Source organism: Triturus cristatus, chromosome 9, assembly GCF_964204655.1.
Source record: "Triturus cristatus chromosome 9, aTriCri1.1, whole genome shotgun sequence".
Lineage (NCBI taxonomy): Eukaryota > Metazoa > Chordata > Amphibia > Caudata > Salamandridae > Triturus > Triturus cristatus.
This window is the reverse complement of record NC_140592.1, coordinates 1,026,356,596-1,026,500,774: the sequence shown is the minus strand read 5'-3', so window position 1 is coordinate 1,026,500,774 and position 144,179 is coordinate 1,026,356,596. Positions and strand designations below refer to the sequence as shown.

The window sequence follows — 144,179 nt, the reverse complement described above, 5'->3', positions numbered from 1 at the left end:
ATGGGAGAATGAATTGAGGTGATTGTTCAACAACCTCTTGCGCTGCTAGAAACAGAGTGGTTAATTAGGTGATCTGAGAGGTGCCCGTGGAAGTGTGAGCACATTCAACCTTTCAGTTACACTCTCCTGGCTCACTCAAGCTTCTTTAAACGTAGGACATATATTTAACATTTTCAAAAGCACTGGGACAGTCCTTTGAAAATCAGGACTCTTGGGAAAAATCCAGGATGTCTCGGTCTCTACTTCTTGAAACAATGGCACACTGGAGAAGAGATGACCCAACCTTCAGCTCTGTAAACAAACATCTTCCCGCTTTGTGAAATCTGACCACTTTCCTCTCCTTCTCTATCTTGTGAGATTCTATGGCAGGACCAGAGGCATAGATTACGCTTCTCTTTCTCTACTCAAACTCCACAACAGCAAAATAGCAACATAAATAAACTACAACTACCATGATACACTGGTAGAAAACTACAGAGAAATGTAGCCATTCATAACTACACAAGAATCCAAATAAACACTATCTTGACACCACCTACTTTGCGTCTTCACAGTCAAAATAAGTGTCTATTTGTCCTCATACGGGTATTAAAATGTGTGCCATTGAAATAAATATAGGTCACAAACCAATGTATTTTGTCCTTGGCTTGGCACACAAAGGTTTTCAAACACTGCTGCCGTTTAGTATTTTTCACGTAGCACTTCACAGGGAGGAGGGTGCACTGTGAACCTCGGAAAATGCAGGCCTGTGCATCCCTATTTATTTGTCTATGGGCCAAGGACACCCACCACCTTGCGTCCACATAACCCCAGAGGCAGACAGGTCTATGCGCAGTACATGAAGAGACGCCCCCCAGCATTTACTAAATATCATGAGTGGAGGGTGCAATAATTCACACACAGGGCAACTGCCTTCCTCCCTGACTGATGCCCTGTCCTAAAGGCATATCTGCCATGGCACATAAGCAAACAGACTTATGAGAAATACACCTTTTTCATCCCCCTCGTAATTACTTAGCACATTGTTTGTAACTGTTATATCTTAAACTATTGCCTTTTTCTCTGTGGCCTTTCTATCTTTTTCTTTCACCCCGACTCCAAGGCTTGCCCAGGATAAGCTTCCCCGTATCTGCTGTTACAGTATGTAACACCGCTGTTTGATGCAACAACCTCATATATATTTCTGGTTTGTACAGTTGTTAAATGTCTTGCTTTGGGTAGTCTACAATGGCATTTATTGGGTCCTCCTCATTAAAATGACTATGAGAAATATTTTGAAGAGGGTCTTCCTCTTATTTAGATTGCAGCATCTTAAAAGCCACCGACAGTACTATCTGTCAAATAGTCCATTCAGGGGGATTTGGCAAACTGGTATAATGCCGTTCACTACACTGTTAAAAATCTATGTACCTGCCAAAGGGGGTGATGAACCCCAGAATGACACTTTAACTTCCAATTAAGCAAGTGCTGAACAGCTAGGAAAAATGCTAGGCAGAAATCTGAACATTGGGCTGACACACACCCTGGACATACTGAAATCCACTTATGTTGCAGACCATAAATACATTGCTCTGGGGATCACATTGGGGATACTCCGTACAGGTCTCACTACTGGGGTAAATGTGATTCAGGTGCCTCCAATCTGTTGGATTCCCAACACTCCTGCCTTCCTGCCACTTCTGGAGATCCTAAGCTGGCCAAGCAATTAACCTCTGAGGCGGGCCTAGTGGCAGAACGTTTTCTCTTTGGATGTCCCTTTGTCAAAGACAAGGGCAAGCTTATAAATATATTTACAGTGCTGAATAAGGTACATTTGTTTCAGAGGAAAGTGTTCAATCCTACCCTCTTTAGAAGGGCTGGGAGAGGTCCAGGACAATCATCTGCTAAGCATTCTTTCAAGGCTCCTGAAGAGTCTGAATGCATGCAGAAGGGGAGGCTGGTGGGATCAAGCTCGGGGAGGCATATTCTTCCCATCTAGAGCCTGGGGTAGTTATTCCACATTTGGAAACCAAACAACACTTTGGCTACAAAAGTAACCATTATCACTTTCCCTCCCCTCGTCCCAAGAAATATTGGCTCCAACTGTTCATGCACAAATAGCACATTCTACTGCAGAGGGCTTGGCTTCCAGGGATAGTGCAAGGGTTTCACCTGGAGTTTTATGGGACTCCATTGCAACCATTTCCATACAGATCCCTGTTTTCCCCACAAGAGCAGTTCTTTATAAACAAAGTGGTGCAAGATTTGTTGTGCAGAGATGCGATGTGTACAAGCATCGCCACGCTGCAGAGCATTATCTTTTTAGTCAACAAGAAAGGTGGAAGTTTCAGACTGGTCCTGAATCTTCGTGAATTCAATGACTGGATTATTTATCACCATTTCGAGAAGGAGGGCATACATCTGTTGAGAGACCTTCTAAGGGCGGTTCCACTATTCCCACCACAATCGAGATTCCTCCAGTGCCAGTACAAGAGTCAAACATACAAGTTTACATTCCTATCATTTGGACTGTCTTCAGCCCCTTAGTGCTTCTCCAACATAATTAAACCAGAAGAAGAATGCTTCCAAGCCAAAGGAGTACACATCATAATTTACGTGAACAACATAATTATCATGTCACTAGATCTCCCGCTTGCAGAAACTAGGTTTCACTATCAACAAGGCAAAATCACGACACTCGTTCCAAGTCAAGAGATAGATTTTCTCATGTTTCAAACAAACTTGGTCTCCAGTTTGACAGCAAAGCTCAAATCCATCAAGATGAAGCTAAAAGCAGTTCTAATTCATGGCTCGAATAATGGGCCTGCTAGCATCATCGATCCAAGCAACTGATACATTTATGGAAGACTAGAGCAGGAGCCAGCAGTATGCCTTCCCTCCCTTCTTGTTGATTCCAAGACATTATTCACAGATCACAAGAGAGCTGGTGGATGTAGTCCTAGTGACTCCAATTTGCTGAGCTCTCTTAGTTCTCCTGGAAATATCTAGGGCTTCCGCAAATAAGATTCCTCACTTTCTGGACATTCCGACCAATGCTATGGGCCAGATCCATCCTCTAGTAGTGAGTGTCTGGGTGCATGGAGAATTTCCGGGGCTGCTAGCAAATGCCAGGACTTTCGAAACAAGGTGCATTCTACATACAGAAAGCCTGTGTTGAGTAGTAGTCACAAACTACATTCTTTGTCTTGGAAGAGATGGATTAATTGGAATATCGAATGGGATTTGGATCCAGAAGAGGCAAACTTGGCCTAGGTCACAAACGTCTTGTCAAAACTGGTGTTGGAGCATTTAGCTTACCTACCTTCAGGTCAGTCATTTCGGTGGGCAAACTTCTATCAGCAACTAAGCCAATTGGCGAACACTCATTTGGCTCTAAAGTACTTAAATTAATGTAACTGTCACACCCTCCGGAACACAGGTGCACAACATTGTGAGATGTCACTGTGGTCCTGGGACCGGAGATATGATACATAAATAGCTAAAAGCTAAGCTGACATCTCTTACTCTTAATTTCTTGCAGGAGATGGTCCAACATCTAGGCCTTAGATCTAACAGGTATTTTCAGCACAGATGTCTCTTTCAATAGCTCAAAGGGAACTAAGAATAACTTCAAATGCATTAAGAATCTAAGTTTTACAAATAATTCCGATGTGCGGTTTGTTGTCTCAAAGCCTAAGAAGATTGCACAAGGGGGTTCAGAACAAGTAACAGAAGACAATTACTCATCGAACTCAAGAAACAATCCAAACAGGTTTCCTCAGTCACACTTTTCAGGTGGGTAAAGGAAGCAGCCATATTTAAGCTTGTTTGGTGCTAATTATACAAGCAGACGATTACCTTCAAGAACCAGGTTAGAAGACATCATGAAAGCTACAGACTGGTACTCAGATCCCACCTTTAGATCTTTGTACTAGAGGCACATTATGGATGTACCTTTGGTGGTTGTTAGCTTATTATTTTAATTAAGCTTTTTCAAACGTAACAAAAAAAATACACAGCATTATACAGTACATTCGACGCACGTTTACAGCATCATATGATTTTGTATAGTGGCAGTTAGTGTTACATTTCGATTTCACCCTGGATTGCATGCACATTGTTTCGTAGACATTTCCTAACTTTGCGGTGGCATGTTATATATACTCATAGTGATTATAATCCAACAACATTACTACCCTATTTCCCAACGTATGTACCAGTACGGGGACCCATTTACGTCTTTAGCTTGTGATTGGGTCAGAATATCACCACTCGCCCCTATGTCCTCATGACCCCACTTCATCCTGTCTATTTGTGGTGACTCCTGTATCGTCCGATGTGGTCAGTAGGTACGTTTTCAGGGGGTCCCATATATCCTGTGGGAGTAGTTCTGCATACGTAAGTGATTGCTCTTGCCACAATATCAGATCCTGTATCCAGTCTTTGAATTTAGGGTACCTTCCCCTACCCGATTTACAGGCAACCTTGCGTTTTGCTATCAGAATCCCAGGGCCAAATATTTCCTATGTACTGTTTCGACTCCATCTGTGCAACCCAGTATGGCAGTGATCGAGGATATCTGAAGTGGTGTACCCACCATCTGTGACATAGCTTCGAAAACATGCTGCCATTATTCATGGATTACTGGGCACTTCCACAACAGGTGTAAAAATCGAGCCCGGTCACTCCCGCATCTCACACATTTGTCATTATCCCGTAGCTGAAATGTACACAGTTTGGCAGGGGTGTAGTATAAACGATGTAAAAACTTATAATGAATCAGTCGTAGCCTGCTATTGGCTGTGATAGCCTCTATGTGCTTGCAGCAGAATTCCCACTGCTTATCTGAAACTATAGTGCCAAGTTTGGCTTTCCATTCTGAGCGGGATGATGATTTATGGGGTTTAGTTGCTTTTTGTGTGCTGTGGTAGATGAGCGAAGTCACGTGTTGGGGTGGCTCAGTGTGCAATATCTCATGTAGTGGTGGGAGAGCTTGTGGTTCATACGGGAGTTCTGGTGTGGCAGCCCGGACACTTTGTCTGAGTCTAACAAACAAACAATTCCATTGCTGTGGGCGTGGTCTCGCAGAAGAACTGTTCCCTCATCAGGAATCGCCCATCTACGTATAGATCACCCCAAGTTGTTATTTGAAGTTTTTCTAACATTTGTCTACATGGTCTTTCGTAGGTGACCTGTAAGTCCGGATGGTGCACCAAGAGCAAGCAGGAAGAATAAAGCATCTGTCTGCCCAGCCTAGTAGCTATTTTCCTCCAAGCGGTGTTAGTGCATGCAACTATGGTAGGATCAGCATCTCGCTTTGTGAGGTGCATGGAGATGAGGCCTGATAAGGGAGTAGGAACTGTGAATCCCATTTCGACTGCTAAGTGTGGCATAAAAGGTGGTGGATGGATGGATGGAACCAGTATGTTGCATAATGTGCTTGAGAGCAATAATAATTGGGTTCAAGATCAGGTACGTCGAACTCCCCTGTGAAAATGGGAGAGTCAATACTTCTCACTTGAGTCTTGCCTGTTTGCCCACCCCCATACTAGTCGGATCGTTTGCCTTCTCAGAGCCCTAAAATATGGTTTCCCCGGATTATATGGGATACTGGTAAATAGGTAGAGCATTGTGGCCAATATTATCATTTTTACTAGCGAAATCCGCCCGCCATGGACAATGGCATTGCTATCCAGCGAGTGATGGAGTCTGTGAGGGTTTCTAGGGTCCTACCGTAGCTGATACGCATAAATTCGCTTTTGTCCCTAGTGATCTTGATCCCCAGGTATTTAACCTCCTCGCTACACCACTCCAGGGGATAATCCAGTGCGTAGGGTATAACCTTATTGGTAAGGGGTAATATGTTTGATTTACTCCAACTAATATGTATACCTGAATATTCTCCAAACTTCGTAATTTCACATAGGAGTGGATTTAGGTTATCCTGTGGGTCTTTAAGATAGAGAGTTATATACCCTGCATAAAGTGATATAAGAAGGTGTCTGGTGGGTAAGCTAATGCCCGTTCCTTATGATGCTGTCTCAGCTTTGATGGGAACGGCTATATAGCTAAGGCAAATAGTATCAGAGATAACGGGCGTCCTTGCTGTGTTCCCTTTGTAATTGCAAACGGAGAGGGGCGAGTACCATTGAGGAGGACAGTGGCAATGGTTTGACATTATAAAAGCTCTATCCATTTGAGGAAGCCTGGGGGCATCTCCATAAAGCGAAGGGTCCCAATAAGATAATCCCATTTTACAGAGTTGAACGCCTTGGTGGCATTGAGAAACACAGCCACCGCGGCTATGTCAGGATCAATGTCCTGCAGGACGGAAAATAATGTCCGGAGATTGTGTGATGTCGCTCGCCCAGGTATGAACTCGGACTGATAGGGCAATAGTAGTCTATTCATCAATAAATTTAACCTGTTTGAGAGGGCAAGGATTTTGGTGTCGCAATTGATTAACGAGAGTGGGCGGTAAGAGTCACAATATTCAGCTGGTTTACCAGGCTTAAGAAGAGAGGTTATCATGGCCTCTCTAATAGTTAGTGGGAGTATACCATCTTCCCTCGCCTCGTCAAATACTTCTTTTAATACGGGGAATAATCCAGATGAATTTCAAACTGCCTGTCCTACACCCTCGCTCTGAGCTGTTAACCTGCACCGATCTAGCAATGTTATCAAAAAGTACCTAACACTGTGACTGATATCCCTTCCCATCACCCTCCCACACCGACATCCCCAACTTGACGGGTATGTATTCCCTCCCCATTTTTAACGTAGAATGAAATTGCAACAGGTAACATGTCTGATTTGGAAACCTCACTGACATTTTGTCACATTAAAAAAAACCACTTTGGGGGGTTCTCCCGTGGAGGTGCTGCTAGGGGGCCCACATCATCCCACCACTGCATTTTGTCCCGATAACTGGGGGACTGTCACTGGATGCATAGGTACGGGGGGTGCACGGGCATGAAATAATATTTCGCCATGAAACCAAGGGACACAACCTCTAGTAATGGAGATGGGCACATTTTAAGTCTTCGAAAGTTATAAACATGTCAGTTCCTTCTGGATCATGTCCCTGAGAACGCCCCACCCTGTCGGATTCTCCATAATATAGTAAGAGTCATTTTCACCTGGAGACGATGCAGTAGATATTTCTCAACATATGTTTCGTTATGCCCAGTCTCTAGAGCGCCCTCTGTATGGTGTTCAGTCCAATTTTGACAACGGCGAGGTAGATCGGGATCTGGACCTGATAGAGTTTGCCTTGGATGTTGCGTGCTGGTTCCTTTAAAAAAATCCTCTGCTTGTTGTGGATTCAGGAAGAAGTGCTGTTTCCCCTGATGAGTAACATGGGCCGTGCCGGGTACAACAGAATGTAGTTGATTTGAGCATTTTGAAGCTTTCTTTTGACTGGGATAAGCTTTCTTTTGACTGGGATAAGCTTTCTTCTTGCTTCTTGTACGGTTAATGTAAAATCCGGAAAGAACAAGAGGGTGGTATTTTCATACTCGATTCTCTTTTTTTCTCGTGCTACATGCAGCACCGTTTCCTGTCTCGGTAGTTAATAAATCTGACTATGACAGGACGTGGCTGCACTCCAAGAGGAGGCCGTACTCCCAGTGATCTGTGAGCCCTTTCAATCACCAGGTGCTGAGAAAAAGCTGCAGCTCCAAACACGTCCCAGAGTAAATGTTCGATAAAGTCCTCCATGCGGCCTGTATTCGTTGTTTCCAATAATCCTAATATACGTACATTATTCCAGCGAGAGCGCGCCTCCAAATCCTCATTCTTGGCTGCAATGACCTTCAGTAGGCGATATATTTGAGAGATTTGTTCTTTAATACTTGTTGCGCCATCTTCCAATTTGGAGATCCTGTTTTCAGTCTCTGTGATTTTATGGACGTGTTTTTCGATCTTATGGACTATAGTGTCCATACAGGAAGACATGGCGTCCATTTTGGATTCAATAGACGTGAGGCTGTTTTTCATGGTTAAGAGCAAAGATCTCCAGTCATCTGCTTGGCTGTCGATAGGGGCCTCGAAATCCGTTTGATCTTCTGATTGCGTTTGAGTAGTTTTCCACGCCTCAAATAGAAGTTTCGACTGTTTATCGTCCGTTCTTCCCATCTTGCCGTGCCTGATGGTCTACGCACTCACACTGCTGCTAGCATATGTGAGAACCGGCTTGCGCGCAATGAATGGGCAATGCTGCAGCAGGGGCTAGTTGTTTCAGGCCTCGGAATCATGGTGGCACGTCCGCCTCTGCCCAGTTTAGTTTGGACTGCTCTGTTTAGTTTGGACAGTTTCTTTGGCGTCCAGTAGGCTCTATGTATAGTGAATACATGTTTTTTTCTTAGAGAGGCAGATTTGATAGTGTACCAACATGCAGACATTGATACTTGCCATGTTTCTTGTACATCCAGCGTCGGCAGATCCTTCCCCCAGATCTCAACAGGTAGTGTAAAGTCATCCTCTACAGCTGATATAAGTGACCAGTAGCAGCTTGATACCTCCTTCTTTAATACCTAATTTCTTGTATTTTCCTTTCAGTATTTCTGCTTCCTGTCTCATCTTCCCCAAGGGACTTGACCCAGCTTACTAGCTGGTAGTACTTGAATTTTGATAGTGAGCCTTTAGTCATAGTTGTAAGTTGATTCCATCCGATTACAGCATTTCCTTCTAGAAGTTGTCCCCACTTTGTTATGCCTTCTTTTCCCAGTGGGATAGCAAGCTTGTCTTTTAGCCACTCTGGAGTTCCTAGGGAGGCCCATATTTGGGGCAAAGTCGCTATAATATGGTATTTTCAATGATTTCCTAATTTGATACCATCATTTAGAGGCTGACCATAATACCTTCAATCTCACCTTTTTGAAGAATTTTGGATGTCCAAATTTATATAAAAGTGTCTACCTTCTACATTTGTCATTGCTTCTAAATAAATGGGATATTTATGGTGCTCTTTTAACAATACTCTTATATTCTTGAATTGGAATGCTCTGCAGTATTCAAGTAGATCTGGACTAGCTATCCCCTATACTCTTTTTTTCTTCCGAAGTTTTTTCCAAGCTGTTCTGACCCCTTTTGATGTCCATATAAAACTACTCAACTCCTCTTGCAGCTTGTTTAACCATTCTTTCTTAAATTCCAGAGGTATGGAATTGAAGATGTACATGAATTTCAGAAGAATTGCCATTTTTAGTACATTGGAGCGTCCCATAAATGACAAGGGAAGGCCTCCCATACTTTAAGTAGCTTCCTGACTTCTGACAATGTTTTACTGAAGTTTGTGTGGGTTATTTTATCTATATCCTGCACTATCTCCACGCCCAAGTATTGTATTCTTTCTTTTACCAATGGATTATTACTTTGGTAATTCCACTCAATGATCTTTGATTTCGATTGATTGACCAATTAACCTGACACCTTCCCGAACTGGTCCAGAGTATCCTCTGTTACTGGGAGTGACTCTAATAAGTTGTTGGTAAAAATCATTAAGTCATCAGCGTAGGGGGCCACCTTCTTCCCCCATACTTGATACTTGAAGGTAGTGAACTCTTGATTGACTCTAAAACCACTCGCTTCCGGCTCAATATATAGATTAAAAACCAGGGGGGAAAAGGGGACAACCTTGCCTGGTACCTCTCTCTGTAAGGATTCCATTTATCAGGATCCTAGCAGTTTGACTTTTGTATAGGGATTTTACAGCCCCTAGGAAAATTTTCCCCAGATCATATTTTCCCAATACTGTATGTAAGAATGGCCAACTACCGTTATCAAAGGCTGTAGCTGTGTCGAAGGTGATTAGTAAGAGCGGCATCTTCTCTTGTATGGATACATCGATTGCACCGATCATCTCATGTGTCCACTCTTGTATCTGTCAACCTTTTTGATGTATAAAGTGCTCAGCTACTTGTCCCAAACTCTTGGCTAAAATTTGAGTACAGATTTTATAATCGCTATTTAAAGGTGATACGAATCGCATCGCTTTGGGTCTTTCCTTGGTTTTTATAATATACTAATACTTGCTTCATTCCATGAGTTTGGAAACTCCAGCCCTTCTCGTAAGATGTCATTTAGTAGCTCTATCGGGGGGACCAAGGTTTCTTTTAATATACTGTATATTTCATTTGGTAGTGAATTGCGGCTTTACCCTTTTTTTAGCTTTTCTATCGTGTTTGCCACTTCTTTTGCTGTAATTTCAGCATTGCGATCATCCCTTTGCTCTTGCGTCATGGTTGGGAGTGCTACCTTCTTTGAGTAGCAATTTATTTGGTCTGTTGAGGATACTGTATCTTCAGAATAGAGATTCTTTTTTAAATTCTTTTTTAAAATAACATTTTATTAACATGTCAGAATAGAGATCTTTAAAGAAGTTTGTGAAGGCCTTCTCAATCTCGGAATCCTCTATGCTGAGGTCAGTTTGCTTCTCTACCTAGATAGCTGGGATCTTATTCCGGGTTTATTCGGTCTTAATATTCCAGGCAAGCATTTTACCGCAACACTCGCCATACTCATAATAGGAGAGTTTGCTAGCTTCCCATTTACTTTTGACTATGGAGTCTAAAACGTCAGACAGTGCCTCTTTCTTCCCCTTTATTTCTTTCTCTAATTTGCTGACTTCTTGCGGGTTCACATCCCTCAATATTGCCTTACCTAGGCTTGTATTTCTTTTTCTAGTTAACGGATTCTGTTCCTTGTGCTTGAAGGCTGCTAAATTAAATAGTTTTCCCCTAATGACAGCTTCATATGCATTCCATGCCACTTGATTAGTGGCCCCATCTCTTTTTAGTGGCAAAAATTGTTCCGACTCAATTTTCAGCTTCTCCCTATTTTGCAGATCTTCTAGTACAGAGCGATCTACTGTCCATCTAGGGGTTGAGGGGGTATTCTCCATGAGTATCTGCATTCGGACTTCAGAATGATCGGACAGATGTGCAGGTCGGTGCTCCACCTTCTTAACGCTGTTAACCAGACCACTTTCTACTAGGAAAAAGTCTATCCTGGAAGTGTGGCCGTGTTTTTTTTTTTTGAAAGGTAAATTGGTGTGTTTTGTCTCCCTTCGTCTTCCAAACATCTACTAACCACAAATCCTTGATATGAAGTTTTAACCACTCCCTCATTATGGGTAGATTTGATGTCTTTCTTATGGGTAGTCTGTCCTCTCTGGGGTTTATTATTAAATCAAAATCACCCAAGATTATCGGACCGACACTTCCAGTAGGTGCGTATACAGCATCTGTAGGGGTACAGGATCAGCCGCATTAGGGCCGTAATATCCTGCTAGAATATATGTTTTATTGTGCATTCTGACTTTTACAATAGCCCATCTCCCTTTTGAGTCACTATTTACTGTCTCTATCCTTGCTTTGAGAGTTTTTTTTAAACAGGATGGCCACCCCTTTGACGCAGCATTCTTGCTCTGTGAACATATAAGTATCCACCCAACTTTTAAATAAATAAATTTAAAAAAATTAAAAAGTATCCACCCATCGTTGCTTCTTGACTATTTCGACCCATTCTTCCTTTAGTAAGTGGGTTTCCTGTAGTATTATAATTTCACTATCTATTGATTTTAGATATTCCATGATTTTCTGTCTACGACTCCTAACTCTAAGACCATTCACATTCCATGAAAGAATGTTAACTGACATTAGACTTCTTTGGATTAAGTCAGGAATTTCTCTGCCACACCTCGAACCTTAACCATCTCATATTTACACAACTCGCAGTATTTTTTCCCCCTTATGCACCCTCACCCAGTGCAAATTCTTTAGAAAACATTTTTTGTGAGTTAAATCTTCCTCTTCCCCTCCCTCCCCACCCTGGGAGAAACCTCCCTTTCTCCTTCTCTGAGTGGCACATTCCGCCCTTTTGAGCTCTCTGCTCCCCAGGCCCTAGCTGTGCTCTTTATGTTGCGGTTTGATCCATTCAATAAAACACTGCACTTCTTTAGGGTCCCTTATGTTATACATCTGGTTTTTCCACATTATTTTTAGGGAGGCTGAGAAGCGCATCTGGACAGTTGCGCCCAGGGATCTTACTTGTTGCGTTTGTTGGCCTAGCTCCCATTATCTATCTTGAGTTGCCTTAGAGATGTCTGACCGGATTCTAAAAACCCATTTGTTCTTAGTATGAAAGCCGGTTTTAAGAGCTTCGCTTAAGATTTTTTCCTTTAATACATAGGTCTTAAAATTTATGAAGATTTTCCTGGGATTTTTCCCCAGCTTTTCCTTTCCAAAAGGGTCCCGATAGACCCTCTGAATATCCTCTGCCAGGGCAGTCGATTACAGCCAGGGGAAATACTCCTCCAATAGATTAATCACAATGTTTTTATTGTCCTCCCCTGCCAAACCTTCCGGGACATTTAGAACTCATAGGTTATTTCTCCTCGCCTGATATTCTAGGGATTCAATTTTATCCCTGAGGCTCCTTTCGTTTGATATCACAGATTGTATTTCTGTCTGGTTTGACTCTACTTCTTCACCTAGAACCGTTAGAGAGGTTTCCACGTTGTTACTCGTTCCATCTGAGTATTTATTTTAGTCTCCAAGGCTTCACAAGTCCCCTGTATTTTCAATTAGTTTTTTTCAGATGTGGCAAAATTCGCCCTCATTTCCAATATCATGAACTCTATCAACTTCTCCATGCTTAACTTTTTTGTGTTCCTTGAGGGTTTGAGTCCCCTTTGTGCCCTTCTAGTTGCAGGTTGCATGTGGATACTGTTTGTTTTTGCTGGACCAGGGGCATCAAATCAGCCTGCACATCATCTAGACCTTGATGTCCAGCGACTACCTGAAGCTCAACCCAGCAAATAGAATTCCTGTTATTTGCCAAGAACAACAAATCTGTCTCAATGACATGAACCTTGACTGCTTCGAACCCCAACTTTCACTGAATGCCAAGTGACTTGGATTGACCCTGAACACCAACCTCACTCTCATGGAACACATTGCCGAAAAACAAAGACGTCCTGTTACTATGTGAAGGCTTCCACACTACGGCATGGACGAGAACTCCTCAGGATCCGAGCAATGAACAAAGTGGTCCACCTCTTGATATCCCCAATTCCGCCAACCAACAGGTTTGGAGTTTTAGGGCGATCAAGCTGGGGAAAGGGATGAGGAATGGAACAGCCAGGAAAAGGAAGAAACCTGCAAAGAAGAATAAAGAGGGGTTATCACATGAACAAAAAAACTGCAGCTGGGCATTTCCGCCTCTGCAATCTTCTAAAACGAATTACGCACACCGGCTGACGTACAAGGCTCCTTTTAGTTCCCAGAGTTCCTCCCTCATAGAACTTTGGATGTGCCATTGATTCATGGAAATTGTAGGAATGGTAAATTAGAAATAAATGAAAGAAAAGAAACAAAAACTCACGCCCTGCTTTTCTGTATGTTACTCAATGATACTGCTACTACATTTTAAGCTTGCAACAAAGGCGCTAAATGACCTAATTTCCTGACATACTAGCTCTCTCTTCTAAAGAAAGTGAAACTGTTTCTTTCAGCAAGAAACTTCAGGACAGCTTCCCAAGCTCTCGTACTCTTGCATTTGGATGGTGGTAACACCCAGCTCCAGGGGCTTCCACACACCACACTAGTACACTTAAAGTGCATTCTGCACACTGCAGCACTTCTCATCCAAGGTCTGAAGAAATATGATCATATCTTCCCCATCCTGAAGGAACTCCATTGGTTTCCTTTGTTTGCCTGCTCCATCTTCATAACAAGCTGCATAACAAAGCCATCACAACCAGCACCCTCACTTAACTTGCAAACAAGTTCACCATCTCTGTTCGTTCTTGGCACACCAACAGCCAGGACACCATCAGACTACAGACATCGAAGCATAAAAAAGAAAAAACAAGGATGTAGGTTTTTTTCCATTTATGCACCCAGGATCTGAAACAACGTCCCTGTATCCACCAGGACTGCCCCAGTGCTGCTCCAATTTAGGAAAGAGTTGAAGACGCACCTTTTTAAAGGACATTGCATCACAAAGCATTAACTGTCTACAAACCAGCCACCTCTGCTAACACTTTTTCACGTTATACTTGTCTTTGACCTTGTTCAGTACCCCGCTGCTTTTTGGCCAGGTTCATGGTACCGAAATGCCATAGACATACATGCCTTCTTCAGTTCTCAGGAGGCTGACAGGCCCATAAGTAGAACACAAGTCTGTCCCCGCATTATTCTTTAGAGATGGTAACCCGATTGGAGCAGATGGAGGAATGGACAATAGGGGTTTGCCCAATGAAGAAGCAGAGGAGGGCAGGACTTGGCATCCCTTGTCTGCGTCCCAGGAAGAGAGACTGGATGATCCAGGAACATCCTACATGTTTGATTCTACACACGAGATCTTTGGAGTGGGCCCATTTACCAAGGTGGTCTTTTATGTGGCAGAAAAATTTCATCAACCAATGGACAAGGAAATCCGATGACGTCTGAGGAAGGAGTGCCCCAAGCTGACTTTGGAGGGAAAAGTTATGCGCACCATGGATATTGACACCGAGACAAGTTTCCTGTCACAGTTTACCAATCTCCACGAAAAAGGAAAGAATTGTTCTTGGTGATCCTGCCAAGGTAAACTTTAAGATGTGGCAGGACTGCTCACAAATATTTTGGAGAGGGCTGAAGAGGCCAATGTCTATGGCAATTACATGAATATTGAGATTGTGTCCTGATGGGCTAGCACGGCGATAGGCCTACTGGGGAATGCTAAATGTACTTTTTTGATGTAGAGAAGGTCAGTTTTGATTAAGGTAGGCACAAAGCTAGGGAATCTGGCTGCCTCAGAGGTGGGTGCTGTGGTGTGAGGATGGCGGTTTAGTAAGCCTTTAATAAATAACCTTGGGAATTAATTACTGAGTTTGCCTCCAGAGACAACGAACAGACCTCCATCAAAAAGATTTTCAGAGAGAAGGTTTTTGCACAGGCTGGCCGAGGCAGAGGACACTTGACTGGCCACTTTGGACAGCAGCATCCCCAAAGAGGACAGGGAACAAGACATACCTATTGATGCCAATAATACCCATTAAAAAACTGCTTCCACTCCAGGGGTTTTGTTGTGGCAGAGGCTCCTATACAGGATCTGGCAACTCATTAGAAATTTCTCTGGTTAAAGTTATATGTTTCTTCCACCTACAACCAGGGGAATGGATTTTCTTCCCAAGTGCAGAGAGTACAAGGGACCAATGGGTTCTGCAGACAGTGCAGGATTTGTATAATGAATTTTGTGGAACCGATTGTCTCCCAAAAGGTACTCAGGACAGGGGTGTAGTCTCATAGACAAGGTGGTGGAGCAAAAAAGGTGCCTTTCTCAGGACTTTTCCCCAACCGAGAGGGCTCTTTAGCAACACATTCCAAGTAGAGAAAAAGTAACAGGGGGCACAGACCTGCTGTATGTTTTAGGGAATTCAACAAGTGGGTTATCTGCAGACATTTCAAGATAGAGAGTATCCATCTTTTAAGAGATACCCTCCTCCAAGGCTGGATCTTAAGAACGCCTAGCTGATGCTCCTCACCTTCAGGCTACTCAGGCATTGTCTCCAATTCTGTTGGAGAAGACAGATTTATGAGCTTGCAGCACATCTGTTTATGGTGTCATCAGGGCTGTGATGCTTCAGCAATCATCTGAGGTCAGTGGAAGAGTACCCGAGATTCATGGGAATAAAACTGATCATCTATCTGGAAAAAATTTGTTTGATCACTTTCCACAGCAAATATTGTTAAACTTGAGCATAACTAATGCTCCTTTGCACGAGATGGAGTCCATACAAGATGGATCACTTTACCACCAGACTGTCGTTTCTGCTTCCACAATTGCAATTGGCATCTGGATCCCAGAGCAAAAGCAATGGATCAGTTTCTGCAGTAATGATCAGGGCAAAGAAGATACGAGTTTCCACTGTTTTCAATGATCGCAGGTTGGGAGCTAAGACGAGACACCAACAGGTGGATCGGATTATGGTGACTTTGATTTGGAGGTCTCAGGCGTGATTCCTGACAACTGGAGCTGTTGTGCAATTTTCCTGTGACGATTTCCAGGTGTCTGTCTGAACTGCTAGGTTGCCAGGGGAACACTCACCTTCTAGTTCTAGACGGTGGACTCAATCTGATGTCTTGGAAGATTACCAGAGATGCTAGGCTATCCCTGTTCTTTTTGGAGTTCAGTGGGCCTGTTCTTTTTGTTGTTCAGTGGGCCTCATCCAAAGTGCTTGGGAGGATGGACCCATCAAGAGATATCGGACCGCTTGGAGACACTGGTTATGCAGGGCTCGAAAAATCATCAGAATGTTACTGGACCTGCAGGTCTAGTAACTTGAATAATTTACTCAACCTAACTGTAACTGTAATGCACTTGACCCATGAACTGGTCTCAAACTGTGTGATCCTAGGCAAATATTTTGTCTTATGGAGCCACCTTTTTTCTTTATTATCACGTAGGAGAGCACCTTCGAATGTGCAAGTTCATTATTCCTGTTGTACAAAAAACTCTTTATTTACTAGACTAAATGATTTCTCCATGTATAATAGGAATCAACCCACATATAGGGTACACACGATCCCTGGCTTGCCTCTTAGTTCACTAACAGCATTGTCATCTAGTCAAGAGCAGGAACAATTCCCAGTTCATGTTTAAAAACTCACTTTTCATAAATATGAGGGTCATTAGGATGGCGGGCGGACTTTGTCCGCCCGCCATCCTGTCCGAGAAAGGGACCGCTCGCCATCGGTGCGGGGGTCCCGCTGCAGACAATAGGATGCGCCCGCCACACTGGCGTGCGCATCCGGCATTCCTAACATTGCGGCGGGCGGTGCTCTCAGCACAGCCCGCCGCAATGCCAGGAAGGCATGTCATGCACTTCCATGCACAACGTGGCAGGCACCGTGCGGTGCCTGCCATGTTGTGCATGGAACTGCAGAGTGGTACCATAGATACCCCCCCATGTGCACCCCCTAACCCCCAGAATCCCTGGGGGCCCGCTACGGGCCCCCAATGTCAAACACCGCCTGCCTTACGGAAAGGCACATCCCCGCATTTATGCTAATATGGATGGCGGTGTCTTCCTGACACCGCCACCATGTTAGCTGCTTTTCCGCCCGGTCGACTCTGCGACCGGGCGGAAAACCGGCAGATGGTCTTTCCGTCCGCCGGGGTTACCATGGCGGGGGGGAATTTAGAAGCGGGCGGTGGTTTTTAGCGGGCGGATCCAAATGAGCCCCTATATTACTAAAGCATGATGTGGTACTGCACGGTCATTTACAGATAGCACATTTCCCATTGAAATTGCCACAAAACTTTCCCACTAACATGTAGTTTTACTGATAAAACTATATACTGCATAAACGACGTTTGGAAAATGGGTTTCAGCAAAAATATTTAAAGTTTGCTCATCACCAAGTAAATTGTTCTGGCTTGTTTTGATCCTAAAAAATATTTTTTTCACCACAGAATTACAAAAGTTTCTTCATAACTAGCGAAATATATTTGAAATGTTTGAACAGTTCACTTATTAGCTATTTCAGTGTTGTGTTAGAAAAAAAAAGTCTGACATCTTGCAGCCTTTCACTTCACATGCTTTGTACTGCGTGATGGTCACAGAGTTCACTTTACAAAATCCTCAAACTTCAGTCACAGAAAGAAAAATAAATATAGGAAGACAAACTGACTTTTGACCTCTGTCTCTGAAAGGCGAGCAAATGTGACAAGATAAGATTTAAAGGCATCTTTATTGCTCATTCACTTTGTGAGCAAGCAGAACTCCTGTTGTCAACTCGCAAGAACTGGCGAGTAGTCACTAAAAATAACTCGTCCTGATTAAATCTTTCTCGCCATAGCGAGTGGGCGTGTGGATTTTTCGAGCCCTGTTATGTTGGTGTGGGGCAATGGATCTGGATCTAATGAGGACAAGAGTTGCACACATACTGAATTTTCTATCTGAATTTGTCAAGGCAGTGTTGGACTTTAGAACTGTCAACATCTTCACGTCGGCTATTTCTGCTGAATATTTTCCCGTAAATTAAACTCTAGTGGGGGAACACCTGTAGATTAATAAACTTATGAAAGGGATTAGACTTCTGAGATTATGGGCCATCAGTTTGGTATTGAATCTTCTGCTCCTAACAATTTCCTCTCCTGGAAAGGACTGTTAGCAAACATGATATTGCTTTTGTTTCTAGTCTTGTGTAAATAAGTATCCGATGTGAGGGCCTGGACATTACTTTCAGAATGTCTACTTCTTAAGGACAGACATTTACTGTTGCTAGGATGACCTAGCCCAATACTAGGCCTGTTATCCGGCTCTTGTTGATAATCCCAAACTGTGCTGTTAGGTGTATCAAGGCCTATGAGGATATGCCAGCACGTTCCAGGCTGGCGAGTGAGTGTCAACTCTGGATTGCCCTTAAAAAGTAGTTTGGGGCAATGCATTTTCACTCTTGGCACTCACTAAGCCAGGGTGGCAATGGCTTTCAAGGCTTCTGTTTTAGGGAGTAGATTGGAGTATATCCTGAATAAAACGTCCTACAGCTTCAAGTATTAACAGGAAACTGCTGAATTATTTTGTTACTTTATTAGCCAGAAAGAACATGGCCAGCCCTCCAGTCAGCTAAGATATAACACATCCCATTTTTTATATAACATTATTAATACATAAAATATTTACAGCTATTATTTACAAAAAGAAAGCAAGCTAAAACGTATATTAACCTGAATGCTAGCAAGTATTGAAACGACATTGAGATTCATAGGACATATTAAATAAAGTCAATTCTTACATTAATATACCCATTGATAAACATCTTGAGATATATATATAAATAAAGGAGTGGTCAAACAAACGCTGTGTACTGAGTGGAATCTAGCCTTTGAAGAAGAAACAATTTCGAAACGCGTCGGCTGCCCGAGACGTGAGTGTTGGTATGCGGATGTACACTGTGGTCTGAGTGCGTCCCGAACCTGTGGGTAACTTGGAGCAATCATTGACACGCGGCAACCCAGCCGTAAGGGGACTGCACCACCGCATGGATGACAGCGGGCCAGGGAGCTGGAAATCATGTCCAGTTCTTAATGGAGCCACAGCACCTACTATTGACCATGCACGCATCGGGACCCATTGGAGGGTCTTAAGAAACAGTTCCACAAACGCTTTTTTACATGGGGGACTACATATCCCAGAATTCCTAAAGGGAGGGCTCATCTGAGCAGCCTATCAGGAGGCGGCTGATTAAATAAAGGAGTGGTCAAACAAACGCTGTGTACTGAGTGGAATCTAGCCTTTGAAGAAGAAACAATTTCGAAACGCGTCGGCTGCCCGAGACGTGAGTGTTGGTATGCGGATGTACACTGTGGTCTGAGTGCGTCCCGAACCTGTGGGTAACTTGGAGCAATCATTGACACGCGGCAACCCAGCCGTAAGGGGACTGCACCACCGCATGGATGACAGCGGGCCAGGGAGCTGGAAATCATGTCCAGTTCTTAATGGAGCCACAGCACCTACTATTGACCATGCACGCATCGGGACCCATTGGAGGGTCTTAAGAAACAGTCCACAAACGCTTTTTTACATGGGGGACTACATATGCCAGAATTCCTAAAGGGAGGGCTCATCTGAGCAGCCTATCAGGAGGCGGCTGATTAAATAAAGGAGTGGTCAAACAAACGCTGTGTACTGAGTGGAATCTAGCCTTTGAAGAAGAAACAATTTCGAAACGCGTCGGCTGCCCGAGACGTGAGTGTTGGTATGCGGATGTACACTGTGGTCTGAGTGCGTCCCGAACCTGTGGGTAACTTGGAGCAATCATTGACACGCGGCAACCCAGCCGTAAGGGGACTGCACCACCGCATGGATGACAGCGGGCCAGGGAGCTGGAAATCATGTCCAGTTCTTAATGGAGCCACAGCACCTACTATTGACCATGCACGCATCGGGACCCATTGGAGGGTCTTAAGAAACAGTTCCACAAACGCTTTTTTACATGGGGGACTACATATCCCAGAATTCCTAAAGGGAGGGCTCATCTGAGCAGCCTATCAGGAGGCGGCTGATTAAATAAAGGAGTGGTCAAACAAACGCTGTGTACTGAGTGGAATCTAGCCTTTGAAGAAGAAACAATTTCGAAACGCGTCGGCTGCCTGAGACGTGAGTGTTGGTATGCGGATGTACACTGTGGTCTGAGTGCGTCCCGAACCTGTGGGTAACTTGGAGCAATCATTGACACGCGGCAACCCAGCCGTAAGGGGACTGCACCACCGCATGGATGACAGCGGGCCAGGGAGCTGGAAATCATGTCCAGTTCTTAATGGAGCCACAGCACCTACTATTGACCATGCACGCATCGGGACCCATTGGAGGGTCTTAAGAAACAGTTCCACAAACGCTTTTTTACATGGGGGACTACATATCCCAGAATTCCTAAAGGGAGGGCTCATCTGAGCAGCCTATCAGGAGGCGGCTGATTAAATAAAGGAGTGGTCAAACAAACGCTGTGTACTGAGTGGAATCTAGCCTTTGAAGAAGAAACAATTTCGAAACGCGTCGGCTGCCCGAGACGTGAGTGTTGGTATGCGGATGTACACTGTGGTCTGAGTGCGTCCCGAACCTGTGGGTAACTTGGAGCAATCATTGACACGCGGCAACCCAGCCGTAAGGGGACTGCACCACCGCATGGATGACAGCGGGCCAGGGAGCTGGAAATCATGTCCAGTTCTTAATGGAGCCACAGCACCTACTATTGACCATGCACGCATCGGGACCCATTGGAGGGTCTTAAGAAACAGTTCCACAAACGCTTTTTTACATGGGGGACTACATATCCCAGAATTCCTAAAGGGAGGGCTCATCTGAGCAGCCTATCAGGAGGCGGCTGATTAAATAAAGGAGCGGTCAAACAAACGCTGTGTACTGAGTGGAATCTAGCCTTTGAAGAAGAAACAATTTCGAAACGCGTCGGCTGCCCGAGACGTGAGTGTTGGTATGCGGATGTACACTGTGGTCTGAGTGCGTCCCGAACCTGTGGGTAACTTGGAGCAATCATTGACACGCGGCAACCCAGCCGTAAGGGGACTGCACCACCGCATGGATGACAGCGGGCCAGGGAGCTGGAAATCATGTCCAGTTCTTAATGGAGCCACAGCACCTACTATTGACCATGCACGCATCGGGACCCATTGGAGGGTCTTAAGAAACAGTTCCACAAACGCTTTTTTACATGGGGGACTACATATCCCAGAATTCCTAAAGGGAGGGCTCATCTGAGCAGCCTATCAGGAGGCGGCTGATTAAATAAAGGAGTGGTCAAACAAACGCTGTGTACTGAGTGGAATCTAGCCTTTGAAGAAGAAACAATTTCGAAACGCGTCGGCTGCCCGAGACGTGAGTGTTGGTATGCGGATGTACACTGTGGTCTGAGTGCGTCCCGAACCTGTGGGTAACTTGGAGCAATCATTGACACGCGGCAACCCAGCCGTAAGGGGACTGCACCACCGCATGGATGACAGCGGGCCAGGGAGCTGGAAATCATGTCCAGTTCTTAATGGAGCCACAGCACCTACTATTGACCATGCACGCATCGGGACCCATTGGAGGGTCTTAAGAAACAGTTCCACAAACGCTTTTTTACATGGGGGACTACATATCCCAGAATTCCTAAAGGGAGGGCTCATCTGAGCAGCCTATCAGGAGGCGGCTGATTAAATAAAGGAGTGGTCAAACAAACGCTGTGTACTGAGTGGAATCTAGCCTTTGAAGAAGAAACAATTTCGAAACGCGTCGGCTGCCCGAGACGTGAGTGTTGGTATGCGGATGTACACTGTGGTCTGAGTGCGTCCCGAACCTGTGGGTAACTTGGAGCAATCATTGACACGCGGCAACCCAGCCGTAAGGGGACTGCACCACCGCATGGATGACAGCGGGCCAGGGAGCTGGAAATCATGTCCAGTTCTTAATGGAGCCACAGCACCTACTATTGACCATGCACGCATCGGGACCCATTGGAGGGTCTTAAGAAACAGTTCCACAAACGCTTTTTTACATGGGGGACTACATATCCCAGAATTCCTAAAGGGAGGGCTCATCTGAGCAGCCTATCAGGAGGCGGCTGATTAAATAAAGGAGTGGTCAAACAAACGTTGTGTACTGAGTGGAATCTAGCCTTTGAAGAAGAAACAATTTCGAAACGCGTCGGCTGCCCGAGACGTGAGTGTTGGTATGCGGATGTACACTGTGGTCTGAGTGCGTCCCGAACCTGTGGGTAACTTGGAGCAATCATTGACACGCGGCAACCCAGCCGTAAGGGGACTGCACCACCGCATGGATGACAGCGGGCCAGGGAGCTGGAAATCATGTCCAGTTCTTAATGGAGCCACAGCACCTACTATTGACCATGCACGCATCGGGACCCATTGGAGGGTCTTAAGAAACAGTTCCACAAACGCTTTTTTACATGGGGGACTACATATCCCAGAATTCCTAAAGGGAGGGCTCATCTGAGCAGCCTATCAGGAGGCGGCTGATTAAATAAAGGAGTGGTCAAACAAACGCTGTGTACTGAGTGGAATCTAGCCTTTGAAGAAGAAACAATTTCGAAACGCGTCGGCTGCCCGAGACGTGAGTGTTGGTATGCGGATGTACACTGTGGTCTGAGTGCGTCCCGAACCTGTGGGTAACTTGGAGCAATCATTGACACGCGGCAACCCAGCCGTAAGGGGACTGCACCACCGCATGGATGACAGCGGGCCAGGGAGCTGGAAATCATGTCCAGTTCTTAATGGAGCCACAGCACCTACTATTGACCATGCACGCATCGGGACCCATTGGAGGGTCTTAAGAAACAGTTCCACAAACGCTTTTTTACATGGGGGACTACATATCCCAGAATTCCTAAAGGGAGGGCTCATCTGAGCAGCCTATCAGGAGGCGGCTGATTAAATAAAGGAGTGGTCAAACAAACGCTGTGTACTGAGTGGAATCTAGCCTTTGAAGAAGAAACAATTTCGAAACGCGTCGGCTGCCCGAGACGTGAGTGTTGGTATGCGGATGTACACTGTGGTCTGAGTGCGTCCCGAACCTGTGGGTAACTTGGAGCAATCATTGACACGCGGCAACCCAGCCATAAGGGGACTGCACCACCGCATGGATGACAGCGGGCCAGGGAGCTGGAAATCATGTCCAGTTCTTAATGGAGCCACAGCACCTACTATTGACCATGCACGCATCGGGACCCATTGGAGGGTCTTAAGAAACAGTTCCACAAACGCTTTTTTACATGGGGGACTACATATCCCAGAATTCCTAAAGGGAGGGCTCATCTGAGCAGCCTATCAGGAGGCGGCTGATTAAATAAAGGAGTGGTCAAACAAACGCTGTGTACTGAGTGGAATCTAGCCTTTGAAGAAGAAACAATTTCGAAACGCGTCGGCTGCCCGAGACGTGAGTGTTGGTATGCGGATGTACACTGTGGTCTGAGTGTGTCCCGAACCTGTGGGTAACTTGGAGCAATCATATATATATATAGATATATATATATTCACTGAAAAAACCATAGGTTTCAAGGGAGTTATAGTTAGCTGGACTTTTCACTCGTACAAAACCATAGAAATTCCCCCGTTATAGTTAATTCAGCTAACTATAACTCGCGCGCCCGCAATGCACTGCTGATGACGTCACATATTACATCACTCATGACATGGTCAGTGACATCACTCATGACATCACTGATGACATCTCAAATGACATCACTGATGACATCACTGATGACATCATCCAGTGAATGTGTGTTTTTCTGAAAATTACATGTTTTATATATGTATATCTCAAGGTCGATGGAAGAATAAATGGGTATATAAGTGTCTAAATGGATGATTTGTTTTTGAAAAATTGATTGTATAACTGACTGATTAAGTGTATCTTAGTGAATACATGGCTTAGTGAGTAATGTTTAAATATGTAAATATCTGTATCAGTCTCTCACTTTGTGTATAAGTGGCTGCATGGGTTGGTGAGTAGCTACATGAGTGTCTATATAGGTTATTAGTTGGTTTTTTGAGTATCAGTATAAGTGTCTGATGTCTGTATGGTTCGGTGGGGGGTATTACGTAGTGCATAGGTGCATGAATGAGTGACTCACTGTTTGTATGTGTTGAAGACAGCATGTGTGCAGGACTGTATGGGTGGATAAGTGTGTGCATGGGTGTGTTAGTGAGTGAATGACTGTCTCAATAGTGTCTCTATGAGTAACTACATATGTTTTAAACTAGTATATGTGACTATTGGTGTATATAAGTGAGTATATGTGAGAGTGAGAGATTGAAAGAGTTCCTGTATGAATAAGTATGTGTTTCTATAAGTGATTGTTAAAAAGACTAAGTATGTGTAAGTTTCTGTAGAAGTAAGTGTGGTGATGTGTGTATAACTGTATATGCAGGTAAACGGATGTTTGATTCTTTATTAGCATGAGTGACTATGTGTGTGAGTAACTTTATGGATGAGTGGCGTTGTGTAACAGGATGTATAGGTGTATGAGTACATATGATGAGTGAGTACATGTATGAGTGACTGTATAGGACTGTTGGTGAATGAGTGGATGTGGATGTGGATCTTACAATTACTGAATAGGTTGTTGTAACTGGTATTGGTATGTCCATTGTTTTGAAAATTGTAATTTCTATTTTTGAATTGTGTGTATCAAAGGTTATATTAGGGGGAGAGGAGGTCTGCCACTCTATCACAAGGATGATGTCATCAGTGATGTCACTGACCATGTCATGAGTGATGTAATATGTGACGTCATCAGCAGTGCATTGCGGGCGCGCGAGTTATAGTTAGCTGAACTAACTATAACGGGGGAATTTCTATGGTTTTGTACGAGTGAAAAGTCCAGCTAACTATAATGCCCTTGAAACCTATGGTTTTTTCAGAGAATTTCAAAGGTTTTTTAAATGCTAATTCCTAGCTATAACGTGCCTGAAACCTATGTTTTTTTCAGTGAATTTCAAAAGTTTTTTAAATGCTAATTTCTAGCTATGCCTACAGAGATAGGACATGTGAAGAAAGAAGGAAAAACGCACAGAAAGAAAAAAAAAGAAATGCAGAAAGAAGCAACAGAAGTCCTCAAAGACGAAGAAAAGTGCAGGAAGAAGTATAACGTGCAGAAAGAACAAACAGAAGAGCAGAAACAAGCCTTGTTGCAAAATCATCCTGTACCCTCAACTTTTTCAGACGGATACTGGTGGTAACTGAGTCTGACTAACCAGTCCTAGAGCCAGTGCTATGTTAAAAGACACTCAGAATACACCTACATACACTAGGGCACACTATGTGTTGGGGTCCCCCTGTGATTAGCATGACCTCCTCTGTAAGCCCCTAGTATATAATAGGGCAGGGGATTAAAACCACCTCTTAAAACGCACCACAGGGCGTGGTTTGAACAAGTCACCTCATGCCCCGTCCCCTCCCTTCCCCACTGTGTAAACACGCCCTGTAGCCGTTTTAAATTGGGAGATTAAGTCCCCTTGAATCCGGAGGGTCCCTAGGGTCCAACTAGACCACTAGGTACCTCCAGTAAGCGCCACAGAGCTGCGTTGCAGAGAGGTGTAAAAAGTGGCACGGCCTGCACCACCTCTCTGCAACGCAGAGCAGTGGTGCTTACTGGAAGCACCTGATGGGCTAGTTGGACCCCAGGGTCCCTCAGGATTGAAAGGGAATTATTTCCCCAACTTAAAAATGCGCCACAGGGCCTGTGGGCGTTCTGAGTTGAGAGAATAAGTCCCCTTGAATCCTAAGGGTCCATAGGGTCAAACTAGCCCACTAGGTACCTCCAGTAAGCGCCACAGAGCTGCGTTGCATGGAGGTGTAAAAAGGGGCGTGGCCTCAGAACACCTGTCTGCAACGCAGCTCCCTGGTGCATACCGGAGATACCTGTTGGGCTAGTTGGCCCTCAGGGACCCTCAGTATTGAAGGGGAATTAATTCCTCAACTTACATGGCCAGGGGGCGTGTTTGCAGAGTGCTGCAAGGAGGGGGCGTGGCCTTCGGCGCGATGCCGGTCTTTTATTTATTTATTTTTAAGAAGGAGGGCTGTGTGGCCCCCTTTCTTTTTCTAATTTATTAGCCCTGGGGACCCCATCCCCCAGGGCCTGCACCCTCATTTTTTTTGTTGAAAAAAATTAATTTGGCCTTCCCAAGGCCTTAATCGGCCCCGGGGACCCCAACCCCCAGGTCATGGCCTTTTTTTTATTTTTTTATTCTTTAGGAGGGGGGCTGTGTTGCCCCCCTCCTCAGGCCACTTATGGCCCCGGGGACCCCATCCCTCGGGCCGGCCTTTGTTTTTTATTAAAAAAAATATATATATATTTATAGAAACACCTAGGACATGCTGGACAAACCGTATGTACCTATCATCATGACGATTTGCGTGATATTCATTAAAAGGCGACTATGCATACAATGAATCCACGTAGAATGTATTCACACCGCTAGTGAAGCTCTGACATGTCTGACACCCTACCGTCCCTAATCCCGGCGCCCCCGCTGGTGGGTACTCTCCAAGTAGACACCCTTGTCGTTTATTTATACAAACATGGGTAGCTATTGACGGGCACATTTAATACACATGCACACCAAGCCATTGAAAGAGGATTCGACAAAAATTTGACCAAACTATGCAAGAAACCCCCTCACGGTTAATAAAACCACCGCCGGATGTGTAATACTTTTTATTTTACTCTCTGGAAAGGAGACAAACCTCACTTGAGAGTCACAGCGTGCTCCTGGCTGAGCCCAATGTAGTGTTACACCCACCAGTGCCCGCCGAGTGCCACACACCTCTGTGTTGTATTCCACCAGCTAGTGCGTATGCTATGACACTCTCTAGCCCATGTGCACTGTAACACCACCCCGTGAATGTCATGCCACACTTGCCTTCACACGGGTTATATTGCCCCATCTAACGTGCCTTCCTCGATGCCTATGTTATAAAGCACAGCGCTATGCCATACATATTACAATCTGGGATCCATATCTTTGTCACAGTGCATATGCAATGTTACACTACCCAGCACATATTTTATATTACAACTTTAGAGACTACTTAGGTTACACAACACTGCCCTGTGCATATTACACTCCAAGGCGCATATCACATAGCAAGCGCTAGTGCCTGTGCTATCTCGCGCTCTCCAATGAATCTGTCATTGCGCACAATGTATTGCATATTATATTTCACGCCCCGGTTCATCTTATATCACACTTTTTGGTGCATAGTTTATACCATATACTATATCTAGTTTTCATTTTCAATCGTGCTCTCAGGACTATGTTCTATATAACACTGCGTCCACCTACCCTTTTCACGGGCATTAAATTTTGCGATGGGGGGGGTGGAGGGTCAGGGATGTTTCTGCCAAGTGAGCCCGGAGTCACAGTCCCAAACGTCCTCTTCTTCCTGAATAAAATTGAGATTATGCTGCATACTTGTTCATATTTTAAGTAGTTCGCACAGACACACATTTTAAAAACAATAAGGTTCCCAATACCCACCTTCTATGAACAGTTAGCTTGCTGCCCCATCCACCTCTTCCCTATCCTCTGTTGTCTGAATCCATGGACTAGCCTCCTCCCTCCTGCCATGCATGGTCTGATGTGCTGCCACTGCCCTGCATTTAGCATGATGTACCAGTCCACTCATCCTGCCCTCCATTGCCCAATTCTATGGCCCATCATTGACCTCCTGCTTAGCCTCTGTGCTTTGCTTGCTGCCCCTATTCTCCTTCCCCCTGCCCTCCGATGTCTTTGTGCATGCCCCTGCTCCATCCTTTTTGACCACCATATTCCATGGACCTGCCACTCCTATCTACTCTGAGTGTTCTGTTGAGCTTCCACTCCCCTACCACCTGCCTAGCATTGTCAGATGACTGTAACCTGTCCCTGCCACCTCCACCCTGCCTGTCCACATGCCATGCCCCTATCCCCTTCCTCCTGTCCTCCATGGTCCATTTTACTGCCACACCCTTCTGCCCTCCCTGGTCTGTTGTGCTGCAACTGCTCCTCCTGCCTGCCCCGCGCGGTCTGTTGTGAGGCCCCTTCCCCCTGAACTCTCTTGTCTGTGCCCAGGTCCTGACCCTCCCTTCTATCCTCCATGGTCCTTTGTGCATGCCCCTGCACCCTCCTTCTTGCCCATCATAGCCATTGTGCTGCCACTAACCCTCCCGCTTGCCATGCATGGTCTTCTGTGCTGCCATGGACCCTCCCACCTTCCCTGTGTGGTCAGCTAGCTGCTCCTGACCCCCTCCCACCTTCCCTCCATGGTCTGTTTGTATGCCATCATAGTCTCACTGTTGCTCTCCATGGTGTGACTTGTTTCTAGTGCCCATCCTGCCTGACCTCCATGGTCATCTTGCTGCTCCTGCCCTGCCCCCTTGCCCCCAGCCCTCTGTTTCCATGTGCAGACCCCTATTCCCTCCCTCCTGGCTTGTCGGTTCCACTGTAATGCCCCTGATCCGTCCCTCCTGCCCTTTATGGTCTGTTATGCTGCAGCTTTCTCTCCTGTCTGTCCATTATGGTCAGCTAGCTACCATTGCCTCTTTCCCCTCTGTTGTCTGTTGTCCATGTGCATGGTCCTGTCCCCTCCCTATTGCTTTCTATGGATTGTTGTGCTGCACTCCCGTCCCGCATGCCCTGTGTGGTGTATTGTGCTGCCGCAAACCCGGATGCCTGCCCTGTAGGGTCAGTTTGGTGCACCTCTCAATGTCCCTCCTGTCCTCTGTTATCCGAGTCCATGTCCCTACCCCAATTCCTCCTGCCTACCATGATCCAATGTACCATACTTGCGAACATTTTGAACTTGGTAAGAGGGAGATTTTGAAATAAAACCGGGGTATTGATTTTCCCCTTTGAGTTACATTGAAAAAGAGAAGATTGTAGACAGGAAACAGATCAAGTAAAGCCCATTTGAGCTTAAAAACATTGGACGTTTCCTGGCTGAAACGGGTCTGTTGGCATGTATGGTTGTATGACCACTGCCTCTTCCTTCTGCCCACAATGGTCTATTATATTGCCACAGCCTCTCTTGCCAGTCCTGTATTGTTGGTTTGTTGCCCCTGCCCCCCTTTCCACTGCCCTCCGTAGTCTGTTGTGCTGCCACTGCCCTTCCTGCCTGCCTAGTGTGGTCAAATTGTTGCCTCTGCACGCTCCTACCTGCCTTCAATTTTCAGAGTCCGTGCCCCTGGCCTCTGCCTCTCAACAGTATCCCAATGAACAACTAGATTGCTAACATTCTATATTTATTACAAAAGTGTGGAATGCCTGACGTCATCTTGATGTAATCAAAACTGTAATGCCTAGAGCATTTCCTTTAGAAATTACATATATGAGAGGGTCTTATTTGCATCAAAATTATGGTTAGTGCTCTAAAAAACTAAAATGAGGACATATAAATGCTAATTCCTAACTATAACGTGTGTGAAACCTATGGTTTTTTAAGTGAATTTGTAAGGTTTTTTAAATGCTAATTTATGTATGTATTATTATATTTTTTATATATTTATTTTACAATAAACTACCTATGTATATAGTTATAGATTGACTGTATCCTGTAATATGGAATGGCTCAGCTCTTTTTTTTTGGAATTTGGATAAAGTTGAACAGGATAGTTAATATCTTCTATAAACTTATAAACAATTTAAAATGTTTTTTTTTAAAGGGTTTTTCACGGTGCGCGCACCCCACGATTTTTTGAAAAAAAATAAAATGTTTTTTTCACCCTTCGGGGTCCTTCAGGGACCCCCTGACAAAGGCTAGTGGGTCAGGAACTCTCTACCCTGCCCCCTTTTCAAGTTCTCCACCTTTCTTTTTCACTGTCACACACAAAATGGCGTTCGACACTTCCTGATTTCGACCGCACCGTGCGCGCACCCTGCGATTTTTTGAAAAAACATAAAATGTTTTTTTCACCCTTCGGGGTCCTTCAGGGACCCCCTGACAAAGGCTAGGGGGTCAGGAACTCTCTACCCTTCCCCCTTTTCACGTTCTCCACCTTTCTTTTTCACTGTCACACACAAAATGGCGTCCGACACTTCCTGATTTCGACCGATTGGAATGTTGACTGACATCTAACCACCAATTGTAATTACGCTCGCGGACATTTGGTGCGCGCACGGTGCGCGCACGGTGCACCGAATGTATTTCTTTTGTTTCTCCCATACTTTTTCAATACACAACCATCATACACTTTACATTCTTTTCCTTTATTCATCCACGCAGGTACAGCCTTGGTACGAGGTTTTCTACCTTTTAACAATATAAAAGGAGTTTCTCCTATTACTGAGTGGGGGGTTGTTCTATAGCTCCACACCATTTTCTTAATATCCTCTTTCCAATCCAAACCATTCTGCACCAAAAGTTGAATATTCTTACCCAACAAACTATTAAATCTCTTGACCAGTTCATTTACACTGGGATGATACACAGCAGTTTTTTTATGACACACCAAATTGCTCTAAAAACATTTCAAACTAATTTGACACGAATTGTGGACCATTATCAGTAAGCAACTCCTCTGACTTTCCTTTCCCTGTATAACTTTCTTTTACAAAATTCAATCACCACATTCGTTTTCACTCCATTTACTAAAGTGATTTCAGGCCACTTCGAATAATAACTTGATAATCATCATCATCATTAATCTTTATTCGACTATCTAAAGATAGCCATAAAAGAAGTCATTATAGACTAAAAACCAATACAATCAAATTATAAAAAACATTACAACTTATACATGTGTATTGACCATAACGTTCATGCTTCTACATCATGGAGGTAAATCATAATTATTACAGGAAAAAAAGATCATTTATAAAACTAATCATGTTTAAAACCATAACAAATCAGTACTCCTATGATCTTATACTTTTCCTCTTACTAATTGCTTTCATAATGAACAAGGCCACACTATAACAGGTCAGGGGGTCACCTAATCGTACCAAGAATTTCATAGCCTCTATATGTGACCTGATGTAATATGAAATAAATAATGGCTTTAAGTAAAAACATCTAACAACCTTATAAAATTTACAAAATAGCATAAGTGCAACGTGCTCTGTTTACTTCTATTGTCACATGGACATAAAAAATCTGCAGGTGGATGAAACCGCATAGTAGGAAAAGCTACAAGAAAATTAACAATGCCACATCTAAATCTCGTTAATACAAAGCGATGCTGTGCATAAGTCACACATGACAAATAGTTATTAGTAATCACATCGCTGCTGTATGATATATACTGAGCCACAATAGGTTTGTTCTTTTCAGTCAAAAGCCTTAGATTTATCCTATTTTGTAGAAAGGAGTCTCTAATTTCTTTCTTAGAGTAGATCAAGGTTTTAGACATTTCAGTCCATATTGATCTTTTGTATATCTTTTCTAGAAAAGTATTAACGTACAGCAGCCATGGAATTTTTAGTGCATTTTGCAATTTAACACAGTCTAAAATAATTGATATGGTAAAACCTGTTTCTTCCCTTTTCCATATTGAATCCCACAGTAATAGGGGTCGGGCCAATAGGGAGTCTTCTAAAAACTGGAGGCCTGTCTCATAATGAGCAATGGTATTGGATGCAGATAAAGGTAAATAAAGCAACAGTTTCAAGAACAAGTTTTCTTCAGATTGCAGGACTTTGGTATTTGAATGGCCCCTTAGCCCTGCCCCATACAGGGCTATGCTTGTTCCTTTAGCTTTGTATAAGGCTACCATCTCCTTAACTGGCCGACTCTCCAGTTTGGAAGAAAATTTAAAAATACCTTGAGTTGCCCTGCTCATTTTGGCTCTGATATATGAAATATGTTGGGACCAAGAGCCACTACCCGCATATACAATACCTAAATAACAAAAGGAGTTCACAGTCTTAATAGGAGTTTTTTCAATATAAAAGGTTTTAGGGGGTTTGGGCCCACAAATCATAGTATATGTTTTAGATGTATTTATGACCATTTTCTTCTGTAACATAAAATCAGAAAATGCGTCCATCAATCTCTGCAGGCCTATTGGGGTTCTTGCAACAAGTACGGCGTCGTCCGCATATAATAAGACGGGTGTCGGACGACCTGCCACCATAGGGATGTCGGCCTGTATTGCCTGTAGGTGATTATCAATCCCATTTAAAAATAAGGAGAATAAAATTGGTGCCAATACGCACCCTTGCCGAATCCTCCGTCCCACCTTAAAATTTGGTGTACATTCTCCCTGGCGACCAAATCGGACCTGTGTAGACAGTTTTTCGTACAGGCGGGAGAGGAACCCAATAATAGCCCTAGGAGCTCCCATCTATGTTAGGGTTGACCACAACAAATGGTGGTCCACTAAGTCAAATGCACTGCTTAGGTCGGCAAAGCAAAGGTATAGGGATCCTGGCTTTGCCCTAGTATATTTACCAATAAGCAGTACTAGGATAGTACATTGTTCGACAGTGCCTAAGCATTTTCTAAACCCATATTGGGCTGGTGTCAAAACAGAGTATTCAGTTGCCCATTCTTCAAGTCTTAAAAGAAGGACCCTACTCATTACTTTCATTGCAGTGTCTATGAGTGAAATTGGGCGATAATTTCTATGATCTACTTTGTTCCCCTTTTTAAATATGGGAATTATAATTGATTCATCCCAGATCTTAGGAATCATATATGTTGCAGCTGTATTAAAGGCTCTGGTTAGGATGGGTCCCTATAGAGTAGGCGCTGTTTTAAAAACGTCAACTGGACACCGTCCGGTCCTGGGGCCCGTCCCCCTGCACTCGCATAAATTGCCTGAATGACTTCTTCATTTGTAATATTCAGGGGGAGGTTACTTCCCAAGTCTAACGGCCCATCCTGCCGCATGATCGTCTCCCTATTACTATCAAAATTTTCTGAGAAGTGTTCCACCTATTTGTCCACTGCGACAAAAGAGCAGAATTCTGGAATGTTATTCTTCAAAAAAGAGGCATTTACCGTCTCCCAGAAAAGTTTATTTCGGGTTTTTGCTGCAATAGCCACATTTTCCCAAGCCTCTTCCTTAAGTGTTCTTTTCCGGGCCACTATAGCTGCCTTATATTCATGCCGTAAGGATTGGATATTGGATAGGTCACGTGGAGATTGAGACAGGGCGTGCTTCAAACCCCTTAGGGCTTTAGAGCCGGCACCGTCAAACCACCCCTTCTTCTTATCGCCTAGTGGGCCAGGAGTCTTTGTTAAAATAGATTTAATCGATTTAGTTATAATAAAAAACTTCTCGGTCAGTACTAATGGAGTCATTTCCTCCTGAAGACAATATGCAATTTCACTTTGGTTGGAAGTGACTATTTTCCTCTTTGTCAAGGAGGGATCAACACCTGTCCTTTTAATAGTGACCCCGTTTGTCCCGACCGGTTTTATATGGTTAGCTAGGTTAAAAACATTCATCTTTTTACCCCAGAAAAAAAGGTTTGTTTTAGAAGGTTATGGTCACTAAACAATTAGGGTACCACAGTAAGATTACCACACGAGTGGCTTACAGAGGCAGAAACCAATACATGATCAATTATAGAATTAGAGTTTCTGCCTATAAAAGTTGGATTGGAAGTCTCATTTACCCCACTGGCTCGTCTAAGGAGGTAAAAATCATATTTGACCATCATCTGATTAAATGCTTCCCCATAAGCATTGTGGCAAAAATGATCAGATTCCTCATCTATAGTTATGAGGTCACATGGCTTAGTATTGGAAGCTCCACACGCCTGCAAGTTAAAATCTCCTGCCCAGATTAACCCCTTCAGTGCCCATGACGAGCTGGACTCGTCATGGGCCGCGGTGGCGCTGTGCCCATGACGAGTCCAGCTCGTCATAGACCCCGCCCGCTAATGCAACGGCCGGCACTGGGCGGGGAAAGGGGCGGGCACTGAAGGGGTTAAAGCATACTCAGTATTAACTATGGATAGGAACGTTTCCAGACCCTGATCAATAGCTGTTACCACACTATCTTGTGAACTGTCGAAGACATTATTGTAGAAGTTTACTATTATCAGATCTTTCATTTGTTTAGCCATAGGATTTGTGCATATGGGCCCACAGTTACAGCCTTCCGGACATTTACCACGATTTTGTTGGAAATGAGGATTTTCAGGCCCCCCTTTGCTCGGCCAGATAGTGAGCTTGTAGCTGCCAAAAAATGGGATGAATATCCTTCCACATGGACCGGGCTAGTACACCAGGTCTCCTGGAAGCATATGATATCATAGCCAAGGATGAAATTAGCCCAGTCTGTTGTTAGGGCCTTATCGGAAAGCCCAGTCACATTCCAGGTGGCAAACACAAAACCTTCACTATAGGAATGCTCTACCTGGTGCCTTCCTATCAGAATCACAGGGTCGCTGCTTATATCCTCATTAGTTGGCGTACCATAGTTTACTGCTACTGAGGGTAAGTGCAAGGTGTTTACAATTATAGGCTGAGGTCCCATAGTGCTAATGCCAGATGCGATGGAATTACCAACCGCATCGCTGGCTGTGCACCAATCAATGCCCCCCGGTCGCTATAATTATGACCATCAGGAGGGACAATCCTAATGCTACGGACATCATGGGTAAAGTCCCTTACTACATTGGCCATAGATTTTATACCAGATCTAAAAATGTTGGTTGAGATTGGCCCTCTTTACGCAATACAATTAGGCAGAGGAGTAAGTCAATCTATGTCATCCAGGGATGGAAGGATGTCAAATCTATTATATAAGGGCAGCCTGAATCGTACACGTGTATTCAGAATAGTGGATCTCTGTTTTCAGGGGGGAGTTAGTATTATTCACTGGGGGATAGAAAAACCAAGGGGCAATACTTTTATGCCACTGCTAATTGCAAGATCATTGCATAGTCTGCGTAAAACCTCAAGTACCAGTCTCTGTGATCTAAATGTAAGTACAATACAGTCACCTGGAAGTTTATTTATCCCTTATCCCCACCCAACTTACTCATCTCACCAATTTGAACTCGCCGAAAAGAGCCCAATTTTTGTCCCGTGCCAACATACTGGCACATGCATCAACAATGCCATTTGCGATTCCTTATTAGCGAAAAATAAGGATTCGCTAATAAGGAATAGCAAAAGGCTATGCATGTAGAAATCGCTTACAAAATAGCGATTCCTAAACATTCCTTAATTGCTACTTGCAAATTGCGAGTTGCAATTAAGGAATTACCTCCCCATTCATTCCTATGGGCCTAGAGGCCCATAGGACTGAATGGGAAGACTTTCTTAATTTGCCATTCTCAATTAGAGAATCGCAAATTGCTCATGCAATTTCAAGGGTGCCAGGGTGTCAAAAGGACACCCTGTTGCACCCCTGAAATCTGCATATGAGTACATCTTGCACACACACATGCCCCAAGGGCATGTGTGTGTGTAAAATGGAACTTTGAAAAAAGCACTTAAGTGCATTTTTCAATGTTTTTGCAAATTACCATGAAGTTCAACTTCATGGTAATTTGCTCCCCCTATTAGCGAAATCGCTAATATTTTTACTTTCATGCATTGCATTTAAGGAATCTCAATTTGAGATTCCTTAAATGCAATCGCAATTTAAGGAATCGCAATTTAGAGATTCCTTATTTTGCTATTTTTGCATTTGGGATGATGCATCCCAAATGCAAAAATACCGGGAGCAAAGGGTCAGATTCTGAGAATCTGCCCGTTTGCGACCGGTTTTTGTTTTGATGCATGTGGGCCATAGAGCTTTTTTTCTCAAACCCTCCCATGTTTCCTTAGCCATGGGGGTAAGCTGCGGAACATTTGCTAGTATGATAGTATATGGAGTCGCTTACGGGGGCAAATTCAATCTGGGTTCCTCCCTAACCATGGGGGTCGCACAGGGAAGAGGCAAGGGCTGAATATCTCTTGGTTCAGTATAACCCAGGGCACCCCTATTGACAGTGCTGCCGAGGCCCTTATGACCTTCGGGCGCTTTAACTGAGGTTTGCAAGGGGTCAGTCTGTGGGAGAGGAGCTACATTATCATCATCCTGCACAGAGTTTAATGAGTTGTATGAAGGGTTGGTGAAAGAAGCCCCCCGTCATGACCTTAGGCGGTCCTCAATGGCAGTAACCCTAGTCGACAATTTATCCAGGGAGGCAGAGGCAATACTGTTATTAGGTACATCAAATGCAACTGGTACAGCTAGGCCCACACCATCCCCTGTAATATAAGTATATTGTGTCCCATCAAATTTACCAATCCGTGTGGTCAATACAATATCCATGTGATCTAGACGACCTTGGAACAAAGCAAGACTATTATCTAATAGTTCTTTAACCCCTTCGCTGCTAGGCCTTTTCCCCTCCTGTGCTAAACCTTTTTTGGGCTATTTGGGGTAGTGCGCGCTAGGCCCCTGTAACTTTTTGACCACATTAGGTATCCACGCCAAATTTGCGTCCTTTTCTTCCAACATCATGGGGATTCTAAAGGTACCCAGGGTTTGTGGAGTCTCCTAGAGGATTCCCAGAAATTAGTCAAAATACAGCAAAATTTTGTTTTTTTTGTGAAAAATGGGAAAAACTGGCTGCATATGAAAGCGTCTGGGTTTTTCTCTGCAAATGGTATCAAAAAGGTTTGTGGGGCTGAAATCACCATTTCTCCAGCTTTTAGGGAATGACAGATTTTTGTCAGAATTCCAACATTTTTTACACAGTTTTGGCATTTTTCTGGGACATACCCTATTTTTGCTATTTTTGTGCTTTCAACCTCCTTCCAGTTAATGGTAGAAATGGGTACAAAAGCGATAATGGATCCTGGAAAGCTATACATTTTTTAAAAGTAGACAAAATTCTGAATTCAGCAAGGGGTCATTTGTGTAGATCCATCAAGGTTTCTTTATAGAAACTAACAGTTAAATATAGGAAAAATTGAAAATTAGTTGAAAAAAGCAGCCTTTTGTGTAAGCGTTTTCACCTGTAACTTCTTCTAATTATGACATCTCTTTGAAAGCAATGTACCGTTACATCCGCTGGACCTTCCTGGTTGTGGTGATATATAGGACTTGTAGGTTCACCAAGAGCCCAACGAACCCAGAGTAAAAAACTGAGCAGCATTTTGTAATGGTTTTTCATTATGTTCCGGGTATATAGCAATTATTGTGGGAAAATGTATACATGGAAAAATCGGTATGAAAGACACCTATGTATTTCTGAAATGGGAACAAATTACAGAGTTTAGAAACAGTGCACATTTGCACATTTTCGAAATTGGGAATACTCGTACTAGCATGAGAATTATTGGTCATTTTTCAAAATGACTTTTTTTTTTTACACAATGTCTTTCATTTGGAATGGAGAAATGCATCAAAAATCAATAAGTAATAACAGTTGCTTTACAAATCTGAACTACTCTAAGTCTCCCGATAAAAATGGTACCTCACTTGTGTGGGTAGGCATAGTGCCCACGACAGGAAGTGGCTCAAAACCTAACGTGAACACACCACATTTTCACAATGAAAATGTACACATTTTTTGCGAAGAGTCTAGCTGTAGTTTTTTAACCCTAGCTCTGCCGGCACCTAGGGAAACCTAGCAAACCTATACATTTTTGAAAAGTAGACACCCAGGGGAATCCAGTATGGGGTGACTTGACTGCCTCCCACCATGATCTGTTACCCAGAATCCCTTGCAAACCTAAAAATTGACAAAAAAACCACTTTCTCCCCACATTTCTGTGATGGAAAGTTCTGGAATCTGCGTGGATCCACAAATTTTCACCCACCCTGCATTCCCCGAAGTCCTACGAGAAAAATGATACCTCAGTGTGCGGGTCGGCCTAGTGCCCGCGACAGGAAACGGCGCAAAACGCAACGTGGTCACACCTCAATTTTCCAGTGAAAAATGACCCTTTTTTGGCAAAATGAGTAGCTGTAGTTTTTTAACCCTAGCTGTGCCGGCACCTAGGGAAACCTAGCAAACCTATACATTTCTGAAAACTAGACACCCGGGGGCTTTCAGGGAGGTATGGCTTGCGTGGATCCCCCAACATTTCCTTACCCAGAATCCCCTGCAAACCTCAATTTTAGCTGAAAAAAATCACTTTTTTCACACATTTTGGTGTGGGAAAGTTGTGGCATCACCGGGCTCACACAAATTTTCCACCACCCAGCGTTCCCCCAGGTCTCCCGGTAAAAATGGTGCCTCACTTGTGTGGGAGGCCCAAGTACCCGCGGCAGGCAAGGGCCCAAAACGTAGTGAGGCGACATCAAAATGGCCTATCGCAAAACCACCTGGTTTTGCAAGGGGGGTCACTTGGGTTTTTGGCCCGGTGCTCGGCGGCCATCTAGGGAAACCTACCAAACCCATACATTTCTGAAAACTAGACACCCGGCGGCTTCCAAGGAGGTATGGCTTGCGTGGATCCCCCAACGTTTCCTTACCCAGAATCCCCTGCAAACCTCAATTTTAGCTGAAAAAAATCACTTTTTTCACACATTTTGGTGTGGGAAAGTTGTGGCATCACCGGGCTCACACAAATTTTCCACCACCCAGCGTTCCCCCAGGTCTCCCGGTAAAAATGGTGCCTCACTTGTGTGGGAGGCCCAAGTACCCGCGACAGGCAAGGGCCCAAACATTTTTTTGATAGGCAATGTTGATTTCGCCTCACAACGTTTTGAGCCCTTGCCTGCCGCGGGTACTAGATGGCCGCCGAGCACCGGGCCAAAAACCCAAGTGACCCCCTTTGCAAAACCAGATTGTTTAGACATAATTATTGGTTTGTTTCTACAGCGTGAGAATTTTGGAACAATATTGTAATGAAAATGTGGCAGACATTTTGAGGTTTGCAGGACATTGGGGATAAGAGAGACATGACCATGAACTCCCATGAGTTTACGACAATATCTACAGTTGGTGGGTTATTCTTACATGGAAAGTACACCTTGGCAGAGAAACTAAAGACAAAGATTCCTGCACAACCATCTATTCCTCAAGCACACAAACATACTGGTTGGATTTGGCACAAGGGCAAGTCATGGTTCAGTGTATTCAATTTTATTAACAAGAGATTTCACAAAAATGAAATGCACTGTCAATAATTAAATGCACAAAAAACCAAACCAATGACTCGCAGCTCGTGAGCTGTAAAGCCACGTCAAGGCACCAACCACTTTACAGGCCATTCACACACCTTTCATACGTGATACAAACAAGACCAGGCACAATAGCAACACATTACAAAATTCACAAAAAGGGACAAGGTACACCCTGCTTCAGAAAGACAAATATTACTGCACAGCCATCTAATCCTCAAGCACACACACATACTGGTTGGATTTGGCATGAGGGTGAGTGATGGTTCAGTATATACAATTGTATTAGCAAGTGATTTCACAAAAATGAAATGCACTGTTAATAATTGAAAGGGCGAGAAACTGAACCATTGACTCACAGCTCGTGAGCTGTAAAGCCACGACAAGGCACCAACCTCTTTACAGGCCATTCATACACCTTTCATACGTGTGAGACATACAAAACCATTCACACCGCCAGCCGCGGGCCCATCACATAACAAAACTCACACCAGCACACAGCGCCATTCAAGGGCCCATCACTTTCACGCGCCCACAATCCTGACACAGCAACTACACAGGCTGATGGATTGCGTGGAGTGGCACTCAGCTAGCAGTGTGTGTAGTGACCAGCAGAAAGTCACTACTCACACACAGCCAGCCGAGCGCCAGTCCACACACACCGCTAGCAGAGCGCCAGTCCACGCACACCGCTAGCCAAACACCAGTCCAGGCACACCGCCAGTCTGGCGCCAGTCCAGGCACACCGCCAGCCAATCGCCAGTCCAGGCACACTGGCAGCCAAACGCCAATCCACGCACACCGCCAGCCAAGCTCCAGTCCACGGACACCACCAGCCAAGCACCAGTCCGCACACACCACCAGTCCACGCACACCGCCAGCCAAGCTCCAGTCCATGCACACCATCAGCCAAGCACCAGTCCACGCACACCGCCAGTCCACGCGCACCGCCAGCCAAGTACCAGTCCACGCACACCACCAGCCAAGCACCATTCCACGCACACCACCAACCAAGTGCCAGTCCACACACACCAACAGCCAAGCGCCAGCCTACACACACCGCCATCACATTTAGGATTTTTTTAGAAAAAAATATAAACACAAACAAATCGCAAATAGATACAAATCTACAAACACAAAATCAGCAACTAAATACATTGCACTAACGCCAACCTTGAAACAGAATCAAATTTTCCAAAGAATACAGACCAGGCAGTTCACTTTACCACTCATGAATGCTCCCAAAAATTATTTTGCGTGTGGTACGCTCTAAAACAAGCAGGGACACATGGTGCAGATTGGGGTGCACAAATTCTCCCTACTTCCACAGATAGAGTAAATTCACAGATACACGCACATACACTCATCATACGCTTGGGCCCATTTCACTAACATATACTCGATTACTCTATCAGCACTGAACCGGTGGAGAGGAAACCTTCTAAACACCCTGCATCTACACTAAGGTCGATAAGACCTAATTGACACTGTCTTGAGTCATGATTTAACCAATAATAATCAACAATAATCAAAATAGAGTACTCAATAATTGACAAGAAATAACCACCAACACTGTATTTCAAATAATGGTAATTTATCTAAAATTAGTTCAAAGGAAATCAATTCAAAAGCAAAATCATTATTCTCATAATTACCTATTCTAGCTAAGTGTCATAAACAGGTCAGGACAGGTCTCTCAGTAGAAGTCTCCCAAGTCACCGTCCTCACAGCATCGATCCTCACCAACGCAAGTTTGGGAAGAAGTAGCCTCAGAATCCAAAATGCAATGACACAGACCCTCTCTAGGCTAACAATATTTATAATAAATTTAACAAAAGAAGGCAACATAAAATGTTTTAGATATCCGCTGAACCGCTGAGCAGAGCGAGCAGGAAAGGATGTAGCATCGCTACATTTGGAAAAATCTCCGCTCAAAAAAATCACAAAAATAAAAAGACGGAAGACGGAACTAAAATTTTGCAAATGTATCCTTTCATGTTCATATTTCCTCGGAACCAGCATTGTGATCACAAAGTTCATTGTGGCTCCTTTGTCCTCCAAGGACACTTGGATGTCCGCCCAGAACTGCTGTCCTCACGGAAATCTTTAAACCAAGCGAAGACTGTGGTCAGATGACTCTCGACCAGGTTCAGCAAGGCCTTCTCATCACCAATCAACTACTCAAATACAGGCTTTAAACGGCAGCCATCTTTCACTAGGCCAAAACGTACCATCTTAATTAAAAGAGACAAAACAACGTTACCACAGCATAGTGATTAAACAGTGTTAACCCCACTAATACCCTTATGTGTATGTAATTATCTAGCCTTTGCAACACAAGAAAAGCATTAGTACACGACATTTTAAAAGCGTTTTTTGTGCTTTAAAATAAACAGCACTCAGCAACATTTATTTAATTAAACCCGCACATTATTATTTAGCAATATTAATGCATCCCCACGTATAGTTTTCTCTTATTAGTACGTATTGATTAATCAGAACATTTACACAAAACAAATAATTAGTAGTTATAAATTAATCATTTTAATTTCTTTCGACAATAGACAAACCAGAGCCTAAAAAAACCCAATAGATTTTCAACAGAAAACTCTGCTCCAGCACACACAGCCCAGGTTTAGAAGGACAGTCGGGGCAGTACATACGAATCTCCTTCCGCGTACCTCTTTGCCAACAGACTCTACATCTCCTACTGGGAAAATGTTTAAAGGGCGTGGGAGGAATGTGATCAGGAAAGTGGCGATCTCTCAATCTAGCAACATCCTCCACCACTCCAACTCTAGGAACACTTGCCTGTTCCACTACAACAAGGCTGCCTATTACAGACTCCTGAAACTTAGCAAAAGTCATCTTTGACTCAGGGCAAGAATCCTGGAACACAACAAAAGCATTAAAGATTGCCAAGTGGAAAAGATGGATAGCCAACTTCTTGTACCAAATGTAAGCCTTACGAAGAGCAGCATAAGGTTCCAACCTCTGATCTACTCTGTCAACACCACCCATGTGCCTATTATAGTCTAAAATGCACACAGGTTTGCGCGCTTCAGCGACCTGACCCCAAACAGTCACAGGTGCAGTGCTTTCATCATGGATGGTAGTCAGCATGTAGACATCTCTCCTGTCTGAAAACTTCACAGCAAGAAGCTCCTCGCAACGCAACGCACTGCACTGTCCCCGCACAAGCTTTTGACAAACAAGTTATTTTGGGAAACCTTTACGGTTAGAGCGGATTGTGCCACAAGCAACAGTGTCCACTTTGGCCAATTCCCTGAACAACCGCACACCAGTGTAGAAGTTATCTACATATAAATGGAGGCCTTTGTTAAAAAATCCTCTACCAAGTTCCCAAACAATTTTCTCAGTCACTCCAAAAGTGGACGGACAACCAGGGGGGTTAATCCTGGATTCCTTACCGGTGTACACCCTGAAATTAGAGACATATCCAGTCCTACTGTCACAGAGCATATACAGCTTTATTCCATAGCGTGCCCTCTTACTAGGAATGTATTGCCTAAAAATCAAGCGGCCTTTGAACAACACCAAAGACTCATCCACTGCAATTTCTTTCTCAGGAGCATAGATCTCAGAAAATCGATCAACAAAGTGATCAAGGAGAGGCCTAATCTTAAAAAGACGGTCACACTCAGGGTGATCGCGTGGCAACGCTAAACCATTATCAACAAAATGCATCATCCGAAGCAGAAGCAAATACCTGTCACGACTGATGACTGCCGGAAAAATAGCAGTTGCCATCAAGGGACTAGTAGACCAATATGAAGACATTGATGGCTTCCTTAGCATGCCCATCAAAAAAGTTAAACCCAAGAACTTCTTCATCTCTTCAAGATTTGTGGGAGTCCACCGGGTAGCTCTAGAGTCTGGCACTGTTGTCCCTCAACAACTGTTCGGCATACAAATTAGTCTGCTCAACAATCTCTGCCAAAAACACATCGTCCATAAACAACTGAAAAAAATGTATCGGCAAAAAGTTTTCAGTATTCACTCTACACCCTGGAACACCAGTAAAGTCTGGCAATGCCGGCTGCACCATGCCAGGGGCAACCCAGAGGCCCCAGCCTGCAGCCCAGATGCCTCTTGCCGTACTACACCAACGGGAAGCCTTGCAGCCGCAGCCCGCAGCCCAGAAGCCTCTTGCCGCACTACACCAACGGGAAGCCTTTCAGCCCCAGGCTGCAGCCCAGATGCCTCTTGCCGCACTATCGGCACATCAGTCTCCTCCTCTAACACAGGCACTTCATCCGCACTAAGAGTATCTTCATCATCCGATGACTCCATATGGAGAGAAAACTCACTGCCAGAATCGTCCCCTGCCTCCTCTGCCTCAGATGCAGAGTCAGTCTCTGAACCATGGTCAGAGGAAGACTCAAAAAGCAAACCTACAACCTGCTGAGCAGTAATCCTGCGGCTAGCCATTATCTTACTAAGATAGAAGACTGCACAAACAAGTCAACAACAACCAATAATGTGCAAACCAAGTAAGTAAAGAAATGTGTACCTTTATCACAAAGATCAATGTACTCAAAAACTATACAATTCAATTACAAGAGACAGCTACACTCACCAGAACCTACTCTGCAGGGACACAGCAAAAACCAACGATATCCAACTAGAAAGAAAAAAAAAACAAATTACTCACAAGACAACAAAATACACATCGAGCACCAATGCAAACAGTTTTTGACACTCAAAAACCAAACATACTGCTATTATTACACCATTTGCAAAAAAAAATCATGCAGAGAAATCAAACACATTTACATTGCAAAAAAAAAAGTCTCTTACCAAACTACACAAACAGCAGAACCACCAGTAACGAAACCGCAAACTGGAAAGATCAAAAGCCTTCACCTAGAACAAAAAAGTAAAAAAAAAAAACATTACAATTGCAATTCACAAAAAATATAACAATAAACATTATAATATGCTATGTTACTACCCAAATGGTCAATCCGGTTGTGTGCCAGGTGGGGCAGAAAACAGCAGGAAAAAAAAACAGGCTAATCTGTCCAGGGGCGGGGGGTCCAAATACATATTATAAAAAATTGCCCGCTGAAAGCGACCCTTGCCCAAGGGGTCACTTCCATTTTTATTTAAACTAATTCCCTGGTGTCTAGTGGGCTTTTCTGCCCCCCCTGGGACCAGAAACGGCTACACACAAGACCGATCTGCAGGGGGGGCAGAAAAGTCTTGATAAATAATTGGGCCCCCAGGAAGCGACCCTTGCCCAAGGGGTCGCTTCCTTTACTCAAAAAATAACATCCCTGGTGTCTAGTGGGCTTTTCTGCCCCCCCCCCCCGGGAGCAGAAACGGCTACATAATCAACCGATCTGCCCCCAGGGGGGGGCAGAAAAGTCTTAATTAAAATTTTGGCCCCCAGGAAGCGACCCTTGCCCAAGGGGTCGCTTCCTAACACTAGAAAATAAATCCCTGGTGTCTAGTGGGCATTTCTGCCCCCCCTGGGAGCAGAAACGGCTACTTATGCGACCGATTTGCCCCCAGGGGGGGCAGAAAAGTCTTAAAATTAATATTAGCCCCCAGGAAGCGACCCTTGCGCAAGGGGTCGCTTCCTAACACTGCAAAACACATCCCTGGTGTCTAGTGGGGCATCCCTGCTCCACGATCGCAACGCTGTGCGCGATCGTGAAGCAGGAATGCCCAGCATTGAGACATCAGGGGAGAGGAAATACTCTTTCCTCTCCCCCGATGCCTCAAGGCATCCCAATTTCCCCCCCCCCGCCACACCGGAGGCAAACACCTACCTCGTTTGTTGGATGCGCTGGAAGAAATGAATTCCAGCGCGTCCAACGCTTCCTGATGACGTTGGCGCGCGCTGTGCGCGCTGACGTCATGGGGAAGCGTGGGGGGGCTCGGGGGTGGCAATTGGTTAAAAAAAAAAAAATCGAGCCCCCAGGGGCTGTGCTCATGACGGAGCGGTTCCGTCATAAGCACAGCCCAACCGATGCTCATGACGGAACCGCTCCATCATGAGCATCGAAGGGGTTAAGACGCATAAAAGTGATGTCAGAAACAAACTCCCCAGTGGTATTTAGAACAGCATCCCCAGGAATACAGGCTAACAAAGTGGGAGGAGCGACTTCAGTCTGCGTGCTGATGGAGCAGGTATGAATCGTTACACTATTGGCACGGCGGGACCGTTTCTGCTGAATGGGTTTTTGAATACCCGATCCCCCTCCTTCGCTTCACTATTGGCTCTTTCGTTTTGTCCTCATCATGGGGTTTAGAAGTACGAGTTCTTGTAACTCTGCCAAGTCCTCGTGTGGTAGCTGCAGGGCTTTCTTCCAAGGCAGATACATTGGGGGATTGCGACTGACCATGGGTGATAGGGGGCATTTGTACATGAGTATCAGCTCCCAAATTAATATGACCCAGGGAAAGGCGCCTCTGCAAAGGTATAGGGTCAAGAGAGAGGCGCCTCTCAGTCAGTGCGATCTCATGGCTTAGCATTGATTCTGCCCTAACGATGAAAGCGTCCAGGGTCCCCGCAACTCCTTTGCGCTTACTCATTATTAAAACCAATATAAGCCACACCACGAGCACAGTTAATCGTATAGAAACAGTGTTGGAATGCCACAGTACCTGGGAATAGTTAATAATTTGTTCAGTTAACCCCGTCAATCCGTTGTTAGAGGGGTGGCCCAGCCTAGCCTCTTCCGGGCAAGGACGGGCCCGCCCTTGGCCCGGGAGCCGCAAGCCGCTTAAATGCGCCTCCGAGCGCGATGAGCGGGTGACGGCACCTCCTTGTGCGAAGAGCAAGGCAGTCTGGGGGCTGTAATCCTCCCTACGGAGCACTGTGGGCCGGTTTGCGTGTGTAAGTGCCGCAAGCTGCTTAAATGCGCCTCCGAGCGTGATGAGCGGGTGACGGCGCCACCTGGCGCAAAGAGCAAGGCAGTCTGGGGGCTGTAGTCCTTCCTACGGAGCCCTGCGGTGCCGGTTTGCGTGTGTATGCGGTTCCCCTGTCACTCAAAAAGGTCAATGTACCATGATTTCCAATTTCTGCCAAGGTTATAAGCTTGTTCAGCAAATTCCGTAGATATTACAGGAGTTTCGTTCACAACGTGATTTATCACTGCACGCACAAGCTACACAGTCTCTGACATAGCTTTCTACTTCTTGAGCTTATCCTGACCACCAAACATCTATCCGTAATTTGTGTTTCATGGACGATATTCCCCATGACCCTCATGTGACGCAGCCAGTACTTTAGCTAGTAAACTCAGCAACACCAATAACCTATCACCTCTCCTAAGAATCCTACTCATGTATGAAATCTCTATATTCTCTATTTATTCACATAAATAATGTAGTGTAAACCTTGCATAAAGTAAGCCACTGTGTTAATTGCTTAGAAATCGCCACATGAGCACATAGCTGCATAGATCGCCATAGAACTAATGCCTGTGCTCAACTCCTCATGCGACAAAGCAGGTCTGCATGAGCACTCTTCACATTGCCCGTATCAACTCCTCAGGTACTTTGCTCGCACAAGGCTTGCCGCTCAACAATGCTGTGTAAATTTTTCCTCATGTAAGAAACGTCGCTTCCACTGACCACGTGCTGGCTCCAGCTCTCTTAAATGTTCCTCACAACACGCCAGTTCCCATCACAGATTCACCACAAAGTAGACATATCTAGGGTTGAAATACGGGCCATGACACACACTAGACTCAAGGGCTGTTCAATACAGCTAAGGTAATCCTGTGCACACATAAGAGTTCTATTGCATAGATGCAACATGATACAATAAAAGCAAACTTGAAAAAAACAGAAGTAGAGCTGTATATTCTTTATTCTGTCAAAGACACGCAACCAGCCGACACGTGTTTCATCGGGGTATAATGGCCCACGACTCTTCAGGGCTGAATACAGTTGCTAAGGTACTGCGGAATCCCAGGACCGGTGATAGTTTTGCCGCCAGGAGGTGTCCGAATTCTTAACCAGTAACTCCCTTGGGAAACACATACTCGTGTTTGTCCCTCTAATCATTGTTGTCTTCGAATATAACGCATACGTTTGGGGATACTCTGTTACCCATTAAATATAGCTCTATGGATGATTGTTCCTTAGCTTTACTGACGGCTTGAGCACCTTGGATTCAGAATCAGTTTGATCTATCAGCCATATTATCCTGCCTTGTTGATTTTGTACCCAGCCGGGTTGGAACTATCACCGGTCCTGGGATTCCGCAGTACCTTAGCAACTGTATTCAGCCCTGAAGAGTCGTGGGCCATTATACCCCGATGAAACACGTGTCGGCTGGTTGCGTGTCTTTGACAGAATAAAGAATATACAGCTCTACTTTTGTTTTTTTCAAGTTTGCTTTTATTGTATCATGTTGCATCTATGCAATAGAACTCTTATGTGTGCACAGGATTATCTTTGCAGTATATTGTTGTAGGTTTCCTTCCTACACATTTAAGGGGTTTTTTAGGGTCTCCCCTTCCTGTCTAGCACCATACTTACTTATTCATAATGACTCTTGATACGCTAATCTGCAGGGCGCCATGACTTCTTACTCACTAAAACCCTTAACTCGGTTGCATTACTGGCTGTTCAATACAGCTAGGTTGGAGAAACATGAGTGTTCATGCATGTTTGGCTGGCCAAACATACATGCGCACTTGTGAGCGCCCAAACACTCCGTCCCCGCTCTAACCTCGGCTGGGAGTAATGAAAAATAAAATGGTAATAAAGTGGTTTTATTATCATTTTATTTTTTGGTGGGGAGACGCACCTCTGTCATGACAGAGGAGTTGCTTCTGCTGTTTGACTTCAGTTGACAGCCTGGAAATGCAACCAATAGTCTGGGCTGGTTGTCTAAACAGTGTATCCCATCCTTGTCGCCATTAAAACGTTCTTCTTTTCCAATTATTGAGAGGAAACCTTTGAATAACTCAGTTAATTAGCCAGAAATCACATGAGCACCCCTCCAGTCAGCTAAACAGCAAATGTCAGCTTGTTTCTCATCAACATTCTATTCACCCTCAACATTCCATTTATGCCTGCCAACATTATGAATACAGGATATGCAGCTGATTGGTCGTCTGAATTGACCTTTAAGAAATTCTATTTTAAATCAGTGATGGTTTACCCTCCCATGAAGGTTTGACATTATAAATACTGTTTCAGAACGATTCAGAAAATGTGATCAGTACGTATAATATTAACAAGCATGATACTTTTGTTGCTAGTGTTGTAATTAAGATACCCTCTCGGTAAGCAGGAGTCAGGTAGTCAGTTGATGTAAATATAAACGTTATAGTTTTATTTAAGAAGTTATAGTTTAGGTTACAAGTTACATAGTAAATAACCCACCAGGAGCAGCATCCTCCCTGCTCAGCGCACTCTCTCTGGCACTCATCAGCATTCCATAACATCACACACTGGGTGAGCAGCAGGGAAGAGAGAATCTATGGAGAGGATGCATTGCAACTAACAGCAGGTTATAAAATATCCCCTTCCCTTACAAAAATAATGAAAACACAACAGGAAATGTAAGTTAGGAAATAATACAAATAGATAAGTCATAAATTATTCGGACTGGTCAAAATAACAAAACCTTCACCACTTGCCCTGCTGCCGTGCACACTCGATGGGCCAGGGACATACAGTTGACACACCCTCTACTGCACACTTTTGCATATTGGCAGTACTAGATTAATACATGGCAGGACCAGGGAAATACACACGTCTCCTAGTATTAAAGCGCTCAAAGTTGATGCAGATTCCTTGCCTGCGTGTAGTTAATAGAAATGAAACGTTAAGTATCGATTGCTAGAAAATGTTAGCCTAATCCATTTGACATGCTGAAAATGCCATTTACCGGCATGGCTTTTATGGATGATCCACTTTTGCTGTGTTGTACTGATAAAATGGAAGCCTTCTAGTTCTGTTATCACAACCAGCCTTGCCAAGTATCACGCATCAGGCGTTAGACTAACGTATTTCAGTGTGGTGGTCCGCATCACCGCACTGAAATGCAAAGTCACGCAAAATAGGCACTTCGTCAGCGGCGCTGTAATCACGATGCACCTTAGTGACTATTGAAACTAAAGCTTGTTTCTTCGTCTGGAGTGTCAGCGCGCCGTGCACTCCGCTTCCAACAGACTTGGGAGGGCGAGTCTGCAGCTATTAGTTCCTACAGTGTGAAAGAAAGAAATTCACTCGACGCGCTTACCATAGCATGATTAAGGACATCATGATCATGCGGTACAGACACAGATCCTTAGCACCAAGTTTAAAACTGCTCCTCTGGTAAGATTCATTTTACCTGCTAGTGTGTGCGTGTGATTTTCAAAGCGCAGCACTTCAGGTAGTGAAAAGTCAGTGCAGGGTATTACTTTAAACATAGAAATGTTATCAGGGGCATGGGCAGCAGATTCTCACACTTCTCAGATCAATGCCCAGACAATGCGATCGAAGAGACCCCTGGAGTGCTAATCAAACTGCTTTCTGCAGTGAGGCACCTACCTTCCTAACGCCAAATGCCTCAATTACCCAGTCTGTGCATAGAAGGCTTTCTTATATGGCAAACAAGCTCAAAACTAGCGCCGCCAACCGTGCTTGCTGTTACTGTTCACTGAGCAAAGTCCCGAGCACACGTGGTGGCGGTATCCAAATTGTTATTAAAGTCTCAATGAAAGTTTACATCTGCTTCTGGTCAACACCAGTTTGAATTTTAAAAAGTTATTTATTTAATAACGTCACGACTGAATTTGAACACAAAAAGCCGGCTGTATAACACAGCAATTTGGATACCACCACTACGTGTGCTCGGGACTTTGCTCAGTTTCCAGTGTGGACCCTTTGACTCACACAACTCCCAGGGGTTTTTGGGTAATTCCCCCGACCCAGCAGCACCGTTCCCACTCAGGTCCATTGTAAACACCACGCGCATTAGTCTGAGCGCCATTCTTCCTGACTTTACTAAAAACCCTACCCCTAGCCTTTGCTGTTACTGTTCCCAGGGTCACGTCAGGTCCCACATGGACACACTGTTGCAGAGGAGCCATGTCCGGTCGGCGCCCATGGTGTGGCAGGATGTTGCATTTCCTGCCTGCCAGCTCGGCCCCAGGAATTCCCCTGCTGCATGGAGTTAAAGGAGGATGCCGGTGTTCGTGAAATCAATCACCTGCTCACCTCCTCCTGACCTCGACATGATGTGCTATTGCTGTGCCCAGCCCAGCAGAGCCCAACTTCTGCCCCAGACTCACCATGCCAGCGTGAGTCTCATAGTGGGAGCAGATGGCACAGGCTGACACTGCAGCAGGGCTCGCTGTCTGACTCTCTGAAGAAGAAGAGACAGGCTAGCGATCCACGCGGTGCCAGGCCAGCAGCTCCTCTCGGTGGATCATTCGGACAGCTGTAAAGAGATTCAGGTAAAGTCAGATATTATTTTAATATTCTCATGCCGCTGACATTTAAAATGTTAGTTACGAAAATGATTATGGGGCTCCTGCACGGCATAGGGTCTTGCAAATGGGCACCCAAGAGTTGTCTGCCTGTGCTCAAAATATGCAACGTTTTGTCTAAACAAGCAGTTTTGCTGATTTATTAGTAGTGCAAAGTGTTTAACATCCTTGCTTGACAGTGACTATGAAGCAGCACCCTCCATTTTCTCAGCACAGTTAGACTTGCTAAGTTAGAGATAAGTCATTTGATTATTGTTCCTGCTGGAGAGAGGTCGGAGTTCTCTCTACTGGCAGTTTTCACTCTCACCATTAAGTAGCGCAGAGTTAACATGCCTCCTTCAAAAAAAGTCCACCAGCATATTGTATTGTACTGTATTGTATGTGGATAGCTCAGTGAGTTCCTGCTTTTGTCACAGAGATCCTTTTGTTACATGTGGTTTGGCCTCACCAGAAGCTGTGGTTGGGGTGTGGAGGGTGCTGATTTTTTTAGAAATTAAATAATAGCTTCAAAAGCACCTGCTGCAGAGTTCGACTTCCTTGTTGCTCAAATGAGTGTGATTTCTGATATTTGTCTATTTCCATTGACTTCATTCCATGATTTTGGTCGCAAGAAAGCGCCACTCCAAGTGTTACACATCTAGTCATTGCCTGACTCTCGTAAATCCATGGAATCTATGAAAATGTCACACATAAGCAAGCTGAAACATTAGCAGCTATACTCAAATGGGTGTAATTTCTGATATTTATATGATTCCCTCCTCTTTATTGCTTAATTTTGCTAGCAATAAAGTGTCACTCATAGTCGTTGAAATGTTACTCATTTTACAATGAAAGTATGAAAATGTCACACATAGCAATCTGAAACCTTAGCAGCTATGCAGAACTCTGTAATAAATGCCAGCATTGGGTTTTAGTTAGAGAAGGGGCGCCCTGCATCCTCCAGAGCTATAGCCGCCCGATTATGGCAGTCATTCCCAAGGTGAGCCCCAGAAACGTGCAACGGCCAAAAAGGTTTGCCTGATGCCAGCCATGCACAGAGCGTGTTCAACCACCGCTCACTCTAACCACACGGGGGTCCTAAGCACCAGAGCCCCGTTCCTTTTCTTCCTCACCCTCTTACATCTCCCTTCTACAACATCAGAGGACAGGCTGTCACCACCAGGTTTAAATCATTTTAAATTGACTCAAGTTCTAACCAAGCTCAGCCAACTTCAAACAATACAGCCCGCATGCGCCGACTTCCGGAGGGTGGGGATAACTCAGAAGCAGGCAGGAAGTACTCCACATCCAATTAGCATTGCTCCAATCCTCAGTCATCTTACACATTAAGCAGTACCGCCCACTCGCAGGCGATTCACAGAATAGGTCCCTGTAGTTATGTGAACCGGAAGTGCTTATATTGAAGCTAAATGACATAATAGTTCAAAGAGAGACATTAGGGTTAATTCACGGACGACTTGTATAAGAAGTGGACAGGTGGTTACCTTGCGAAAGGCGGTCCCCTTATGGTTCATCCTTTGAAGACGGCAGCTTCTCCGCAGGGAGAGCAAGAAGCTGAACGGTGCAGTATGCGATATTCAATGGGACTACTGACAGCCATATTGGCCAGTAGGCGTGGGCAAAGTCGCACAGTATCCAATGGAATGCAAGGGGCGGGCCGTGGAGAAGATGGCGGTGGCTCTAATTCTACGGAGAGTCCTGATGCGACGTCTATTTTGGCCCCAAAGGTAAGGGGGGGAGAGGCAGGAGACTGTTTGAAGTAGGAAGGGAGGCTTCGGATTAAAAAGAATAATGTCTTCTGTCACTGGTCTGTCTAGCAGCCTTGTTCCGTCACTTCTGTCTGTTCATAACTTCAGTTCTTGGCAAGGGCACTACCAATCTTACAAACCTGACTGCTCGCTCATAGCTGCCAAGTTTTCAGATTGCGTAACTGTGACATTTTTACTGTTTCAGTGCATTAATCAGTGCCATTTTACCGACAAATGTGACACGATGTACGTAATATTTGGGATAAAGTACCACTGTCTTACATTATGAGGATAGTGCACGTCACCTAGGAGTTCTGCAACCATATAGAGAAAAAAAACGAGGTTGAAGAGGAGTTTGTCACCGGTTATTTTAACTTGGGTTTATCGTTCATTTAAGGCGTGTGCGCTATTTTATATACAGTTACCTGAAGGTGAAAGACAAAAAAAATAATTACAGAATATTTTGTTCACTTTAGCCATGTTTCGACCGCAACAATCGACGCTCTGTCACCTCCCCCGTTGAGCTCAAGATGAGTTCAGTGCTCTGCTGGAGTTACCTGTGCCAACCATAAGTGCTTCCTCAGTGACTGCCAGGCTGCGGACCACCGAGGTGCTGACAGTACTGATTGCATGTTAGGCACCTAGACAGCCTGCTGATGATTGGTTTGCATGGTGCTCTATTGCAGCCGGCTGTCTCATTTCTTAGAGCGACCAGCTGTTTGCATCTGTCGTTGCTGCTGCCTTTAATTTCAGTCGGGCACAAGAGTAGTGTGAAGTTCGACGAACCAGATACTGCACACAAGTTGGACTAAATTCCTAGGTCCACTACTGTAGACGATATTTGTCTGTCTTCTCTTTGATGACATGATATTATCATTTAATAAGTCAATTATGGTGTATCCCTTCTATCTGTCCTGGGGAAGATCCAACCCTAAATCATCTTTATAAGGGTCAAAACGTCGATGCCTATATATTTTAATGCTTGATTAAATGCAGTGACGAATGGGCATAAACATTGAGTCAACTGTTTCCCATTGTACATTTAGTTTGTGTCACTGTATAGCAAGCTTTTCTTTTTCTTGATTATTTTTGTGCAGTTCACCTTCATGAGCACTGCACCAGTATACCTCACCACTAGGAACAATATTCTGTAGTGCCTCATCATACATCATGGGAGTCAGAGAAGCTTTAGTATGTGTGACTAATGCATTTCAGTGAGGTGATTTGGACATCAGGACTAAAATGTGTTAGTCATAACCCTGTTGGGTGGTACTTGGAAGGGCTAGCCCCTATCTGCTCATGATCCACAATAGATTACAGGCCACAGTCACCAAACATAAGCTTGTGAGCCCTGTGGGTATGAGAGATGGATACAACCCTCATTTAGTCTCGTCAGCCATATATTTCACTTTTTGGGTCAACAATGACTATTTTCCTTCTGTGACTCTACAGATTAACCCGTTGTTCAAATGAATTGGCATGCTAACAAACTCATTGTCTTTTGAAGGCTGGCAGTCCAGATCTGTCATGATTTCAAAAATCCTAAGTGTAATAATGAGCGTACTTCATGACATAAGGAAGTGATGTTATACAACATTTGCTCAATTATTATGACAGCATACATTTAAACAAGCATTTGCAATGCAATAGGTCTTGCATTAGCAAGAGTTTGTGCTATTGGCATTTTAAATGACAATGCTTTTTAATTATGTGTTTTGAAAACCTGCAAGCTGCGTGTAAACATGCACTTTGTAATTATAGTCCTTTCTTACGAGAAGCAAGGTTGGCAGTAAAAGAGGCACAGTTACTGCCAGCCTTGCTTCTCGTAAACGACGACTATAAGTAAAAAATGTGGGTGTTTATGTACCGCTTGCAAGTTTTCAAAACACAAGTAAAAGGCATTGTCATTTACAATGCCAATAGCTCAAACTCTTGCAAATGCGAGACCTACTGCATTGCAAATGCTTGTTGAGTTCTGAGATGGAGACAGCAGCCATTAAAAGGCAGGGAATGTGACGCCTTGCTGTGTGTTTCAAAAGCAGGAGAGAGGAGGAGGCAGCTGCAACCTAAACAGACCTCGGTCTTTGAAAGCCCACCAAATGTGTCAAGATAAGAGCAAGATTTACAGTCCTGTTTACAACAGAGCTCTGTAAACTACTAGCACTGGTCTCCAGTGCACAAGCTTAAAGAAAGAAATAGTGCTCAGAAGCTCTGAGTACCATCACATGTAACAGGGGCAGTCCTTCAAAATGTGCGGAGCTTTTAAAGCCCAATTCCTGAATACAGCATGTCTCACAGAGAGAGTGAAAGCGCTGCCTAGGCGAGACCTAAAAATATACAATGAATAAAATAAGACAATTTCATTAAGAGTTATTTCTTTCAGTGGCACTGAAAGAATATTAAATTTGAGTATCCTGATTAAATATGCAAAATATATCATCCCTTGTAGTGGGGTTTATAGGTTGCCTCCCCCTGTGCAGTGAGGGTCTCTTGCTGCCATCCAGCTGTTAGTGGTGTATGTGTACATATTTGAGCTATGAGTAGAGTAACATTTCAACACACAACAATACACAGCTGACCTAGGTATCCGGGACCAATGGGCAACCAACCTTGGGAAAGAGATTTCCCAATAAACAAAGGAAGAGTATCACACAACAAGTAAAAAGTGTCTCCAGGAACCCGACTTTTCAATACACACAGTTTAACGACCTACACCAGACTTACCTCGAAAAACATACATCATATGTTCGCGGCTAAATCGTTCGAATGCCCCAGATGCTGACAACCTTAAGCAGGATTCTACACATGGTGTGGGAATGCCCAGTGACCCATCGAGATAGGGGGAAGTGGTGGAGGGTGTTTTAGAGCTGGTAGACCGTAGTACACCCCTTACACCAGAATTATGCCTGCTGAGCTTAATGACAAGGCCTAAAGGTGACACATTTATGTGCAGGTATATAGATTTAACTCTTACACTGTTTAAACGATGTATAGCTATAAAAAGGAAAGCCTGTATGGCACGTGACATTGATGTTGGCTACGTGATCTGCAGAAGTGGACCAAAGCCGAAACCAATGTCATTACGCAGGTCCAGTTGAGTGGTGCAAGGGGCCCAATTGGAACAATCTGGGATGTGTATGTCACAAAACATGAAGCTAAAAATGACATTAGACCACCTTGATCCAAGAGATAAATGCTCTCACTGGACATGGGGACAGGGATGATCCCAGAGCACAATTTACGGAACAAGGTGACGTGGGTTGCAGATATGCCAACCCCATATTAGGTCAGACATAAATGTCTGCACCCAGAACTTCCGATTTTCATGATTGTTATCCTTCATTCAAATCTGTGGAGATAGTGAGATGGCTGCACCTGCAATGGACTCGACCTCCTGAGGTCCTGGGACCACAGGATTTCACTGTTTATACAATCCGATTGCCGCCTTTGTGTTTATTGCTAGTTTGGTCATCCCTGGACACCTCGGAAAGACATGTTTCTTATGTATGACGGGTGGACTTGAATTGCCAAATTGGTTCCAGTACACAAATATTTACGAATAGATGGACTTTCAGTGCCATTAATGGCGAGCTTATGTTGCTATAAACCCACAACAATTTTGCCTTTTTGCAGGTGAATGCCCGCAATGTTGTTACTTGGTTAAAAATAAATAGAGGAATATAATAATAAAAAAAAATGAATAGAATAACATTTGGAGACGCAGTTCTCATCCATGCTCAGCAATTATGGTAGTGTGTTTAGTGTGATGGAAAGCTCAATGTGACCTCCAAAGTATGATTCTCATCTGCAGTGAGTGAGGCTTGAGGTCTCTGTCAGACACCCTCCTTGGACTACTCTTCAGCTTTCTAATAAACAAATCTTCTGCCTAGACTTCACTAGTATTACTTGTACTGAAACCCTAGTTCACCCATACATGCTAGTACTCCAAAGTTAGACAAGAGACTCCCAGTTTTAAAGGTAAAAATTACTTTTTCAGTTCTCTCATTCTTAACATGTCTTCCGATACAATGCACGTTATTCGGAAAATCAAACCTCCCAATTTAATTTATTTATATGTTTTAATTGTTTTTAAAATTCACTCGGGTTTGTTCTGAAAATTTGCCAGGCATGCTTGCCCTCCAAAAAATTGTTCATATAGTTGATTTCAATGGGCTCATCTCCTGACAACGTCTCAGTCTTACCCTTCCTTATCCTCTTTGGAGATTAAAAGCATAAAGAAGCATGCATTGGAATTTCAAAGTTGTACAAGCCTTTACTGCCTGTGGACATAGTCACTTTTAAGCTGGAGTGTTATTGAGCACCCCAGTTAAAACTTTGAAAATAAGTAAGTACATTTTATTGTTTAGTTATTAAAACCTTAACAATATTAACATTTTTAAAACACAGTAAAATAAACAGCCACATAAAAACAAGTGATGCTTAATAGCACTTCTTAAATTTATCTTCACATGTATGGTTCAGTAATAATCCAAATGTAAGATCATTCCTGAGTAGTGACGAGATAAACATTTTGTCTAAAAATCAATACTATGTGCAAGAGCGCGTGGAACATCGGCTTAGGGTTTTAACATGTTTTATATTGCGCCTAAGGTCAATTCTATGTGCAAAACGAGCGTAAAGTGTTTTGTGCTGTTAAACTGGACTGCGGCCCTATTATAAAACTGAAACAAAATGGCTAGTCCATTAAGTTCCTTATGCAGAGTGAACTTGGTGCGCTCCGACTTTGGTCATAAAGCTGCTAAGTGTTCATGTGATCTGAAGTAGTTCGTTTTTGTGCATCACTATCGGGAACACATTTTCTTTTATTACTTTAGCGCAAGCATGTGAGTTTGGCATTTTCTTTTCTTGGAGTTAAAGCAGATTCCTACTGGATTGTTGTTCTCAAGGTCCATACGTATTGTTTTGGATATTTTACCAATTTGCAATTCAGTTGTGGGTCTGACAGGTCTAGAGCTTGTATTGATTGATGCTCTGCATGTCCTTATCCCTCTTGCGATGAAAGCTTTTCTTAATAAAGAAACGCGTGCTGTGTGCAGATGCAGGCAACTACATATTAGATTAATAAAATCCTCTTTTTTTTGTTACCACAAAGTCTGCATTCTGTGATAACGTTTTGCTTCCAAGAAGGCTGGTTGGCAGTTGATGGTATCTGACCGAAGTGGAGTGCCATCAGTTTTTTTTAATGTGTGCCAAGAATGTGAGGCCTAAATAAGGAGCTGGTTTTAAAGTTTTGTAGTTTTTAATCCCCATCCAACTATGGGATCTATGGCTGAAGCTGTTTTCTAATGGTAGCAAATTAATTTTTGCAGCTTTATTTATGTTGTGTTTGCATAGCTCAAGTGTATTGGTGAATGTTAATGCTTTGAGCAGCTACTGATTGTATATAGATTCTTTTTTTCTTTTTCAAATTCACTCCATAGAACCTTGTTGATTGGGCTGTGTGCCAGATTTTGCCTTATTTTGTACCAGCTTTTTATTGTGGAGTATATTCTCCCTACTGTTTCATTTATTAGGCCAAATTCTAGGTGCACCTGTGATGGCGAAGCAGACTGAGGTAATTGAAAAACTCGCTTATAGGTTTTGACCAGCAACTTGTTCAGCAGAGCAGAATCATTTACGTGTAGGACGATGCTAGCGTAAGATATTGTGGGTAGCATTTTTGCCGCTATTGCGCAGAGCAGTGGCTTATAGGACGGGGCCTCAAGTTTTTGTGCCATTGTGCTGAAAGCAAAGGCTAGTGCGCTCAATTTTTGCCACATATAGTTTTTCTGTTGTTGATGAGTAAGTCTGATGTCAATGTAAGCTCCCAAGTACTTATAACTGTTGGTTTCGTCCAGTCGACCAGATCTTCTGGGATCAGAGAGGCATAGTCCTTGGCTTCGACATCTAATAATGCTATGAGCCTGTAGTTTGCTGGAATCGTTCTATCTCCGCCTTTTTAGATTGGTGTGATGATTAAGCCTTGCCAGCAGGTGGTATTTGATTTCGTAGCGCTATTTCTTTAAATAGTATGGATTGATGGTTACTCCAGAAAGTCTTATTCTCTTGGCTTCAGGACTCTGGGCACTTTACCACTGCAAATCAGTGCTAAAGTACATGTGCTTTCTCTTTTAAACATGGTATGATTGGTTTACACATTTGGCATATGTGATTCACTTGTAAGACCCTTGTAAAGTGGTATCCCATTTTCCATGGGCCTGTAAATTAAATGCTACTAGTGGGTCTGCACTACTGCTTGTGCCATCTACAGACATAGGTTTTCAAACCTGTCTCGGGCCTGCCTCTGCATGGCCTGTGTGTGCAGTTCACTGCCACTGTAACATGGCATTTAAAACTACTCGCCAAGCCTTAAACTCTCCTTTTTAGGTCTCGGCTAGCGAAGGCTGCGCTTGCGCAGTCTTGCTCCGAGATTTAATGTTAGGAGTGGGGCTTTAACCTGTCCCTTTTTTTTTTTTTTTTTTTTTTTTTTTTTTTTGAAAAACCTTTATTGATGTTTCAATCATTTACACGTATGGGCCTACAACCCCCCGGGGCCGGCCGCTAAGTAACCAGGATAATAATAGCAAATGTCAACACAGGCGGCACCTCGGAGAGCAAAGTCTTCAATCCAATATAGTCCGGCCAATGAGCCGCACAGGTAGGACACCAGGAGAGAAAGGGTTTTTCATTTTATGATAAGACAAAACAATAGGATCAAGTGCCAAACAATTTCCCAACAGCGAGAAGGGGCAAGGATAAGAGACGTAAACAATAAGCAGCACTACATTAAATCAATGGCGCAGGCGCGGGAAAGTACGGATGAGGAGAAATATCAAAGATAGTTGCGCCTACAGGTCCCCGTACCTAAAGCCCAGCGAACCCCCCGGAAACTGTGGCACACATAAAGAGCAAACGATTCACAATCAGGGTGGTGTATCGCACTGATCCCAGAAAAAGAAAGCAAAAAAGAAATAGTGAAGAAAACGGAGGCCATGGAAAAAGAGATAAAGACTAAAGAGTCCCCTCCCCCATCCCCCCACCCTGCACCTCTGCGAATGAGTATGGCCCCACCCCCCAGCAGTGTGCCTGTCGCCCTGGAACTAGACCCGAAATATAGAAGAGACAGGGAAAAAGAGAGTGAGAAAGAGCCCCCCCAGACGGGGGGGCGGAAAGAATATAATAAACTGGAGGAGGGCCTTAAAAACATACCCCCGGCTTCTCCCTCCCGCACGGTGAAGTCTCCCCCCAGCAAACGATTAGCAGCACCAAGTCGACCATATCAAAAAAGGGGGGGGGGGAGAGAATGGGGAGCATTATACACCAACTATGCAAATAACTACGAGAGCGCGCAACCATGAGTCCGCCTGTCTACTAGGTAACCACCCCCGAAGAATCAGCCTCAGCCTTGACCGCTTTTTGCGATTCTGCCCATGCCTGTCCCTCGACCCAGCACCATGTCCGATGTCCCAAGGTACAGGAGTGTCCAAAAACAGTCGGGAAGCGCCGCACACAGGTGGGGTGGAAGTCTCTGAGCATCCGCACAGACCACTTCATGGAGGGGCGTCTTTTCCAGTGCCGCCCCAGGATCTGCACTGCACACAAGGTCCAGACAGGTTGAATCAGCCAAATGAGACACCCGTTGCTGGAATTGTCCCTGGGCCGCCGGAGACCGCGCACGGGACAAGGCCACCATCTTCCGCTCAGGTCCGATACCTCCGGAACAAATCAAGTCCACAGTTAGCCGACCACACGGCAGCATATTGTCCGGAGTGTCCGGCTGTACACTAATCGCGGGGGGGGCCGCAACATCTTCCTCTTGTGTGCAGTGTGGAAAGCCACTGTGTACCTGTGGACCAGCATGCCGCCACTGTCCCAACGCTGTTACCACACCATCTAGCTTCCCCTCCAGGACCCCGGCGCCATGAGCCAAGGAGGAATGAAGGGCACCAAGGGCCTCCAGGAGGTTGCCGTATCCCAGAGCAGCTCCCTCCTATCGCTCCGCCACACTCCCGAAAGTCACACACCCCCAGTCTCGTTGCGTCCCAGCGGACAGGATGGTAGGCTGCATCGCGACAAAATGGCCGCTGAGAAGGCCCGACTCGTAGTGGGGCCAGGACCCCGGGAACAACTCCTCAAGGTCCACGTCGCTGAAGACAGGGATCCTGGGGCAGGCACAGATTCAGCCGTTGCACGGTCACGGGCAACAGTCGTCTCTGCCACGGACCAGCTCCCGCGAAAAGCCGGGAGCAGCCCGCAAGGATCAGGGCGAGCCAGGGACGGCGTCCGGGCAGCTCACCGTCAAAGGCAGGGGCAAACGCCACGGAATCCAAGAATTGCACACCCGGGCATGTCCTCAGTCCGCAACGTTCAGCAGGGGGGAGCGGCCGCAGCGAAATGCAGGCCGAGGGGAGCTCCACTCCGGTGGACCGACTCCACCCAGTCACCACAGGCCGCTGTTGTTCAACTGCCTCCCGGCCAAGGCGTCCACTCGAGGTCCCGGCTTCGGGACCGCACGGGCCGCAAAGTTCAACCGCTGATTTCTCCGGTTGTACGGCAGTCAGAGACCTCGGAGTCACACGATCGGTTGCCACTTTCGTTTACGAACACGATCTCGTAGCGCAGAATGAGGATCTCATGCAGGATATCCGTGCGGGATGCGGAGGTTCACGGAGCCGGGAATCTACGCTGCCGTCCCGGTCGCCATCTTGGCTCCTCCCCCAACCCGTCCCTTTTTTAACCTCTTCTCCATTGGCTGGCCTCTGAAATACTGGTCAGCCATTGGAGAAGAGCATTGTCTCTCCAAACAAGCCCTGTCTTTTTCGGATTCGGGGGCGTGTTTTTTCGATTCTTTCTCTCCTCTGGAATGTAAACATTCCAGCTAATGGCAAGAGGAGAGAAAGGAAAAACACGCCCCCGAATCCGAAAATGACGCTGCGTTTCTCCGAGGCAAGTGAGGCTCTGAGATTCTGAGATTTTCTTATCCTAGGGATCTGATCTAAAATGTCTTTTAGATATATATATAGATATAGATATATTATATAACGCCACAAACAGAACACTGTAAAAGAGAAACAGGCCAGTCGATGGGAGACGTGCTCGTTCCCTGTTTGTTCCTCTTTCCCCGGCGTGTGCGCCCTACCCCCTGCCCCCCTGCCAACTTCCACACGGATCTCGGGAGGAATAATAAAAAAAAAAAACACACAATGCCAGCATTAATCAAGAGCAGCCTGTAAGTACAGCTATGCGAAAAATAAACATTGTACAATAACCTGTTCGGTGAGATGTTTAAGTGCATTCAACGATCCTTAAAAAAAACTACTTCTACTGGCCAAACAATATAATACGGTCACGTGATGGGACTTTCAAAAGCGCATCACGGATCGGTTCACTATCGTAACATGTGGTAGAATCGAGTGCATTTGCTGTGAAGTTTTTATGCTTTTTGTATAGTGGATTGTGTAACCATAAGGCTGCCCCCTATGCAGACAGTAAATGTTGTTTGTGTAGTGAAAAGAATTCGTCAACCGCGCATCACGGATCGGTTCACTATCGTACCATGTGGTAGAATCGAGTGCATTTGCTGTGAAGTTTTTATGCTGTTTGTATAGTGCATTGTGTAACCATAAGGCTGCCCCCGATGTAGGCAGTAAATGTTGTTTGTCTAGTGAAAAGAATTCGTCAACCCAGCACTCTCTTTGCACATTAGTAACAGCCCCGACAGTGATGTTTCCACAGTTAGGTTGTGGCGCCCCCTGCCTCAGTTTATGGTCCCTGCAGGTGAGCTCTCCCACGCATCTTCATGGCACTACATTTACGTTTTGCGCAACCAATCAATCATCTAGGTACAGCGGCAGCCTAACCCTACACTTCACACAATGACGCACCCACAAGCCCAACCTTACAACCAGAGGAGAGGACAAAATGTGGCGTAACGTCCTGAGCTCAGTGTTTAATGTGTAAAAACGCATAAGTTCCAGGGCCTATGGTATTTCACACCGGTCAGCTGTAGGTGACACAACCCACGTGCGACTTTAAACTGCAGCTTTAACCCCGAGTTTTAACATTTTTTGAAAATAAATTAAATACTTGGGGGCATATTATCAGTCAGTGATAACTTTATTTCGGTCATAAGACCATAAAAGTACACATAAGGACATCAACAATTACAATAAGACAATAAATAGGCATAAAAGATTAACAAATTTAAAAAAAGAATTAAACTACAAGTTATCAGTGAGAAAGAAATAAGTACAAAAATTAATTTAAAGAAGTTCGTCTCCTACGCCACATACTATGTAAATAACGAGCTACTGCGAAGACAATAGGGGGCTGGGTGTCTTAAATTAGAGACCTACAAGCCTGCATAAAATAACGAAATCCCAAGTTCCTGCAAATGGGAATCAACCAACGTTTTCTGATTACATAATAGGCAGGACAGAAGAACAACACATGTACAACAGTCTCTGTTTTATAATTGCATGCAGGACAAATTTCCTGGTTCTGCGTCTGCCACTTAGATGAGAAGGACCTAACCGGTAGGGTGCCATGTCTTAACTGAATGTATAATTTTCGGGCAAGTGGAGGTTCAATTTTGTCCATAAATTCCTCTAGTTTTGGGTCTGGTTTAACTATGAGGAACTCTGAAGTCAACCTGCCCACCGCTGTAGAACTCGAAAGTAATAAAGAATTCTGTGTACATATCAGAGAGAGAAGTTCTTTCTTTGATAACCCGGGACAATAAGTTTCCGGGGTTGCCCACAATTCCGGCAGTCCTAAACGAGTACTAGCTGCATTGATATGCAGGAGCCAAGGGATATTTTTATATTTAAGGGCAGGCCAAATCTCAGCAAATTCTGCTCTATATGAGGCCAGTTCAGGGACTGACCATAACCTCTTCCAATACAAGATTGGTCTGGCACTTATGATCTCCTCTATTGCGACTAAACCAAGGTCAAATCTAAGGGGGATCAAAGGCGTGCTAGAAGGGAGCCCTACAAGAGTTCTTAAAAAGGACTGCTCAGCCTTTATGAGGGTCCCTATCTGCTTATGTCCCCAAAGTTCAGCCCCATAAATTGCAGCCACTCTTGCCTGCCGACAGTAGATCTCCAAAGCAGGGGACACTGGTTTGTAGATTGATTTTCTAAAAACTTTGTTTAGACCCCCCCCCACCAGCTGGGCGAGCTTCAGTGTCGACTTAGCAATCTGCGCATTCCAGCTAAAATTCTCAGTTAAAGTAACGCCCAAATAAACAAAAGTTTTAACCCTTTCAAGGGGAATACCAAATAAAACTGGGTTTGGGCGCACCCGCTTCGGGGGGTTGAAAATCATAAATTTTGTTTTCCCCAAATTGATTTCCAATCCCCTTAGCTCGCAAAACTTCACAAAACCATTCAGTATATTTTGAATGCCCGATGATGTTCTAGACAGTAACAGAGTGTCGTCTGCAAACATCAGAGCGGGCACTCGACCTGTAACCAATTTAGGGGCATCATTGTTTACCACACAATTCAGATGGTCCACAAGACCATTAATATAAAGGCTGAATAGTGTGGGAGCCAATACACACCCTTGGCGAACACCTTTTTGGACAGGAAATCGGTCAGTAAGATCACCGTATTTACCACACCTTACCTGGGCAAAATTATTTTCATGAAGCCTAGATAAGACGGCCAATAAATATGTTGGAAGACCCAAATCTGCTAGGACTTGCCACAATTTAGCTCGTGGAACTGGATCAAAAGCTGCCCGCAGGTCCACAAACACTAGGTAGAGGCTGCCACCCTCCACCATAGCTGTTTTCCAGTACAAGACCTGCAGGCGAAAAATCTGATCTAGAGTGGAGGTACCAGCCCTAAAACCTGCCTGGAGTGTAGACAGAATCCCATTCTCCTCAATCCACCCCAGGACCCTGTCCAGGAGAACCCTCCCCATTAGTTTTTGCGAGGTATCAATAAGGCTGATGGACCTATAATTAGAGGGAGTTAACGGGCAGCCCTTTTTAAGAATGGGCACAATTTCTGCTCCCAGGTGGGGGGTACATCATCTCCCTGCAAAATATAATTGAATAGGACAACAAAATAGGGGGCCCATATCTTTGGTTGTGCCCTGAACAGGTCCCCGTGCACTTTATCAAGGCCAGGAGCCTTATTAGGGAGCATTTTTCCTATCGCTGTTTCTACCTCAGCCAGGGTAAAAAGTTCAGATGGAACATGGCATACAGGAGGTGGCGGAGGTTCAGAGGTACCGACAGACGGGCCATCATAATTACATGTGCCATATAGATCACCAAAGTGATTTTCCCAAATTGAGGAGGCAATATTAGGGGCAGGAGCGTGGAATTGCCCACTAACTCCAGTTGCTACGATAGACCAAAATGATTTAGCATCATTGCAACTAAGCGCAAAACCCAACTCCTCCCACACTGCAGCCTCCCCTTCCTTCTTCGCATCACTGATTGCCTTTTTATACAGGGAGCGATTTACCCTGATGGCTTCTCTGTCGTTGGTTTTTAATACCAGCAACAGAGCCTTTTTGGCCATACGACAAGTCGTGTTAAACCACCGAGCTGTTACAGTCCGAAACTGAGTTACCCTCTTTACTGGGTACAAGATGTCTTTTAGAGCAACAACCAATTGGCCATAATTATCAGTTGGGCTGCCCAAAGGGCCAACTCTCCCCATCTCTTCAATAAATGGTATAATAATTTCATAGAGTTCCGCGAGTTTACTGTTGGACATTTGAAATTCTGGCCACTTGACCCTCCTTCTACAGTTTGTGATCATCAATGGGTCAGTGACTTGATTCTCATCCGGGGCAGGTTTTTTAAGTCCAAAACTCCCCGGTTTGAGAGTCAAGGCTAAAGCATTATGGTCACTGTCAAACCTCTCAATGACCACAAACTCATAAAGCCTATCCCAATGCCTTGCTTCACTAAAAATATAGTCGATTATCGAGGTATGATTTAATCTATTGAACGTTACTTTCCCAGGTCTATATGGCTTCACCCTTCCATTGCATGCTCGTAACGATGTAGCTAAGGAGAGCGACTGCAGTTGCAAGACAAGGGGAGTCCAGACCTTGACCAAAGAGGTCAGCGGGTCTGGAATGTTCCATAGTAAATCCACTTCATCTGGGTCTCCTACATTTGGGTCCCAAAGGGGCTCAAAATGGCAGTTAAAGTCCCCACCCAAGATTAACACAGTGAAGGAGTCGAGTGACTGTATAAGGTTAGACAGTACAGTAATGGCCTCAGATTCAAGGCCTCGCTTGATTGGCCTTGATTAAACATTTATCAAAGCAATATTTGGGCCATTCACTGGATCCAGTAAAACAAGTTGTACGTCCCGAGAGTTAGTTGGAATTTCTAATGCCTTCACTCTAAATGAGTGCCAACCCATATGGACAGCCCGCCCGAGGGCCTGCCCCTACTGCTCATACTTGCCAAAATATCATACGTTGCAAAGCCCGGAGCCACACTCTCTTTGAGCATCCAGGTTTCTTGCAGCATACAGATGTCAAATGAGGCAATAAACGCACCCCACTCAGGAATGGGCAATTTGTTCTTAAGACCCGCCACATTCCACGAGATAATTTTAACACATTCAACATCAGTGGTATGCTTAGGTGTTGGAAAATCCAAAGAACCAGTGGAATCGCTCAAGATGAAGGACCCGGCACCCGCCCCCTGCTTGGGTACACAATTTGGAAGGGAACGAGAGATAGAGGAAGGAGTAGATGGGCACTCAGCAGATAATTCTGATATCAAGATCCCCTCTAGTGGTCTAGGTCGTTCAATTAGGTCAGATTTACCAATATACAGTGATCCAAGATTATTGGTTGGGTCAGATTGAGTAATAGCGAGTGATGAATTGGTCAATGGCCACATCTGTCAATCACAACCGTCGAGGCCAGAAAGGGCTTCATATCTATTTGGGACATCAAGCGGCGTGAATGGTACCACGTGGTCCATCCTCCCGTTTCGATTCCCATAACTCCTTGGCAATACAGTGTCCCACCTTGGGACGTTATCAAAAGTCATTAATTTGAAATTAGGTTCAGACATTATATGCCCATTTTTACAAAATGCACGTAGATTGGTCTGTGGAAGGGCAAGAGCCCCAGAGTGCCCAACTCTATTCCCTTGGATTCTGGGATAAAAAAAAGTCAGCTCAAAAGGGGCAATAGAAGTGCCAACATTCCCTACTGACCAGTTTAGAATATGCCTAACGGCCTCGGGGTCTCTGAAATTAATAACAATTAAATCCCCCTTAATGTCCTTCACCCTACTTCCCAACCAGGGGAGTCGGCGAACATGAAGGATCTCACCATTAATGTTGTAAGGGAGAGGACGATTTTGGCTCAGCCAATGTACAATTTTGTTTTTAAGCTGAAAAACCCCTCCCTCTTGCCATCTGGAAGTGTTGGGACTCCCGCTAGCACAACCACATAGGGAACAGCTTCTGGCGGTAGTCAACTTGGGGTTCCTTACGTTTCGCATCCCTAGCAATGCTAGAGCTCCTACTCTCATCACCCATGTTTCCTGCACCCCGTTTTTCCCCAACCCTCTGGATTTCACTAGCAGCAAGCAAAGCCGATTGCCTTGCAGATTTAAGGGGTATTAACCTCTGTTTGTTGGAACCAGTGGTCGTGCTAACTTTGGCTGGGCCTTCACACACAACAGGAAGAGAAGAAGGCAAGGTTGCTACGGGAAGATAGGCCGGGACCGCTTGGTCCTTAACCTGCCCAGCTTTACTACTAATGACCAGCTCTATATTCCCTAGCCTTTCCTCGACCCTCTTTAACCTCTCAATAATTGGTAAAATGAATGACCTTATGAGATGTTCAATGCTTTCCAAAGGGTCAGTAAACCGTACTTCCTTTGGAGAACAATATAAAGGAGTGCCTGCTTCCACTGGGGTTGATACAGTGTCTGAAGCAACCTTTGGGCTTGGTACAATTACTATGGGGACTTTTCGGATAGAGACAGCTGGTTTGGCAGCCTTGGTACTTTTCCCAAAATCAGAATGACTGATCCTGGGTCTACATGGGTCTCCGCCCTTCTTCCTCCTTTTATTTAGTGGTGGGCCGAGAACTTTGGGCAACAGTGGTTTCCTAATCTTCCTTTTCGTAATCTCCACATTTGGCAGGGAAGGATTAGCTATCACTTCTACTCCTAATAGGGAATCACAAGGGCGAGGGATGGTGTTTACATGTAAACTATCAGGCGAGTTAGATAGGGAAAATGGAGGAGATAACTCCCGCAAAAGTGCAGGAACACTATCTATAGAGAACAAGTCATCATTTTCAATAGAGGGGCTTACATCAGGCAAAGTAACTTGTTGTGATAGGTCTATAAGAGGCGTATTCTTCATACATTCAACTGACTGGCGGCGCTCGGCCTGGCGCTCAGCTAATATGTCCTCCCTCCCTAGATCCATGGGAACCTTACTAAAATAACGGTCTAATGTGCCTTTGGTAGAACCCCCAACCCTAACAGATGACAAATGTTCATGGCTCAAGGCCATAATAAGTTAGTGGACAAATATACAATTACTGTACTTCACATAGACAAGAGGGTGGCCCCAGCTCAGCCTCCTCTGGCCTCTGAGGGCTGCAGAGGGCCTGCCCTTTGCCCGGGCTTAGCCCGGCGCTGTCCCGCGACGCGGGAGGAAGGCAGAGATTTATAGCGCCTCCAGGCGCGTAGTCGGCGTTTCCAAGTTCCGCCCTCAGACCACTAGGGAGCCTGGGAAACGAAGTCCCTCCACACTGCGGCCGCGGTGATTTGGCGGTGCGGCGGCGGGAGGGAAAGCAGAGGAGGGCTACTACACCCTGGTCAGCAACAAAGGAAGATCAGGTACGTTCAATGTCGACAATATGGTGCGCGATTTAACTTGGTCCCCCACTCCACCGGAGGAAGGCAGAGATTTATAGCGCCTCCAGGTGCGTAGGCTGCGTTTCCAAGTTCCGCCCTCAGACCGCTAGGGAGCCTGGGAAACGAAGTCCCTCCACACTGCGGCCGCGGTGATTTGGCGGTGCGGCGGCGGGAGGGAAAGCAGAGGAGGGCTACTACACCCTGGTCAGCAACAAAGGAAGATCAGGTACGTTCAATGTCCACAATATGGTGCGCGATTTAACTTTACCTCTGTATAGTAGTTGGGTGAGTTCCAATGGCATTAGTAAATGCAAGCGGTGTGGTAGAAGAATGGCTCCAGTTGTCTGGTGTTGGTGTAACACTGTTTCTAGCAAGACATCGGTTGTAAATGGTCGTACTGACATCCAAAGGTAGATTGAAAACTATGAGAAAGCAAAGACACCAAGCTAGAAGTGTTGCAACAATCACAAGTCTATGTTACTTCTTAAAGTCTCCATAGCGGTGAAGTATAAAAAAGGCCAGGAAAAATACAAAAACTATCTCTATGCCTAACGCTGCACCACTCATTATTAGGGTTCAACTCCAGAAATCAAAGCACCTTCTCTGTAGCAGGCGTTAGTACCTGCTCTCTTCTATGGCTGTCCTTCGATGCTCGGCTCTCAGGGTTTCCCACATACCCTACTAACGTCTCGGGGGGGGGGGAGGATGCTCTGTGCTCCCCGCTGCCTCTGTACCCGCACGCTCTCTGCGCCCTTCTACCCGTACAACTCAGATACGACTCTTCTGCTGACATCAAGAACGGCATTAAAAATTATCGCCGGTTTAGCGGCAGAAAACTGCCGCTAAAGCAGGGATGATGAGCTTGATAATATGCCCTTGAGAATTCCAATAGAAGTCCATGTTCTGGTGTCAACATGGGCTTCTATTGGAATTCTCCAGGGCATATTATCAAGCCCATTATCGCCGCTAAACCAGCGATAATTTTAACGCCGTCCTTGATAATATGCCCCTTAGATGCCACACTTACAAACATTGCTCCAAAATACACACATAGCGCCTTTTTAATAAACATGTGTGGGCATATCCGCAACAACCGGTGATAATTATCGCTAAGCGCACTTAGCGCTAGGATAATTATCGCCGGCTAACGTGGATTATTATCGCTGAGATAGCGTGCTATTAGCAACGCTTATCTCAGAAGCGATAAAAATCCTAGCGCTAACTGCCAAGTGTGAGATTATCGCTGGAAATATCTCACGAAGTTTGGCGTTAACTTGATGATAGGGCCTCACATACTTAACCATGATATCCACCTTCCATTGGATATCATGGCTAAGTTAGTTCTGCCGCTATCCTTCATAACGTGGGGCTTGATGATAGGAGCTGATGCCTCCTCGTCACCATGGACGCAATGCTCCATTCTAGTACTTTTCTATTTCGATTGATTGTTTTTTAGGTCTTTTAGTTCAAATGGATGAAATTAAGTGAACTAAAATTACAAATCCTTGTCTGCATTAATTTTTTTAAAGATCTGGGACTGCCATTTTATTATGCGTTTTTACACAGCGCTGACATTACCAAAAGGTGTCCCAACGCTTTACAATAGAGCAAAGAGCGTTACATTTGAAATTCTGAGTAATAGGTGACAATACGTATAGCTACTACGGTACTCATGACAAGAGTTACATATTTTTAAGTTACATATTCATTACAGATTACATATTTAGAAAAGTTAAAGAGATTAAGGTTACACAAATGCATATTAAATATTTACAGAGGCTCTGTGTGTGTGTGTGTGGCTCTGTGTGTGTGTGTGGCTCTGTGTGTGTGTGGCTCTGTGTGTGTGTGGGGGTGGCTCTGTGTGTGTGTGTGGGGGTGGCTCTGTGTGTGTGGGGCTCTGTGTGGGTGGCTTTTTTTGTAGGTGGCTCTATGCGTGGTGGCTGTTTGTGTGTGGGCAACTCTGTGTGTGTAGGTGGCTCTATTTGTGTGTGGGTTGCTCTATTTGAGTGGCTCTGTGTGGGTGGTTCTGTGTGTGTGTGGGTGCAAATGCAATAGGTCTCGCATTTGAGAGTGATTAAGCTATTGACATTGTAAATAACAATGCCATTTCTTTAAATGTTTTAAAAACAAAAATAATGTCATGAGCAATGCCAATAGCTCTAACTTTAACAATGCCGAGACCATTGCAATGTAAATGCTTGTTTTACACAGTAGTCACACCTAAGGTAGGCCTCAGGTAGCCCTATGGGCAGGGTGTTGTGTAAGTAAAAGGTAGGACATGTGTTGCATGTCTTGGTAGTGACAAAGAGCCTATTTTGTTTCTCACTGCTCTGAGGCCTACTTCTCTCATAGGCTAGCATTGGGAATTCCCTTAGATACTTTTAAGTGATTAATTCCTGGTCAGAAAGGAGTGGCGTTGCGATGTTTGGTATGTTTAGAACAGTGGTGATAAATCCTGCTTACCGGTGTAGTTGGATTTTACATTACTATTTTAGAAGTGCTAAGTTTTAGAAAGTGGGCATTTCTCTGTGCTTATGACTCTTTGTGCCTTGTAGCCTGACTCCAATACACGTCTGAGCTGGGTGACAGCTATAGTAGGTGCATACTTTCCAGACAGCCACAACACAGGAAGGGCTGGGTGTGAATGGTTACATCTGCATTCATCTGCATAATGATGGTCTTCTTGGAGAGGGAGAGGTCGTTCATGCTTTACATTTGTATAGGTTGTGTCCTGCCATAGCAGGAAGGGCTGCTTTACCCCCTCCTGACGTCTGTAGCCAGGGCTGGGTTGAAAGGGATTATTGCACGCTTCTAATGGCTCCTTTGATGTCACCCCTTGATCAAAGATAATTTTGAATATAAGTACAGGTGCTCTGACCCCATGTATGTTTTTAGACACAACATGAGAATTGTAACCAGATGCTTCTGGCTCTACATTCTGCACATTGCTAGAGGACTGCTGTGCTGCCAGAAGAAACCGCCATTGGGACTGCTTGCTTTGTTGTGCTTGCTTGCGGGGCTGCTGGAGAGACTGCCACCCTGCTCAAGTAAACTAGTGTGCTGGTCTGCTGCCTGTCTCCGTGCTCTGTGTGTGTCCCAGTGCTCTCCTGGGACTGTTGGCATGCCCCCTTCCTGTTCTTGTGAGTTTTTTGAGGATTCAGAAGATTTGCTGTGTTGACCGCTGGTTGCAAAGAAGGTAGCGCGTGCTGAGCACCCCACATTTCTGCAGAGCGGTCCTGTGAAGCAAGAGTGCCGTCTCTGGGCACCTGCTCTCTGTGCACCACACCTCCATCGTCCTGAGGAAAATGAGCAGGCCCCCTCCCCTCTAGCAACAGGGATGTGGAATTCCAATAGCCCGACGCCCAGGACATATTGTTTGGGGTCGAGGGCAACACGTTTTATGTGTATTTTGTCCTTGAGACAAGTTGGCCCTACCCCCTGCAGCATAAACCCTTTGGCTGCCAGTTTGCAGTACCAAATTATGGATCAGGTAAGGGCACTGTCTGCAGTTAAGGTAATATTTTTTTCCATGTGCTAATGCTGTTCAAACTTGTATTTATGGTTCATTAATTGAAACCCTTTATTATTAGAGTGAGCGCTCTAAATAAATGTTGTAAGCTCTGACTGCACTACTGACAGTGGTTCCAGTATAAAAATGTGTACACACGTTTTCAAAGTTTAGCAATATGAAGCTATGTATAATGCTCACAGATTGCTCTCTGATTTGATGCAAATATGTGCGGAAGCTTGAAAGCAAGATTGATAATTCTTTGTTTTCAAAATAAAATGATCGTTAAAAAAACATTTCGCTAAACTACTGTAAAATTTAAGGTACCAATTCTTTGCAGCATCATTTGGTAACATTTGTTGATACATGCTAGTATTTCCCCCAAAAAATTCATAATGGAAAATCAGTGTAACCAGTTTCAATAAGATTTTGGAAAACAAAAATTAACCAGCATTGCCAAAGCCAGTAAGTCTCAAATTGGTGGTCCGCTTTTTAGTTTTGTCAATGTTAGACTTGTTTTGGCATGGTTTTTGTAAAACCTTATTGGCATAGGAGCTGCCGGGCTCTCACCATTATAACAAATATTGGCATAAGGAAAAAATAGTTTTTGGTCTCAAAAAGCACACACTGCCACAGTAGTTACTGGCACTGAACAAAACTACTTTGTGTGCCAATATGCTCCTTGTGAAAGAGCAGAATGCTGTCACTCACAGTGAAGCCAGCCGAGACACAGAGAGAGAGAGAGAGACAGAATTTTAATAAACGCAAAAGGTCATGGTCAACGCCAGATCAAATTAGGGGACCAATTATTAAAGTCTCAAAAGTGCACCCTTTGTTAATGTCCTTGCATTAAGTGCAGCTATATGGCTTTCGTGAATTCCCAAGAATTTACAGAAGTAGCACAAGAAATAGTACTGCTAGAAAATATTTGTGAACTGCATTTTAGCATGAGCAAATATGCAAGTGTAGATTTGCTCATGCGAAAATTTGAGTGTTTGCAAGTTCACTCTCCCTACAACCACTTTTTCCCAACTCTGGAAGAAGGTTTGCGTCTGCCAGTGTCAGGAGTAAATTTCCAACATTTCTCAGTATGGGAAAAGATTAGAGAAGAGTTGTTGAAAACCCTTAAAGCATGCAAGTTAGTAGGTTTGCACAGACTCAAGATGGCATTCTAACCATGGAACTATTGCTTACCACTACCTTCAGCCCCAGTATGTAGATCTGCAGAAACTTGGCAACATAAGGGGATTGCAAGTATTCAAACACTTCTATGGTATGAGCCCTGGCATAATCAGGCTATATCAGAGCTCTTATATAATGAGACTGCTGCCATAATTTGTCGCGCACAACATGGCACCAAAGGGACAAGTGGATTTTGTTACAGGACAAGTAGATTTATGAAGCAACCTGCCCCATGCACAAGTAGATATTTTATTAAATTCCACACTGCTGTAGCAATGCATGGTTGCATAGGGAATAGAAAGCCTTTGTGTGGCGGCAGCGCCGCCTCTCCCTACTCCCTCTGGGGACTAAGGCTGATGTGGCATGGCCGCAGCTGTCTGCCGTAGAAACTGGAGAGAGAGGAGCCCCAGCCGTGCGAGGAATCACAGCACCGGTGTTACTGGGGCTCCCGATGGGCTGCAGAGTCTGCCCCAATGCCTGGCGGCCCCGCACAGAAGGTACGGAACTGAGATCCTCAGTCATGTGTGATCCCCACAGCTGACCAGCCCCTTCTTTGGCAGTCTGTCCTGGGGGACCCGCCAGGCCTTCCGGAAATTGAGTGTAGCTGCCCTGTGCTTCCTCACAGGTGGTTTTGGGCTGCACTGGGAATAGCGGTCCGAGTGGCTGCAGAGATGCAGTATTTTTGGGAACCTTACTGGTTGGAGTAGGGGACTCAATGGAGGGCTCCAGGAGGGAAGCGCTCATTATTCCCTCATGCAAGTTTCTATGGGCAGTGACCGAGTGGGACCTTGACATCCGCACAAGCAGGGCTCCTGTCAATTCCTTAAGGGAGGGAAAAGTGCTTTACCTGCCTGTAGTCATAACGGAGACTCGTGTGGATATTTCTAAACCAACTGGTATTTCTGCACTATGCATTTCTTCATTGCTAACTGGTGGCATATAGTGATTACTGTGAATGTTCCTTACTACTCGTAATGGAGTAACATTCCTGGGCAACTTGGGGCCACTTGAAAATCAAGTCCTATACATGGGGAGATAATATCTACATAGGCTCTGTGTACTACAAAGATAAGTTAAAAATATTTCATTTTCTTCATATAAAATTTAATTTGTTTTTGACATAAACAGCCATGGTAGAACATCAATAACATAACATACAATGCAACAATATATACACATTTGACAAATTACTGAAATAATCAATTTAGACAGAAACATAAAACAAATAACTCACAAATTATACAAGACAAAATAAATATTCTAGTGGTGTAAACCATGTGTGGCTAAGAATTGTAGATGGATGGTTTTTCTCTATGCGCGTTTCGGCGTATAGGCGCCTTCTTCAGGAAGAGCCGCATAGATATCTGTACAATAACCAGCATTGGCATAGCCAATAGGTCTCGCCTTTGGGACCTTGTAAGTGTTTAGCCATGCAACAGTTGTTGCACCAAAGAAATTGTGCTGCATAAATAAATACTTATAAGGTCCCAAAAGCGAGACCTATTGGCTATGCCAATGCTTGTTCTTTGTAAAGAAATAGATGCATGTTTCTATTTCTTTACTTTTGCTATAATCGTGGCACCGGCGCTTTATTTTTAACATTAAAAGTAAAGCGCCAGTGCCCGATTATAGCAAAAGTAATAGAAACAAGCATCTATTTCTTTACAAAGAAAAAAGCTGGGGGGAAAAATGCTACCGCCGGCCACAGCCTGCAGTGCAAGCGCGCTCCCGCGCACATGCACTGCATGCTGTAGCATTTTTTGAAGCCCTCCTTACATAAGGTCTCCGCCAGACCAGCGCAAGCGCTGGGTCAGGCTCGACCTAAAAAAGACATAAATCACACATGAGACATAAAGGTACACTGAGGCTATGTAAGGATGAGGGCTGTTCAGTTGCATACAAAAAGGTGAACTCCATACATAGAGAAATTATGGTGAAAAGGGAGAAATTATGGTGAAAAGGGAGAAAGATATAAAGATAGAGTACTACCCGTGAAAAGAATATGAAAGTAAATGAAAAACTTAATTGTGCAACCGATATAGTGATCAAGAGTACAAGGGCATAGATAGTTCTGTAAAGTGAAATCTACGCAATAATAATTATGTGTTTCAGAGACGACTTATGGACCCAATGCTGCAAGTAGATTGAACTTACCAAAATGGAAGAGGAACAGAAGCTGGACGCTGATTATAGACTGTCGTGAATAGGTCATTCTGCAATAAAGACTGTCCAATGAGGATAATGGACATAGAGAAAACCGAGCAAGAGAGAATTTGCAACCAGATACATACGAATAATTAACTGCAAAAGATGCTAAGTCCACTTGATATATAGACCACTCGCAATTAATAGATAAAAACATGGAAAGAAGAAACTGATGATTTGATAAATCTAAAGGACACAAAAATAAATATGTATTAAGGAAGAAATAACAATGTATAGAGAAGCGCACTAGGAACTACTCATCGATGCCATAAATTACCTGAAGGTGTTCCAAAACATCACACAAAAATGAAAGATAGTGTTTTAGTTGTGCTTGAGCCCAAGTCACCTTACCAAAGAGCTTCTGGAGGAAAGCTCACGTCATGAGATCTGTGAAGGATAATGAAAGCACGGTTGTCAACCATGATACAGATTGAAGAATTTGAAACAAAATTTAAACTAGAATCACTAAGAACGGTAATACCTTGAGAGCTTGATCTTGATTTCGATGCGTATGCAAAAGAAAATTATCAATAGAAATGAAGTAGATGTCTCGTCAGAGAACAAATAGCGTTCACTTGTCGAATTTCTCGAATTAGTATAAAATGAAGAGACATATCGGAGCTTTCTTAAGTGTAATTCATGAAAAATTTACAGACGGTGTCTGCGTGGCATGCGCCAAGACTAATTAAAGCTAAAGATTGACACCCCAAAAGCATAAATGTATAATTGTCCTCTAAGAGACTTTTATACAAAAATTAGTTAAAAAACACTTTGTGCCAAAAGAAACTATGGCAGTAAGTATACTTGTACTTAGGGTAAGTATGATTCAACATGAATGAAAGAGACAAACTGTTATGGCACAGGTAGTAGTCGTGCGGTGCTGGCCAAAGGCTGAGAACGTATGCAAGGAACATCCGAATAAAGTTTAAGGAATCGAGCTTTTACTCACTTAGGCTGGAAGAATGGCGTGTGCATCGTCTTCTTCCGATAAACGGGAGTATCAGTGTAAGCACAAAAACCAAAACGCACATACCCTCTGCAAGTGTCAGTGGCACGTAGGTGCATGCTGAGGATACACCGCATGTCCCCGGGGACCCCGTTGTACTCCCCTCTACTCACCCTGGCGGGATGGCCCAAACAGGAACACTACTACACAACAAACGCGGTCCGCACGTGGACATCGTGTGGTATAACGGAAGTGGAGTCCCTTTTTGAGGACGGGCAACTAAGACCGTTCCACAGTCTTGTGGCAGAATACGATCTTCCCCCGGGACAATTCCTGCTTCACCGCCAACTCCTAGATAGCTACCGACCATATCCGGACCTAATCAAAGGGGAACCACGCACACATCCAGTTCTTCACACGATCCTACACATGGGAGCAGGGCAACATTTAACGACATGGCTTTATAAAGCCATTCGGGAACTGACTAATAAACCACTGGAGACCCTGAGGGCTACCTGGGAGGCTGAAATCGGGCGCGCACTACATGATGGGGAGTGGGAGAGGGCTTTGGAGTACCCTAAGAAGGTCTCAAGAAACGCACGCTTTAAGAATATCCAATATTACATTCTGCACAGGGCCTATTTAACGCCTGCACGCCTCCAACGATTCTACCCCGACACTCAGTTCCTATGTCCCAGATGCCACGAACGGAATGCGGATTTCCAGCATATGTTTTGGATTTGTTCCGTCATTAAAACTTTCTGGCACCATATTCATACTGCTTTGGGTACTCTCACAGGGCTGGCCTGCATGAACACGTGGGAGGCCTGCGCCATAGGCGTCTTTCGCGCAAGTAAGCAGCACAAGGTGCGGACCCGTTTTCTCTCCCTTGCGGTGCTCTTAGCCAAACGCAGCATCGCCATGCACTGGCGCTCCCCCACCGGTCCACCGCTGGCGGCTTGGGTGGGAGCAACACACAAATGGGCGGCGGCTGAGGAGGAGACATTACGGGAGGAGGAGGTGAGAGGGGTCCGCAAACACCCAATATCTATGGAATGGGCCATGCTATTATATCAGTTCAAGCAGCTAACCCCGGGAGCAGATCCAACAGACGGCCCGCCCACATTGTCAGCCCTGCACACGCAGTCACAGACCCCACCCAACCAATCTCTCGAAATAACGACCGCATGAACTCCGCACGAACACCAGCATCAGGGGTGCTATCGTGGCTTCAGATCGAATCGAATCTGATAGGCAACCGTGAGTCACAGTGGTGCCTTACCCATACGACGTTCCATACCCTCGCTAGAGATTCTGGAGAGGTTCTTCCATGCCCGTTCCCTAGGTTATGCCCCGTTACACCCCAGTTCCTGTGCCATGTCTGGAACCTGAGACAACAGGGTACACTCATCACGATATATCTGTAAGTTGTTTATGCTCCCACTTGATGTATCACCAGTATATACAGATATTATGTACCACCATGGAATATACAGTCTAACCTCACTATTCGATAACTTTGTATGATGTACGATGTGTGAAATATGAAAATGGCAATAAAAATGTTTAAAAAAAATCAGTGTAAGCACAAAATATATTGTGAACCTAGACGTGCCTCCGCCAATGTCGGCACTAATGACGTTTGACGTGGCAATAGAGTTGTGCCAAATAGTACTATGTAGTCTCTATGGTACAGATAGAAAAGACCTACCCAGCTACTAGACTGCCAACCTCATAGGCGGACATGAAGATGGAAGTATCAACAGAACACAGAAAGTGACCTTGATTATGGATAACCGGGTACCAAAAAATATCCAAAAATCTTTTTTTTTTTTTTAAGTGAAAATATTAACAGTGAAAAATCATGAAGAAAAAAGTCACAATTGTATCCTCAAAAAAGTATTCAATCTGAGAACACAGGAGGACTAATGGATGAAATAGCGGACTGAACGAATGTCAAAAAGATTAAACATATCAAAAAGGTCAAATGGAATTATACCTAATGGCGTTTTCCCACGACATATCATTGTTCAGTCCTTTTTTATGTGTGGCTAAAGTAATAAACCTCACGTTTTTTACGGATTTCATCAGTCTTTGTGCTGCCTGCCGAGTCTAGATTCTCAATTATAAACCACCGGATGTCAGTTGGTTTACGTTGATGTTCCATATAATGTTTGACCAAAGGGGCATTCGTTTTGGACGTATGGATAGCAGAGCCGTGTTCAGTGAGGCGGGTGCTAAAAGAGCAAGAAGTCTCTCCTACGTAGCCCAGGTTACATGGGCATATGAGGAGGTATATAAAATTTTTAGTCTTGCAGTTGAAAATGTACGCGGTTTGATAGTGTAGCCTTGATGATTGTAAGTGGCTCCCTCCATGACGGTGTCACATGCTTTACACCAAGTATTTGTATGTACCTGTCACAGGTGCAGCTCCATCAATAGTTTTTTGAATAAATGGAGTGCCCTCTGTGAACGGCGAATTAGTAATTAGATCTTTTGATATTTTTATTCCTGCGGTGGGCGAAAAGAGGCTTACGTATTTTTTCTGTGTCCTCAGGGTTACTGTTCAGAATGTGCCAATTTGAATTGATGATTTGACAAACTTTATTGTTCATAGTGGAGTGTTTAGTGATACATACAAATTGACCATTGATGGAGGGTGTTTTCGGTTTTAGTAGACAGTCACAGTCATAAAACCGTGCCCGTTTGAAAGACTCCCGAATGAGTCTGTGGGGGTAACCGCGGGCAAGAAATTTGATTTTTAAATTACCTGCCTGGATGTCAAAATCATGAATATTGGAACAATTTCTCCGCAAGCGGAGGAATTGGCTGAAAGGTATACTCTGTTTTTGGGCAAGTGAACGGTAGCTATCAAAGTGTAATAGCGTGTTGCGTGCAGTAGGCTTAATGAACAAGACCACTTCCAAAAGACCATGATTATGTCTGATAATAATATCAAGGAATTCTACTTGATCGTGGCTGGTATGCGACGAAAAACGAAGATTACTGTCGCATAAATTGAGCCACTTTAAGAATTCAGATACATTTTCTTCTGTATCGGTCCAAATAAAGATGTCATCAATATAACGGGACCAATTCAATCACCTTAAATGCAACGCTGGCAAAACTGAAATCATCCCTTTTGGAAAACAAAATTTGTTTTCTCCAACAACTTGCTGGCCGTATGACGCAGAAGCTCCTCCTATGACCATTACCTCTGCTCAAAATCTGGGCATTAAGTTTGATTGCCAGCTATCCTTCAAACAACAAGCGCTGACTGTGGCGGGCTCATGCTTTCACATAATAAAAACTTTAAGGAAGTTTTTCGATCTCCTTCCCCTGCCAGCTAGAAAGACAGTCGCAGTTGCTCTGATTGCCTCCAGGCTGGACTATTGTAATAGTCTATATGCTGGAGCCACTAAATCAGTATTACATAGACTACAAATGGTCCAGCATGCGGCGGCTCGTTTAGTACTACGTTGGCCTCGTAAATCATCAGCAGCACTGAATGCGCTCCATTGGCTTCCTATTTGCAAAAGGATTCTTTTTAAGATCCTTTTGCTTACTTTTAGGGCCGTTCACCATCAAGGCCCTAAATATTTATGCAATGGCTTTAAACGCTACCATCCGGCACGGTGTCTAAGATCTTCAGGTCTGAACCTGCTTACAATCCCTAGATTCAGGCTAGCCACAAAAGGTGGCAAATCTCTTTTTTGTTTTGGGCGCTAAGGCCTGGAATAAGCTTCCGTTGTCCATACGATCCCTGTTTCAGGAGACTCAGTTTAGGAAGGCTTTGAAGACATGGATTTTCTCCCTTACCGATGCAGCTTGCTTAGCAATGGTGTAGTTATTAGTGTTAGCGTGAAATTTGTCTGCCTCCCCCAACCATTCCACCTGGTTGGCCTAGTGCCAAGATACTCCTTGGAGTGGTAGTTGCGCTTTATAAATTCACTTTTACATTACATTACATTCGAGACAGCCTAAACAAATAGAGCGATTTCGTTGTGAATATGTTTGATTTCAAAGTAGGCCATATAAATGTTGGCCACTGATGGGGCTACAGAAGCCCCCATGCTTACGCCTTTTATTTGTTTAAAAAGGCTATTGCCGAACTCAAAAGTATTCTCAGTCAGAACTATTTCAAGAAATTGTAAAAAATGTTTTAGGACATATAATGTTGTATTTGTCAATAAACCAAGAAACAGCTGTGATAGCTTTATCTTGAGGGATATTGCTATATAATGATTCAATATCTAGCGTGACTAGAATATTGCTGACCTGATTGAATGAGAGGTGTTCCACTTTATTGATAATAGCCGTTGTATCCATAACGTAAGATGGTATTTTAGGAATATGTGGCCTTAGAATCTTGTCGGAATATTTAGAAAGAGGTTCTGAGATTGAGCCAATCGTAGAGAATAATTGGACGATAGGGAGGATCCGAGAGGTCCTTATTGAATAGATCTCGCCTACGTAGCGCGCATGCGCTGCATAGGAAAGAGACCTTTCGTAATCGGCACAGCTTTCCCCGCAAACACGTGCACGCGTTGCATTGCTTCCAATGGCAACGCGTGCACGTCTGGCGATTCACTTGCGGGAGCGAGCAGCTGGCGCCATATGTTATCCATTATCGCGCCTTGCTGCTCGCTCCTGCAAGGGAATCGGGTAGGCCCCCCTCCTCTCTCCCCTCCCCCTTATATTCTATGCAAGCTTTGGTTACCATTCTGCGCCCGCCGATCTATCCTCTGCCGATGCCCACGAACCCCTCTGCTACAACCCAGCTGTTGCCTGTTAGTACCGGGCACCTCCACGCGCCTGTCAGTCATCAACATGGACTCTAGCCCTTCTTCTGTTGTCACAGAAGTTTACATGCCGGAAAGTCTAGCCTTCCTCGAATCATAGAGCCTGCATAAACCTGTAGGCCAAGTAAGAAATATATTTCGAAACTACCAGTGTAGTTGGTTAGCAACAATATGTTTTCAGAGCGCTCTAAATGTTCCAAAAGGAGGTAAATATGATAAACGTCATAGGGGCAAAGATACCGTGAGTTTAGTTTTATCATTTATCCAACTTTTAAGGAGCGGAAACATAGCATTCGGTTTCAATCAGTCTGTAGGTTTTCTATGCAAGGACGGATTTCGAATGTAGACCCGTAGCCTGTTTTCTGCTTTAGTTATGTGTATTAGGCTTAGCTGGCCAGGGACCTTTTAGGGAGTGCATACGATCAATCTTCATAACTGTCACCTTAACATTTTTCATGCTCGTCGCGCTGAACAGCGTTGACACTTAGGATAAGGGTAGGGTTGTATACCAAGATTCCAGTCCTGTGCTTGCAGCTGTCAGCCTAACGTGTTATATGATTTGAAACGGTGATGGTTTGTTTTCATACAATCGTTTATACTGACGCGCGTGCTAATAGTCATTTTCAGGGAAGACCTGACGATTTTGAGATGTGGTGACCCGAGATCCGAGTAAAAACATTTTTTTTTCTTTCAAGATACACCGCACGTGGGAAGGTTACATCCAACACAGCATCCTATATGTCAGAAAGCCAATACACCACACCTATAAATAACAAGGACTGTAGTCCTTTCCCTTTGCATTATTTATGAGCGTTTGAAGCCAAATGGAGCAGGGTGTTCCCCTTCCAGACCTTTTCTATTGGGGCCACTTCTCATTACCTACCCTCCACACTCCGGCTGCAGCCTGTTGACATATTGGGTTCATATCCATCCAGAAAGGCTCTACCAAATCTATGGGCTTGTTCCAAGATGTTGGTACTTTTTTTTTTTTTACAGGCAGCATTTTACTCTCGCCTCCACTCCCTCATAACCCGTTTCCCATTTTCTGGTTCTCCAGCAACACAAGCCTATACTAATGGCATTAGCACTATGCAAATAACATCACTCCACTGCAAATGAAAAATAAAACACTCAATTTGTACATCAACAACTCAAACTTACACAAATGCGAGACCAATTGCATTTGCAACCCTCCTACCCACGATTCCTCACTGAAAGATTCAGACACATCAGAATGGTGGTTCTGAAACACCAGTATGGCCAGAGATGGCCAGGTCCCCTGGAAGACCGGTGGGGCCTCTACAGTCACTCACTTATCAGGCTCCTGAAAGGTCAGTAAGTCTTAGGAAATCATTCACACTTGATGCCTATGTCTCGGAGAGGCTACCATATTTAACCTCTGTCTAAACACTTCTAAGGTCCCAATGGCGAGACCTATTGGCTATGCCAATGCTTGTTTTTGGAATACCGTAAATACAAGGCATTTTCGGTTCCAATTGATTCAAATAGTCAAATTATTTTGTGCAAATAAGCCCGTTATCCAAAGCGCGCTTGGTCAGGCGTTGGATTTTGGACTTTACTTTGAGGGTAGGATCTTGATGTTCTGATCATTAAGGAGAGATTTCATTTTGTATTCATATGTGGCAGTGTCTAGTAACACTATTCCACCTCCTTTGTCACAACTTTTAATAGTTAATGATTTTTCATTGGATATTTTTTGAAGAGAGCAAAACTCTTCTCTATTTAAGTTGTATAGAGGTTTGGGCACAAATGTAGTGGCTTTTCTAGACCGTTCAGTACTGTATGCTCAAACACCGTAACCTCGGGACCAAGTTGGTCCAAGGCTGAAGTGAATACTGAGGGGTTCGATACTCCTGAAAGATTTGTGATAGCATTAGGATGACTGTCTCTATCCATAAAAAGCTTCTTAAGTCTGATCTTACGGAAACATATGATGACATCTTGGTAGAGTTAAAAAATGTTGGTTTTAGTATGAGGCACAAATGATAACCATTTAGATAGAAGGTCAGTGCTGGCATTATTTTGGGGGAGTGGACGATAAATTGAAAACGGGGATCATGTTCCTCTCCTCCAGTATTGGCCATTGCGAGTCTACAGCATCTGGTAATTGTTCTGCTGGTGAGAAGGATTTTGATAATTGCCCCGTGATTGATTCTAAAATCAAACTCTTTGCCTCCCTTTGCTGACACCGCGCTGGCCTAAAAAAGGCTGGGGAGCACTGTGACTAGGATTAAATGCTCTATGAGGTCCAGGCTGTTCATATTGATAAGGTGAATTATCTCCGTCTGAATCGGAAGTGTCTGAGAAAGTGTGTACTCGACGATTACTAGAGTTATCTTCGTTGGAGTAATGATTCTGCTTGTAGAAATTCTCAGCAAGGTAAGGATAAGTTTACTCTTGTGAGTTGAATCTATCTTTATGTAGTTTGTCAGATTTAGGTTTGACAAGCTAATCTTTGAACGATGCTAATGCTCTATCTGCCTGTTCAAGTTTCTTTTTTGCCTCGTCAAGGGCATTTTGTTTCTGGATTTTTTTTCTTCTAATTTGGCTAGTTCATTCTTAAGTGCTGCTATTAATTATTTAGCAGCTTCCACTATGAGCATCGTTAGGTCGCGAGAACATCTATTAGCAATCAGAGTCCATTTTTCAAGGAATTGTTTTATATGTACGAAAAGACCCGGAATATTACATACACAAAGACCCTGGAGGATCACTCCCGCCTTTAGATATTCAAGCATAAACTCACTGTATGCTTCCATCCGTGTTAGTTTCTTTCTAAGAAAAATTAGTTCATTGACTTCATCATTTCCTCTGATGTTAGAGGTGGAGACATTACTAAAGCCGGAACTAGAGCCTACTAATGCTGCAAATTCCTAGTCTGTGAAACCGAAAGTTTTCAATTGGTCCATATTACAAAATAAAATTGTAAATACTACAGTCAGAATCAAATAAACACCAGGCAAGGAGAGGTGAAAAAAGAAAAAATAGAAAGATGAATATCAGAATATGGAGAAAACCAAATATAGATGTAAGATAGCCGCAACAAAATGACAAACAATAATGAGGTGTGAACAGCCCCGCACAGACAGGCTGTGGGTAAATCTAATGCAGAAATAAAGGATCCCCTGAAAATTCAATACGTTCGTAGGACAGGGAAACAATTCTTAATGGAGTAACATTCCTAGGCAACTTGTGTTCACTTGAAAATCAAGTTCTATACATGGGGAGATAAAATCTACATAGGCTCAGTGTACTACAAAGATAAGTTAAAAATGTTTCATTTTATTCATATAAAATTTTAAAACAAATTGACATAAACAGCCATGGTAGAACATCAATAACATAACATACAATGCAACAATATATACACATTTGACAAATTACTGAAATAATCAATTTAGACAAACAACCCAAATATTATAAAAGACAAAATAAATATTCTAGTAGTGTAAACCACGTGTGGCTAAGAATTGTAGATGTATGGTTTTTCTCTACGCGAGTTTCGGCGTATAGGACGCCATCTTCAGGAAGAGCCACATAGATGTTCCTTACTACTCCATTAGTTGTACTTCTAGTGTGCCAGAGTAAGGTTTGACCCAGGCCCCTAATAAAGTGTCAATCAGTGCCTTATGGAACTGGAGAACATGCTCTCCAGAGGTATGTCCTGTTTGTAGGACCTCTGTAAGTACATTAGTTTTCACCTTCCTGGCAGGGAGCTGGAGTTCGAGAACTTCCACTGCCCTACGTATAACCATAGCTTAAGAGGCAGATTCCTCTGTGGCTGATCCATAGGGAGAAAAAATAACTGTCTCTGAAGAGGTATTGAGGCACCTACCCTCCTGCAATCCATCGTACCAGTTGTCATCATTTACAGGGCTGAGGGAACTCACTAATCTGGTCATAGTCATTAGAATCCGTGCCAAAGAGGGAGTACAAAGTGGGTTACCTCCCTTCAGGGGTGGACGTAGTGAATGAAGAAGAGGCACCTCAGGCGGATTTGGGCATAACTTCAGGCGAGGTCAGGACTGCGCAAAGTCCACTTCAGAGACACCAATCGGGTCCTTCTGCGGAGGCGTCAATTGAGTCTGCATTGGCGTTGAAGTAAAGGGGGCTGGTACAGTTCCCAGGGTTGAAAGCGGGGTTGAAAATGGAGCTAGAGGCAAGATGAGCTTTGAGGGTCCAACTGGCACAGAGGGCAAACCCGCTGGCTGAACTCCAGAAGGATGAGGAGGAGGGTTTTTTGGCTCCTTTGGTCCCAGAGTCGGGCCAGAGGGAGTCGGTAGGGATGGTGCATGGCACTCTTCAATCTGAAACGGCGTGGCTCTCGGCCCTGGAAACTCTAGTTGTTCCAGCACAAGTTGTGGGATGGGTTCTCAAAACTTCCGACTTTGCAAGCAAGATCAAAAAGAGTGCCGTGCCCCCGGGCCTGCGCAGGTGAATGTGAGTGGCATGAGGAAGCGGAGTCCAAATTCGATTTTTCTTTTTTTCTGTTTTGGATTTACTTACTGTCTTGAAGCGTGATGAAGACAGCCCTCTTGAGCTGCTCCGACAACACCGGAAATGAGACCAAGAGCGGGAACGAACCTTAGACGCGGACCACAATTTGAAGCAGCCCTGATGAAGAGACTTCTTATGCGTGGCGACCTAGAGTTTTGCCTTGGTTTCCCTGATGACCTTCCAGGTCATCGATGCACAGTCGGTGCAGGCCTTGTAGTCATGGCTCAATGTACGGCACCACTAGCATGCCTGGTAGGAATCTGTTACAGTCCCTGCAGGGCTTAAAACCTGTGGTTTTTGGGGGGTGACGCGACTTGATGTAAAAATATCTCTGAGAGACTTGAAGGGCGCTTCGGATCCACGTCTGGTAGAAAGGAACTGACGTCAGCACACGGGAATGGCACCTATATAGGCCCCAAATTGCATCTGTACGGAGCTGCATGGTGCCACCTTCCGGGGTGCAGAGGTGCTGGATCCAGTCTGACACCTGGGGAGTATTAAAAAGGTGAGGCATCTGCAGCTAGAAATCTCGATCAGAAACATATAGGCAGTATAAGAGCATGTATACCTCAGTGATTGTTCATTTTCTCAGCACTAGGATCCATTCATACTGTGACATTATCTGAAAACTACACTAAACCAATACTAAGCTATGAGAGAGGAAAACGTGCCAGCTATGTTGCATCCCTGTATCAAAGTAAATAAAGAATGTTCTATTGATTATACTTGTAAAGCACACTAGGCTAAGAGCTAAAACAAAAATCCTAGCTTCATGATTGCAGAACTGCTGACGACCATCCTGTTGATGTGGCTGTCCATACAGCCAGATGGCTAGAAGCTATATACAGACTGCTTGTCTAGTCGAGATTTCACATCCGCTTGCATGCATAGTGGATTTTATCTCAGCCTTGTGCTTAAGCATCAAAGGACCCTTTCTTAATCAAGAAACCAGCTTGCAAATTTGGATATTAAATTCATGTTGTTCAAGATATTAAACAGATATTTTCACATCTTGAACGTATCTCATCATATGGGCGGCCAGTTATTGCGTAACTCGTTAATGCCATAGTAACCTTTCTTAACACGATGTTAAAAACTGATTATTTTAAAATCAAACGTAAATTATTGCTGGCTTATGTGGCCTTGCTTTAGCGGTACCTCCCTCCAAATTTCTTACTTCATCTCACTGTCACTAATTTGTTGTGTTTAATTCTCATTTGATTTATTATGGCACTAATTCCCTAGATTCAAAAGCATGGGTTATTGGGTATTAACCATACTTGGGTTGGGTTAGATGCAACAGCTAGCTCATTTGAAGGCCTTTCTGAACTGCTTTCAGTGTCCTCGTGGTGAATATATTTACTTTTGTGTCTTAGAGTAACCCCATATCCCACACAAAAGGCTCTTAGGATCTCACAGAGTTAACAGACATAAATTAATATCGAAGACTGCACTGAGCACATGGGGAGCCCTGTGAGGTAAATTGATACTCACCTTGGTTTTTTAGGTCGAGCATGGGCAGCGCATGCGCCGTTGCGAGGCATGCAGTAGTGGAGTATGGCTTTGAAGCTCCCCCACTCTCGACCCATATTTTTAATTGGCTTGTGGCATTGTCCTTCTTAAACGCTGGCTTCTGAGTCGTTATTAGGCTTGTTAGTCCCTCCTTGGTACCGCCTTGTCTGCATGTGTTACCCTCCCATAACGACTGGACCTTTTACTTGTCTTGTCACACGGTCTGCTTTTATCTTGGCTGTGAGCCCTATTTTGTTTAATGATTTGCTTCTATACCACCCATTAGGTCACAGAACCGCTTTAACTATAGCGGCCGCATTTCTTTCTTTCTTTCTTTCTTTATTTTACTAATGGCGCTCCGCTTTAAGTATAGCGACTGCACTTATTTTTTTGTTTACTAGCGCCCATGCGGTGCTTTCACATTCATGGAGGCCACACCCCGCTATTAAAGTGAAAGCGTGGCATGGGCGCTTTTATAAAAAAACTTGACAAACAGATGCTTTTTTTGTCAAAGCGTCGCATGCTGCGGTTTCACGTTGTCGGCCACGCCTCTTTCTTTAGACACAGCTTGTCTAATCAAAGTGGCGCGGCCTCAAATGTGAAAGCGCTGCATTGACGCTAGCAAACAAAAAAATATTTGTAATGCAATAGGTCTCGCATTGCGAGAGTTTAAGCTATTGTATTGCCAAGAGCTCAAACTCTCGTGAATGCGAGATCTATTGCATTGCAAATACTTGTTTTAAGGTGCCACCATGCGGGAGTAGCAAGAAGCACCTTCGTGAGGAATGCAACATCCTACCTCACTCTCTACCTTTGCAATAAAACCATGTGATCCATGCTGATGAACTTCTCCCAGTTGCATTAACATGAATAGGCTGCAACTCTTACTTACCCCTCAAGGGTGCATGCTATGAAGGTCTTCGGTCTCTCACACCACCCTGCAAGGTACTGTTTTTTCTATGTTATAATTCTATACCAAATGTTATGTGGATTGTTTAACACATTGTGCTGTATTTCTAATCCAAAAGAAACGCAAATCAGTACAAATATGAACAATTAGCCCCGACCCAGACCCACTTAATTGCTGCAGTCCTGATTGCTGTATGTCTAGAATGTCATTTGAGTTAAAAAGTAAATGCTGGGGTTCTTGAGTCACCACTGGTACCATTGCCCCTGGAGGAGTGCTGTTTCACTGTGAGTGGTAGTTTAATACTCTCTTTTGTGCAATCGTATAATATTGACCAATCCCCATTCTTGGATTTCAGGACTGCCTCCCCAGGTCTGTGCCGCCAGTTGCTGGTGCTAGACAATTCGTCTTCCATACTGAAGGGAGCTTCAATTCCCTGGTCCAGAGTTCAGTGGCATTCATCTTCTAATCCGGAGGAAGAAAAAGTGACTGGACCAGCTCACATCCAGCTCAGTGATAGTTGTGTAAAGGTGAGGTGTGATCACGGATGAGGAATGTAGGAGAAAGAGCCAGAGCTCAACTGGGTTTAGAATGGGAGAGAATATCCTCTGATACAACAAATTACTCCAGCGAAGGGCACAATTAGTGTGATTGGCACATGATCTGCAGTTACAGTGCCCTGCTGGTAACCCTTGGCCTTGTCCTGTGCATAGCGCCCCGTCCTGCATGAGCCCCATAGTATATGACCTGTAGCCATGCCAAGTGGATACAGGACATGGCAGCACCATATTGCCCAGCGGCCCTACTCTGCTGTTACTGGCACAGAACATGTATATGGTTATGATCTGTTTACAAGTACCCCTTACACTTATATTTTTCACATTTTTGTTAGGTGCACAGTTCACAGACCCTGAGATATTTGGCTGCACACATTTTGGAAAATGGCAATATTTTGCATATGTTTGATAAATCAGCTTCCAGTTTCACAAACACCAGAGCTCCACATTCAGGACTTCTTATAATTAATTTAGTTTGTATACTAGTCTACATATACCCATATTGCCCTTACTACCCTCTTCTATTTAAATTCTGTATACAACCTTTGCAGGAGGACATCCAGTAGTTTTTTTCTACTCGCTGGCGTTGCTTCTGATGGTGGGGACGTACATTAGTAAGCACTACCGTTACAGTCTGGGTTGAATCTCTCTATATTCTCTCAGCGTCTCTAAAATGGAGCTGGTGCTGATGGTCTTGTAGTTGCTGTTCCAAAACTTTGTTCTGAGTAGGATCAGCTTACGAAGATCACATTATTTTTATTTTATTCACCAATAAATTAAAAACATTCGCCTGTCTTTTATGGTTTAAATATTTTTATTGCAGTGTTGACATAAATAGAAGCATGTACCAGCTCCCCTACAGGCTAAAATACAAGCCCCTACCGGGCCAGTCAGCTTCATGACTCTCGTAGGCATCATGCACTGGAGCTGCGCAATACCATGTTCTGACCCCGCTTCTTATACTTTCCACACATAACAAACCCAATCCCCCCCAACAAGGTTAACCCCCCCCCCACCCCTCCCCGTGCTAAGCGTCGTTCCCCGCCTCCCATTGCACTGCTAGTGCCCTCCTTCCTCCGAGGGTTCCGCTATGCACAGCAATCTCAAGTATCTGGGGCAAGTGACTTCCCTAAATTCAATGGCCAAAATCGACAGGAAGGGCCGCCACAACTCTCCAAATTTCTCCCCCTCCCCCTTTATAGACAGCGCCAGTTTTTCCATACCCAAGACGTACCACAGACGATACAACCACCTTGTAAAAGTCGGCCCCTGAGGAGTGCCCCAGTGACTGAGAATATTCTGGACAGCAGACCCCAGTGCAATAGCCATCAGGCGACCTCTGCGGGACCGCAGCGGATAAGTCAAGGGGTTGGGCAGACCAAGAAGCACATATGCCGGTAAGCGTGGTATCTCTGTCTCAAAATGCTTGTCAATTTCATCTAACACTTGCTGCCAGTAGGATCTGAGCTGGGCACATTCCCACAAGACATGGGTGAGACTACCCACCCCTCCACAACCCCTCCAGCATCTTGCCTCCCGCGCCCGATCCATCTGGTGCAATCGCTCCGGGATATAATACCAGTACGTCACAATCTTAGTGAGAGTTTCCGTGAGCCCCATATGATGTGCAGAATGTCTCGCCCTGTAATATATATCCTCCCACTCCTTCTGGCTCAGAATTCTCCCCAATTCTCGGTCCCATCTATTCCTGCTAGGGTTATAGGAGTGTGTGTATAAGATCTGCAATTGCTTATATAAATCAGAAATGAGATGTTTATCAGTTGTGCGTGTAATGAGCCACCGCTCATAGGCAGTGAGGCGCCGCTCTGCCCCAGAGCGTACTTGTGGCTGAAGTGCTCAATGTCTCACCTGCAGATAGCGCAATCTCTCCTTCTCCTGCAACCCAAAAACCTCCCGCAGCTGGGCAAACAATTGTACCCCCTCCTCCCCTCCATAAACATGGCAAAGGGACCGGCAACCCGCCTCCATCCACCCTGCAAAAGCAGCCTCCTCCAGTCCAGGAGTGAAATTAGGATTGCCCATCAGCGGGGTAAGTGGGGACGTAAAGGTGGTCAACTCATGCAGAAGATTAGTGGCGTCCCAAACCTCTAGGGGGACCCGTGTGATATAAGAGGCATATAAATTCGGGGTCTATGGGGCTTGCGTGGGAAGGGGATCTCCTTCAGAGGACGCGCTGCGATAGCCTGGTCTTGGAACAGCCAATGTTTCTCCGATTCCCATTTCCTCCATTCTACCAAATGTCGCAATTGAGCAGCTTGGAAATAGAGTCGTAGGTCCGGCACCCCAAGGCCCCCCGTCTCCGGGCTCAGCATAGTCAGCGCCCGCCCCCCTCCCCCCCCCCCCCCCCCCCCCCCCCAAATGAAGCGGGACCGCTCCGACTGCATTGCCTTGATCCAACCCGTCGGCGGGCGGAGAGGTATAGTACGAAAGAGGTAAAGGATCTGTGGGAGGACGGTCCTCTTTACCGCTGCAGTCCTGCCCAACCAGGAAAGGGGGCAATACCGCCATCTATCAATCTGACGACGGATTCTATCGCGCAGGACCCTATAATTGATGTCCACCACCGCAGGCAGCGATGGGGCCAATTGAATCCCCAGGTAGGAGACAGCAGTAGTCGCCCAGCTAATGGGAAGGCAGGTCTGTAATCTCGCCCGAGTAGTACTGGACAGCGATCGGTCCAGAGCCACGGACTTCTCCACATTCACCTTAAACCCGGCCGCACAAGCAAACCCCTGCAGCTCCTCCCAGGATGCCGGGAGGGCCGACAGTGGGTCAGACAAGGACAGCAGCACATCATCCGCATATAAGCTTATCGTGTGAACATAACCCCCGAACCGGATCCCCGCCACCTCTGGGTTCTGTCGCAGCCTCTGTGCCAAGGGCTCCATATAAAGGGCAAAAAGAAGGGGGGACAGGGGACATCCCTGCCTCGTGCCTCTCTCAATTCTAAGTCTGGTGGACGTGAAACCATTCACTCTGACCACCGCCGTAGGAGACCTATAACAATTAAGGATGTGCGTGCGAAACCGCGCCCCCAAACCCGCCCTCTCCAACACCTGTTCCAGGAAAGGCCAGTGCACGCGGTCAAACGCTTTTTCAGCGTCAATGGCCAACATCATAAATTCCCCCGGAACCCTGGTAGCCTTTTCGATAAGGTGCAGGATTCGTTTCGTGTTGTCTGCCGTTTGGCGTTCGGGAATAAAACCCGCCTGTTCTGGATCGACCAGAAGTGGCATCTGGGGGCCAAGGCGGGCAGCCAGGATCCCGGTGTATAACTTAAAATCCACATTAAGGAGGGAAATTGGGCGGTAAGATCCGCAGCGCGCACCGTCCTTCCCAGGTTTTGGGATGACTGTAATCGAGGCCTCCAGGAGTTCGCCGGGAATAGCTCCCTGAGCGGCAAAAGAATTAAACAGCCGGGTGAGGATCGGGGCCAGCTGGGGGCAAAACTTCTTGTAGAAGGTAGCCGAAAAGCCGTCGGGCCCCGGGGCCTTACCAACCTTAAGCCGGGAAATGGCAGAGATGACTTCCTCCAGCTGAATACCCCTATCTAAATGATCTGCTTGCGCCTTAGTGAGAGCCGGTAGCGTGACCGAATCTAAAAAAGCCGACCCGTCCTGACGGTCTAAGGGGGTCTCCGCGTACAGCTTCTCATAGAACTCCCTAAATGCCTCTGCAATATCCCCGTCCTCTGTCACCCCCCCCCCCCGTCCGCCCGAGCGATCAGCTTAACTCCCTGACGTTGACGGGTCTCACGGAGCTTGTGAGCCAACAGGCGGCCGCATTTGTCCCCCCCCCCCTGCGTAATAGGCGTGCCGTAACCGCAGCGCCGCAAACTCTGCCCTATCCTGATCCAGGGCTGTGAGCTGTTGGCGAGCCGCCTTCAGCTGCCGCCAGACTCTCGGAGCTCCCGTCCGTTGATGTATCCGCTCCAATTCCCTGACTTGTTGCGTAAACTCGCACCGTTTGCTTTCCCGCTCCTTATTGTCCGCCGCCGAGATGGAGATGAACTCCCCCCTCAGTACCACCTTCATCGCCGACCACTGCGTAGCGGGCGTGGTGTCCGAGTTATCATTGTGTTTGAGGAAATCCCGAATCTGAAGCTGTATTTTCTGGAGCACCGCCTCCCGGTGCAGCAGGGCGTGCCGCAGACTCCAAACCCTAGAGGGACGCACTACAGGCGGGACGGTGAAAATCGCGGTCACCGGGGCGTGGTCCGACAGACGCCGTGCCGATCTCCACTGCCGTAGAGATCGCTCTCGCCGACGAGGAGACCAAGAAATGGTCTAGTCTGGCATACGTCTTATGCGCGTTAGAGTAAAAAGTATACTCCCTATTCCGTGGATGTAGACTACGCCATAAATCACAAAACCCCAACTCCTGCAGGTATAGGAGCCCCTCATCAGAGATCGCCCCAGTCTGATGAGAGCGCTGGCAGGATCGATCCTGGGTATTATCAAAAACCAGATTCAGGTCCCCCCCCCGATGACGACATTACGATCCGGTGTAGTCGCAGCCTCCGAAATTGCCGTCCGTAAAAATCGTTCCGCTCCCTCATTCGGAGCATACACCGACCCAACCGTGAACATAGCACCCCCCAGAGCAAAGCGATATATCAACAACCGTCCCCTGATCTCCGCCACCTTGTGCAGTACCTCCCCCTGAAACCGCTGCGCAACCAGGATCGCCACCCCCGCTGCTTTGGACGGTCCCGAGGAGAAGAATTGTGTGGGAAACTTTCTAGACCGAAGCCGATGACAGTCCCGCCCCAGTAGGTGTGTTTCCTGCAACAAGCACAAATCCGCGCGTGAGTTTTCCAAGCAAGATAAAACAGTCCTTCGCTTTACAGGCTTGTTAAGACCCCGAACTTTCAGGGTCAGTATCTTAAGCGTGGTGGGTGGCATATTATGTAACCCCTAGACTGTTCTGACCCTGTGTGTTGTCCCATGCCGCAGCGCAAAGGCCTCTGCCGTGTGAGCCTATCAGGCACCGAAGGGCACTCGGGAGCCCCCCCTTAGTGAAGGAATGGTTGACGCGGAGCACCCTTGCCCCCCCCCACCCCAGACACCCCCAACCCAAACAACCCAACTGTAGAACTACTTAGAACAAAAGGTCCATCATTCGTCCATGATCGGTAGTATGACATTGGGGGATATCCACCAAAAAGTGGAAAGAAGCCCTCCCTCCCGCCCAGGTCTGGGTCCACAATGCCAAGTCACTCAGATACCTTGCGTATTCAGTTCAGCCGTTGGTAGTACCCGAAAGGTCCGAGGAGACCGCCTCCAGCGCCGACTGGCGACCCCGTGGTATCTCAGCCGCCGGCGGTTTCTTGGACCGGCGTTTACACCCCTGTTGACGCCAGCGAGGCCCAGAACTCCCTCCCCCACCTAGGGGGGACTCTGCTGCGCCCGCCTCCTCCGGGAGTTCCACCCCCAGCAACTTGCAGGCCTCCGACAGTGAGCGCAGCTGGTCGAGTTTGCTTCTCTTTCCGAAACACTAAGCGAAAGGGGTGACCCCAGCTGTAGGGAATGTTGTTCTGCTGCAGATGTGTCGTAACAGGCCTAAAGAGACGCCGCTTCTGCAGCGTAAGGGCAGATAAGTCTTGATACAACACCGGGTTGTGGCCACGAAACTGCAAGGGGTGCATCTTTCTCGCCTTTTGCATTATCAGCTCCTTGGTGCGGAAATCCTGTACACATACCAGAATGTCCGACGGGGGGGGGGCGGAGCCCTGGGGGGTCCCGCCCTATGTGCCCGGTCTATCACCAACTCCGTGTCCAGGGGACGCTCCAAAATATGATTAAAGAGTTCCCTCACGTAGGCAAAGAGGTCCTTTGAGGTATCATCCATCTGCACCCCCCTAACCCAGATGTTATGGCGACGGGAGCGGTTCTCCAGATCCTCAAGGTGGCCCTGTAGGTCCACTTGCTGGTCATGCAAGCGGATGATCTCTTGCTGCAGTGTCGCGACTTCCTCGTCTCTCCCATCACTCATACCCTCCAGCTCCGCGACCCTCTCCCCGATGCCGTCCACATCGCGGCGGACCTCCTTGAGTTCCGACTGAAACTCTTGCTTAAAGGACTGTATGTCCGCCCGCAGCGCCGCGAACATTGATTCCATAAAAGCCTTAGTAATGGGCTCGGCCCCCCCATCATCCAGGGCCTCCCCTCCCGAGCTCCCGGGATCCGAGGCCGCAGGCATCTTCCTCTTCGCCCCCTTGGCGAACAAGTGTGTAATGGATTTATCCTGCCTCTTCCGCTGGGTAGACTTCGCTCCGCTCTCCAATCCCCCGGCAGTCTCGTGAGGGCCCCCTCTGCCCCTCTTCCGATGGGGAGCCGCCGCGCCCCAAGCCTCACCGCCGCCACCACCAGCACACCCTCAGCAGCCAGGAACGATCTCCTGCTCCCCCGTGCGCCCCAATTGCTCCGTTTTCTCCACGTAGGCCGCCAGCGCACCCCGGCTGTCGCAGTCTGCCAGATGCACACCAGGCGCCCGTCTCTTCTGTCCGGCGCGGGGCCCGTCACCTCCTGCAGCAACCCCGGCCCGGCAACCGCGGTGTTCAGCGGGGAGTGGTGAGGTGATCTCGAAGTCCACTATCCCAGGGGGGGGGGGGGGGCCAGAGGCGGGGCCCTGCTGTGCTCCCCTCGAGCTTGGCCTCTAAGCGCCCAGCCGTCGCTCCACACACCAGGTGCCCCTCCACTCGGGCCTCCGACACTGCTCTTGACGGTCCCGGCTTCTGGTGATGCAGCTCCCCGGCAGGCAGGCTCCGACTCCGACCCCCAGGCCTCACGTCCAGGAGGCTCAGGCCGCTATGCACTGCTCCCCACCAGGGTCCGGACCGGAGCGGCGCCCCCGCCGGCCCGACCCGCCAGCACTGCTCGCTCTCCCGGGCCTCTCCGCCACCTGCCGCTCCTCACCTCCCGTGTCGCCTCGGTGCAGTGTGCGCTGGGGGGAGGGAAAGGTGGAGCCGCCCTCGCCTCCTCGGGATCCCACGACAGTCTCCGCTGCACGCTGCGAGCCTTGGATCTCTGCGCCTCTCCCGGCCGGCCAAGATGGCGGGCCGGGCTCCTCCTCAGCTACGGCGTCACTCCGCCGATTCCGGGGACTTTCGCCGCAATCTCGGCGGCCCCCCAGGAGCGCGGCCGATCACCACTCCGGAGGCCAGGGGTCCTCTCGCTGTTTCTTCACCCTTCGTTCTCTGCCTCAGGCCGCCTCAGCCGCACGGCTACAGGGCTCGCTCTCGCCACCTCTCTCCTCTAGTCTCCTTGTCCATTCCGGATCGCCGACCTTCGCTCAGCCACCCCGGACCCCTTTCTCAAGGGTCCGTGTGTGCCGCCCAAGGTTCTAAGATGCTGTGGTCGGCCTTACGGCCGATGCTTGTTCCGACCTCGGCGGGCGCTCCGGAGCAGGACGACTGCTCACACCGCCATCTTGGCTCCTCCCTCCTCGTCTGTCTTTTAAAAGGATAAAACATTACTGCTTGTGTATCAGATTGTTCAGTAATCTTCGACCCTTTTCAGGGTTGAAATGGTGAGCTGCCATGCCGTCATGGGGTCTCCTGTTGGTTATTGCAGTAGTTTGTTTTTTTGAAAACCCAGATAAGCCAATTAACCGACTCCAAAATATTTAGAATCTTTCAGCCAAACGGTGGTGGGTCTGCTAAATAGCCTACTCTTCACCATAAGATTGCTACATAGTCTCATGATATCTAGGATGGTGTTCAGAAGTTTGGTGTACATGGATACGTTTTTGTATGCAGGAGATCCTAAGTACTGAACCAGCCTTGTGTCTGTGTTCCCCCGGCAGGGCTTTGACATCTGCTCAGACCAGTATTGCATGTTTTCGTCCTTTAAGTGGAAATCATTTGAAGGCAGTACCATGACGATAGTATTGTCGAAGCTTGATTTGCACCCTTTGCCAGGAAAGACTTCAGCTCTCAAACAAACACTTTTAGAAGAGCGTATACGCCCATCTTTGTTGGTAGATGTTTATGGTGTGGGATACAGACCTTTTTACCTGAACCCTTGAGAGAGAGTGGGCTGACTACCTGAAAAATCTATGTAATATGCAAATACTATGCATCTTCATGCTCCCTGTTAGAATGCTAAGTGTACATGAGCGTGTTTGGGTAGCATGAGGTGGGTTACCTATGTTGGTGTCCCCGTATGCATTTGTATTCCCTAATGTCAATTGTGCGTCATAGGGTCAGTGGTAATCGCAGTCCGCTGTCACCATTCTTTCTGTGTGTCCTTCTGCACTACCTCTTAGATTCCTCCTCCACACTCTGGAATTGCCAAAAGTACTGAGTGGAATTATCATAAGGGGGGGGGAAATGGTCTTTTGTTGCACAGGGCTAACACCATACGAGTTCCAGCATGTCAGAGTGCGGTCTGGCCACAGCAACACCTGTATCATGACTGTGGCATCCAGAAATGTCAAGGTGCACAACCCTCACAGAGCGCCATGGCCTGCCTGCCCAGCCCTCGCACCCCATGGTTTGCTAGTGCAACAGAAAGGACCTGAGAGATTCTTCAATCAGTGAGCCGCTGTTTCACCTAAATAACTTTTCCATGGAATCGTTGCCCACAGGGAAGAAAATTCAATCTGCATAGATCAAGGTTATGAGTCACTACACCGCTTGCGTGAAAGTCAGTAATGATACAAGGTCATGGGGGAAAACATCTTCTTGGGACCAAAAAGTATGGTCTGTGATGTGACCAAAGGTTGCACTGGTGCCAGCAGGGGTAGGAGGTAGAATGGTTGTAAGTTGGGTGTGTATAGGGGAAGCGAAACATGTACACGGAGTAAACAGTCAGTTGTGGGGTTACTTTGAGGCTTTCATTCAGAACTGCCCTCGAAATTAAGCTGTAGTCTCTAGAAGTTTCACCGATTTGACAATACTGTCATGTTCTGAGTCGCTCTCCCAATATGCTCCCTGGGTGCTTGCTGTTACTACCTTTAGCAAGTCGAGTGTACAAAGGAAGTAGCCATTATTGAATTGGAATGCGGTTGCATTTTAGGCCTCACAATCTCCCTATGCCTTCAGCCTCTTATCATAAACATTGAAGTGCTTAGAAGCAGTTTCTGTTGAGCTAGCGAGCGCCCTAAAAGTTCTTGACAAAGTCTCCCCAACAAAGTGTGCAATTCACTGAGTGGGCAGATACAACACCCAACCTCCACCATTGCATATGGGACGGTGAGAAAGTTTTAGCCATGGTACTATTAAGACTTGATGTTTAATCCTGCTTAACCACTTTACCGAAATATGCTGGCAGGGAAATCTGTATTTAATGTACGGGCAGGATCAACAGCACAGTGGCTTTTCTTTGTTCAGAGCAGTCCATGAGTCTTACTATTGGAACCACTCACACCACAATTGTTTTGTAATGAACAAGATGGCAATTTAGGAAAAAGAAAGCGCAGTTTATATTACTATCAGCATGTGGCAAACTGTGCGCTGTTGGGTAATCGTTTTCTGCACATGTTTCTTGGCTGCTTTTTGTAACGCAGATAGAAAAAACGTAAATCAAACTAACCACTGCTAATAAGAATGTGATAAGAAAACAGGATTGTAACTAAGCAACCATTTGATTTTACCCACAAGGTAGATAATACCCAGTCTCCTAGTTCATTTACTGAAATATGATGTAGTGAGAGAGTTAAAATCTTGTAATAAAAAGTCCCTGGCCCTCCCTGGGAATCAGTGAACTGAAGCATCGAGTGAAAGTGACAGGCCATAGCATAAGTGCAACATTGTCAACATCTCTGTGAGAAATTGGCACAGAGTAGCAAATATGTGAGAGAGTACATGGAGCAAGAGGCTGGTGTTTGTGGGTCCATACGAGCTGTCCACGTGGCCTTACAGTCCTGCTTGTCGTTCTTATCATGGTAGTTTTGATAATGCTGATCCGCTTTGTGTTTATGCAGAGACTCCGTGAGATCAGCGATGGAACGGACTTTCTGCGGCTGCAAGTGGAAGGTGGTGGCTGCTCTGGATTCCAATACAAATTTTCCTTGGACACAGTGATCAACCCTGACGATCGGTAAGACTTCACCCTCTGCCTGGGTGTGGAGCATGGGTTGCAGCTACGGCTAGGAGTGGATTGATAGCACAATGGCTGTGTGGCTGTGACTACTTGGTGCAAGGAACACGTATTTGTTGCTTGGCAACCTAATAGTTCACAGTAGTACCTGCAAAGGGGACTGGCTCATTGCCACTATTATAGATGCAGCTGGTTTGTAGGGCAGTCTCCTCCACTAACGACCTTTGTCAAAGACTTACTTTGAATAATAGAATACGTAGTGTTGGCTTTAGTTCAGCCCCTTGCTTATGATTGGTTCTTGTCTATCTCTATTCCTTGTTTTTAATTTTATGGCTTGCCTCCCTATTCCTATGTTTTTGCCACACACAGAGCAGTTTGGTCTCACAGTGTTTTAATTGGATGGCAGGTTTCCTTCCACTGCATTGCAGTGCATATGACAGACTGTTTTCTCTCCCTCTTTATTGCTACCTGTTTTCCTCAGAAGCTCCCACACCTCTCTTTATTAAAATACACAACCCCTAATGCACCCACTTGCCCCCTCTGCCCCTTCGCACTCTGACCTTATCAGTGAGTGGCTTTTTAGGTCTCGCCTGACCCAGCGCATGCGCTGGTCTGGCGAGACTTATTGAGAGGGCTCCAAAAAGTGCTACCAGGCCAGCCTAGAGCTACAGAGCGCGGGCGTGCGCGCCGCGCTTGACCGCGATCACTTTCACTTTCGCGGCCGCTTGGCATAGCCAATAGGTCTCGCTTTTGGGAACTTATAAGTATTTAGTCATGCAACTGTTGCATGGCTCAACACTTATAAGGTCCCAAAGGCGAGACCTATTGGCTATGCCAATGCTTGTTTTTAACTGTTTTTCAGATTGCCACCCTTGATTGGGCATGTAGGGTGGCCATCTTTGAATTCTTTTTTCTTGTACCTTACGAAAATCCATTCAGAGATGTCCATCAAAGAGGCGTGCATCTGCGGCAGCTATCTTTGAATTAATTTTCTTAAAGGGACTTCCGAATATAGCCCGGGTGGGCCTGTATGCAAGCACAAACATCCGCACTGATTGTCAGATGTAATGTATAGCAACTGTTTCTCTCTCAGTGCCTGTCCCCTACCTCTTTTATTTTTTTATTTTATTTTCACCACTTATTTTTCTGTCCTCTCCTTCTTGTCTTTCTCTCGCTCTCATAATAATGACAGGTGGGGCTAGCTATTCAAACACCAATGTATAAACGGCACCTATTCTGCATATGCTAACCCTGTAACAGATGTTGCGATTGCTTGCTGTATAAAAATAATAATAAAAAAAGGAAATTAAAGTACAAAAAAAGCATAAGAAAATTCATACAAAGATGGCTTCCACAGATTTACATATTTTAGCTATCTATGGGGCAAAACAAGCATTGGCAAATCCTATAGGTTTCATCTGCAAGACCTATTGGCTTTGCCAGTGTTTGTTGGATTAGGGAATGTGTGTCAGCTGCAGCCTGAAATGGAGCATACCATTGCTGGGGCCCTGGGGCACATCTAATACCTGAGGGACAGACTAGTGCACAGCTATTGTCTGACAGTGTGGAATAACTCAGCGTTGCTACCTGATGATAATCATGCATGAGATGAGACCAGTCCACTTTCTGATTGAGCATTGCTCATAACCACTGCTTGATGTTGAGCCGTGGAATGATTCTACTATCTGACCGATGGGTCATGGTAGAAAGCTGTTGTCTGGCGGTAAAAAGGCCTTGTTTTAGCTAGCCATTGTGTGAGGATCAAACAACATGCAACCAATTCCCTGGCGCAGGTCCTAATATACAACTACTTCCTGGGACCTGCACATGATGCTTAGCAATGCCTTCGTGCAGAGCATGTCTCCTCCTCCGCCTGACTATGGTATACACCCATTCATCCTTTGCATTGTGACCAATGCTGCCTGGTGCACTTTCATTATGAGTAGAGCACCATACTTACTTGTGTAGGAAAGATTAGCTTCTAAGATCCGTTCTTAAACACATGGCTATGTCTCCATCTCCCTTCACTTGCTAGGTAGTTCTGATTGCTTTCTTCTGTTTTAATCAGAGTAGTGCCTGTGGTTTGGTACACACATTTCAGTTTCACCCTTGTGCTTTTCCTTTTGCAGGGTCTTCGGACCAGATGACGCACGACTAGTGGTAGACTTGGACAGTCTAGACTTCGTGAAAGGCTGCATGGTAGATTTCAGCCAAGAGCTGATTCGAAGCTCCTTCCAAGTGGTGAACAATCCTCAGGCTGAACAGGGCTGCTCCTGTGGGACTTCGTTCTCCATCAAACTCTGAAGCGGCCATCCTACTATCCCCATTCTAAGTCTGTCCTAAAGCTCTGTATTGCTTTCCTCTGTGCTTCAACACAGTGAAATTTATATTTCTCTTGGAAATCTCAATGTCCCTTTGACCTCACCCTCCCTATCCTCCTGGAGTTCACTTCTTCCCTGCCATGATTTCACCCCCTCTCTCCGTTCCATTTCATACCTCAGATACTCTCCCTCGCACTTCCTGTGAGTGGGCAAGCCCTTCGATACTCGATCATTTGTAAACATCCACTTTTCTAAGAAAAGCATCATACTTAGCAATATGTTTCCATTATCCCTGGAAAGTGCTGATCCCCAGTGTGTCGTAATCCATAACTACATCCTCCCTCAGTCCCCTGCCCCACAACTTGCTAGACCCCCATCAGACCCTGCCAGGGAAAAAGGGGTCACTCATCTCAGCAGAGCCTTTGTCAAGATCATATTATTCAGAATCAGGCAACTCCCAGCCTGGAGGCCTAGTGTGACAATCTTCGTATTCGTGATTAACTCACGCTGGATGCATGTTAATAATTAAGTTATTCTGTGTTAAAAATGTTAATGCTAAAGTGCAAGTTTTATCTTTCATATGGGATATGTATATACTGTGTGGCTGCATGTTTGTTTATACGCTTAAAATGCTAAAGAAAACCCTTACACTGCAGCACAGCTTGAGTAGAGGTCTTCCTCCTTCACCATTTGCTGTCAGCTTTCTGTTGTGTGATGTATCAGACCTCAGACATCTCCAATAAATTCTCATCCCCTCTCCATAATTCCTACCTCTTCCCCAAGTTATTTTCTCTTTCCCACCTCCCCTATTCTTCACTCCTCACTTCTGCTCCCAAAGCCACTCCACGATGTTGCAGAATCCTTGCTCTCCATACTTCTGTCCTGGTCCTCACCATTATCTGATGACACTTCTTATATTTAAAAATAATAATAGTAATGAATATACAGTGCACCCACAAGCAATGAATAGTCACTTATCACATCAATAAGAAGTGTCTTCACCATTATACCTTTTCGTCCCAAACATTTGTTATATACACTTGCTTTCCAGTTCATCACATCCCCTGCTGCATTGCTGCAGTTTTCGTCATTGCTTTTACTGTCACTGTGGCCACTACCTTAATTTAATGAATGCCCTTTAGCCTACACTTCTCAACTTTCTAACCTCTTCTATTTACCGTCACCAAATCCTCGTCCCACTCCAGTCATGCAGCTTACCTTCTATTCTACACCTCTCTCCCTCGGGTAACTCCTTCCTCTACTGTTGCTGCACTTTTCTCTCCTCCCTGTGACGACTCTTGTCTTCACTTTATCACTGAGGCGTTATCCCTTACCTCTCCCCTCCCTGTCACTACTCCTTCTCTGCCACTTAAACATCACCATTCATCTTTCACATTGTTTTTTGATTTATTATGACTCTGTTGTTCTGCTGAAGGTTCTCCCTCACAGTGTCTATAAGCCTCTTCCATGTTTTTGAGGTGGCTTGATTCTTTTCCTTACAATGACTTCCGAAGTTATTAATTCTTTCTCTACACTGTGACTCGTACCTTCTTGTCACAGCTGCTGAGGTCTTGTTGTCTACATATTTTTTCCCCTTTAGACTTGATATTGTCTTCTCTACTGTGGCTACCTTCATCCTCCTCCTTCGTCACGAAGATTCCCAACTTCTTTATGCTTGCGGCTTTCTCCCATTGACTCCTTGCTTTCTCAGTTGTGACCATCTTGTGTCTTCACCTGCTTCATTCTGTAGCACCATTCTTTACAAGTTGAAAAACTGACAGCCCAATATATCTTGGTGGCCATAGTGTAGTTACATCGGTATTTATTTATTCATCAAAGCAGTCTGTGTATCTACATATGTCAGCTAGACTGTGTGGGCCTGTAGTACACTTTCAAGCAAGCAAGCAAGCTGCTGTGGCCATCCTGATGACCTCCCCTGAACCAGGATCAGAACCAAGTAAGTCCTCTCTCACTGCTTTCTTCTCTTTCCTTTAGCATTTTCTTTCACCATATGCTCCCTTCTCGTCAAAGTTCTCTCTTTACTTTTCAGTATGCATGTACGCCCAAACCTTTCATCCCTCACTAACAAAAGCAGGTTTGTATAGTGAGATGCAAAAAACTGTGCTTGTCCCCTAATAACTGCTCTTGGGAATAGACGCAGGTATTTAGACTCCACGCCTAAAACTCTGATCTGGTATGACTGTACTAACAGAAGCCGGTCCCTTAAACACTCCGACTTATGCCCTGGTATAGCAGTGCGCTAACAAATGCAGGCCTGTATGAAGTGCCCTTAATAACCAGACCTATGATGTGGTGTAGCAGTGTGCTAATAAAAGCAGGTCCATATGATGTGCCCCTGATATTGAATTGGGTAGCAGATCTGACCCTTGTGATCCAACACCCATGTTCTTGACTTCAAGTTGGAGTAGTGGACCACAATCGGAGCATATTCTGCTGCCTCCATACTCCTATGTGGTCTGTCGATGTTTCTTGATGTGAAAATTGTATATATTGTATTATTTAAAAGCAGATTATTTTTAAAAATAAATCTTTATATGTTGTCATTATTCTGGCAGCTTTTTGTCTCCATTTTCCGCTGTTCTACTTCATAACTTTCTTTTTTTGTTGCGTGTGAATTGATAAAAAGAGCATTTTCACATTAATTATCACTAATGGCTTTGCAGTGGTGAATCTGTTTGCAATCTCAACGTCCTACTACATCAGCCTCCCTCAGAAATCCGCTTCTTAATCTCACTTATCCTGCAGAATGAAAGCAGACCATGGCTTTACAAAATACGGTTCAGTTGCAAAATGGTCGGACAAAGCTTTATGGTCTTTTAGACAAGTCAACTTGAAGAGAGCATTTGCTGAAATATCGTTTTTATAGTGGAATAGGCATTACAATAGTAGGCATTATGGTTGTAGCATGGTTGTTAGCCACAATAAGGAGCTACAGAGGGTAATTCGTCAGGTCGCCCTCCACTCATTAAGTTACTGGAAAGGAGAAGTACATTCACTTTGTGTCCTTCATTCCTCTGTTAAATATACAGGTACAATTCATCCAGTATCATCCCCCCCAACAGTTTAATGTTATTTATCAGTCAACACTCCAAAGACATACCCATACATAATGAAGTGTATGCTAAAAAAAATAATTGTGTGATGGTGAGAGAGTCCCTCACGTGCGCTACACCAGAGGGGCTACTGGAAGGTTCTCACCGGCATGTCCACGTTTTTCATCATCTGGATCTCTCACCTATGAAAGAAATTAGAATGAAACGTGTCCAGTGTAAAGGAAGAAAGTGCAAACAAGGATATGTATATCATAGACAGACCAGAAAGTGCAAACACCCCTCCCTAAGTGAGCCCTCAACGAGTTCACATGTGGAGTTTTTTTTTGTATGAATAATTTTCACTTTTTCGCAAACCATCTTTGACCTGTTCACCCCACATACTTGGAATGAGACAGTTACACGTGCCACAGGAGAACACATTTACCAACCCCGATCTGACATGTGAATGCAAGCAATACGGAAGCATCAGCGCTAAAGACTGTCCCAGTATTTTTAATATTTGTCAGTTTTATACAGCGTGAACTCCACTTGAAGGTACTGGAGCTCTTTACCTGAGCACATTAAAGCAAGTCTACATTAGGCAAGCCTTCATTCTCCATCTCCAGGTGAGGTTCCATTGCCTATACCCTTCCCCCCCCCCACCCCCCACCCTGTTGATATGTTGCCCAACAGCTGCAATCCATAATATAACGACCATCTTCCCCATGTTTTGAGAAATTTCCAGGGTCAACAATGCCCTTAAAACTCCACCTTCTCTGATTCTATACAAAAGTCTATTCATGTGTGCCTCCTATTGCTGGTTGTCCTTGATGAACTGCCCCACTCTCTTGCAACATCCCTTTTTCCACTACCAACTGTAAGGAGCAAAGGATGGGTCTACGTTAATTTTTATTATCAATATTTGCGGACTGTGGGCATCAGTGGGATAGTCATTCGCTGGATAGTTCCTCCCTTACCTTGCTACAAAAAAATTAATCTGAATATCAATGTAAGCCTATACTGTATATACAGAACGGTATCTTCACCCCAATGTCCGGCATCTTGGCAATTGGCCTCATCTTAAAACAGCCAAGTCCTGTAATAATGGGCCTTAAAACGAATTTTCATTTGAATAAGTCTGATAGTAGCTTGGCTAGCCACCCTTCTTATGTGCATCATGTGAATGTCTTCCATGTAACCCATTTCACTCTGCCATTTAACTCTAAGCCTTCACCGGCAGCCTGGTGTTTTACTCGCAGGCTTTTTAGAGGCACAGCACTTGGGGACATCTGACCTAACCAGACAATAGCATGGGCAGCAGGAGCATGCTGGAGCTCTAGGTTCTTGTACAACTGGTGGGAGCTAACCCAAAGACAGCCTGCAGTTGAGGAAATGTTGCGGCATCCTCCATCATAGCCACAACTCCGGCACTAGATGTCCATTTTAGGTCCCACCTCTAAAAACCCTTCAACCACACAGCTTGTCTCATTATCTTCCCTCTCCTTAGTGTTTTCATTTCATTTGTTTTTGTTCTCCACCGACACACAGCATGGGGCAGTTTGAAGACTTTAACCTCCGCACTTCTTGTGGAAGCACAGCCCTTGGAAGTGTATCCTCCAACGCTTCACTATATGTGATAGCCTCTCTATCCAGCCTGACACCTCAAACTGCTGCATGCACCCAATCATTTGACAACATCATCTTAGACGCCCAATAAGAGTACCGGACATTAGAAAGGGAAATAACTACATTTTAAAGTGCCTTATACAGGGCCGCCAAAGCCACTAGGCGACTTGCTGTCCCACAGATGGATGCCAAGCTTTTTCTCCGGTTTCGGAAAAAACTTCGGGGCTTAGTAGGGGGATATTCTGCAAACTATATACAAAGTTTGGCAGTGCAATAATTTGCTGCCTGACTCACCTGTGTGAGAGAGAGAGAGAGAGAGAGAGAGAGAATATGCCAGTGTACAATGTCTGGTTGGAAGTTGGCTAGTAAAGTATACAAGTTATGCACCAAAAAGGGAACCCTGTTCTTGATCTCTCTCACCCCAAATTATCAGAATCCCTCAGTTCGACCTGCAGATGGAACTCCTGTGGTATTGTGTCCAAGCTATCAAGTGGCATACCCATAGATTTGGTCCAATTGCTCATAAACCTTGAGTATTTCCTGTGCAGCTGGAATACGTTCAGCACTCCGGGTATGGTCTGGACATGGTCAGCTGGAGAAGAACATCCTCTGTATACAGTGATATTATGGTACAAAAGAGGATGGTGATGGACGGAGCATCAGAACCACTCACACCCAGTCAACAGATCTGGGTGTGATCCATCACCGTTCTTTAGCCCACTCTGCCACCCCAGTTCAGACATGGCCATATGCAAATCAGTCTGACCCTGTGCCTCATGGGAACAGTCCAGCCCGAACTGCCAAGCCATGCCTTCCCTGGACCGGAAACAAGCTTCCTAGGACCGGTTTCTGGCATTTCAGCTGTCTTCAGCCAGGCTTGCTTGAATCCAGTGGCAAGTGATATTATGTCCACACAATCGGTTCTCCTCGTAAACTCCTTTGACATTAAAGCCCTTAAAGACATTGTGAGAGGAAGAGGACAAGGAGACATCCCTGCCTGCCCCCCTCTTCAAACTAAAGGTGCGAAATACTAACCCATTGACCTGCTCAGCTGCAGTGGGGTTCATATAACAGTTTGACAAATTACCTGTACTCCGGTAGAATCCCAAAAGATTTGACCACCAAGAAGAAGCAGTCCAATCCGCGTGTCTCAGGAAAGGACTGCCAAAAACGTCCCTGAATCGATTGTATTGTCCAGCTAGTTGTAAAGTCTACTTTGTTTTATCTTTGTAGAATTACAAAATATTACAATAGGCCGGACTAATCTGGTTGTACTAGGTACGTTATCTATCACCAGCAATCAAACCTGGTTTTCGAATTGAGTATCCAAATGGGCCGGCTTCTCCTCCAGTTAGGATGGCTTCCTGGGGATCCTGTGGCCCCTGTCCGACCCTTTTCACATTGAGAAAAATATTTAACATTTGCACCCCGTTAGGGATACAAGATGCTTGTGGCTCAACTGGTAGCCCCTTTAACCTCAGCATTTTTCCATGCTGTAGCTGACCGATTGCCTCAGTCCCTTTCTCAATTGTTATGGGCTCATTAAGCCAGGTTTCCACAATTTCTGCAGGCTAAAAAGCTCCAATACCTGGAGCAAGGTCTCCTTTCACCTCCCCAATCCCCCTAGGCCGACCAATTCACATTCTCAAAGTATTCCATGAACATGTACCAAACCCATGTAATACATACATCAACACTATAAGGGTCTAGCACTAGTCAGCTCCACCTTGTCTTCTCGTTCTTATGTCTCCGCTATGCCAGGAGCCTCCTGCTTTGTATCCTACCTTGTCCCACCACCACAGTCTACTTGGGTAGTAAGCGTTGTGAACCCCTTGGATCTTATCCTGATATTCACTTTAGGGGTGATTTAGTTGCCTGATGCTATGTTGTGGTAGAGAATGCCACAACTGGTTTTCCTTCCTCATCACTGCTGTTTCCAGGGCCTGCACCGTGTCCCCCTTCTCCCTCGTGTTATAGTGCATCTTAGCCTGTCCCAACAAGTGCTGCTTTATGAGCTTCCTTTAAAAATTTCATAGACCCACTGAACTGTGTTTTCTTGGAAGTCTAAGGTTGTGGTCTACTGAAGCCAGTCCACCAACACTCGATCCCTCAGCTCTCACATATTCATCCTCAATTTCTATTGTGTCATTCAACTCCCACAATGGTGAGGAGAGGTGAGTTTTGGATATATCTTGTGCCTGGTCCTCTACTATTCCCTTTGAGCAACCGGAGACCTCTGTATGAAGAGGTAATCAAGCCTGGAAAATGAACTATGGGCCTTTAAGAAACAGAAGTATTGCCTATCCCTTTCAGGGCAGATATTTCAGATATCTACAAGTCCTGGGGAATGAGCATGTCATGCAAGGGTCATCAAGGGTACACACACATTATGAACGTAAGTTGATTTGTCAGTCTCTGGATACTTAGCATCATTGAAAACTTCCCTCCTCCCCCCAGGACGTGAACTGATGGATGTACATCCAGTAACAATGGACTCCTGCTGAAGTGGAGGGATGTAGAGCTGAAGACTGTGTATGCTTCCCTCCCGCATGGACCAGGGACCCCAGCATAGCTTCCTGGTGGACGGGGGGGGGGGGGGGGGGGCATGCCATACTGTTGTAAGAGTGAACAGGATGGTGTTTCTTTGTTTATAACCAGTATAGCCATTTCCTGAGATCCCGTAATGAACCCAGAGTGGCAGGATAGATGTGGTTTAAAAAACCAAGTCCTGCATGACGTCTTTGGAGATTGGAGATTTTCTCAAGTAGATCTTTTTACCACCACAGGCAACAGAACATGTCCACATTTAAATACCCATCTGAATGACTGGCCATGAAAATGTCCTGTGTTTTTCCTCTGGTTCTATTGATTCAACAAGTTCTACTAATGTTGGCTCACTTCAAAACCTGAATGATTCTAATGGCACTAGACTGGCTTGGTCGGAAGTGATTTCAGGATCTTCTTCACATATCGAAGAGACCACAGACGATATTGCTATGTTGGGGCACACGAGGGACAAAGTCAGAGGTAGACACAATGATGCTGAGACTTTTTACATGGTGGAGGAGAGTACCATTTTACTACTGAAGCATACAAGGCCATCAGGAGTACTCGGAAAAAAAGCTTAGACACCCTAAGAACGAATGGAATGAAGACCTGGGGGAATGGCTTGCCAAGGAATGAACTCACGCTGTCCAGTATTTCCGTCAAGTTTCTCAAAATGCCCAGCAGAAGCTCTTGCATTTATGTTCACAGTATGTACACAACCTGAGTTCAACTACAGCTTATGTTCCCAAATCGGCCATATGCTTGTAAAAGAAATAAGGTACCACCTTTGGCATTATGGTATAGTCCTGGGCAGTAGTTAGGCAATTTCCAAATCACTGACTGGATGGAAACTAGATAGACCTAAGATGTACTTAACTAGGGCTAATGCTGTGGCAAAGCCAACAAGTCTTAATAGTAAATTTATCAGCCTAGCGTTAATCCTCACAAAGATGATGATTTCTGGGAATTGAAGATCCTTGCAGGTGGCAGACTTCGATAGATACAAACTTTATCTGAGTAGGTTTGCCCACATTAAGTGGCATGTTAAGGGACATCTTGGTGCCATAACAGCTTACACATCTCTTTTTTCCAAATGAGATTTATTAAGGCTTTTGTTTTTTTAAAGGTGTTATTAAGGTGCTCCCTCCACACAGAAAGCCTACACTGCCATAGGAACTCCATGGCGTCTACTGAATATGTATGGATCCTCCTTTTGCACAAATACAGTTATTTTTGCAGCACGTATTTTGGAATTCAGCCTTCTTAGTCGTAATTACCAGATGAATAAGCCAGATGAATAAGCAACATACAGGCATTATGCTATCGGGAAAGACATACATGAGAACCCACCAGGCTTTTATACCATTAGTGATCTCAGATTTTCCTATAGATTAAACAGTGTCATTGCCTACTTTTTTCCAGACCCCTAGTTCCCGGTGCCACGAGAACCTATGTTTTGGTTCAAGATCTTTGAAAGATCAAACTGCTATTTGCCAATACAATGTGTTTTGGGTGGGTTTAACCACATCTAATCATTCCAATTTTATGTGGATTCCATTCTTTTGCAATTCAATTTTATCTAGCTATTTGTTAGACTCAAAGTTCATTCTACAAGATTAAATGCTGCTTCTACAATCCTAGTGAGAAATCCAACTCTTCATTTTGTGTTCAAGGGTACAATGTACATTTATAACATTCGGAAGCCAGTGGTTACAAATACGAGGAATGAAAATAAGAGCTAAACAGTCTGGGTGTAGACAGTCTGCTTCAAAAGACAGCTTCCATTGATAGATCTGCTGCATAGGTGCAGATATGCAAAGTAGGAGCTGGAACCCAGTTGCACACTAAGATAGACCCAGATATACATTTAGAAGACCATCACCACACAGAAATGTAGCCCTGGTTTCCTGGAGAAGAACAATTACATCCTGGGACAAGATGGGCTCCCTGAAGTCACTTTTCCCTGGATCGATGGCCTAGAAATACCTAATCCAACCTAATAAATCAGCGCATTAAAGGACAGATTTGGTACATGCAGGAATTTCAGCTATTCTGAGAATTTTGCAGGAGTGTTACTGGTGGCCTAAACAAACTCAGCATTACTTCTTACATTATGAGATTTGCCAACAAATAACACTTTCTCCTGTAGTAAAGTCACAGCAAACTCCATTGGAAAAAGCAGTGCAATCCTTCCGGGTCATTTACCTGAATCATGTCGGTCTATTCAAGTAAATAAATAAATATTTGTAGCAGAATCTTGCAGACGTTTTATTTGGAAGTGGTTACAGTGCCAAGTCCTGGCTCACACAGTCAACTAAGACTTGCTGTACTTAGTAGCGATGGGGGGGATTTTATATCTTTCATTCCGATCAGGAGCACGCTTTTACCTCTAAGGTATTAGCAGAGGCACTGGCTGGGGTGGTAGGAATTCTCCATTTCTTACACCGCTTTAGGCCTAATTCAACCAGGGGTCGTTAGTAGGGTTAAGCAAGCTTCAGCAACAAGTGTTATGAGTAGTGGTGCAGCCTGGCTAGACAACCTATGAAGTGCACAGAGAACTTAATAATATGCCAGGACATGTTTTGTTGAACCATATGTCTTATGAAATGGTATCATCTGCTGTGACTTGCTGACTACCAAAGCCCAGAGAACTTGTGGGAGAAGGCTTGGGAAAGATGGTAGAGTTTGGCTCTGCCTACTAGAGGCCTTAGCTAGTGATAGCGACTAAGGGAACTTGAAAAGTGATTTTACCACCATTGCCCTGGTATAGAAAGAAACAAAAGCTGTCCATTGATTTAGCGAAACTGTATAATGTAGCCCTTAATGTACAGATGACCAGAGCTGCCACAAACTGCAGTCCATGACAACATCGCAAAATGTGACTCCGTCGTAATGCCCGCTACTGGAAAAGCATCCAGACTGAAACAATGTCCACCTTAAAGCATCACAGTGTCACAAGGTTCTGATCTAGAAGTATCAATGTGAGATTTTTTTTCAGTTTGAAAAGCTTTATTGAAAAAATTGGTTAACAAGTAAAGACATCAGCATAAACAGGAAATATGCTCAAACACCGTATAGATTATTAACAATGCCAGTATCAATATTAAGGAGACAAAAAGCGTTTTATGGGGATTTTAAAGATAAGGGGAGGGAGAGAAAGAGAGGAAAGGGAGGAGGGGGGAAAAGACAATGTGACTAAATATGAACACAAAAAATAAATTACGGCATATGATCAGATGATATAGGTGAACAATAAAACAAAATGATCAGCATAAAAAGTGATATAACATAATAAATCAATAAAAGATAACAAGAAGGAGAGAGTTGAAGTCCTTCAAGGAGGTTTAAAATTGTCTGAATTGATATATGTAGATTTCTTCAAAGCCAGGCAATCTAGGTATGTAGTGAGAGGTAACCAGAAAAGATCAACATTGCGTATTGGTTTGCAAGAGGAAGCAAAGGCAACATCAAGTCTGTGAAAATGACATAAAGTATTCCACCAGCCTTGTACGGAGATGTTTGTGAGAGATTTCCAATTAGATGAGATGTGCTGAAATGCAAGAGCAAGCATAAGATCATAAAGACCATGTGAGTGTGCAGGTAGATCTAAAGAATCAGAAAGACTACCCAGAAAGAGGACAGTTATTGAGAAAGGAGCAGAAAATGCAAAAATGCAAGAGAGGTATGACCACACGTTTCTCCAGAAAGCAGAAACAACAGGACAGAAAAAGAACAGATGAAGAAGATCAGCATTCAAATTACCACAAGTCCAGCATTTAGAATCAGAAGAGGGTATAAAACGAGACAAGGAGAGAAGAGAGAGATAAAGTCTATGATATAGATAAAATAAAGATTGAGTAAGAGAAGCAGAACGAGAAATATTTAAGGATCTGGACCAAAGCCTATCCCAGAGAGCAACAGACCAAGTACACCCAAAATCTGTTTCCCAGGAAAGCTCCACTTTAGTTTTGGTGCGTTCTGGATTAGGAGAGACGAAAAATTTATAGATAAGCGATGCCTTAGGGAGGGTAGTGAGAATTCTAAGAAGGGGAAATGGAGGCACTAATGATGATGAAGAGGGAAGAGAATAATAACGATCAAGAATTATTGCCATGAGATTAGTAAACTTCTGCAAAAAAGATCGGGGACAATGAAATAAGATTTGAAAATGGGGAAAGGAGCAAGGTAATGATCCATCAAAGAGTTGGTTAACCCACATGACACCTTTTTGTCTCCAAGAGTTCCAGAATATGGGTCTATTATTTAAGAGGATCAGTGAATTATACCAAATAGTGGTGTTTAAAAAGGAGTCACGTGTAACGGTAGAAGGGTGAACCAAGGATCTTAAGAGAGATGAAGTATGTTTGAATAAAGGAAATGAGGAATAGGGGGACTTGGCAGAGAAACTACCACTTCACCGAAGGAAAAGGGCAATAATAATGTTTGTTCAACGAGGAGCCAAAGAGGAGTAAAAGGGGAAGGATTTGACGAGAGCCATCTCGAGGCCTGACGTAAAGAAAAGGACTTATGGTAGAGACGGAAATCCGGAAAGTTAACTCCACCATTAGGTTTGGGCTTACGAAGAGTTACAAGAGAAATTCTAGATTTTTTTATTTTTCCAGAAAAATTTCGAAAGAAGTGAGTCGATACGTTTAAAATAGAGTGCAGGAACATGAACAGGAAACATGGAAAAAATATAAATTAGAATAGGGGCTATCATCATCTTATTTGAGTCCAGTCGACCCCACCAAGAAAGAAAAAGAGGATTCCAGGCATTGAAAAGTTGTTCAATTCTGGATAAAACTGCAGACATATTTAATTTAATTGAAGAAGGAATAGAGATAGAGAACCAAATACCTAGATATTTAATCTTTGAGCTATTCCAAGCAAAGCCAGTAGAGGAGAAAAGGTGAGGAAGACAGGTGTTGGTGAGAGGGAGGATTTCAGTTTTATCTGAATTAATCTTATATCCTGAAACCAGGGAGAATGAATCAAATTCAGATAATAAGGGGGGGAACAGATCCTTCTGGATCGGAAATAAACAAGAGAATATCATCTGTTTGTGCAGAAAGCTTCAATTGATTGTTACCATAAGGAAAACCAGAAATAGAAGTATTGTTACGAATGGAGGTTAAAAATGGTTCAAGAGCCAGGACAAAAAGAAGAGGGGATAAAGGACAGCCCTGACAAACGCCCCGCCGAAGAGTAAAGGGCGAAGACAGCTGACCGTTTACAAGCACCGAGGCCTTGGGTGAAGAATATAACAGAGAAATAAGGGATATGAAGTTGGAACCAAAACCATGCCAACGTAATGAAGCAAACAAAAAAGACCAATCAACTCTGTCAAAAGCCTTTTCCGCATCAACAGAGATAGCGGCTAAAGGAGTTAAAAGAGATGAGGCTTTATTTAAAACATTAAGAAAAAGGCGAGAATTATCAGATGTAAGCCTACCTTTAACAAAGCCACATTGCTCCTTGCCAATGAGATGGGGCATAAAGCGATCTAAACGCAACACAAGTAATTTAGAAAACAATTTATAGTCCACATTAACCAAAGAGATCGGGCGATAATTTTGACATAATTGGGGGTCACGACCTTCTTTCGGGATAAGACAAATGGTAGCATCCTGAAAAGTGCCTTCCGCCTTACCAGATGAGTAAAATGACTGAAAAAGAGTCAGAAGTTTGGGCAACAAAAGATCAGAAAAGTATAAATACAATTCAACAGGGAAACCATCAGGGCCAGGTGTTTTACCTTTCGTAATGGATGTCAAAGCTATGGAGAGTTCGTGTAATGATAGGTCAAGTTCAAGATCCGGAAAATTGAGATGAGAATTAGAAGGTTTAGAAAGTTTCTCAAAATACTTTTGAATAAGAGAAGGATTAGGGGGAGATTCCGGAGTATAAAGTTGTCGATAAAACAATTGAAATTGGTCAAGTATTTCCTTATCTTTATATAGAAGAGTATTATCAGACGAGTAAATAGATTCTATAAGAGTACGTTCTTTACGAGATTTAAGATAATTAGCTAAGAGTTTCCCTGATTTATTGCGGCCTCCATAATAACGAGCACTGCTACGAAGAAGAATTGAAGATGCATTATCAGTGGTAAATTCATTAAAATCTAATTTGGCACGTAAAAGATCTGGTGACATAAATTTATCTGAAGAGGTATAACATTTATGCTCCAAAGATTTTATGTGTGCAAGAGAGGTTTTCTGTTTTTGAAGATATTGCCTCCTTTTCCTAGAGACGAAATCGATAATGAACCCTCTTGCAGTGGCCTTAAAGGAATCCCAGAGGATGTGTGGAGGGGTGCTAGGGTCGCAACTAAATAGAAAGAATTCCTTAGTAAAGGAACGAAAAGAGGAGGAGAAGCTGGGATCAGCAAGAAGTGCGCTATTGATGCGCCAGCGGGAGGGCTTGGGGTGTGGTGGAAGCAAATCAAGATCCGTTAAGATAGGGGCATGGTCTGAAATAACTATGGGCTCGATAGAAGAAGACAATAAGTTTTGAGATAGAGGTTGAGAAAGAAAAATATAGTCGAGACGAGAAAAAGATGATTGAGGAGGAGAGAAAAAAGAGTAGTCCAAAGTATCAGGATGCGAGAGTCGCCAAGAGTCAATAAAACGTGATTGCAAAATAGTGTCAAGAAATTGTTTGTGAGATTTGTGAGGTACGAAGCGAACTGTAGATTTACGATCAGGGAATGGGTCAACAATCCGGTTACAGTCTCCTCCTAAAATAAATAATTCATCCTTATGTTGAATACATTTTTTTTGTAATTAAAGTCCAGAAAGAACAATCCGGTTGCGTAGGACCATAGACATTGAAAACAGTTAAAGGAATAGAGTTAACTATCAATTTAGTTAGTATCCATCGACCATCAGTGTCCTTTTCTTGTGATAAAACATTACATTTTAGTTTTTTGTGACATAAAATGGCAACTCTATTCTTTTTGTTGTTGGAAGGTGAAAATAAGACTGTACCAACCCAACTCCTCTTTAATTTAAGAGATTCAATTTCAGTAAGGTGGGCTTCCTGCAAAAGAACTGTCAGGGTTATAGGAAGCTAAATGGGAAAGGACTCTCTGCCGTTTAATGGGATTAATAAAACCTTTTACATTCCAAGAAACAACTTTGAATTTACACAGAATATAAAATCAATAGAGATAAAAAAGTACAAAAATGCTTATATGTACTATAAAGCCGAAAAGTGAGAGAAAGAAAAGGAGAATAGAAAAATAGGAGAGAAAGACAAGCCAAGGAAAGATGAATTTGACCAATAAGTAAAGAGGAAAGAAAAGGAAAAGAGGGGAATGAATAGAGGAAAGAAATAAAAGAAGAGACAGTACATATCCAAAAAGGATGACTGAGAATAACATACCTGAGAGGGACATAAAGAAGGATAACATAAAGAAGGATAATGGGGCAATGGTGATACTCAACAAGACGATCCTCCCGAGAGTTGGGAGTCCAACCGCACCAAGACGAAGACGTAAAAGGGGAATCACATGAGTAGAAGGTAAGTAACTCCACCGATCTTTAGAAATCAATATAGAAAAATAATTAACAACAGGGAAATATATAAGGATATATAAAACATGTCAACGAACAAGCAACTTAAAGAAATGCAAGGTCTGGAAAAAACTGAGATATGAGGGAAAACAAACGTAAAAGAAGAAGCATAGAATGAAAGGAACCACAGAAAATCTGTTTAAAGGAACAACAAAAGACGAGAACCGCAATATAACAGATATATAACCGATAAGAAAAATAAATGCTAAATAGTCTAAAAAAAAAAAAGACCTGTAAGGAAAAAGAAAATTAAGCAATCAGCCACAAGAAGAAGAGGAAGTATCCATGCCACTGTTGGTTTGAATATGAATAAAGTTTTTCAGTTCTGCTGGATCCAGAAAAGTCCATGTTTGGTTCTGGTGAGTAACTTTGAAGATGCATGGATAAAATAAACCATATCTAGCACCAATAGAACGCAAAGTGGCACGGAGGTTTAGGAATTCTTTTCCTCTAGAAGCAGTAGCATTGGAAACATCTTGAGAAAGAAACACTCTCTGACCCAACCAAGAGATCTGGCGCTTAGATCTGGCTGCGGAGAGAACTGAAAGAAGATCCGTGAACCTCAGGAAAAGAATGATGACACCACGTGGCTTAGTTGAGCCAGATGAACGGGGACCAAGCCGGTGTGCCCTTTGGATGTTGAGAGAAGTGGTAGGTGGCATGTCTAGAAGTTTCGGAAAAAAGGAGGAAAAGAACGTCACAGGGTCGTCACCAGAGACTCCGGTAGACCATAAATGCGTAAATTATTCCTCCTATTCCTGTTTTCTAAGTCCTCAGTGTGTTGCTGAAGAGCAAGGACCGACTTTTCCAGAGAGGAGATGCGTTGAGAGTTGACTTGTAGGTCGGAAACCTGCTGTTCCACAGACGTCACTCTATTATCCATTGATGACCATTTCTCCTCTAGAAACTGCATTTTGTTATTAGTCTCCTCTACAAACGGGCGTAAAGCACGAATTTCCTCTAAAAGTATTTCCATAGAGATGGGAGATGGTGTTTTGTCTGGAGATGGAGGGTCGTGTTTCAGGCGTTTAGTTGACGCAGTAGGTGGGGAAGGCTTACTTGAAGTGGGCTGTGTGGAGGAAGAGTGATTAGGAGTGGCACCCACCATTTGGCTTGTATTAGGGGGAGAGCCTGAAGTAGAGGAGAGAGAAGATATTGATGTAAGAGCGCTCTTCGATGGTATAAAGACAAACTTCGAATGGCGCAGTTTGCCCATAGAGAAAAGACCTTCAGTGAGGAGAGTGAACAAAGAAACTTTATGATGATCGAGGACAATGGTACCAGAATGAATCCTCTCAAGAACTATAACACTTGTCCGTGTGGAGCAGGTAAGTAGGTGATAGAAGCAGAAAAATGCCCTGTAACAGGCAGTCAAAGCATCTATCTCAGCAAAGAAGTGTCCAGCACAATGAAAAAATGAGTGCACAACAACAGTGACACAGAGTCCCTGAAACATTAGTGATGAAAGAGCAGAGGCAGCAGTTCTGTTAACATTCCAGCGTAGAGAATGCGCTCATATAGAAGGCTTCACGAGATCTAGCAACTGTGATGGCAGCCAATGAGGAAGCAAATAGAGCCTTATATATACATTAGCCTGAAGCAGAACAATGGAACAATTCCCTCCTCAAGTAAGTGGCAATTAATAATAAAAATAAAAACAGCATGAAGTCCAATGAAACAGTAGAGGAGCCAGCATATATAAGGGGCATTCCTATGAAGCATCAAATTCCAGACATTGAAGCATTGAAGTCACTCGCGGGCTGTTGTTAGGAGATACAAAAAAGCGCTGAAAGATCATCAAACATGGCGCGTTGAAAATCAGAAGAGAGCTCACCAGAGGCATTTAAGCTTCTGCCGCTTGATGCGTGTAATTGCATGGCGGTGAACTCCACGGGAAGCGCTGCAATTATTCCGACGCGCGTCTCGGTGCGGCGGAGAGAACCCTCTATGCGGCCATCTTGCGCGGCGCCTCAGCCACGCCCCCAATGTGAGATTTTTAATGTCAATAATATGTCAGATATATCAAAAGACACAAATTACAGGTTTGAAATAACTGTTCCAGAGAGCCCATAGCAAAGTAGATGGGTAAAATCTAGACCTGCTACGGATACTCACTCAAGGTGGCCTGCAATTATATCCGTATAGTGTTAATGCTGATTTTGTTCCTAATTTGGCGAACAAAGGTAGTGTTTTTACTAAGGATGAAAGATCTTAGTAAAGTGATGATCCATATCTAGCAGAAAGGGTTCCACGGCATGTGCAGAATGAGTCTCAAGGTACACGAATAGCCACAAGTCTGCAAGCTATTATTTGGAGGACTTTCAGCATCAAACCCTGAATCCAGAAGAGACTTCTCAGCACACTTTCTGTTTGAATCTGGAAGACATCTTATCTCCAGGACCTTTTTCCAGCGACTGGGATAGGAACACAATGAAGCACTTGCTTGCAGATATACAAGGCCGTGCTTCCTTGTACGATGCAGATTTTCATCTCAGTGTAAACACTACATCTTTTAACAGAAATGTTCTAGTTAGAAAAGTAGATGGTATATGGTTATGTCAGTCACTGATGCACAGAAGAGGCCACTGGTAGCAAACAGTCATGTTTTAATGGTGAAGTCTAGGTCGTTCCAGTGAGACGGAGTAGAACAGTGTGCGGTTGGTCCATTCAAAGTACCCAAACAATGCAATTCTTATATGAAAAGTCAATTTCGTGCTATAGATGCTCAGCACTATGCCAATGTAAGAGGGAGCAAATTTGAATTTGCTGAAAGCCTTTAGCGGCACTTGAGAACCCCAGTATAGGGTAGTGCTCTGAGCTGGGGTGGGGGGGACAGTGCATCCCACGGGACCTTGTTACGACCATTGATAATTGACCGAGCCATGTGAACAAAGGGAATTGCTGATGGCTTTTATGTACAAATTCTGAAAATTGCAATGTGTGTGAAACCAACTATGATGTAATGTCCTTCACTTTTCCTTTCCAATGTAATGATGCAAAATGTTAATAAAAAGTTGTTTTTTATTTTAATTTGCTGCCAGATTCACATATTTAAGCCCACCATCAAAGTATAATTTTGACACTTTTTTGCCAGCAAATTTACACAAACTTGACTAGTGTTTTTTTTCGAGACAGAAAATGGTTTATTCACTTTGTGGTTTGGAATAAAGCAATGCAGTTACCAATCAGTGTATGCAAATGAAGCTTGATGTATTAAAGTGATCAGACACCTGGGGCCAGATTTATCATTGTATTGCGTTGCCCTTGCATGGTGTTGCACAGCCAACGCAATTCTTAAGGCAGATTTACCAAGCAACAAAAGGCCAGCTTGTGCGGCCCTGTGTTGCCTGGTAGATCTGGAGTCACTGCCTTGCGTTACTCTGCTCTGAGAAGGTGTTCCACGGGTGGAGCATGGGTGTTCCCATGCATCCACCCATGGATTTTGGTGCATTCCCAGATTTACCAAGACTGGTAAACCTGGGAATGTGTCAAAATTCAACGCCTTCCTAAGGGAGGCACAACAAGGATCAAAGGATTTATTTCTCCTTGTTGTTTTCTCTTTCTAAGTGTGTTGCATTCTCCAGCACTCTTGGAAAGAGGAAAAGCCTCTGAGGATTATTTGTGTGCAGGAAGGCAACGCTACGCACGCACACTTGCCCCATGACACAGCGGTGCCTGCATTGGCGCTAGGCTGCACTGAGTGCACCAGCACAACAAGAGAGCAGGAATGCGCCATATCTTGATAGATATGGTGCATTCCTGGCCTCTCCATTTGACGCAGCACAGCAAGTTTTCTTGCTGCATTGTGCTATGTCAGTTTGATAAATCTGGACCAATGTTTCCTGCATATTACTTTCCTAAAGATTTCATATTTTTAAACAGACCTGTACAACACATCATGGGGGAGATTTACTAAGATTTTACGCCGTGTTTGCGGCACAAAAGTGACGCAAATTGCGCAAAATCATTTTTTACCGATTTACTTTCCGGCGCTAAACTTGTTTAGCGATGGAAATAGCAAGAAAGTAACGCAAAGCAGCGCATAGCTCTGCTTTGCATTACTTACCACCAAGAGGGGGGGTACCGTGGGTGAAGCATGGGAGTTCCCATGCAACCACCCAAGGTTTCTGACGCTAAACCCAATTTACTACATAAAGTAGACAGGTTTCGCACCCGAAAACTGCGCCCTTTTTATTAAGTAGGCGCAAGGAAGGAGAAATGCTTTAATTTGCCTTCCTTTTCCGACTTTGTACATGTGCTGCACTGTACAGTACACATACAAAACGGGAAAATGGTTAAAGTCAGTCTATGCATAGTATTTTGTACTGGAAGGGTACCCTTCCGGTACAAAACCTATGCTAGACACACTGAGACACCCTTGCACCATGGCGCGAAGGTGTCTCTGTGGCGCACAGTAGCTGATTTCAGCGGCAGCGCTAGGGAAAAGGGAGGAGAGAGCCATATTTCAGTAAATTTGGAGGTCTCCTCCTCTCTCCTTTTCATGCAGCGCAGCATTTGCGGCTGCTGGGCTGCGTGAAAAAGTGGTAAATCTGCTCCATCATGTTTTGGTTTTGAGAATGTTAGATAATTATTATTTCCTTTAATCCCTAGAAGAAATTACTCACACCCTCTGAATTGAAAGTGGGGAAGAGCGTTTAGGGTTGAAAAAGTTCAAGTATTGACCGCTATAGGTGCAGTTAAAAAAGTAACTCCTGAACCGGAACGGACGTCTTTGGAATCTACATAGCCATGCATCTCATCAATGGCTTGCTAAAAAGTTGCAGGTGAGCTTGTTAACAGAATGAATGCGAGGTATTGGAAGGTCCATATTAACACCAGTAAGCTATGCCTACAACGAATTCAGAATCATTCCATCATTGGCTTAATAAACCTTCACTTGGCACAGAGGTGTTTCATGATCAAATGAATGTCAATTTTGAAGGTCCAAAACAAGAGTAGGACTACACAAGATCTTATAGCATGGATTTTTCTGTCCTTAATGCAAAAATTGCAAATTCCGTAAGGGAAGCCGCAAGAAAAATTAAGGAAAGAAATAAGGAGAATATTCAATGAACTCTGAAGCCGATAGATGATGATCTAAGAATGATAATGGGAAACGTTTATTCAGTTAGAGAATTAACATCAGCATTTAAGATTGTAAGAAATAGTTATAAATGTGAAGAACTGCAATATAAAGTGATATTTGCATATCAATATTCTCTACAGCTTCTAAAATCGCATAGAGTGCTTTGTAATATAGCAACTCCTCCATAATTTTTGAACCTTATGAAATGAATGAACATCAGAGAATGTCAACTAAACATGGGCCATATTAGCAAGAAACTGCGATAAACATTGCAGAGCGCGCTTAGCACGAAGATAATTATGCCTGCTATCGCTGGAATATATCGCCACGCTAACGCTGTATTAGCAACAATTAGCGCCATGGTGGTAAATAATCCAGCGATAGCAGGAGAAATGGGCCAACATCACTACAAAACCAGCGATGTTGCATGGGGGACAGAGGAAACCTTGCTGATACGACCCTGTGGTCGTATCAGCATAATCCACACTCCCATGTTAAGTATGCACTAGTCAGGTTTTGGGCAGGTGTTAAAAATCCAGCGATGACCCCGGTTAGTGCCACTTTTAACATCGCTAACCCGGACCAGGGCCTCATTGCTAATAGGTGATAGGCCTGTTAGCCGCTGTTTTCCTGGTCTTGTGGTCAGGAACGCCTACTATGCATTTCATTAGCGATAAATATCGCTGACATGCAAAGCGGCACCCAACACGGTCGCTTTCACGAGAAAGCTGTCGCTAACAGCAGTTAGCGACAGCTTGCTGATAGGGCGAGAATAATAATATCGCCGCTTTAGCGGCAAAAAGTGCCGCTAAAGCGGCGATATTGCCCTTGCTAATATGCCCCCATGATATTACTGGTAGTGTCTGTCTAGACAAGAGTTTGAGATCTCACCACTTAGTCTTTAGGAGGAGCCAAGTTTTAACTGACTGATATATAGTTTTGTTACTATACCGATCAGTGGTTTACATTTTGAAGATTGCCTTCTGAAGAAATAGATCGGATAATCTACACAGTAGAGGAACTAATCTTTGCATTATTCTGGGAAAATGCCATATATATTACAATGTTTGTTAAAAGAACAACCAATTTAATTGAATGCAAAGGACTGTTCTAGTGCATTAGGAACTTCTCTCAAATGCAAACAAATTAACTTTAATGATGAGCAACACGACCAACTCAAATGATATTTGGACATTGAATGTGTCTCCAAGGTAAGAAATAGATGAAGTATTTACAACAATGAGAAATATTACATATTTATTGAGGTTTGCAAAAACGTGCTGTTCTTTAAAGTACAGCTACAGTTATCTAATGAATGTCAGTGAAAAACGTTATTTTGTGGTTACAAATTATATCCACCATTGCAAGCAGCAGTCCCCTTGCTCCACTGCCTACACACTAACAAGTTCTCATATGCAAGCTACGACTATTGTAAGGGAGTGCCTCTTTTTGTATGTTTCCACCCCCTCCCCCAAGGGTTTGGACTGGTGCGATTGTTTTTTACAACTCAGAGTGCATTGAGCCCTGTTAACCAGACCTCAGTGCCCTGACCTTAAAATGTGTATGTTTGATTGTCTTATACCCAACTGGGATAGGCTAACTTACTTGTCCCTGGTATAAGGTACGCAGGGCCTGTAAGTTGAAGAGTCACCCTAGGGACTGTAGTACTGGTTGTGCCACCCTGGCCGTGACCAGGGTAAAACATGATTCCCAGTCTGCCACTGAAGACTGGAAGGGCAGTTTTAAACTGCTCACTTGACTTTGCCATTTTAAGCAATAGCAAAGTCCCTTTTTAAAAATATGCAAGTCATTCAATTCAATTCATGAAATCTTTAATCGGCCACATGTGGCCATAAAAGAGAAAGCATACTTTAAAAGAGAAAATAAATACTACAATAATGAGTAAAACCAAGTTGTACAGCAATTTATTATAGTAGCACTCCAATCATAAAAACACGTAGAATAGCGAATAGGCTACTTACTGCACCATAAACTTAAAGATGAAGGTTAACAAAACATTTAAAATAGTGACCTTGAAATTCATGCAATCCGATCAAAGAAGATAAAATCGGTGTTGGCAAATAGGTCAAAGAAACAGCAAAGATTTTTTTTTTGTAAATGATTTTTATTGATTTTCAACAGTTTGTACAAATATGCTAGACTAGTGATGATATGCACATTATTTCACATACCGTTACAAATAGAGCCTTTGTGGGGTGCCATGTAATAATGGTAAAATTAATAATGCAACAGTATTGTTATTCTATGCCACAAATATATAGTCTCTAACATTATTAACATTAACAGTTGTATCTGTCCGTTGCTTCCCGTTCGTATCTGTTATGTGTCTATGTTGTGCGCCCAACAGAACAAAATCAGGTGTATATGTGTGTACCTACTAGGCAATGTTGAGTGGGGAGGTCTGCATTCCATGCCGTTATATATGGCTCCACCTGTACTGCACCTGGATGCTCAAGTGTGGCCTGTATACATACGTGTTATGTTGATCGCCCTCCTGATGTGTTGCTATGGAGGCATAGTATGGTGATGTGTTTTATGATGGGATTGGGTTTGTGATGTTCAACTTTGATTCTATGGTGGTTACATAAACTTGCCATTGGATGAGGTTCGCCGATGGGGGCAATTGTGTTTCATTAGTCAGTTGAGTCTCATGCTCTGCCACTAATGCTCTGCGGAGGTCCAAAAGCCACGTGTTAGTGCTGGGGCCCGCAGATGACTTCCAGGTCATAGCTAGTTTGTGTTTTGCCAAGCCCAGTGCCAGATTTAGAAATTTGTTAAGGTTCTTGCATCGTGCATTGCATTTTGTGATTCAGAGTATGAAATGTAGGTCTTGGGCTACTACTGGGGTTCCAGCTGCTGCCATCAGTATTTCCGCTACGCTATTCCAAAATGTCCTAAGTTGGGGGCATGCCCAGAACATATGGGAAATGGGGCTTCTGCGGCTTGGCACCTGGGGCAGATGTCGGTGGAGGCAGAATACATGTGTGCCAGTCTATGCGGTGTTAAATTTGTGTGATGGAGGTAATTGAATTGCATGTATTTCAGTCTAGCGTTCGTTGACATTGTTTTTGGATATCCGATGCATTGTGTCCACTTCTTATCCATGATGCTGGTTGTCAGTGCTGAATTCCAGTATTCGTGCAGCGATGCCAGCAGGGGGGTCGGGTTGGGTTGGGTCTGAGGGAGTTGTAGACTGCTGTGATTGCTTTCGTGCCCTGTCAATGTGTCAATTGTGTTTGTTGTGCAATTGATGTGGTGGGTTCAGTTAGCGCGTTCCCCCACACCTGGAGGAGTTGCTGTGTTAGTGTTGCTTAGAGCAGGAATGTTCCTGGTGGCACTCTGAAGAAACAGCAAAGATAACAAAATAACATACAAGGCAAACACCAATTAAAGAAATTGCCAACTGTGGTTAGCTCCTAACTTTAGACAGCAGACAAGGGGAGCCTCCCCGGAGGCTAGCCTTCCATTCATTTTCTACATCTTGCAGCGGCTTTAAGGAAGGAACCTACTCTAAAACATTTATCGTGGCTTTCCATTCATTTTCTACATCTTGCAGCGGCTTTAAGGAAGGAACCTACTCTAAAACATTTATCGTGGCTTTTCAGCTGTTGCAGATGGAATAATGCTTCTCTGCATTTATGAGGACCCAGGTTATTTAATAAGGGTTTAAGATGGTGTTTGCGCAGAAAAAAACCATTACAAAACAAATCATAAAGTGTAACAATGTTTGATCTGCAGTGCCATCACAGGGGCAAGGCAGAGCTGTCCCCCCAATGGTGGCTAGAATCATCCCAAAAGCACAGAAGCGGCCTTGTCCATTATATATTGTATGTGTAGCTTAGAGTTTATAATAAAGCTAGAACTGGACAGGGATAAAAATGTCACCCTTCAGCAGATATGATTTTCCTCGACTTGAAGAGGTGAGATATTGGGGTAGCCCCAAACCCGGCCCCGTAGGTGGCAGTGGGAACACACTGCCATTGCAGACATTTACAAGAGGGGAGATAGTCTGTTTCCTTGCTACTATAGGGAGGTTAAGCATTGCGCCAGTTGTTCTGCTAAGCTTCAGTCGCGAACTAATTAGTTGTGCTGCCAAGAGCCCATGGAATTAAAAATGACACCAAGATAACTAAAGTCATTCACACTGCTGAGCGACTGGCCCATGATTGAGAGACTAGAGGTATTAATTTTGCCAGGTCCTCATGCCATAATGTGGGACTTTCCAAAATTAGTAACCAGGTCAAACAGCTCATAACAAATTGAAATGATTCACTAGCGTCCGCAAGGCTTTAGGAGTGGGTGCCAGTAGGACCGCATCATCTGCATATAGCAGTGCAGGCACCTGGATATGGGCAATCCTAGGGGTATCTACCGGGCTCATGGTCAGATGGGAACATAGCCCAATGATATAGATAATAAAGAGTAGTGGAGCCAAGATGCAGCCTTGGCACATGCCATGCTTTATGGAGAATTCAGGGGTCATGTCCCCATAGGTGCCTACGCACACTCTCACAGCTAAATCGGTATGCAGGTAATGTAGGAAATTAATTAAAGATAGCTTTATCCCCATGTCCAATAACATTAGCAGCAGCCTGGACGTAGGCACACAGTCTACGTCTGTGGATAGGTCCATAAAGGCCAGGAATAGTGAGCAATGCTTAACATAGATGTATTTATTAATGATCAGGCTCAGGTTTAGGCATTGCTCCACTGTCCTGAACCCTGGGTGAAAACTAAACTGAAACAGAGAATACATTTTATTTTCTTGAGCCCATGTGGTAAGCCTGTTGAAAACCACTATACTAATGATTTTAACTGTGCTATCGATAACGATGCCTGTAGCATTTAGGAGACATGCGGTCTCCCTTTTTGAAAATTGGCGCAATGGTGGACAGCGTCAAAGAGCAGGGAATATTTGTATTTAAGGATTGATTAAAACATTTGTGATTAGCGGGCCTAACAGATCTATTCTACATTTTATACGGTCAATAGGGACCCCATCTGCCCTGGAGCTCTCCCCCCAAGGGCTGGGGTATGGCCGCCTCTACGTCAGATAAAAACACATAGAGGGATGGTGAATGCTGTAGTCTGCTTTGCAGGGAATTGAAAAGGTTTACATTTACCTCAATGTGTTATATGGCACTAAAATGCAAGATCCAGCTAGACCCCAGGATTCTACAGTGCAGCCAAGGCCTTTCGGGGGCATTTCTGAGCCTGATTCTCTTGACTGTGTCCCAGAAAGTCTTGCTGTTATTACCTGCTGCGGCTTGCTCAAGGAGCTCCCAGTCTCTCTGGTGCAGAACTTCCTTCCCGGATTTTAGGGTGGAATTGTATGACAGGCGAGCTGCCCGAAGCTTGGACCAGTCTCTAGGGGTGACAGAGAGTGCCTTCCTCAGTCTACGATTGGCTGCCGAGCATTGTTCATCAAACTAACAGCACCCCACCTTATCAGGTCAAGAGGGATAAAGTAGTGAGTCTCTAATACCATGATTTAAGCTGTCATAGTGGACCAACAAATCCTCTCCACTTGCATCTGCTAAACAGTTAAGAAATTGACCTAGCAGCGACTTCAATAAGGAGGCCAAAGTATCACCTGGATCTTTGAGGTGCCAAATAAGCCTGAGGCCGTCGGAGGAGCGCTGTGTAATAGAGATAGCTTTAGTGGGGCAATTATCCCTACTTATTGGTGGATGGCCTGAGGCAAAGAGGGCATCATGGTCTCTCCAAACGGTTTGCACAACCTCTCCCTTGGAAAATCAGGGCACGAGGTTCTTAGTTACAAACATGTGAACGATGATGCATGACCCAGCACTCTAAAAGATGGCAGAGCTACGCTGCTCCCCCTAAAAACGTTAACAAGGTCGACTAGGTCACGAGTGGTAATGTGTCTGAGCAACTCTCCACCTTCCCCCCGCATGCTATCTAACCCCGAAGGGTCTATCTACTGATGCCCCCGGCACCTGGGTGTGATTGGTCAGCTTGGCATTGAAGTCACCACATAAGAGGTAGTGACGCCGAGATGTTATGCCTTCCCCAGTAGATTGTAGTTTAAGAAGAAAATTAAACAGGTGGGTAAAATGAATGCAATCACTATTAAGAAAATCGTTATTATAAAACGTAATTATATATAAGGGTAGTTTGCCCTGTAACAATGCAAATTAGAAAGTCCAAACTCCCAGAGCCAATTACTTTAAGCCCGCCCTTCATTTCCATTGGCTGGCGTCACCGTTCATGCTAAATGGTGGCCTGCCATTGGAAATGAGGGTTTTCTGGAGACGCCCTTTCACCTCCGAGCCGACTCGGTGGCCTGCTTTGCGTCTGTCGCAAAGCACTTTCTTATCTTTATGGGCCCATGTGTTTCTAATTTGAAACACATGGCCCCATAAAGACAAGCAGTGCGGTCCTCTTTCACTTTTCAGGACCGCGCTTCTTATTTACACATCCTGGGATGCAATTAAGGCATTTTTTATTTTTTATATCGCACACGTTTTCAATTCCACTTAACTATTCAACCTGCTCTTTTTTCAAATCCTGTATATGCGTGAAAGCGTTGTTTTTTTTTTTTTTTTTTTGCTTCTCGAGTGAAACCCAGTTGGTTGTGTAACACGTTTGGTGGCCGTTTCCACACAGAAAAAGATGAACAAGCTGTACATTGAGGACCTGCAGAGCCTCTTTAAGGAGTCCAAAATCCCTTTCACTGGGAAGTTTCTGCTTAAGTCAGGCTACGCCTTCGTAGACTGCCCTGACCTGGGCGATGAAGGCCATCGACATGCTCTCAGGTGAGTGCCGCGGGGGTCCTGCGGAGCAGGGGATGTTGTGGGCGTAAGTCAATTGGTCAGACGGGGCAGGTGTCTAGGGGTCATGGCTGAGGGCCCGTGGGTGTGTACGTAGCCCTCTGCCGTGACCAGGGAGCCTCGCTGGCTGGTCTCGAGTCAAAGCTAGATCAGTGGGAGGGAAGTAGGTGTAGTGACCTGGGGACAGGGCAGAGTTCCGCCGATTCATGGTCTACCTAGGGATAAACCACAGGAAAATAACACCGCTATGGCCTCAAGCAAATGGAATAGTGGAGAGGTTCATGGGGACCATCAAGAAGGCAGTTCAAAGAGCAAAACTAGCACAGATATCGCTTAGTCAAGCGCTGTGCCAAGTACTACGTGATTACAGAAACACACCGCACAACTCCACAGGAAGGTGCCCAGCAGAGCTAGTACTGGGAAGAACGAGTCAGACGAGGCTACCGCAAATAGAAGCGACTGCGGCACCTGATCACAGCAGCATTGCACACAGGGACAGAGAGGCGAAAGAAAAAATGAAGAGATATGCAGACGCAAAGCGACACGCCATCCCGTCAAACATATAGGAAGGAGACACGGTGGTTGTACGTCAACGGTAGCAAAGAAAATCAGACAGCATGTTCTCCAAAGACCCGCTAACAGTGACAAGAGTAAAGGGCCCAATGATCACAGCGGAGTCAGAGCTTCAGAGGATAACAAGAAACAGCTCCCACTTCAAAGCATTACAGGAGAGAGGAAAAGAAGAAGATGACACAGACACAGCAGAAGAAGAAAAGCAGGAGCACCACAAGGAAGAAACAAGAAACAGAGAGGGGTCAGAAGAAGAGCAACAGACGGAGGCTGGCACAAGAAGAGCATGCCGACGCCTAAAGAGACTAATAGAGAAAATGTAGTTCTGGAAACACACCGAACTATGCCACGACAGACGTGCATCCATCACCTAACAACACATCTGCACAATGTCACGGTCTCGTCATTTCTGTGACACAAGGGGGAGATGTAGTGACCTGGGGACAGGGCACTAGGACCCTGCAACTGGACACTGGGGACGAGAGGGCAACCGGACACCACATCCGGTCAAGGGTGTGGGGAGGGTCAGAAAGGGGATGCGAGGAACGAGTGTGGACGCAGATGTAAGGAGCTCGTGCACAGGGAATAATAAGGAATCAAAACAACCCATACCTGTGTCCTTCGTCATTCCTGGGGGACACGACAGTAGGGTTCGCAGGCCGTAGTTGCAGGTATTGACGCATTAGCTGGGCGAAGGCAATAGCGAGGGGTTCCTTTCTTGAACCAGTACACAGCGGGGAGTGGGTCACCTTCTACTCTCCTCACCCCACCTTCGCCCAAAATAACGGACACCACACATGTAACTCAATAGCAGAAAAGGCCACTTTATTGGACGAGGTAACTCATATTTACTTCAGGCAACTTAATTTCCTATAACAATTTCACAATTTGGGCCAAAACCATTTTATTATCACTATGCCTAACAAACTGTATATTTTCCAAGCAAAACCAATGTTTACTTTTGCATTTCCATATTTTGTTTTCAATCCTTTTTCTTTAACGACTTACCAATAAAGAGGGTTGGGTAAAATCCGCTCCAAATTTACCCTCCCCCATCTTGCCTACACAACTATACGTGCCTGAGCGAGTACCTGTCCAACTGTGGCAATACCCACCTCCCCAAATCCAGCCCGCATGGTCCCTTCCTGTAACTATATATATATATATATATATATATATATATATATATATATATAAATATATATATATATATGTATATATATAATTTTTTTTTTTGGGTGGGAGGGTGGGAGAAAACCAACTTCCCCCACCTAACTGCCTCTAAAAGCGCTGCGCCACTCCACGCTCGCGCCCCCTGACCTCCCTATATAACCTACGCCTCGCGCTGCACGCTACGCCTACGCCGCCTACCTCGCGCTGTGCCCGTACCATTTGGGCGAATGACCCCGGGGGGAGACCGCTCCGTTCCCCCCGAGGCCCCCATCGCCCAAAATAACGGACACCACACATGTAACTCAATAGCAGAAAAGGCCACTTTATTGGACGGGGTAACTCATATTTACTTCAGGCAACTTAATTTCCTATAACAATTTCACAATTTGGGCCAAAACCATTTTATTATCACTATGCCAAACAAACTGTATATTTTCCAAGCAAAACCAATGTTTACTTTTGCATTTCCATATTTTGTTTTCAATTCTTTTTCTTCCTTTTTCTTTAACGACTTACCAATAAAGAGGGTTGGGTAAAATCCGCTCCAAATTTACCCTCCCCCATCTTGCCACCCCAGGAAAACCGAAGAGTTTTCCTGGACCCCACCTTCTCCTAGAAACAGACCCCACTTTTTTTTTTTTTAAACATTTCCCCATAAATCCACTGCTAACTCCGTGGCCAAACAATCTCTTACTTCAAGTAAATAATACGCAAGGCCCAATTGTGATAGGTGTACCCCGTCCGAACGAAACAATTGGCCATCCTTGCCTATAATGTCTGAGTGGCTAACATACTTTATGTCCATAGCACTGCAGAATGTTTTCATTGCACGATTCACCCTTTTCCGGGCTTTGTCTACTGCAGCCTCGTTTCCTGCATTCCTCCAACGCCGCCTGTAAATAAACTCAGTCCACGCAATTCGTGTACCAAGCCAGTTGTTCTTCAAAACAGTTAAATCGAGCTGCATTCGCTTTATTAAAGACAACCCAGAGAGCGAGACGAGGTCATTTTCCCCAAGGTGCAGTATTAAAAACGCTGGAGACCCTCTAACACATTTCATGCGTGTAAGAGTAGGAAACAATTCATCCCACCTCATGCCTCCGCGTCCTTTCCATACCAGCTCGTGCCCACTGCTGGATACTCCAAGATTCCTGCCGTAAAGCTGCTGCTCCGCAAATATAGCAGCCCATTTTATAAAGGAGTGGCCTACCAACCACACTTGCTGCTTGCCGGCCAGGCCTCGAACATCACCTATGTGGAAAAACATAATGAGCAGAAAACCTACAAATGCACATCATTTACGAACATAACTGGTGCAGCAACTTGATCTCCACCTGCCTATACGTTTGATGGCATCCCAACCCAATCCCAAACGGGCTGCTTCAGTTGCCGCCCCTATTCGAAACGAATGTGTCCCATAATCCCCAGGATGCTCCCCCACCCACAAAAGTGCCTTCCTCAACACGGTCAATACCTGTGACGCCGACAGCCTCTTCCCCGTCGAGTGTATGAAAATAAAACCTTTTCTCATCAAGACACCGGTTTGGAAAACTACCCATTCCCGTACCGGGCAACAATCACTGCTGCCACTACCCTGAAGGAAAATCCACACTCCCCTCCCCAACTGGTCGGTTTTTGATTTCCTTAGCCAAATTCTCACTCGATCACCCTCATGTACCACTTCATCCCACCTCAAGCCTCCCTGACCCTCCAAACCCAACAATTCGGACACCCTGAAAGCCCCAAAAAAGAGCCATATCATGCAAATGCGGAATAAAGCCACTTCTTGTTGGCTATAACAACATGCTGGTAATGCCATCAAAATCTTTTGTAACAACAAAAATGTAATAGGGGCTCGTCCACTCTTTGCCCCCACCGACAGTCTCCCCAACCCCTTTAACATTCGCTTAACTAAAATGCCAGCCACTGGGTCAAAACCCCAATATAACTGGCCAAAAAATGAAATGCCCGCTAACTTTCCCCCAATGGTGGATGTAGACAAACCTTTGATCACTAAATCCAAAACAAAATCCAACACTACAGATACATTCACCTCATGTAACTTATTCCTAGAAACCAACCGTACATAACTGGCAAACTCCGCCCATGCTCTTCGGTATGCGTTCCTTGTGGATGGCGCCACTGAGCTTTCAATCAGCTGAACTATTCTCCCACACCTAGCTCCCAAATCCTGTCCGGAATAGGCGTTTTGCTGTCTGCTGCTCCCGGCGCCAATGTTCGAAAACGCTGCCAATCGAACCGGGACAGTGCATCAGCAATCACATTATTTGTACCAGGTATATATTTTGCCCTAAAAACTATATTTCGCCTTAAGCAAAGCAACATGAATGCACGCAGTAACTTCAACACTCGCACATCCCTGGCCTTTTGGTAGTTGATGAGATTGACCACTGCCATGTTATCCACATTAAAAAGGACAGACCTATTCTGAAACTCCTGCCCCCAAAGTGTCAACGCGACCAGTAAAGGAAAAAACTCCAAGAAAGTGATACTTCTTCCTTCACTCAACCACTGCACGGGCCAAGGTTCTGAACACCAATGCCCATCCCAAAAAATGCCAAATCCTTTCGATCCAGCCGCATCCGAGTAGATATGAATCTGCCACTGATATTGATCGTCAATGAACTGCAGAGGGACACCATTGAAGTCGTCCAAAAATGACAGCCAAATCTGTAAATCCTTTTTGACCAATTTGGACAACCTCACTCTATGGTGGGGCAGCCACGCCCCCGACAATGCCATACCTAGAGCTCTAGAAAAAGTCCTGCCCGCCCGCACCACTCTACAAGCGAAGTTCAGGTATCCCAGCAACCTCTGGATTTGCCGGAGCTCGAGCTTATTATGCTCCAGGGCACTGGCCACACAAGCGCGTATCTCACCCAACTTATCCGCTGGTAATCTAGCCATCATGTATGCCGTGTCAATCTCTATACCCAAAAAAGTAAGCCTAGTCACTGGCCCTACGGTCTTATCCTGTGCTAAGGGCACTCCACAAAATAATCTGCCATACTCTGAAATCTGTCTAGTGTTTGCTGACAGTCCTGCGTACCAGCACGTCCCATAAACAAAAAGTCGTCTAAATAATGGCATGCCACACCTCCTACTCCACTTGAAGAAAGTACCCAATGCAGAAAAGTACTAAACTGTTCGAAAAGTGCACACGACACCGCACATCCCATAGGGAGTACCTTGTCCACATAAAAGCATCCATCAAAACACATCCCAAATAGTTCAAAATCTGTCGGATGGATTGGCAAAAGTCTGAAAGCGGACTTAATGTCACACTTTGCTAGCTCTGTCCGCTCCCCCAAGGAATGCACCATGTGTAATGCCTCATCAACCGACGTGTATGTGACCGCAGTATCCTGCGTCGCGATGTAATCATTAATAGATTGTCCTTCTGGCCAGGATAAGTGCTGTATCATCCGATATTCCCCCTTTGCCTTTTTGGGAATGATACCTAATGGTGAAACAATGAGGTTCTCCAAAGGGCAGCATTCAAACGGGCCCGCTACTCTGCCCAACTCCACTTCCTTTGCCAACTTCTGACCCAGGATGTCATGAAACTCTTCGGCTGATCTTAAGTTATCTGCCCAACGCCGTCTACGTGGCCCTTGGTAGCTGATCTTAAAGCCTTCCAAAAAACCCCAATAAAGTTTAGCTGCCGCCCTTCTATCTGGATATTCGTTTAACCATGGCACTAAATGTTCCAAACTAATTGGGGTAGGCGCCTTTTGGAACCAATGGGACAAGTGCTCCCCTACCTCTAGTTGACCCCCCGTGCTCCTGCCCTCTCTGGCCCCCTGAGCCCACCGCCGTACTGAAACACTGGGCGACTGTATGCTTTCCCCCACATTGTGAACATTCGGTGCAAAACCTACACAGTTGCCTGGAACAAAAGCCTCTATTAAAGTTCTAACAAGCTCCGAACCCTGCTGCCTGCCCTCTACCAATCGTTCCCGCCCCTTGAAGGGCGGGACGCCCAAGAAAAGGCCGATAAGCCACCGGTAACCCACTTGCAGTATGTGTCATTGTGGGAGGATTAGCGGATGACATCCATTGGAGCCATAATTCAGAATCTATTTCACCCCAAGGTTTATCCACGCAAACACTCATCCGGGTTCTAAACTCCTCATCGTAATTTACCCATGAGTACCCTCCAAAATTCATCTGTGCTTTACGCACTACGTCCATATATTTTAACAACGATGCCGCCCTCTCAGGATAACGCTCCACATAAATGCTTGCAAATATAAGGAACGCTGATGTCCAATTATCCACATTGCGTGGTACTCTGGGAAGCTGGGACAACTTCAATTCCTCCTCCTTAGATCCCTCCGGGGCCTGTACGTCCCTATGTAATATTATTTTGGAAGATAGGGGCCCCTGCTTGAATGATAAATGACCCTAGCAAGGAAAAACATAATAGGTAAAGTTAGGGAGAAATAATGATAGTACAGGTGTGCATACGAAGAGTGAACCAACCATAAACAAAAAGAACCCTTAATTTCTAATACAAATAATGCTATTATGTAACAATAATTTGACAAAACCAATCATCGACTTACACATAATATAAGTTTTCCTCTTTTTTTATTTACATTTTTGCTTTTCAAATGGTTTTTTTTGGTGAATAAATAATTTTTCTATTTCTTTCTTTGTATCAAAATGATTACATATTTTGTTAATACAAAACTATACAAAGACATGAGACATAAATATTCAGAAAAGAAAGGGTTATAACAATAAATATTATACAAAATTGTTCACAAGACTAACAAAATTACAAAAACACTATTAGCCCTGAGAAAAAAGATTAAACGTATAGAGCTCCATGGCCAGTACATGTTGGAGTACCTCAAAGCTGGGGTTATTCCCCAAGGCTTGAGAATAAGAAATATACCGGGTTTGTTTGTACATATAAAACAATTTTTAGAACGCTGGGCCATGATCTCTAACCGTTGTTCTCGTGACTATATGATGCTTATAGTTGAAACAGCTAAAGAGGTTATTGATCAATTAGTAGCTGAAATTACAGACTTAGAAAATAAAATAAAAGCATCTTGTGCAGTTGAAGAGGCAAAGAAAAAATTGGAAGATATTGATAAAGATCTTCACTCCTATACAGAGTATTTAGCCAAACGTAAAACAGAGAAACTGAAAAAAGACATACGCTTTTTCAGTAAAGAAACAGCTTACCCTTATCTGTCAGATAGCTTTTATAATCAAGCAGAAGCTACTCAATCAGGTGCATATGGACCATCAAGCCTTGGCAGAAAAGTGGTTACCTTCTCTGACACGTCAGACTCTGATAGTGAAGGCCAGACAGGAGGTAATGAATATAGGGGCAATGACCAGCGGTATGGTAGACAAAGAGGAACACAGTCTTTTTTAGGGAGGAGATTCAACAGACGCAGCAATTGGAGACCCCAATATCAGCCACGATTTCAAACCAATATGCAGTACCAACCGCGCTTCCAGGGAAGTCCAGTGATGGATTACAATCTATACCTAGTGACGCGCAATGCGCAATATTGGAGGGAATAGAGAACCTCCCGATCTTCAACCTCAGCGGTACCCCATTAACAGCCTCCACCATGTCATTACTATCTAAAGGCCTCACCTTTGCACCCCATTCGGGGTTAAATAAGTTCGAGTTATTTAAAGATTTGAAGGCCTTCTTCAGAAAGATCAGATTGCAAGTGTTCTTCCAGAATAAGGATACAACATCAGATACAGATAATGTATCTGGTTTGGTGCCACCTTCGTTGTGGACTCCTACCATTGAACAGTTGCCACCGGAAGTAGCTGTGTTCGAACAAGTGGTTTACAACAAATTACTTAATATCACCAAGTATGTAAAAAAAAACCCATTCAATTTAAGTACGGATGAACATTTTGCCTTACAAGAACTTAAATGCACTCAACTTAGAACCATCAAAGCGTGCGATAAGGGTGGAGGAATTGTTGTTTATGATACGTCCACCTATATCACCAAAATGGAACACATGCTTAGCGATGTTCAATTCTATCGTCCTATCAATAGAGACCCTACATCTCAGATAACGAAAAAAATTGAGAAATTAACCAACAAGGCTTTGAGAGATGGTGACATCTGTGAAAAAGAATGGCTAGTTTTAAACAAGGAGAAACCAAAAATGGCCAGTATTTATGGCATTCCGAAGGTACATAAAAACATCATAGATCCTCCCCTTAGACCCATAGTGACTACGATTGGGTCAGTTACATAAACCCTTAGCCAAATACATAGATGCCATTTTGTGCAAACATGTATCCAGAACACCAGCTTTTGTCCAAGATACCCGACACATAATAAATCTAGTTGAAAATACGTCTTTTTGTCCGGACAGAAGTTTCTTAGTCACCATGGACATAGAAGCCCTTTATAGTAATATTCCTATTGAAGGCGCTTTAACAGCTGTACATTGGTTCATCAACACGTACAACATTGAATGTCCCACAATCTTTGTTCTGGAGTGTTTGAAAGTGGTCCTAGAGGACAATGTATTCGAATTCAACAGTCAGCTTTTTAAACAACAGCAAGGTGTCAGCGTGGGGGCTTCATGTGCCCCAACGGTAGCGAACATCTACATGTCCCAGTTTGAGAATAGGTTTGTGTTTAATGAGGTGGCGCCATTCTATGAATCAGTGACCAAATGGTCAAGGTTCATAGACGATGTATTCTTTATTTGGACTGATACACAAGACAAACTACTGGAATTCGTGGAGTGGATTAATCTTTGTGATGAACATATCCACTTTACTTATAACATAAGTTCAGAGAAGGTGGAATACCTAGACATAGTGATAAAAAATGAGGGAGGTTGTCTGGCAGTGGACTTATTTACTAAACCTACTGCAAAAAACACACTCCTACACTATGACAGTTTTCATCCGGCAACTCCAAAAAACAGTATACCATTTGGCGAATTTTTGCGCCTACGACGCAATTGTACCAGCATAAAGGATTATGACGATAGATCAGCAGTGATGAAAAACAAATTTCTGGCCAGAGGTTATCCAAAAAAAATTGTTCGAGACTCATATAAAAGAGCTCGCTTTTATGACAGACAGCATTTACTATCTAATATCAAAGAGATTAAGGATCCCTCCTTGGTTTTTGTCACCAGACACTCAATGCTTAATGATAGGATTCGTCAGGTAGTTTGCCAAAATTGGCATATTTTAAACATCGACATGACAATCCCTAAGCCTTTATTTGCATACAAACGCAATAGAAGCATTAAGGATTATGTGGTTAATTCTAGGATAAAACATCCTAGCAACTTCCTGCAAACTAGTATAGACACTCTGAAACCAGTGACAGGAAATTTCAAATGTTCCACTTGCAAATCGTGTGAGACAGCCATTGAATCACCAACATTCAGTTTTAATGGCCATCTGATATCTCCCAAAAATTTGAACAACTGCAAAACAACTAATGTGGTCTACTTACTTATATGTCCTTGTAACCGGGGATATGTAGGAGAGACTGGGAGAAGTTTCAATACAAGATTAACTGAACATCGCTCAGCGATACGCACAAAAAAACTTCAAGCACCCCTTGTGCAACATTATGTGGAGCTTAATCATGCGCCAGATGCCATTAGATGGTTCATCCTGGAGAAAATCCAATCTAGACAGGGATCCACCACAGAAAAAACCAGGAAACTCAGAGAGGTGTTCTGGATTTTTACTCTGGGCACATCAATATCGGGCCTGAATCAAGAAATACCGTGGGACCAAGCCACCAAATAATTAATCCTTTGTTTAACATCACTTGCTACCTTCGGTCAGTTTGATTTTCGTTACACCATAGACGATTACATATATACAACTTAATTATTTCAAAGTGATTCCACTCTATATCTATGGAATTACTGATTGTGAGGGTTACATCTTCACATCTGTCATTTGGGTCTCCCACCACATTATCTCTTGCATGCCCTGGTCACTATGAGTACACCTTCAGTGGCTTATGGCTGCTTTCAACTCAATTAATTGGCATTCCTAATATGCCTTTTATCTGGTTTGCTTTTTCATTCTCCTCATACTACAGTTCTTATCATTAGAAATCGATACCATACATATCATCTATTTTGGTAGCCCGTATTCATATTATTAGTGCTTATTTTATTTTTATCTCCCAACAGGATGAGGGTTATTACTTAACCTTACTCACGCTAACACCCATTCCAATATGGCGTCAACCACATTATAGCATCCGATTTAGTCACCAGTCCCATTTTCTTTTCTATATCTGTTCACTTGACTAGTTCACGTTGGGTACCCGCCCATTGCGTCGAGGACGCTTAAATACAGATTGGCGTTAGTGGATTCGTTTCGCGCCAGAACTGATGGGATCATTCGTCTTCGGAAGGTAAACATAACTAATGTTCCATTCTGTTGCGTTTTCAGTCGGCATTGCTTTCATGCCTTGGGGTTATTTTATCGTAGTCTCTTCCTGTCATTTATCATACCTTTCTTTCCTTCTTGTAGGATTAGTTATCGCTCTAATGTTAGACAGTTAAGTGTTTGCTCAGCTCTAGTAGAATCTGATCGGGCTGGAACTCATTTACAACAGGATACCTGTATGAGTTGCCATTATTCCGAGAGTACCCCAGTGTCGAATTTTGGCTCCATTATGGTCATGTAGTAAGCGTTATTTACATGTTTATTTCGCATCCATGTATGTGTCCCCCTCGGTATTTTTATTGACACTATGGCTTAGTTATATAGCCTGTTTATGCGACAATTACATAGCATCACCTGTAAATATCGTATCTTAATTGAAACCATTTTTCTCTCGTTGTCACGTAATTTTTACTTAGTGTTGTGTCACAATTTTATAATTATTATTTCTATTAGAATCAACAACTTTGGTTAGTTAGGCTGACGTATACTACGCATGTAACAACATACTGATGTAAAATTCATGTATCGTCATATATTTGATCATACAGATGTGCAGGCAATGGGGGTAACTTATGCCAGCATGTTATAGGCTTTTGGATTTTAGGGACTACAGATATTATTTCTGACATATATTTCATTTCATTTTTTTCAGTTATTCTTGATTCAAGGATTACAGAAAGCACACTGCTATCAACCACTAGTTGCATTAACGGATTCTAAACTTGGTATCAAATCTTTACCCTTAAGTATTGTCATAAGGTTAGTCTTTACTGTTTGTCATAACAGACATTACATTTATATAAAGTATTCTATCATACTTAAGAACATTTACCTATATATAGGTTTTCTTTTTTCGGTTTTTCTGTACAGGAGGTACTACACCCCAAGGACTCTTTCATCGTGTTATCTATTCATGACAGCTTGACAAACTTCGTTAAAGTGTAGATTTATCATTCCATCATTCCAAATCTAGCAATAATTTAGATCATCTACTTCTTTTAGGTATATCGCTTCTCATTGAGTTCATAAGTAACATTCAGATATAGTCTATAATACTTGTCTCATTATCAAACCATTTCTTCTTTGTTCTTCTCATTAGTTCCTTTTATCAGATTGGACCCCAGTCTTGGTTGATCCTTTATGCTTCATATCAGTCCTATTTGTGCTTTTGTAAAGTTGACATCAAGGTAAACTTGGTTTATCTTATATTCTTTTCATTCTGGTTTACTTTTGAGTCTTTTATTTTTATTTTTCCATTTTTCTATCTTTATTTGGTACATAATCCTGGGTTATTTTCTATTCTATTTATATTTTTGTTTTCACGGTTGTTAGGTGCTATTCTTCCTTCACATACCTATTATTATTCTTGTATATTGCTCTTGTCATTTTTGGTTTGAATCAGATGTTTTTGTAGACCTACTGCACTGGAATCCTCTACCACTTATTATCAGATATATCTACACATGTGTGCTATGTTATTTTTGTGGACCAATTTGTGTTTTTGTGGATTGATTCATCAATTAAGTGTTTATCTTCCCATGTAGCATATTTGTAAAGAGTTGACACCTGATGAAGGCACATGCCGAAACGCGTTGTGGAGACAACTATCATCAATAGTCACCATTATCAAGTGGTTGTAGTCATATGTTCTTGTGTCAATAACAGTGAAGATAATCGTCATCAACAAACTATTATCATTAATTAGGTGTTGTTAAATATTTGTGTTTTTGTAATTTTGTTAGTCTTGTGAACAATTTTGTATAATATTTATTGTTATAACCCTTTCTTTTCTGAATATTTATGTCTCATGTCTTTGTATAGTTTTGTATTAACAAAATATGTAATCATTTTGATACAAAGAAAGAAATAGAAAAATTATTTATTCACCAAAAAAAACCATTTGAAAAGCAAAAATTTAAATAAAAAAAGAGGAAAACTTATATTATGTGTAAATCGATGATTGGTTTTGTCAAATTATTGTTACATAATAGCATTATTTGTATTAGAAATTAAGGGTTCTTTTTGTTTATGGTTGGTTCACTCTTCGTATGCACACCTGTACTATCATTATTTCTCCCTAACTTTACCTATTACGTCCCTATGTAATAGCCTAAAGACGTCCACAAAATCGTGGTTCCAGATTTTTTGTTTTGTCTTACCTGCTAAATGGGACCCAAGGGGCATCGCTAAACCCATATAAGGAAGCCGAGTCTGCTTAGCCACACTTACTTCTTTCCCTGCGGCACCAAACCTGTCTTCATTCTTTTTACCCCACCCCGGGACTCCCTGAGAGACCCCCACTACCCCTTCACCTGAACCCGCCCTATTGGGAACACCTTCCTGCCGTGACATCTCCAGATTCTCCTGCCCTCCCCCACCCACCACCCCCAAACCCGGCTGAGCCCTTTTTCTCCCCCAAACCGCCCACCAGTTCGCCCTACCTTTAGGTAGCTGTGCCTCTCTGTCCCGCAGTTCCGCTGGCATGCTATGGTGCTGAGTCTTCTTTCGCTGTTTCTCCGTCGCCTGCAAATCCGCTCTAGACTGCTGCAACGATGAAAGAGAAAATATTGCACCCGCCCGTTCCCCCCGTGCCCTTTTAGATCCAAATCTATCCTGGGCCATGTCTTCGACCACATAGTCCACCAATGAACCCATATCTCCTACACTCCTAACTCCCTCCCTATCCTCTTCTCTCTCCTCATGTTCAGCTTGCGCACTACCACTAGGTCGCGCGCCATCCCCAACCCCCCCATCGTAACAACTCCAGTCAACAGGCGGCCCCCGCTCTAAGGGACGACTGCCAACGCCAAAGTCCGCACATGACCCGCTCCTCGCTTCAACATGCCTACCGGAAGCCACTCCAGCTCCCTTCGCCGATGCCAACTGCACCCTCGACGCAGCCGTAGGCCTGGTTCCTCCACTAAACGAAGTCTCTTCTGATCTGGATCGCCCCCATACCGCCGTATGAAAGCTCACCGCGGGATGACTTTCCAGGGCTGCCGCTAGCGTCTTTTGCGCAGGCCTCTGTGATTGCGGCACCCATACCCACTGACTGTCCTCAGGATCCTCCCCAACCTCATCCTCGCCTTGCAGTAGACACGGCCTCTGCCGTGCCTTAGGAAAAATATACTGCATGTCATAACGACTCATGCGGTCCTGGCCCTTATGACTCACTGCCAAAACTGACGAGTCACCAACCGGGCTAAATAAATCACTGTCTTCACCATTATCACCCTCACCACCTTCCTCCTCCATCTCTAGGACCACCCCATCTAGTGGGTCCCGTTCAACATGACGGTCCCCTTCCATAACCGGCCACTCTGCAGTGTTGCGGCCTGCCACCTGCCCACGCCATGCGAACACTACCGGCTCCCTTGCCTCCGCAGAAACACTCTGCCGACCACCAACGCCCCCAGGCCCCCCGTGAACTTCCTCCTCATCGCTGTCAGATGAATAAGCCACAAAACCCGCACACTCCCCTGGCCTTGATATGAGAGGAGCCGGCTGGCACTCCACATACATGCGCCGGACAAAACTGGGGGGGGGGCCCACTCGTTCAGTGCTTCCTCCTCACCCAAGGCCCTCCGGCCTCGCTCCACGCCAAACTGTGCTGCCCTCGCGACAGCCACTGCCCTCTGCTCTGTCCCCACACACCTGTCATGGCTGGAGGCACTCCTGCCCTTCCCAGACTTAGTTCTATGCAGTGCGCGCCCCCTCACCATGTCACTAGTCAGCCTACCACTCACACTTTTGGAGCGCATGCCCCTCCTCCCACCCATTACAGCAGGTCGCCTCCCAGCTGACCTGCCCACCCGGCGAACTGGCTCACCTATACAAGCCGCCACCGCCGACTTCACACCCAATGACGCCTTCCGTGGTGTTCCCCTCGGCGCTATTAACGCGGAGCCCCCAGCGGCCGGAGCTGCCTCTGACAGCCAGTCCTCCTTCCCCGTCTCACGCAGCAGCTGGAGCGCTGCGTGTAGCTCCGCCTCGGACGACATGAGGAATTCACCGACAAACGGCACGTCGCGCGCTCTTTCCCTGACTAACACGCCTCAGAAAACCAACTTCCCCCACCTAACTGCCTCTAAAAGCGCTGCGCCACTCCATGCTCGCGCCCCCTGACCTCCCTATATAACCTAAGCCTCGCGCTGCACGCTACGCCGCCTACCTCGCGCTGTGCCCGTACCATTTGGGCGAATGACCCCGGGGGGAGACCGCTCCGCTCCGCTCCCCCCGAGGCCCCCATCCCAACTTAACCTCAAGGCCCCCGCTCAGTGAGAGGCTTGCATCACTAGAGCCCTCCTCTCCTGACACCTTTGCCCCATGGCAGCGTTTATGCCACCCACCCTCTTCTGCCGGAGTCCTCATACGGCGCTGTACTTCTGTTACCGGACAGTGGTTCTTCTTTGCACCCCTCCCAGAACATTCAGTTACTTATTAGCACAGGGACCAAGTGCTTTCACTAAGGATAGAAAAAGCGGGGACGGTGGGTACGCAGCACACTGCCTTCCCGGGCAGCATCTAAGGGGAGGACGCTTGCTTCATTTTGTATTCACCCTGCCCCGCTGTATGATTAAGTGAATAACAAGGCTCATTGAAGCATACACTAGACTAGAGCATGCTGCCACTGCCTCTCCGACCAGCGGGGGCGGAGTACAAAACTAGCGCAGCGGGTGCCTATCCTAGACGGATGCAAGCACTGCGCCCTTTCGATGCCCAGTTCACCCTCCTCCCAGCATCTGTCAGCACCAGGCTAACGGAAATCTTCTCATTTAATTTTGTTTATGCTCCGCTCTCAATCTGTTCCACTGAGCTCAGGGTCTGCGTGTTAGGGATTTAAACAGCGCTCGAAAGTGCAGCATCGTTAAGTGCCTCCGTAAACTTACAAAGACAACTGGCAGAAACGTCGAGCGTGTTTACACCATAAGCTCCTGTGTGATTAGTTCCTATTACTGCTTATTATGCGTGCTTTGTAATTATGTGCGCGGTTTAGGAATGCGATGCGATTTGTTTAGCTAAACTTGTATTATGAAGGGCAGCATAGGCTTCTTCTGATGACCAAATGAATCCCAAAAGTTATTCGGAAGTCATCCAGGCACGCCAGCTGTTGACTTATTCAAAGTTTTATCAAATGTCGCATTTTGCCCATCCGTGTGACCCAGAGATTTTTAACACCACACTGATGGGGGTTGAGTTGCCACCACTCATCGCGCAATAAGACAGACCACACCAAATTTTGACTTAGCAAAAAGGTCACTTTATTAGGACAGGTAACTAAGAACCACTTATTGAGACAATGTAAATATTATCAAATTGCTTCCCAAACATTTTTGCCACAAACAATTCCAAAAATACCCCAACCAAAATTTACCATAAATTACCCCATGTACTGCCCCAATGGCATCATTTCCTTTTTGACCATTTTGGTTTACCTGTCCAGCTTTTCCTCCACCCTCCCCCCGCCCCAGAGGGAAGGATAAGCCCGCTCCAGACTATCCAAACCCTCAAAAAACCGCATGAAAGAAAAACACATGAAATGAAACAAAATGTCACCTGTCCTAAACGTGACTTAAGATCAAAAAATTCATTAATATATTATATATATATATATATATATTTTTTTTTTATTATTAATATTATTTTTTTTTTATTATTAATATATATATTTTATTTATTTTTTTAATTAATATTACCTACTGGCGGTCGCCAGTAGGTAGTTATAGTTAGGACCACTTTTCCATAGGAAATCCGCAACATTCTATTTTGAATAACTTTGGCGCCGGTCGACGAATCCTCGCGAATTTTTCAAAATAGGTGGGGCGCTACGCTCCGCTCCTACCCTGAAAGTCTCGGGGGGATTCGTCAAGCGGGGGCTGAGATAAAAGGGGGGTCCCAAAACGCGTTTTTCCCATGCATTTTTCCATAGGACCTTTAGACAGGGCTACAGCCCGAACGGCTGAACAGAATTACTGGAAATTTGGCAGAGAGGTAGTCCTCAGGTCAAGGAAGTGCCTTTTGTAGGTTTGGTGTAAATCTGTTCAGTAGATTCTGAGAAAATAGCCTTTAAATCAATATATATATCTGAGCCAGCTTACGGTGCGCTTACGGTACGCTTACCGTACGCGTACGGTGGCGTGCGCGAGCGCGATTATGATTGGCTCTTAGATCTTAGTAAACATTCGAATTGGCCGAAACCTGGAAGCGGCGGCCGCCATTTTCTCTCTCGCACTGAGAGAGATGATTAACAAACAAAGCACAAAAACATTTAAAGGGGCTGTTTTGACAGCTCCCACACACATAGCCATGTACAGGGAGTCCCCAAAGATCCCCCAAGGCCAAAAACGGAATTTTTATTTTTTCGCTAATTTCGCCGATTACGCTTACCGTACGCGTACGGTAAAAAAATATTTAAAAAAAAAAAATATCCACACTAACCCCACCCCGTGTGCAATTGGTGACCGAAGGTCACCAATTGTGCATGGCTTATCACATAAGTAAAAAACGAAAAGATTAAAAAAAAAAATATTTAAAAAAAAAATTATCCACACTCTCTCCACCCCGTGTGCAAATGGTGCCCGAAGGGCACCATTTGTGCATGGCTTATAACTAATGCGAA

At 44.6% G+C, this 144,179-nt stretch overlaps 1 protein-coding gene and 1 long non-coding RNA gene across 3 annotated transcripts; one reads left to right on the top strand and one right to left on the bottom strand.

Moving 5' to 3' along the window:
- Nucleotides 1-40,706: 40,706 nt before the first annotated feature.
- On the bottom strand, nt 40,707-52,133 carry LOC146799266 (uncharacterized). 2 transcript variants are annotated; one of them, XR_014968876.1, is made up of 4 exons: nt 52,000-52,133; nt 43,869-43,934; nt 43,648-43,692; nt 40,707-41,281 (listed from the first exon to the last, which is right to left on the bottom strand). It is a non-coding gene; the product is annotated as an uncharacterized LOC146799266 (long non-coding RNA). The 2 variants fall into 2 exon arrangements; XR_014968877.1 differs by lacking the exon at nt 52,000-52,133 and adding an exon at nt 51,712-51,754.
- Nucleotides 52,110-103,223, top strand: ISCA2 (iron-sulfur cluster assembly 2). Its single transcript, XM_085626760.1, has 4 exons — nt 52,110-52,242; nt 88,073-88,244; nt 98,220-98,335; nt 100,465-103,223. The coding sequence occupies exons 1-4, from the start codon at nt 52,154-52,156 to the stop codon at nt 100,637-100,639; spliced, it is 552 nt and encodes a 183-aa protein (XP_085482886.1). The 5' UTR covers nt 52,110-52,153; the 3' UTR covers nt 100,640-103,223.
- Nucleotides 103,224-144,179: the final 40,956 nt, after the last annotated feature.

Bases quoted from the DNA above. Each gene is read 5' to 3' on its own strand.
- ISCA2 (XM_085626760.1), top strand. From the start codon at position 52,154: ATGGAATGCAAGGGGCGGGCCGTGGAGAAGATGGCGGTGGCTCTAATT. The intron at 88,245-98,219 runs GTGAGGTGTGAT...GTGTTTATGCAG, and splicing joins TCAGTGATAGTTGTGTAAAG to AGACTCCGTGAGATCAGCGA. The intron at 98,336-100,464 runs GTAAGACTTCAC...TTCCTTTTGCAG, and splicing joins GTGATCAACCCTGACGATCG to GGTCTTCGGACCAGATGACG.